The following is a 144,179-nucleotide window of genomic DNA, read 5'->3' as shown; positions in this document are numbered from 1 at the left end:
AACATTGCTGAACCTTAATTTTCTAGCTGGGCTTATCCTTGTCTTTTGGTTCATAAGCAGGATGGAACCTTTCGGTTTTGCACAGACTACTGAAATTTACATTTACATTTTAGTCATTTAGCAGACGCTCTTATCCAGAGCGACTTACAGTAGAGTGCATACATTTTATTACATTTTTTACATACTGAGACAAGGATATCCCTACCGGCCAAACCCTCCCTAACCCGGACGAAGCTATGCCAAATTTTGCGTCACCCCACGGACCTCCCGGTTGCGGCCGGCTGCGACAGAGCCTGGGCGCGAACCCAGAGACTCTGGTGGCGCAGCTAGCACTGCGATGCAGTGCCCTAGACCACTGCGCCACCCGGGAGGTCGTTGTGTTGTTGTTAAGTGACACAACCTGATTCCTACCCACTTCCTCGAATGGAAGACTGCTGATCAGGTTGGTACTGCGGCATTTGTAAGCAAATTTGATCTGCTAAGGGTTACTGGCAGGTGCCATTAACACCTAGGGCAAGAGAGCACACGTTCAGGTCTTTTCTCATAAGGTGATAAGTTTAGGCCTGCGAAATGCACAAGCCACTTTTCCAACGCCTTATGAACAGGGTTTCTGGTTTGGAGGGATGTGCCATGTACCTTGATGTAGTTGTCTACAGTGACACATTTGAACCACACTTGTGCTGTATAGCAGCACTGCTTGATTGTCTGGCAGAAGCTCAACTTACCATTAACTTGGCAAGGTGGGCGTTTGCCAGGGCAACTGTGACATACCTTGGTAAAGTTGTCGGTCAGGGGGAAGTAAGGCCCATATGCACTCAACTTTTCGCTATTGATCACTACCCACCTCCAACCACTAAAAGATCTCCAGTGTTTTTGGGGGATGGTGGGCTACTGCTGCAGTTTTTGTAAGCATTTTTCACCTGTGACCGTACCCCTTACTGACTTGCTTAAGGCAAAGGCCCACTTTGCCTGGTCTCCATTATGTCAAAGGTCCTTTGAGGATGTTAAAGCTCTTCTCAGTACTGCTCCTGTGTTGGCCGCACCGCAGCTGTGACAACCTTCTACACTGCAGGTGGATGTTAGTAATGTGCAGACAGGGGCGATTCTGATAGCCAGGAAATTCAGCGTCCTGTGGTATACTTCTCCAAAAAGATCAACAGTTATAAGCTAAACTACTCTGTGGTGAAGGAGGCTCTTGCCTTGATCTGGGCTTTGCAACACTTCCATATGGGTACAGGTGTAGTGCCTCGAGTTGTAAACTCAGCAGAAAAAGAAGCATCCTCTCACTGTCAACTTTTTATTTTCAGCAAACTTAACATGTGTAAATATTTGTATGAACATAACAAGATTCAACAAGTGAGACATGAACTGAACAAGTTCCACAGACGTGACTAACAGAAATGGAATGTGTCCCTGGACAAAGGGGCGTCAAAATCAAACGTAACAGTCAGTATCTGGTGTGGCCACTAGCTGCATTAAGTACTGCAGTGCATCTCCTCCTCATGGACTGCATCAGATTTGCCAGTTCTTGCTGTGAGATGTTACCCCACTCTTCCACCAAGGCACCTGCAAGTTCACTGACATTTCTGGGGGGGGGAATGGCCCTAGCCCTGACCCTCCGATCCAACAGGTCCCAGACGTGCTCAATGGGATTGAGATCCGGGCGCTTCGCTGGCCATGGCAGATCTCTGACATTCATGTCTTGCAGGAAATCACGCCCAGAAAGAGCAGTATGGCTGGTGGCATTGTCATGCTGGAGGATCATGCCATGATGAGCCTGCAGGAAGGGTACCACATGAGGGAGGAGGATGTCTTCCCTGTAATGCACAGCGTTGAGATTGCCTGCAATGACAACAAACTCAGTCCGATGATGCTGTGACACACCATGACGGACCCTCCACCTCCAAATCGATCCCGCTTCAGAGTACAGGCCTCGGTGTAACGCTTATTCCGTCGACGATAAACGCAAATCCGACAAAACCGCGACACGTCAGAGAAGAGCACTTTTTGCCAGTCCTGTCTGGTCCAGCGACGGTGGTTTTGTGCCCATAGGCGACGTTGTTGTCGGTGATGTCTGGTGAGGACCTGCCTTACAACAGGACTACAAGCCATCAGTCAGCGACTCTCAGCGTATTGCGGACAGTCTGAGCACTGATGGAGGGATTGTGCGTTCCTGGTGTAACTCGGGCAGTTGTTGTTGCCATCCTGTACCTGTCCCGCAGGTGTGATGTTTGGATGTACTGATCCTGTGCAGGTGTTACACGTGGTCTGCCACTGCTAGGACAATCAGCTGTCCGTCCTGTCTCCCTGAAGCGCTGCCTTAGGCGTCTCACAGTACGAACATTGCAATTTATTGCCCTGGCCACATCCGCAGTCCTCACGCCTCCTTGCAGCAAGCATAAGGCATGTTCACCCAGATGAGCAGGGACCCTGGGCATCCTTCTTTTGGTGTTTTACAGAGTCAGTAGAAAAGCCTCTTTAGGGCCATACGTTTTCATAACTGTGACCTTAATTGCCTACCGTCTGTAAGCTGTTAGTGTCTTAACGACCATTCCACAGGTGCACGTTCATTAATTGTTTATGCATGGGAAACAGTGTTTAAACTCTTTACAATGAAGATATGTGAAGTTATTTAGATCTTTATAAATTATCTTTGAAAGACAACGTCCCCTTTTCAGGACCCTGTCTTTTTTTGATGAGTTTAGAAGGTTCTCCCATTTCCACAGAGGAACTCTAGAGCTGTGTTAGTGACTAATGGGTTCTTGGTCGTCTCCCTGACCAAGGCCCTTCTCCCCCGATTGCCCAGTTTGGCCGGGCGGCCAGCTCTAGGAAGAGTCTTGGTGGTTCCAAACTTCTTCCATTTAATAATGATAGAGGCCACTGTGTTCTTGGATTTTCAATGCTGCAGAAATGTTTTGGTACCCTTCCTCAGATCTGTGCCTTGACAATCTTGTCTCGGAGCACTACGGACAATACCTTCGACCTCATGGCTTTAGCTCTGACATGCATTGTCAACTGTAGGACCTTATATAGACAGGTGTGTGCCTTTCCAAATCTTGTCCAAGCAATTGAATTTACCACAGGTGGACTCCAATCAAGTTGTAAACATCTCAAGGCTGATCAATGGAAACAGGATGCACCTGAGCTTAATTTCGATTATCTTATCAAAGGGTCTGAATAATTATGTACATAAGGTATTTCTGTGTTTTAATGTTTTTCATTTGTCATTATGTGTCATTGTGTGTAGATTGCTGAGGAATGTTTTATTTAATACATTTCAGAATAAGGCTGTAATGTGGAAAAAGTTAAGTGGTCTGAATACATTCCGAAAGCACTGTAGATTCCATATCACAATACCTTGACAAATTCCGTTTAATCTTTTACCACAGTGGGCTAATTCAGGGTGACAGACATTCTTTGTAGTCTAATGAAAATCTATTTTGAAACAAGTGTCCAGCTCACTTATGGTAATGGGCTTAAAAAAACAGAATACAACTGTACTATGTCAGTTTAAATGTATTCATATTTGAGCTCATCCCGATATTACACTTTATATACAGCACCAGTCAAGTTTAGACACCTACTCCTTCAAGGGTTTTTCTTGATTAAAAAATATATATATATTCTAAATTGTAGAATAATAGTTTAGAATAATAGTTTAGACAAAAAAAGTGTTAAACAAAATATATTTTAGATTCAAAGTAGCCACCCTTTGCCTTGACTGCTTAGCACATGCTTGGCATTCTCTCAGCCAGCTTCATGAGGTAGTCACCTGGAATGCATTTCAATTAACAGGTGTGCCTTGTTAATTTGTGGAATTTCTTTCCTCAATGCTTTTGAGTCAATCAGTTGTTGTGACAAGCTAGGGGTGGTATACAGAAGAGAGCCCTATTTGGTAAAAGACCAAGTCCATATTATTTCAAGAACAGCTCAAATAAGCAACGAGAAATGACGGTCCATCTGAAAAATGTAATGAACTTTGAAAGGTTCTTCAAATGTAGTTGCAAAAACCATCAAGCGTTATGATAAAACTGGCTCTCATGAGGACCGCTATAGGCAAGGGAGACCCAGAGTTACCTCTGCTGCAGAGGATACGTTCATTAGTTACCAGCCTTAAAGATTGCGATTTTTGGTTCCAACCGCAGTGTCTTTGTGACGCAGAGTAGGTGAACGGATGATCTCCGCATGTGTGGTTCCCACTGAAGCATGTAGGAGGTGTGAGGGCTGCTTTTCTGGTGAGTGTCAGTTTTTTTTTTTTTTAAGAATTCAAGGCACACTTAACCAGCATGGCTACAACAGCATTCTGCAGCAATACGCCATCCCATCTGGTTTCCGCTATCATTTGTTTTTCAACAGGACAATGACCCAAAACCCCTCCAGGCTGTATAAAGAATATTTGTCTGAGAAGGAGAGTGATGGAGTGCTGCATCAGATGACCTGGCCTTCACAATCATCCAACCTCAACATAATTTGAGATGGTTTGGGATGAGTTGGACCACAGAGTGAAGGAAAAGCAGCCAACAAGTGCTCAGCATATGTGGGAAATCCTTCAAGACTGTTGGAAAAGCGTACCAGGTGAAGCTGGTTGAGAATTCCAAGAGTGTACAAAGCTGTCAAGGCAAAGGGTGGCTACTTTGAAGAATTTAAAATATATTTTGATTTGTTTAACACTTGTTTTGTTTACTGCATGATTCCACATGTGTTATTTCATAGTTTTGATGTCGTCACTATTGTTCTACAATATAGAAAAATAAAGAAAAACCTTTGAATGAGTAGGTGTGCCCAAACCTTTGACTGGTACTGTACATCAGAGAAGACTGAAATATAACAAAAGGGTTTGACATAGACAAGATTTTTGTCAGTAAAAAAATAAATATATATCTTTCAATTATGAAAAATATTAACATTCCACCCATGAGTCCAAAGCGGGCGCATTTGGTCATTGACTGCAGGAAAGGGCTACACAATGTTGATTTAACCAGCTTGTGGCGAATGGGATAGAAAATATATTGTAAGTTAGTAGACAGGCTAGATAACACCGATAAATCCACGATAATTGAGAATTTCAATAAGCATTTCTCTACGGCTGGCCATGCTTTCCTCCTGGCTAACAGCTCCTTACCCCCCGCAGCTACTTGCCCAAGCCTCCCCAGCTTCTCCTTCACCCAAATCCAGATAGCAGATGTTCTGAAAGAGCTGCAAAACCTGGACCTGTACAAATCAGCTGGGCTAGACAATCTGGACCCTCTCTTTCTAAAATTATCCGCCGCCATTGTTGCAACCCCTATTACCAGTCTGTTCAACCTTTCTTTCGTATCGTCCGAGATCCCTAAAGATTGGAAAGCTGCCGTGGTCATCCTCCTCTTCAAAGGGGGTGACACTCTAGACCCAAACTGTTACAGATCTATATCCATCCTGCCCTGCCTTTCTAAAGTCTTCGAAAGCCAAGTTAATAAACAGATCACTGACCATTTCAAATCCCACCGTACCTTCTCCGCTGAGCAATCCGGTTTTCGAACTGGTCACAGGTGCACCTCAGCCATACTCAAGGTACTAAACGATATCATAACCGCCATCGATAAAAGACAGTACTGTGCAGCCGTCTTCATCGACCTGGCCAAGGCTTTCGACTGTCAATCACCACATTCTTATCGGCAGACTCAACAGCCTTGGTTTCTCAAATGACTGCCTCGCCTGGTTCACCAACTACTTCTCGGATGGTTCAGTGTGTCAAATCGGAAGACCTGTTGTCCAGACCTCTGGCAGTCTCTATGGGGGTACCACAGGGTTCAATTCTCGGGCTGACTCTTTTCTCTGTACATATCAACGATATTGCTCTTGCTGCATGTGATTCCCTGATCCACCTCTACGCAGACGACACCATTCTGTATACTTCTGGCCCTTTGGACACTGTTAACTAACCTCCAGATGAGCTTCAATGCCATACAACACTCCTTCCGTGGCCTCCAACTGCTCTTAAACGCTTGTAAAACCAAATGCATGCTTTTCAACCGTTCGCTGCCTGCACCCGCCCACCCGACAGCATCACTACTCTGGATGGTTCTGACTTAGGTATTTGTAGTTGTCCACATATTCTAGGTGTCTGGCTAGACTGTAAACTCTCCTTCCAGACTCATATTAAACATCTCCAATCCAAAATTAAATCTAGAATCGGCTTCCTATTTCGCAACAGACTCCTTCACTCACGCCGCCAAACATACCCTTGTAAAACTGATTATCCCACCGATCCTCGACTTCGGCGATGTGATTTCCAAAATAGCTTCCAATACTCAGACTGCATCCAGTTTGCTGAGTAATCAGTGCCATCTGTTTTGTCACCAAAGCCCCTTATACCACCCACCACTGCGACCTGTATGCTCTAGTCGGCTGGCCCTCGCTACATTTTCGTCGCCACACCCACTGGCTCCAGGTCATCTATAAGTCTATGCTAGGTTAAGCTCCGCCTTATCTCATCCCCAAAGCCAACACTTCCTTTGGCCGCCTTTCCTTCCAGTTCTCTGCTGCCAATGACTGGAACGAATTGCAAAAATCGCTGAAGCTGGAGACATATTTCCCTCACTAACTTTAAACATCAGCTATTGGAGCAGCTAACCGATTGCTGCAGCTGTACATGGCCCATCTGTAAGTAGCCCACCCAATCTACCTACATCATCCCCATATTGTTTTTATTTACTTTTCTGCTGTTTTGCACACCAGTATTGCACATCACGATCTGCTCATCTATCACTCCAGTGTTAATTTGCTAAATTGTAATTACTTCGCTACTATGGCCTATTTATTGCCTTACCACCTCACGCCATTTGCACACACTGTATATATACTTTTTTTTCTCTATTGTGTTATTGACTGTACACTTGTTTATTCCATGTGTAACTGTTTGTTGCACTGCTTTGCTTTATCTTGGCCAGGTCGTAGTTGTAAATGAGAACTTCTTCTCAACTAGCTTACCTGGTTAAATAAAGGTGAAATAAAATAAAACAGTTTGAGCCAGGGTGCCTTTCCTCATGCGCACTCTATAGAGAAATGCACTCTCCGTTGAATAAATTCATCTAACTCTATGGCTCGACTTTGTTTTGATTCCACAGCTGAGTGGAATTGATCAAAGTTTTCGTGTAGAGAAATAAAAAAAAGTAGAGAGTGTGGAATAAAGTGTAGAGAAATTAATCAGAAAAAGTTGGTCAGTTCTTGAAACCCACTATCATCTTGTCTCTATTCTTTATTTTTTTTATTCAGTGGTGTGTCTGTTTCAATGTGGAAAATGATAGTTACAGGCTTGTCTCCTGCTAGAGCTATAATTATCTGTATAGAATTATAATTGCTATTTTATTCAAGTTGGCACATTTCAAGTTAACCGCTGCAATGGTTCTCTCACACTTCTCATAGTTCAGACTAACTCCTCCCACATGACATTTGCAAAAACAGAAGCATTTCTTTGATTTTGTTATCAGTGTGTGATGGGCATTTACCTGTCCAACATGTTTCTTCTTTCCCAGTACTCGCATTACTGACCAATATTAACTTGAAGTGAAATTTCCATTCATGTAGGATAAGTAGATCATGAAATAATGAAATACAATTTGTTACCATGCATGTGAGCATTCTGTTATTTGTAGTATCTGTGTTCAGGTTTAATTCTGTCTTTGCAGGTCTGACATTTGCAGTCTCCCTTTGCCATCAGCTCTTTGCTCTGTGCTTTTTTTCGTTAGACCCAATTCTCTATAGTGAAGAGAAGAATTTCTCCATTGCTCAGCCTATTGGTCTTGTAACATTTCTGTGTATTTGTACATTGGGGTTGGTGTTATGGTACAACTGGAATTCTATTTAAACACTCTATATTGCAATCCCTGCATTTCCACAAAAACATCCATGGGCATAATATCCAGCATCAAATCAAATTACGTTTTATTGGTCACATACACATATTTAGCAGATGTTATTGAGGGTGTAGCGAAATGCTCTATTCGTGAGTTGTGTCATGCATAATACTGTACTCTACTGCCAAGCATGCATTTTGTTTCAAGCTTGAGGGAGAGATTAATTTAAGCAGAGAGAGCAGCTAATGGATTTCAGATAGGAAATTGTGCTTAAATCTGCATGCATTAAGATTGTGATATTTACTGCATTGTGCAGTTGACTTCATCCTCTGAAATTGGCTGCCCTCCAGCTAAGAAGACGTAGAGAGACTGGTCTGGATTTGCTTCCCCAGGTACCAGCAGATTGTCTCGTAGCCAAATATAAATATTTCCTTTATGATACTCTGTTCTCACTTGGAGAAACAAAGCTGAATGTAGGTCAGAAGAATCATGATAAATGTTACTGTATCTTTTACCATGTTTTGTCCTCTGAGTGAACTGATCTGTGCTCTCATTAAATGTTGTAAACATTGAAATACCTATTTATGTACATCCTGTTGAGAAGTGTACCACCACCAACGCTCCCCCACTTCCAACCACCTGGCCCTGTTGAGATGCACTCCCATCCCATATGACTTTGGCTGCATCCCAAATAGTACCATATTCACTATATAGTGCACTACTTTTGACGCCTATGGGCCCTGGTCAAAAGTAGTGTACTATATAGGTTGTGTCCCAAATGGCACCCTATGTGCTGACCACTTGCACTCTGGAACCATGCCACTGTATTTGATCCACCTTATGCAATTTTCTATCTACACCAAGCCACTTGAAAGTACTGTATTTCCCTCTCTACTGAGTGTCAGAGCATTCAAGGTGAAATTCCTTTAAAATCTACTTGAACAATCAGGAACTCTCCTAGTTGAAAATCACATATGCTACTAAACAATGTTCTAGTTTATCTTGAATGAAAATGTGATTTATTCTTTAAAAATAATTTGGAATAACTTATTTGGTAGTGATTTATAAAGCTTTCAGAGACAAAAATAGATATCTGCCCATACATCATGAAAGAATGCTCTGTGGTAAATGAATGTTAAATGCTTTCCTAAGGTAATGTATTTGGCAAACTACCTAGATTTGAAGCAAGATGTTCTTACTTGTGCATGACACAGCCCTATCTCAGAGTCAATAATTCTATTCAGTCCATGGATGCATTGCAAATGTCACCCTATTCCACATATAGTGCACTACTATTGAGCAGAGCCCTATGGGCCCTCATCAAAACTAGTGCACTGTATAGAGAATAACAATATTTCCTAAACTAGGTTAGAATCTAGATATCCTCAAAGGATAGAGAATAGATGTGCATATATGAAAAATATTAGCAAGTTGTGTTTTTACTCCTTTGTTATACGGCTGCTCCTGTGGCATTATCATTTGGCAAATGTTGGCCCCACAAAGGAATACAAAGGGCTAATCTCATAATCTGAATTCCTTATCAGTAATTTAGTGTGACATACAACTTAATCTCTGAGTTATATTCCTGTGTGGGTGTACCTCATAAAGGTTATCATTCATAACCCTAACCTGGAATACTCTGTATTTGAATGGATTTATGCATCACAGCTCTAAAGTGGCCCAAATACTAAACCTCCTGTGGCGCCAATCGAACTGTATAATTACACTATGTGTGCTCATGCACCATGAATATCCTTAGGGATTGGATCGCTCTGTAATTGTGGTATCCCTTTTGCAAATTGATTCATTTGGAATTCATTCCTTTGCCAGAATGGGGTGTGTGTGTGTGGATTGACCAATGACAGTAACCTGTTTAAATGTATATTTATTTACATGTGACAAGTTTATTTTATTGCGCTATACAGTATATAAGTGTTCCCTCATGAAAGCGAGTCTTTTTAGTGGTTAGTTATGCTTATTCATCTTTAACCCTGACTCAACATTGTGTCCTAAACAGGCAGTACTAATCAAATAGATTTAAATGAACTTAAGTTATTCAGTTAGATATGCTATGGCCAACAATAGCTAATTACAACATTCAAGGAATATATTTTCATTGATACCTATGACACTGAAACCACATTTTAATGTCAATTTATTTAGAAAAGATTCAAATGATGAACGAAGAACAGAGCTGTGCTTTAGCAATACATCTACATACCTTTTACAGTCTACAAATCATCTGCTAGATACAGTATGTAGGCCTACCACCAATAATTGTTTCAGTGGATGTAGGTCTGGCTGGTATGATAGAACAAAAAATCCCTCAAAGGCCTCAAAGGAGTTACTGTTATCAGCATTCTCTGTATTTGCATATTCTGAAGTAAAAGATAATTATAACCGAGCTGGGTTCTCTACCAGTCTGTGTGAGAGGAGAATTTGTTGTGATGATATCCATTTAGCTGTCACATTTCCTCTGGTCTGACCAGTGGTGCAATAAAAAGAGAAGTTCATCTCAGAGTAATGAGCTGTTTCTGGACACAGTGCTTGATGATGACATTGCAGTGTCATTTTTCTAGTTTATTCAGGGCTGCTTTTTTGTGCAGTAGAATAGGGGATCATGTCCTGAAGCCAAGAACATGGGATGCTGCTGAAAAGTACAGGGAAGATAGTACTGCCAGTGAGTGCATTCAGGGTAACTGTTAGTATCAAGCCTTTCAGATAAACAGATGTCGTGAGAGAACGTTGGGAGAGGAATATCTACCCTATTGAAATTTTTATGGACGCTGAAGAAAGCAATCTAACACAATGCAACTACATCTTCCACCACTTTGATGTTTGAGAATAAGATGAACTGGAACGTTCACACATGTCATAGGTACTTTCCTGTCATTAACTTGCTGCTACAGAATCAATATGAGATAAATGAAAAGCTAGCTCTTGAGAGTTTCACACAGGATTACTTTATTCAGAATCTTATATTCTCATATGAATTTGTGTTTGTGTCCAAAGAGAACTGGTATTATGCAGAGCACTCATGCAAAATTTAAGAGGAAATTAGCATTTCTACTATTAAAAAAAACAACCTCGAACTAGGGTAGACAATAATCCAACGTGGGACATTTAGTCATGATTTTGCATCAAGTAATGCTGTAAGTAAAGTTGGATTCTGAGTTTGTTTCTGCATAAGGAGGCATGGTCTCCCACCAGGCAAACAGATAGACTGTACAGAACCACTGAGTTTGCCAATATGTATGAATCCAGGGTTTATCAAAAATGGCACCCCATGGGCACTACTTTTGACCAGGGCCCATAAGGCTCTGGTCAAAAGTAGTGCACTATATAGGAAATAGTGCCATTTGGGTTGTAGCTCATTTCTTCCTTTGCTTGAAGGATGACAGAGACATGGGGCTATGACACGGATAGATTCAGGAGAGTAATGAAAGGAGTCTTGTAACACAGCCTACAAACAAAAAAATTAGGGTTCCTCAAGGGTTTTTTGGGAAGGGTGATGGTCCTATGTGGAACCATACTGTCCCAAAGAATACTTTGAGCCCTTCAATGGTTCTTTGCAGTTAATAATTTAGTGATCATTTTAGTGATAATTAAAGTGCAGGGGCGGTTCATTCATGTATTTCAGGGAGTGGTTTGCTCACAACTATTTTTGCGCAACCATGAATATGTGTCTATCCAGTTAATCTAACCGGTTATGCTATAACATGTTATATATGACTATGGTCTTGTGAAAGGCTCACGTATGGCCTATTCCAGAGCTAGCACACCTGATTCAACTTGTCAATAAACACAACATATGGAATTTTAACAATATAATTTGACTATTAAGCCAGAATAAAAAACCCTGTATGGTTATACAAATAACCTTTGCTATGGAGATATCATATAGGTTCTATAATGAACCATAAAGTGTTTTTTATATATATATCCTCAAAAATATTTACCATAGCGGAATCCTTTTTTGGGGCAAAATAGAACCTTCGTTTAATGGTTCTTTTATAGAACCTTAGGAAAGGGTTCTTTATGGCACCATACAGGTTCCATTTATAACCTTATGAGCATGGTTCTTTTACAGAACCTTCAAAAAAGGTTCTGTATAGCACCAAAAACGGTTCCGCTATGGTTACAAGCCAAAGAACCCTTATTTGGCACTATAGAGAAGCATTTGCTTTTAGTGTGTAGCATACCAAATAACTACCTGTGTTGTATATAATGGATGTGTCCAAAATGGCACCGTATTCCCTATTTAGTGCACCACTTTATGGGTTCTGGTCAAAAGTAGGTGCCATTTGAGATGCACTTTTATATCTACAACCTTTCATTATTTCAATGAGGATCAGGGGGAAATGCTTATCTACAGTTGAAGTCGGAAGTATACATACACCTTAGCCAAATACTTTTAAACTCAGTTTTTCACAATTCCTGACATTTAATCCTAGTAAACATTCCCTGTCTTAGGTCAGTTAGGATCACCACGTTTTATTTTAAGACTGTGAAATGTCAGAATAATGGTAGAAAGGATTTATTTAAGCTTTAATTTCTTTCATCACATTCCCAGTGGGTCAGAAGTTTACATACACTCAATTCGTATTTGGTAGCATTGCCTTTAAATTGTTTAACTTGGGTCAAAAGTTTCAGGTAGCCTTCCACAAACTCCCACAATAAGTTGGGTGAATTTTGGCCCATTCCTCCTGACAGAGCTGCTGTAACGGAGTCAGGTTTGTAGGCCTTGCTCACACACACTTTTTCAGTTCTGCCCACATTTTCTATAGGATTGAGGTCATGGCTATGTGATGGCCACTCCAATACCTTGACTTTGTTGTCCTTAAGCCATTTTGCCACAACTTTGGAAGTATGCTTGGGGTCATTGTCCATTTGGAAGACCCATTTGCGACCAAGCTTTAACTTCCTGACTGATGTCTTGAGATGTTGCTTCAATATATCCACCTAATTTTCCCTTATGATGCCATCTATTTTGTGAAGTGCACCAGTCCCTCCTGCAGCAAAGCACCCCCACAACATGATGCTGCCACCCCCGTGCTTCACGGTTGGGATGGTGTTCTTCGACTTGCAAGCCTCCCCCTTTTTCCTCCAAACATAGCAATGGTCATTATGGCCAAACAGTTCTATTTTTGTTTCATTAGACCAGAGGACATTTCTCCAAAAAGTACTATCTTTGTCCCCATGTGCAGTTGCAAACCGTAGTCTGGCTTTTTAATGGCGGTTTTGGAGCAGTGGCTTCTTCCTTGCTGAGCGGCCTTTCAGGTTGTCGATATAGGACTCGTTTTACTGTGGATATAGATATTTTTGTACCTGTTTCCTCCAGCATCTTCACAAGGTCCGTTGCTGTTGTTCTGGGATTGATTTGCACTTTTCGCACCAAAGTACGTTCATCTCTCGGAGACAGAACGCGTCTCCTTCCTGAGCGGTATGATGGCTGCGTGGTCCCATGGTGTTTATACTTGCGTACTATTGTTTGTTCAGATGAACGTGGTACCTTCAGGCATTTGGAAACTGTTCCCAAGGATAAACCAGACTTGTGGAGGTCTACAATTTTGTTTCTGAGGTCTTGGCAGATTACTTTTGGTTTTCCCATGATCTCAAGCAAAGAGGCACTGAGTTTGAAGGTAGGCCTTGAAATACATCCACAGGTACACCTCCAATTGACTCAAGTGATGTCAATTAGCCTATCAGAAGCTTATAAAGCCATGACATAATTTTCTGGAATTTTCCAAGCTGTTTAAAGGCACAGTCAACTTAGTGTATGTAAACTTCTGATCCACTAGAATTGTGATACAGTAAATTATAAGTGAAATAATCTGTCTGTAAACAACTGTTGGAAAAATGACTTGTGTCATGCACAAAGTAGATGTCCTGACCGACTTGCCAAAACTATAGTTTGTTAACAAGAAATTTGTGGAGTGGTTGAAAAACGAGTTTTAATGACTCAACCTAAGTGTATGTAAACTTCCGACTTCAACTGTATGTGTGAGCAGACCACAGGTCAGGAGGTGAGACATGGTTCTGATGTTCAAAGTATATCCTGTTGCTGTGTGGATCATTTGACTCCTCTGGCAAATGAATAACGCAACCTCTTAGTGACGTAAAGCTGCCTGATTCTTCCACAACCCCTTGTTATTCTCCGTGTTCACATTAGTCACGTTGCTTACAATTTCTCACGTTTTTCATAATGATTCTTGTTAGTACAAATTATTTCAATGTGAAGTGTGTGTGGAGTACAGTGTTCACTGTCAATACCATCATACGGTGATTCATTACCTGATGAGAACAGGTGGATGGATGCATGTGATGAGTAGGGCCAGTAATTTTTCTTGGTGTAAGATATTGGACCACTATTATAATACATTTTATTTGTAAAGAGCATTTCTCATTACCCATCCACATTGCTCCGGCCAAACGCCACGCCCACTAGCGTTTCTTATCCACAATAAGTCTGGATTTGCTTTCCTCCCTGACGCCTTGTAGAATGCCAACACATTCTGACACTTCTGATTGGGTTGGACCAGAGCCAGGACCGTAGCCGTCATTGGTTTTGATACTCTGATTGGTTAGAGACGATCCAATCGCTAATGAATTTGTTTTGTACAGTACCCCTTATTTTGACGTCAGCACAAACGACTTCTAGGATGTCAGTTTCAGCATGAATATATGGAGCGATTGATTGAGCAGTGGATTTCAACTCAGAATGAGTCGACAGTGCACATAGTCACACCTGGGGTATATTCATTAGTCGGATTCATTTTTGGTCTGTTGCAAAACGTTTTGCAACGGAAACCATTTACTCCAAATTGAAATAGTTTTACAATGAAAACGAAAGTTTCTATTGGACAAACTCGGGTAGGTCCTTCCCCGTTTGTTTCGTTAGCTCTTAAGTTCCTAGAGTAAACAGTTTCCGTTGCAAAATGTTTTGCAACAGACACAACGTTTTCCAACGGAATCTAACTAATGAATACACGCCTGGTCAGGTCACACGGTAAGAGAAAATCCAGGAGTGCAATTGCAATGTCTTATCATAAACAGTAAATGCTTGGTTTTAGCACCATTTACAATGGGATTTAAATGAATAGCAGCCTGCCTAGACAATGGATTATATTATCATTAAATCACTGACATATTTTTATTTATTTAACCCTTATTTTACCAGGTAAATTGACTGAACACATTCTCATTTACAGCAACTACCTGTGGAATAGTTACAGGGGAGAGGAGGGGGGATGAATGAGCCATTTGTAAACTGGGGATGATTAGGTGACCGTGATGGTATGAGGGCCAGATTGGGATTTATTTGTATTTTTTATAAGGGGTGGATCAGCTTTAACATTGTGGAAAGACTGATGGAAACAACAATGTAAATGTCTGCATTTCCAATCCCCCATATTTATTTTGTGTCAATAATATTAATATACATAAACTCAGCAAAAAAAGAAACGTCCCTTTCAGGACCCTGTCTTTCAAAGATAATTCGTAAAAATCCAAAACTTCACATATCTTCATTGTAAAGGGTTTAAACACTGTTTCCCATGCTTGTTCAATGAACCATAAACAATTAATGAACCTGCACCTGTGGAACGGTCGTTAAGACACTAACAGCTTACAGACTGTAGGCAATTAAGGTTACAGTTATGAGGCCTTTCTACTGACTCTGGAAAAATACCAAAAGAAAGATGCCCATGGTCGCTGCTCATCTGCATGAACATGCCATTGGCATGCTGCAAGGAGGAATGAGGACTGCAGATGTGGCCAGGGCAATAAATTGCAATGTCCGTACTGTGAGACGCCTAAGACGGCTCTACAGGGAGACAGGACGGACAGCTGATCGTCCTCGCAGTGGCAGACCACATGTAGCAACACCTGCACAGGTTCGGCACATCCGAACTTCACGCCTGCGGGACACACCTGCAGGACAGGTACTGGATGGCAACAACAACTGCCCGAGTTACACCAGGAACACACAATCCCTCCATCTGTGCGCAGACTGTCCGCAATAGGCTGAGAGAGGCTGGACTGAGGGCTTGTAGTCCTGTTGTAAGGCAGGTCCTCACAAGACATCACCGGCAACAACGTTGCCTATGGGCACAAACCCACCGTCGCTGGACCAGACAGGACTGGCAAAAGATGCTCTTCGCTGACGAGTCGCGGTTTTGTCTCACCAGGGGTGATGGTCTGATTCACATTTATCGTCGAAGGAATAAGCGTTACACTGAGGCCTGTACTCTGGAGCGGGATTGATTTGGAGGTGGAGGGTCCGTCATGGTCAGGAGCGGACTGAGCTTGTTGTCATTGCAGGCAATCTCCACGCTGTGCGTTACAGGGAAGACATCCTCCTCCCTCATGCGGTACCCTTCCTGCAGGCTCATCCTGGCATGATCCTCCAGCATGACAATGCCACCAGCCATACTGCTCTTTCTGGGCGTGATTTCCTGCAAGACATGAATGTCAGAGATCTGCCATGGCCAGCGAAGAGCCCGGATCTCAATATTTACTATGATTAAATGTCAGGAATTGTGAAAAACTAAGTTTAAATGTATTTGGCTAAGGTGTATGTAAACTTCCGACTTCAACTGTACATACATTCATATACATACTTTAAAAAAAAAAGTACCTTTATTATTCCCCGCAAACCCTATCACCCTTCCCCCAATTAGAGTAAACTAATATACAGTAACACTTAGTCTTCTACCTTCAGTTTATACATATTTTACTGACACAATCTATTTTACAATAGTTATATTTTGTTTGTTTTTAGTCCTTCCTCTATTTCCGATGTCCATCCAGTTTAGTTTCTATTTGTAACTGTGCTATTTCACAACATTTCTGAACCAATATACTTTTTACAGACCCAGTATGTTTTACATTGGCTATCTTGTTGTTATTAGTCCCACCCTTCAGCTCCATTCAACCACTCCCATCTATCTCCTAACACCATTCATTTTGGATTTCTATTTGCCAAATATTTTTCAACTGTACTGTGATGCTTCACAAAAGTACTGAACCTTTCTATTCTCATAGCTTCTACAGATTGTAAATTAAATAAATATTTTAGCTAAAATAATAATTATATTATTGATTGATTGAGTATGACTTTTCAAATCACCCAGTATTGCTATCTCCAGCATTAGTTCTAGGTAAATGTTGCTATTCTTCAGCCATTTCAGGACCTGTGACACAATGAGCTACATATGGACAGTACCAAAATAAATGATCTAATGACTCTGCCTCCTCACAGCAAAATCTGCAGCGCTGGGAAGATTGTATCCCCCATATATATATATATAACCCCATATAACTATATATATATATATATAACTAAAATATAACTATTGTAAAATAGATTTGGTCGACCGTTCCATATCTAACATTCAATTGGTTGCAAGAATTTTGTATAATTGAAATGGAAAATTTTTAAATTTTGAATCCGGTGTTTTGCGTGTCAATTCATAAACCATGTGCCATGGAATAGGTATATTGTCACGTCCTGACCATAGTTCTTATGTGTTTTGCTTGTTTAGTGTTGGTCAGGACGTGAGCTGGGTGGGAATTCTATGTTGTGTGTCTAGTTTGTCTGTTTCTATGTTCAGCCTAATATGGTTCTCAATCAGAGGCAGCTGTCTATCGTTGTCCCTGATTGAGAATCATATATAGGTGGCTTGTTTTGTGTTGGGGATTTGTGGGTGGTTGTTTCCTGTGTCAGTGTTTGTACCACACGGGACTGTGACGGTTAGTTAATTTGTTATTTTGTATAGTGTCTTGTTCTTTGTGTATTATTAAATCATGGAAACTTACCACGCTGCACATTGGTCCTCCGATCCTTCTCGCCTCTCCTCGTCCGAGGAGGAGGAAGAGCTAGACTGCCGTGACATATATCGAAAATCTCTTCCCAACTATTTTGCCATTTTATATGGCACAGCTGTCAATTTTTTGGTCCTTAAATGAAATTGGCATGTTTTTATTTATCACAATTTTCTTTAACCATGTTTGGTCTTTAATACAGGGCCGACAGACAAGCTCCTTACTTTTTCCGCCTTCTACTTGCCTCTTCCATTTTTGTGGTAATGCTGCAATTAGTTGGTTGTAATTTTGGTTAGAGCAGACATTTCCATATGTCTGTGTTAGCTGTATGTGTGACACAACTCCACCAGTCCTATTTATGATATAATTTACAAAAACAATACCTTTTTTAACATATTTGATCGAAAAATATATATTCTTTTAATCAATTAGTATATTTGAGTTTAACCACAATATTTGTTGTATTATTTGTTCTGTCTTTTCAGGTAGATTAAAATGAAATTGCAACCAACTGTCTAAGGCTTGTTTAAAAAATAACAATATTTTGGAGATGATTTTGTTTTCAAACAACCGAAAGTGAGCAGTTGTAATCTGAATAAAGGGAAAAAGGCCATTCTTGAACATGGGGTGAGACATTCTTACTAATTTACTAGAGAACCATTTCAGATTTAAGTATAACTTTTGTATGACTGATGCCTTTAGTGAGAGGTCTAATGCTTTAATAATTTCTGCCCTCCAAATTCACAGTCGTTATATAAATAGGCCCTTTTAATGTCTGGCTTGCCATTCCAAATAAAATTGAATACTTTTTGTTCATATAATTTAAAAAGCAGGTCACTAGGTGTAGGCAAAACCATAAGCAAATAGGGAAACTGTGATATGACTGAAGAGTTAATCTGGGTGATTTTTTCCACAAATAGACAGGTATTTTCCTTTCCATGGAAGCAAGATCTTATCTATTTTTGCTAACTTTACATACAAATTTACTGGAGTGAGAATTTCTTTCTTTCGGGATTTGTATACTGAGTATGTCTACATCTCCGTCAGACCATTTAATTGGTAAACTACAAGGTAATGTAAAAAAGTTGATTTTTTTTGTGATCAATACGTAATATAGTACACTTTAACATAATTTAAAACTTTCTGAGATGGAGCCATTATTTACTATTATTTACTACTAACCCATTTTATAAGAGACTCTCCAAAATTTAAATATTCTAGGCATTTATATATAAACTCCAGTTGTACTTTATCAAAAGCCTTTTCAAAATCAGCTATGAAAACCAGGCCTGGTGTAACGGTCGTAGAAGTCGTTCTCCTCCTCAGACGAGGAGGAGCATGGATCGGACCAACACGCAGCGAGGTATGATGACATACTGAATTTATTTAACAAGACGAAACACTATGAACACTTGAACAAACTACAAAACAATAAACGAAGTAGACAGACCTGAACATACGAACTTACAATAATAACACGAAGAACGCACGAACAGGAACAGACTACAAACACGAACGAAAACAAAACAGTCCCGTGTGGTGCGACATACACAGACACGGAAGACAATCACCCACAAACAAACAGTGTGAACAGCCTACCTTTATATGGTTCTCAATCAGAGGAAACGTCAAACACCTGTCCCTGATTGAGAACCATATAAGGCTAATTACCAATGAACCTAAACATAGAAACACATAACATAGAATGCCCACCCCAACTCACGCCCTGACCAACTAAACACATACAAAAACAACAGAAAACAGGTCAGGAACGTGACACCTGGTGTCTCCGATATTTCATAGTATTCTATTGTTTCTAGTACTTTGCTTACATTGGAGATAATATATCGTCCATGTAAAAAACCTGATTAGGTCTGATTAGGATGAATAATATCTGACTAACTTTTTTAAACATTTTATGCACCAAGCATTTAGCTAGAATTTTTGCATCACAACACGGAAGTGTAAGAAGCCTCCAATTTTTTTAGCAGACTGGATCTTTATATATACCACTTGGATCCTGTTTCAGTAATAATAAAATTAGACCTTCTTGTTGCGTGTCCGATAATCTACCATTTATATAGGCGTGGTTAAAACATAATGGTCCTCTGAGTATATCAATACAAGTTTGGTATACTTCCACTGGTATGCCATCCAGCCCTGGAGTTTTCCCAGCCTTAAAGGCTTTAATTGCATCAAGACGTTCCTCCTCTGTAATTTGGCCTTCACATGAGTCTTTCTGTACCGATGTTAATTTCACATTATTAATAGGGAAAAAATCCATACAATTAGCTTTAGTTAGTTGAGATGGAGGAGACTGAAACGAAAACATATTCTTAAAGTACTTTACTTCCTCTTTCAAAATATAATTTGGTGAATCATGCGTGACTCCATCATTTGTAACAAGTTTCAATACACTTTTTTTGGTAGCATTTCTATGTTAAAGATTGAAAAATAATTTGGTGCATTTTTCCCCATATTTCATCCAGTTCGCTTTATTTTTTATAATATATTACACTGGATCTTTCTTGAATAAGTTCCTCCATTTCTTTTTGTTTTTCCTCTAACTTATTCTGTGCCTCTATGGTACAGTTTTTATTGCTATCTAACTGTACTCTTAGTCCTTCAATTTCCTTTGTTAACATGGACTCTTTTGATCTAAATTGCTTTTGTTTTATAGATGAGTTCTGAATTATATGGCCTCTAAAGACACATTTAATAGTGTCCCATACAATAACATAGGTACAGCAGATCCCCCTATGTCGGAAAAAGTCAGTTCTATATTTTTCTGTCCTAGTTATAAACAAGTTATCATCCAGTAGGCTTTGATTCAATTTCCAATATCCTCGCCCACGTGGAGATTCTGTAAGAGTAATATATATGCCAATTATGTGATGATCTGACCGCATTCTGTCCCCTATCAACACTTTTTCAACTTTTGGTGGCAGAGAATGACATAAGAAAGTAATCAAGACGACTAGCTTGATTTAAGCCTCCGTCATGTATATATCACTAGGTCAGGGTATTTAAGCCTCCATATATCCACTAATTCCAATATATTCATGACATTCATGATTTCCTTAAGTGCCTGAGGGTGATAGTTTGTAGTGTGATTTCCTTTCCGGTCCATAGAGGTATTTAAGACCGTATTAAAATCTCCCACCATAATAATAGTCTAGTGTTGCTTGTAGAATTGATCAATTCTTATATATATTTTCAAAGAAGCTTGGATCATCATTATTTGGACCGTATAGGTTAATAAGCCATATCTGTTTATTTTCCAATAACATATTTAAAATAATCCATCTACCTTGATCTGTTTTGGACAATTTGCACATTTGGATCAAAATGACTGTTAATTAATATCATCACCCCTTTTGAATTTCTTTGCCCATGGGAGAAATATATTTCATCCCCCCAGTCCTTTTTCCACAATGAGTTTCCTGTAAACAATAGACATTATATTCCTTCTCTTTTAACCAGGTAAATACTGATCGTATTTTCTTTTTAATTTTATTTCACCTTTTATTTAACCAGGTAGGCCAGTTGAGAACAAGTTCTCATTTACAACTGCGACCTGGTTAAGAACGCAAAAGCAGTGCGACAAAAACAACACAGAGTTACACATGGAATAAACAAGCGTACAGTCAATAACACAATAGAAAAATCTGTATACAGTGTGTGCAAAGGAGGTAAGGCAATAAATAGGCCATAGTGGCGAAGTAATTACAATTTAGCAATTAACACTGGAGTGATAGATGTGCAGATGAGGATGTGCATGTAGAAATACTGGTGTGCAAAAGAGCAGAAAAATAAATATGGGATAAGGTAGGGAGGTAGTTGGTTGGATGGGCTATTTACAGATGGGCTGTGTACAGCTGCAGCGATCGGTAACCTGCTCTGACAGGTGATGCTTAAAGTTAGTGAGGGAAATATACAGTTGAAGTCGGAAGTTTACATGCAGTTAGGTTGGAGTCATTAAAACTTGTTTTTCAACCACTCCACAAAATTTCGTGTTGACAAAACTATAGTTTGTTAAGTCGGATAGGACATCTACTTTGTGCATGACACAAGTCATTTTTCCAACAATTGTTTACAGACAGATTATTTCACTTATAATTTACTGTATCACAATTTCAGTGGGTCAGAAGTTAACATACACTAAGTTGACTGTGCCTTTAAACAGCTTAGAATATGAAGTCATGGCTTCTGATAGGCTAATTGACATAATTTGAGTCAATTGGAGGTGTACCTATGGATGTATTTCAAGGCCTACCTTCAAACTCAGTGCCTCTTTGCTTGACATCATGGGAAAATAAATAAAAAAATGTCAAAAGAAATCAGCCAAGACCTCAGGTAAAAAAATTGTAGACCTCCACAAGTCTGGTTCATCCTTGGGAGCAATTTCCAAATGCCTGAAGGTACCACGTTCATCTGTACAAACAATAATACGCAAATATAAACACCATGGGACCACGCAGACGTCATACCGCTCAGGAAGGAGACACGTTCTGTCTCCTATATATGAACGTACTTTGGTGCGAAAAGTGCAAATCAATCCCAGAACAACAGCAAAGGACCTTGTGAAGATGCTGGAGGAAACGGGTACAAAAGTATCTATATCCACAGTAAAACGAGTCCAATATCGGCATAACCTGAAAGGCCGCTCAGCAAGGAAGAAGCCACCGCTCCAAAACCGCCATAAAAAAGCCAGTCTACGGTTTGCAACTTCACATGAGGACAAAGATGGTACTTTTTGGAGAAATAGAACTGTTTGGCCATAATGACCATCGTTATGTTAGGAGGAGGCTGCAAGCCGAAGAACACCATCCCAACCGAGAAGCATGGGGGTGGCAGCATCATGTTGTGGGGGTGCTTTGCTGCAGCAGGGACTGGTGCACTTCACAAAATAGATGGCATCATGAGGTAGGAATATTATGTGGAAATATTGAAGCAACATATCAAGACATCAGTCAGGAAGTTAAAGCTTGGTAGAAAATTTGTCCTCCAAATGGACATTGACCCCAAGCATACATCCAAAGTTGTGGCAAAATGGCTTAAGGACAACAAAGTCAATGTATTGGAGTCGCCATCACAAAATTCACCCATCTTATTGTGGGAAGCTTGTGGAAGGCTACCTGAAACGTTTGACCCAAGTTAAACAATTTAAAGGCAATGCCACCAAATACTTATTGAGTATGTACATTTCTGACCCACTGGGAATGTGATGAAAGTAATAAAAGCTGAAATAAATTATTCTCTCTACTATTATTCTGACATTTCACATTCTTAAAGTAAAGTGGTGATCCTAACTGACCTAAGACAAGGAATTTTTTACTATGATTTAAATGTCAGGAATTGTGAAAAACTGAGTTCAAATGTATTTGGCTAAGGTGTATGTAAACTTCCGACTTCAACTGTAAGTCTCCAACTTCAGTAATTTTTTGCAATTCGTTCCAGTCATTGGCAGCAGAGAACTGGAAGGAAAGGCGGCCAAAGAAGGTGTTTGCTTTGGGGATGACCAGTTCTTATTATCTGCTAAGACATTACAATTATAACTGGCTTTACTTATTTCACCACTTACCATAATGAGACACACGTTTCAGTTCTATTTATCAAATATATGTTTGTAAACGTACCATTAAGAAGTAATGGTACGTTTGATTGAGTGTCTATATAGCTGTACCATGATATTTGCATTGCTACTAAGTAAACCTCCAATTTGTCCCCACTGTTCCACTCGCTAAAAGCCCTCCTTATCCCAAGTTGGGTTGTCATCCCAATGCCCGGCAGACCACCCCCAGAGACTGGGACCCATCCTTTGAAAAGAGCACACAGTGCCACCCACAGAACAGAAGCAGATCAACCGCCTAATGCATTTCCATCGCACTCACCTCGATTTGTATTATATATAGCCATTAAAAATATATAATATGTGTGTATATATATATTTAAACAGGATTTTTTAAATATATATATCTTATTTTCCATGATGAGCTATTAATATTTGTAGTAATGTTGGCAATTTATGCAAAGGATTTTTACTTCTCACCAGTCTTTCCATTACCAAATTTACATTATGGCAAGCAATTATTATATTAGCAAACAATTATTGTCCCTAACATCTTTACCTTCCTCGCAACAGTTGTGGGATACACAAACACCCACACACTCAAACCCTTTCCCCCACAACAACCATAGACTCATATTCTCAACAGTTACACCATCCCAGAGCCCAACTCAAGAAAGGTCTTGATTTACGAATGCATATACAGTTGCAGCTGTATGAGAAGGCCTGCAAAACTGTGCAAAAGAAATGGGCAGAAATGGGGAGAATTGATTAACCATTGTCACGTCCTAGATGATGGAGGTCAGATATACCCCCTTCCCCTGAAACACCCACAACATGGTACCCTGTATTGTCCATATTCCCAAGCATCTCCATGCAGTCAGACCTTTGATTTTGTGCCACCAGGGCCACAATAGTATTGCCAGCACTGCCACTGCCTGGGTGGGGGCACCCCCCGGAATCCCCACCGGCTAGGTACAAGGTCGTCAAGGTTCTCATTAGCAGCTTTGAGATTTTCCTTGTATATTATGCTCTCCCTTCAGGGGGCTTTGGCTTTGCAGGACCAGCCCTGCAGGATCAGAATCTTGAGGGTGCTGTGCTGCTCTAGGTCTCTGACCGCATTTTGGCTGCATACAGGCGCTTACAGCAGGCCCATAAAACAGTTAGGGACTTCTCCTTAGTATCTGGGTCATTCAGGTGGGTGTCTAGGGTATAGGGTTGTGGACTGTTCCATCAATATAGGACCATAAATAAATAAATGAGATGTATAAATAATTGTTTTAATGTTGTTTCCCATGATAGGACAATAAATAAATTATATGTATATTTTATTTTAAAACGCTGTTTCACCATGATAGGACAACAAATAAATAAAATGTATATCCCTCATCTGAACAACATTGAAAGCTCTCTCACAACCCCTGCTCACAGCAATACATTGGTTCTGGGATATGCAACCATTTCCTCTCACTCAACGCCACACTTTCCCAAACACCAAAAAACACACACCTCATCCATCCACACATACTGTGCCTTCTGTTAACTGAGTTTTTATTATTATTATTTATTATTTTATCTTCACCATGTTGAATTAGTGCTTTTGTGTTCCAATTAGTTATATTTGAAGATGGATAGAAAAGCTATATTTTTGTTGTATTATTGCAATCCATAACTGGGTTAGAATTGTGTTTCCTTATTTGCCTCTATGAGAACTTTGTCATTTTTAAAATAGCCATGGAGTAGTCTTTGTGTCTCTGAAAAACTGGTTATCAATATACAGTTTATCGACGACGAGAGCTACGCCTTCCCTTTCAATCTATTTTCCTTGAAAATTTGACACAGAACTTTACGCCGTTCTGCAATTTCCTTTGGGATCTGATCATTCATGCCTATTTTTGTGCCAGCAAGTCTTTTACCCAGGCTTTTAAACATTATTTTATCTTTAAAGAAAGCAAATTTGGCAACGATTGGTCATTCATACCTCTGCCCTCTCTGTTCAAAGCGGTGTACACATTCGAGTTAGATTTTGTCGATAGCATCGCGTGGAATCTGAAGCGCTGTAAGGAGGAACTTTCTAACTACGGATTCAGGAACCTCTCAGTTCTTTCTCTTGGATATCTGTAAGTACCAGATTCTCTCTCATGGATCTAGTCTGTATGTCAAGTAAGGCTTCTCTCAGAACGATGTTCTCCTTTTTAAGTTCATTAACTTCGGTTTCAATCTTATTGACTGTCCCTTTTAGCTTGTTTGTGTCTTTCTCCAATGTCGCAGCTTTTTCGTCACTCATCTCGAGGCTTGCCTTCAACTCTTTTATATCCTTACTGACTAGTTCAAGTATACCCAGTTTGTCATTTATTGATTTTAACAGATCGGTTTTTACCTTTACCATTCCCGGTGGTGAAAATATTAAATTGTGTCTGTAGAAGAGTCACGTTTTCGTTTTAAAATAGGTTTCCGTCTTACTCTCCGTCATGTTTGGGTGTTGCTTGTTTTCGTAATATTTATCGATTAAATTTCTCTAGTCTTATGAATTGTTTTGTGTTGTTTTCTAGATTGAAGGTTATTACCCACCAGATTGTGCAGTGCTAATATTTAGTCTAACTTACCGATGTTGAATATTACGTTTTTATCTTGAGGTGGCCTACATAGCTGTGTTCAGTTCGCCATCTTGCGTTGCAGTTCTTGACAAACCGGAGCAGCCGGAACACCCCTACTCTTTATGATAAGTGCCATGGGATCTTTAGTGACCACAGAGTCAGGACACCCATTTTAACGTCCCATCAAAAAGACAGCACCATACACAGGGCAATGTTCCCAATCACAGCCAGGGGCATTGTTTTTTTGTTTGTTTAAGACGAGAGGAAAGGGTGCCTCCTACTGGCCCTCCAACACCACTTCCAGCAGCATCTGGTCTTCCATCCAGGACCAACCCTGCTTAGCTTCAGAAGCAACCCAGCAGTGGGATGCAGGGTGGTATGCTGCTGGCATATAGTGTCCATTAAAATGTCAAGATAAAACTTCCCACAGTAGGCCTAGGATCTCAATCAACTATTCTGAAAGAAAGAGAGAGAGGGCAGAAAATAAGGAAATGGCATTAACTTAGTCCAATTGCACTAGTGTGAGTTCTGGAAACTGGGGTTAGTGTAATACCAAATGTTTTGCTGGGGCTTAATGCAAGGAAAGCTAGAAGTGTCCAAATAATGGGACTTACTGTATGGGGACTTGTGGCCTGAGCCAGTAATAGGCTTACATCAAAGGGGGTGAATGTCAACTGGATGAGGCTAAGGGAGTCTGGGGTGGGAGGAAGGTTTTGGAGGGGGTGTAGTGGGGGGTAGGCAGTGGTATTGGTTGGCGCTCTCCCTTGCCCTTTTCATCCTTTTAGCAGCTATCATTTCCCCCATGGGGATTGACAATTTCTCAGAAGACTCATAATTGCTTTCCTCGATAGTCTATAATGGCCTCATGCTGTGTTATCCTCCTCAACTGTACCGATGAGAAAAGATGACTTTATTGATTTCCATGTCTTTCTTACCTTTTCAAACGCCTCTGATTGCCTTTCAATTGGCAAACTAACTGGATCTGCACTAATCCAGTTTCCAGTATTATTTTGTTGGGTTGTGTTGTTGTGAGATGCAGTATACTCTACTAGTTTGATCACATCAAATATAAGGCCAGCTGACTCAATGTGATACTGTTATGCATCTTTTGCCATGAAATGAACTATCGTTTCAAATCTGAAACCACAAAGGTCATCAATGTAGGTGGTTGAAAGACAATGAAAATGCATTAGAAATACAAAAAGGGTCAACACATCAAATCAAGTTTATTTTATATAGCCCTTCGTACATCAGCTAATATCTCGAAGTGCTGTACAGAAACCCAGCCTAAAACCCCAAACAGCAAGCAATGCAGATGTAGAAGCACGGTGGCTAGGAAAAACTCCCTAGAAAGGCCAAAACCTAGAACCAGGCTATGAGGGGTGGCCAGTCCTCTTCTGGCTGTGCCGGGTGGAGATTATAACAGAACATGGCCAAGATGTTCAAAATGTTCATAAGTGACAAGCATGGTCAAATAATAATCAGGAATAAATGTCAGTTGGCTTTTCATAGCCAATCATTAAGAGTTGAAAACAGCAGGTCTGGGACAGGTAGGGGTTCCATAACCGCAGGCAGAACAGTTGAAACTGGAATAGCAGCAAGGCCAGGTGGACTGGGGACAGCAAGGAGTCATCATGCCCGGTAGTCCTGACGTATGGTCCTAGGGCTCAGGTCCTCCGAGAGAGAGAAAGAAAGAGAGAAGGAGAGAATTAGAGAGAGCCAAGATTTTCAAAATGTTCATAAATGACAAGCATGGTCAAATAATAATCAGGAATAAATGTCAGTTGGCTTTTCATAGCCGATCATTAAGAGTTGAAAGCAGCAGGTCTGGGACAGGTAGGGGTTCCATAACCGCAGGCAGAACAGTTGGAACTGGAACAGCAGCAAGGCCAGGTGGACTGGGGACAGCAAGGAGTCATCATGCCCGGTAGTCCTGACGTATGGTCCTAGGGCTCAGGTTCTCCGAGAGAGAGAAAGAAAGAGAGAAGGAGAGAATTAGAGAGCGCATACTTAAATTCACACAGGACACTGGATAAGACAGGAGAAGTACTCCAGATATAACCAACTGACCCTAGCCCCCCGACACAAACTACTGCAGCATAAATACTGGAGGCTGAGACAGGAGGGGTCAGGAGACACTGTGGCCCCATCCGATGATACCCCCGGACAGGGCCAAACAGGAAGGATATAACCACACCCACTTTGCCAAAGCACAGCCCCCGCACCACTAGAGGGATATCTTCAACCACCAACTTACAATCCTGAGACAAGGCCGAGTATAGCCCACAAAGATCTCCACCACAGTACAAACCAAGGGGGGGCGCCAACCCAGACAGGAAGATCACGTCAGTAACTCAACCCACTCAAGTGACGCACCCCTCCTAGGGACGGCATGAAAGAGCACCAGTAAGCCAGTGACTCAGCCCCTGTAATAGGGTTAGAGGCAGAGAATCCCAGTGGAGAGAGGGGAACCGGCCAGGCAGAGACAGCAAGGGCGGTTCGTTGCTCCAGAGCCTTTCCGTTCACCTTCACACTCCTGGGCCAGACTACACTCAATCATATGACCTACTGAAGAGATAAGTCTTCAGTAAAGACTTAAAGGTTGAGACCGAGTCTGCGTCTCTCACATGGGTAGGCAGACCGTTCCATAGAAATGGAGATCTATAGGAGAAAGCCCTGCCTCCAGCTGTTTGCTTAGAAATTCTAGGGACAATTAGGAGGCCTGCGTCTTGTGACCGTAGCGTACGTGTAGGTATGTACGGCAGGACCAACTCGGAAAGATAGGTAGGAGCAAGCCCATGTAACGCTTTATAGGTTAACAGTAAAACCGTGAAATCAGCCCTTACCTTAACAGGAAGCCAGTGTAGGGAAGCTAGCACTGGAGTAATATGATCAAATTTCTTGGTTCTAGTCAGGATTCTAGCAGCCGTATTTAGCACTAACTGAAGTTTATTTAGTGCTTTATCCGGGTAGCCGGAAAGTAGAGCATTGCAGTAGTCTAACCTAGAAGTAACAAATGCATGGATGAATTTTTCTGCATCATTTTTGGACAGAAATTTTCTGATTTTTGCAATGTTACGTAGATGGAAAAAAGCTGTCCTTGAAACAGTCTTGATATGTTCGTCAAAAGAGAGATCAGGGTCAAGAGTAACGCCGAGGTCCTTCACAGTTTTATTTGAGACGACTTTACAACCATCAAGATTAATTGTCAGATTTAACAGAAGATCTCTTTGTTTCTTGGGACCTAGATCTCTGTTTTGTCCGAGTTTAAAAGTAGAACGTTTTCAGCCATCCACTTCCTTATGTCTGAAACACAGGCTTCTAGCGAGGGCAATTTTGGGGCTTCACCATGTTTCATTGAAATGTACAGCTGTGTGTCATCCTCATAGCAGTGAAAGTTAACATTATGTTTTCGAATAACATCCCCAAGAGGTAAAATATATAGTGAAAACAATAGTGGTCCTAAAACGGAACCTTGAGGAACACCGAAATGTACAGTTGATTTGTCAGAGGACAAACCATTCACAGAGACAAACTGATATCTTTCCGACAGATAAGATCTAAACCAGGCCAGAACTTGTCCGTGTAGGCCAATTTGGGTTTCCAGTCTCTCCAAAAGAATGTGGTGATCGATGGTATCAAAAGCAGCACTAAGGTCTAGTAGCACGAGGACAGATGCAGAGCCTCGGTCTGACGCCATTAAAAGGTCATTTACCACCTTCACAAGTGCAGTCTCAGTACTATGATGGGGTCTAAAACCAGACTGAAGCATTTCGTATACATTGTTTGTCTTCAGGAAGGCAGTGAGTTGCTGCGCAACAGCTTTTTCTAAAATTTTTGAGAGGAATGGAAGATTCGATATAGGCCGATAGTTTTTTATATTTTCCGGGTCAAGGTTTGGCTTTTTCAAGAGAGGCTTTATTACTGCCACTTTTAGTGAGTTTGGTACACATCCGGTGGATAGAGAGCCGTTTATTATGTTCAACATAGGAGGGCCAAGCACATGAAGCAGCTCTTTCAGTAGTTTAGTTGGAATAGGATCCAGTATGCAGCTTGAAGGTTTAGAGGCCATGATTATTTTCATCATTAAGTCAAGAGATATAGTACTAAAACACTTAAGTGTCTCTCCCGATCCCAGGCCCTGGCAGAGCTGTGCAGATCCAGGACAGCTAAGCCCTGGAGGAATACGCAGATTTAAAGAGGAGTCCGTAATTTGCTTTCTAAATATCATGATCTTTTCCTCAAAGAAGTTCATGAATTTATTACTGCTGAAGTGAAAGCCATCCTCTCTTGGGGAATGCTGCTTTTTAGTTAGCTTTGCAACAGTATCAAAAATAAATTTTGGATTGTTCTTATTTTCCTCAATTAAGTTGGAAAAATAGGATGATCGAGCAGCAGTGAGGGCTCTTCGATACTGCACGGTACTGTCTTTCCAAGCTAGTCGGAAGACTTCCAGTTTGGTGTGGCGCCATTTCCGTTCCAATTTTCTGGAAGCTTGCTTCAGAGCTCGGCTATTTTCTGTATACCAGGGAGCTAGTTTCTTATGACAAATGTTTTTCGTTTTTAGGGGTGCAACTGCATCTAGGGTATTGCGCAAGGTTAAATTGAGTTCCTCAGTTAGGTGGTTAAAACCTGTTGAGGACAGAGGGCGCTGTTTTCACTTTGGGGGAAAATCGTGCCCAATTTAAACGGCCTCGTACTCAATTCTTGCTCGTACAATATGCATATTATTATTACTATTGGATAGAAAACACTCTCTAGTTTCTAAAACCGTTTGAATTATATCTGTGAGTAAAACAGAACTCCTTTTGCAGCAAACTTCCTGACAGGAAGTGGAAAATCTGAAATCGATGCACTCTTCTAGGGGCTGCCTATTAAAGTCCTTGTTATTTATTAGTTTAGATGCACTTCATACGTCTTCCACTAGATGTCGACAAGGAGTGAGAGAAGAAATGGAGTGTGTAACTTGATCTGGACTCGAATCATAGCTCTTGGCATGACGTGTCACCAGTTTCCTGTTTTCTGGAGAGCGCGAGCAGGGACCTGGATTTGCCTTCTGATAAGCTGCCGTTATGGACGACTAATATCTCCGGCTTTGATTTTATTTGATACATGTGACAATATCATCGTAAAGTATGTTTTTTCAATATAGTTTAATCAGATTATTGACATTTTTTCGGGAGTTTTGCCGTGTTCCGTTCTCTTCCGTTTGTTGACATGGAGAGATTCGCGCCACTTGGCAAGTGTGCTTGCTAAATCGAGAGGGAAAAAGGCCGTTCTAAATCCAAACAACGATTGTTCCCGACAAAGGACCCCTTGTACAACATTCTGATGAAAGATCAGCAAAAGTAGGACCCATTTTATGATGCTATTTCATATATCTGTCGAACATGTTGTGCTAGTCGTTTGCGCCCAGCTTTTGGGTACTCTCTCGCTATAACTAAGCTGGATGTCGTAATGAAGTTATTTTTTAGAATTCTAAGACGGCGATTGCATTAAGAACTAGTGTGTCTATCATTTCCTATACAACATGTATTTTTTAGTTATGTTTATGAATAGTCATTTGGTCAGAATATGTGTGTCAGAAAAAGTGTCAGAAAAATATCCGGACGTTGTGGGAAAAAGATGCTACCTTAGCACAATGTATAACCACTGATTTCAGCTCTAAATATGCACATTTTCGAACAAAACATAAGTGTATGTATAACCTGATGTTATAGGACTGTCATCTGATGAAGCTTATCAAGGTTAGTCAAAAATTATATATCTTTTGCTGGTTTGTCACGATCGCTAACTTTTACTACTGGGGAATGGCTTGTGTTTCTGGCTATTGTGGTAAGCTAATATAACGCTATATTGTGTTTTCGCTGTAAAACACTTAAGAAATCGGAAATATTGGCTGGAATCACAAGATGCCTGTCTTTCATTTGCTGTACACCATGTATTTTTCAGAAATGTTTTATGATGAGTATTTAGGTATTTGACGTTAGTGTCTGTAATTATTATGGCTGCTTTCGGTGCAATTTCTGATTGTAGCTGCAATGTAAACTATGATTTATACCTGAAATATGCACATTTTTCAAACAAAACATAGATTTATTGAATAACATGTTATAAGACTGTCATCTGATGAAGTTGTTTGTTGGTTAGTTTGGTTGGTTCTTGGTTAGTTAGGTTGGCTTTGTGCATGCTACCTGTGCTGTGAAAAATGTCTGTCCTTTTTTGTATTTGGTGGTGAGCTAACATAAATATACGTGCTGTTTTCGCTGTAAAACATTTTAAAAATCGGACATGTTGGCTGGATTCACAAGATGTGTACCTTTCATTTGCTGTATTGGACTTGTTAATGTGTGAAAGTTAAATATTTCTAAAAAATATATTTTGAATTTCGCGCTCTGCCTTTTCAGTGGAATGTGGGAGGAGTTCCGCTAGCGGAACGCCAGAGCAGTACAGGTTAACTGATTTTTGTCCTCTGACGTCCTTGGGTAGGCAGAAGGAGTCTGGAAGGGCATCAAGGAATTTTTGTGTTGTCTGAGAATTTATAGCACGACTTTTGATGCTCCTTGGTTGGGGTCTGAGCAGATTATTTGTTGCGATTGCAAACGTAATAAAATGGTGGTCCGATAGTCCAGGATTATGAGGAAAAACATTAAGATCTACAACATTTATTCCATGGGACAAAACTAGGTCCAGAGTATGACTGTGGCAGTGAGTAGGTCCAGAGACATGTTGGACAAAACCCACTGAGTCGATGATGGCTCCGAAAGCCTTTTGGAGTGGGTCTGTGGACTTCTCCATATGAATATTAAAATCACCAAAAATTAGAATATGATCTGCTATGACTACAAGGTCCGATAGGAATTCAGGGAACTCAGAGAGGAACGCTGTATATGGCCCAGGAGGCCTGTAAACAGTAGCTATAAAAAGTGATTGAGTAGGCTGCATAGATTTCATGACTAGAAGCTCAAAAGACGAAAACGTCATTTTTTTTTTTGTAAATTGAAATTTGGTATCGTAAATGTTAGCAACAACTCCGCCTTTGCGGGATGCACGGGGGATATGGTCACTAGTGTAACCAGGAGGAGAGGCCTCATTTAACACAGTAAATTCATCAGGCTTAAGCCATGTTTCAGTCAGGCCAATCACATCAAGATTATGATCAGTGATTAGTTCATTGACTATAACTGCCTTTGAAGTGAGGGATCTAACATTAAGTAACCCTATTTTGAGATGTGAGGTATCACGATCTCTTTCAATAATGGCAGGAATGGAGGAGGTCTTTATCCTAATGAGATTGCTAAGGCGAACACCGCCATGTTTAGTTTTGCCCAACCTAGGTCGAGGCACAGACACAGTCTCAATGGGGATGGCTGAGCTGACTACACTGACTATGCTAGTGGCAGACTCCACTAAGCTGGCAGGTTGGCTAACAGCCTGCTGCCTGGCCTGCACCCTATTTCATTGTGGAGCTAGAGGAGTTAGAGCCCTGTCTATGTTGGTAGATAAGATGAGAGCACCCCTCCAGCTAGGATGGAGTCCGTCACTCCTCAGCAGGTCAGGCTTGGTCCTGTTTGTGGGTGAGTCCCAGAAAGAGGGCCAATTATCTACAAATTCTATCTTTTGGGAGGGGCAGAAAACAGTTTTCAACCAGCGATTGAGTTGTGAGACTCTGCTGTAGAGCTCGTCACTCCCCCTAACTGGGAGGGGGCCAGAGACAATTACTCGATGCCGACACATCTTTCTAGCTGATTTACACGCTGAAGCTATGTTGCGCTTGGTGACCTCTGACTGTTTCATCCTAACATCGTTGGTGCCGACGTGGATAACAATATCTCTATACTCTCTACACTCGCCAGTTTTAGCTTTAGCCAGCACCATCTTCAGATTAGCCTTAACGTCGGTAGCCCTGCCCCCTGGTAAACAGTGTATGATCGCTGGGTGATTCGTTTTAAGTCTAATACTGCGGGTAATGGAGTCGCCAATGACTAGGGTTTTCAATTTGTCAGAGCTAATGGTGGGAGCCTTCGGCGTCTCAGACCCCGTAACGGGAGGAGTAGAGACAAGAGAAGACTCGGCCTCAGACTCCGACTCGCTACTTAATGGGGAAAACCGGTTGAAAGTTTCTGTCTGCTGAATGAGCGACACCAGTTGAGCATTCCTACAGCATTTCCCTCCAGAAGCCATGAGAAAGTTGTCCGGCTGCGGGGACTGTGCGGGGGGATTTATACTAACGTTACTATCTGTACTTACTGGTGGCACAGACGCTGTTTCATCCTTTCCTACACTGAAATTACCCTTGCCTAACGATTGCGTCTGAAGCTGGGCTTGCAGCACAGCCATCCTCGCCGTAAGGCGATCGTTCTCCTGTATATTATGAGTACAGCGACTGCAATTAGAAGACACCATGTTAATGTTACTACTTAGCTTCGGCTGTCGAAAGTTCTGACGAACCATGTCCAGATAAAGCGTCCGGAGTGAAAAAGTTGAATGAGGGAAAAAAGTTGTGATGGAAAAACAAAAAATATAAACGGTAATTAAAAAGAAAAAACAACAAACGTAAAGTTGTCAGCTAGTAAAGTAAGGTTGGCAACAAAACGCACAGCAACAAAACGCACAGCAACACATCACACAATTAATGTGTCTATTTTAGTTTTTCTTGTATATGTATATGCATTATATATTGCTGCTCAGAGAAATGGCTACTTGATATTCACCAGCGTGTAAGAACAGATCAATGCACAATAGAGGATCCATGTCAGGGTCCATGTCAACATGATGTGACTCATGCCTTCACTTCTGCTTTTTAGAGAGTTCCCACTGGGCAAAAATGGATTAAATCAACATTGTTTACACATCATTTCAACTAAAAAATTCAATGGGATGACGTTGAATCAACGTGGAAAACTGACTGGATTTGAAAAAAGTAATCAACGTAAGGGAATTTCGTATTTCTTTCACCCAACTTTTAACCTAAATCCAATTACATTGATTTCACATTGAATTAACGTTAGTTAACAACTCAACCAAATGAAAATCAAAATTAGACAATGAATTGACGTCTGTGCTCAGTGGGTAGCTGAATGCTACAGTTAGCAAAGCCATCTCACTCACAGGAGGTTGGTGGCACCTTGGGAAGGACCGGCTTGTGGTAATGACTGGAGCGGAATATGTGGAATGGCATCAAATACAGCAAACACATGTTCCGTTTCAGCCATTATTATGAGCCATTCTCCCCTCAGCAGCCTCCACTGATTTCACTAAAAGTTGAACAATGTACTACAGAAAGCAAATGCTTATTTCAACCTAGTGCTCGGGGAGGAGATTGAAGTTAATTTGCTTTGTTTGTCATAGAGTATCTGTATCATTCTGTACATGGAGGTCACCTTCCAAATATGTATTCCAACAGATAATTGTTTGATGAATTCATATTTAAAATGCATCACATTCAATATGGTACCAAGCAGGATACAAAACATTTAGCAGAGGACAAGGAAGAGGCTGTTTACAAGCATGTGCATCTCTATCATTTAGAACAGTGTCGGTGGAATTGTTTCCTTCCCATTCTCTTGCTCCTGAGTTCTTTTACCTCGACCACCACAACCATGCGTCTGCAAAAGACTTTGAGATAATTGAGTGTGATCCAATTAAGGTATACGTTGCACTTCAGCTATCTCACAAGCCAATGGTAATTACCTTGGGGGTCTGCAATTCCAATACCTTCCTTCAATCCTCACTAGGCAGGCAGCGGCTTCCCCTCAGCTACTTCCTGTCAATTTGAGTCTCTGGGGTCAAAGACCAGTTGTTTCAGCTGAAGCATGCTGGGAGAAAGCTTATCGATGAGACAGCCAATGTATCAAAGTGTCTGAAAGAGAGAAACTATGAAATAATTGTCCTATTGTTTTTTTAGAGCAACAATAATCATGCATAATTCTCAGGAAAAAAGATTTGTACATTAGATAGCTTTTTTTCCATCAAATCAAGTGCATCCATTTTGCAAGAGAAAATGTGTACACAATGTTATTTTCTGGTGTTCAATGCTGAATATCCAATCTATACACTACGTGGCCAAAAGTATGTGGAGACCCCTTCACATTCTCTGAAAGGTGTATAAAATCGAGCACATAGCTATGCAATCTCCATAGACAAACATTGGCAGTAGAATTTGCCTGTACTGAAGAGCTCAGTGACTTTCAACGTAGCACCGCCATAGGATGCCACCTTTCCAACAAGTCAGTTTGTCAAATTTCTGTCCTGCTAAAGCTGACCCTGTCAACTGTAAGTGCTGTTATTATGAAATGGAAACGTCTAGGAGCAACAACAGCTCAGCCGTGAAGTGGTAGGCACACAAACTGACAGAACGGGACCGCCAAGTACAGAAGCGCCCTCGGTTGCAACAATCAATACCGAGTTCCAAACTGCCTCTGGAAGCAACGTCATTTTTTTTTTTTTTTTTTTTTTTTTTTTTTTTTTTTTTTTTTTTGGGGTGGATCAGCTTAATATTGCGGAAAGAATGTTGCTTCCAATGTAATTGTCTGCATCATTTCCAATCCCCCATATTTTTTTGGGTAAATATATATATCCATACACGCATGCATACATATATACATATATACATACACATACCTATATAGACATACATACTTTTTTAAAGAATATACCTTTATTATTATTCCCCGCAACCCTACCACCGCTCCCCCAATTGGAGTAAACTAATAAACACTTCTGCTTTTACCTTCAATTTATACATCTTATACCTATTTTACAGACACAGACTACTTTATAATAGTTCTCTCTTGTTTGTTCTTAGTCCTTCCTCTATTTCTGTTGTCCATCCAATTTTATTTCCACTTGTAACTGTGCTATTTCACAAAAGCTCCGCACCTATACAAATTTCACAGATCCCGTATGCCCTACATTGTTTATCTTGTTATTAGTCCCACCCTTCAGTTCCACTCAACCCTTCCCATCTATCTTCCAACATCATCCATTTCGGATTTTTATTTGCCATATATTTTTCAACTGTGCTGTGATGCTTCACAAAAGATTTGAACCTTCCTATTCTCATAGCTTCTACAGATTGTAAATTAAAAATAAACATTTTTGCTAAAATAATTATTATATTATTGATTGATTGACTATGGCTTTTCAAATCCCCCAGTATTGCTATCTGTAGCGTTAGTTCTAGGCAAATGTTGCAATTCTTCAGCCATTCCTGGACCTGTGACCAAAAACGAGCTACATATGGACAATACCAAAATAAATGATCTAATGACTCTGCCTCCTCACAACAGAATCTGCAGAGCTGGGAAGATTGTATACCCCATATATATAACATTCTATTAGTTGCAAGAATTTTATACAGTAATTTAAATTGAAAAATTCGAAGTTTTGAATCCGGCGTTGTTTTGCGTATCAATTCATAAACCATGTGCCATGGAATGGGTACATCGAAAATCTCTTCCCAACTATTTTGCAATTTATATGGCACAGCTGTCAGTTTTTTGGTCCTTAAATGAAATTGGTATATGTTTTTATTTATCACACTTTTCTTTAACCATTTATGTTCTTTAATACAGGGCCGACATACAAGTTCCTTACTTTTTTCCCCTTCTACTTGCCTCTTCCATTTTTGTGGTAATGCTGCAATTAATTGGTTGTAATTTTGGGTAGAGCAGACATTTCCATATGTCTGTGTTAGCTGCATGTGTGACATAACTCCACCAGTCCTATTTATGATATCATTCACAAAAATTATACCTTTTTTAAACATTTCTTCGATAAATACAGTTTTTTTATCAATTACTATATTTGAATTTAACCACAAGATTTGTTGTACTATTTGTTCCGTCCTTTCAGGTGGATTAAACTGAAATTGCAACCAACTTTCTAAGGCTTGTTTAAAAAATAAGGATATTTTGGAGATTATTTCCTTTTCAAACAACCGAAAGTGAGCAGGTGTAATCTGAATAAAGGGAAAAAGGCCCTTCTTGAACATAGGATGAGACATTCGTACCAATTTACTAGAGAACCAGTTTGGATTTAAGTATAACTTTTGTATGACTGATGCCTTTAGTGAGAGGTCTAATGCTTTAATATTTAATAATTTCTGCCCTCCGAATTCATATTCGTTATATAAATAGGCCCTTTTAATTTTATCTGGCTTGCCGTTCCAAATAAAATGGAATATTTTTTGTTCATATAATTTAAAAAGCAGGTCACTAGGTGTAGGCAAAACCATAAGCAAATAGGTAAACTGTGATATGACTAAAGAGTTAATCAGGGTGATTTTTCCACAAATAGACAAGTATTTTCCTTTCCATGGTAGCAAGATCTTATCTATTTTTGCTAACTTTCTATAAAAATTTATTGGAGTGAGATCATTTCTTTCTTTTGGGATTTTTATACCGAGTATGTCCACATCTCCGTCAGACCATTTAATTGGTAAACTACATGGCAATATAAAATGTGTCTTTTTTAGTGATCCAATACGTAATATGGTACATTTATCATAATTTGGTTTTAATCCAGAGAGGATAGCAAAGGTATCTAGATCCTCTATGAGGCCGTGGAGAGACTCTAGTTGTGGTTTTAAAAGAAAACATGAATCATCAGCGTACAATGACACCTTAGTTTTTAAGCCACGGATTTCTAATCCATTAATATTAATGTTTGATCTAATTTTAACAGCTAACATTTCGATGGCAATAATAAATAGATATGCCGATAGTGGACAACCTTGTTTTACTCCTCTAGATAGTTTAAAACTTTCTGAGATGTAGCCATTATTTACTATTTTACACCTAGGGTTACTATACATAATTTTAACCCATTTTATAAGAGATTCCCCAAAATTGAAATATTCTAGGCATTTATATATAAACTCCAGTCGTACTTTATCAAAGGCCTTTTCAAAATCAGCTATGAAAACCAGACCTGGTGTCCCCGATATTTCATAGTGTTCTATTGTTTCCAGTACTTGCCTTATATTATCTCCAATGTATCGTCCATGTAAAAAACCTGTCTGATTAGGATGAATAATATCTGACAAAACTTTTTTTATTCTATGCGCCAAGCATTTTGCTAGGATTTTTGCATCACAACACTGAAGTGTAAGAGGTCTCCAATTTTTTAATTGGACTGGATCTTTATATATACCACTTGGGTCCTGTTTCAGTAATAACGATATCAGACCTTCTTGTTGCGTGTCTGATAATCTACCATTTATATAGGAGTGGTTAAAACAAGCTAATAATGGTCCTTTGAGTATATCAAAAAAAGTTTTGTATACTTCCACTGGTATGCCATCCAGCCCTGGAGTTTTCCCATCCTTAAAGGCCCCAATTGCATCAAGCAGTTCCTCCTCTGTAATTTGGCCTTCACATGAGTCTTTCTGTACAGATGTTAATTTTACATTATTAATAGGAAAAAAATCCATACAATTAGTTTCAGTTAGTGGAGATGGAGGAGCCTGAAACGAAAACATATTCTTAAAGTACTTTACTTCCTCTTTCAAAATATCATTTGGTGAATCATGCGTGACTCCATCATTTGTAACAAGTTTTAATACATTTTTTTTGGTAGCATTTCTATATTGAAGATTGAAAAAGAATTTGGTGCATTTTTCCCCATATTCCATCCAGTTCGCTTTATTTTTATAATATATTACACTGGATCTTTCTTGAATAAGTTCCTCCATTTCTTTTTGTTTTTCCTCTAACTTATTCTGTGCCTCTATGGTACCGTTTTTATTGCTATCTAACTGTACTGTTAGTCCTTCAATTTCCTTTGTTAATATGGACTCTTTTGATCTAAATTCCCTTTGTTTTATAGATGAGTACTGAATTGCATGGCCTCTAAAGGCACACTTAAAAGTGTCCCATACAATAAGGGGATCTGCTGTACCTATGTTATGTCTGAAAAAGTCAGTTATAAAATCTTCTGTCCTAGTTCTAAACAATTTATCATCTAGTAGACTTTGATTAAATTTCCAATATCCTCGCCCACGTGGAAATTCTGTAAGAAAAATATATATGCCAATTATGTGATGATCCGACCGCATTCTGTCCCCTATCAACACTTTTTTAACTTTTGGTGCCAGAGAGAATGGTATAAGAAAGTAGTCAAGACGACTAGCTTGATTCAGCCTCCGCCATGTATATCTCACTAAATCAGGGTATTTAAGTCTCCATATATCCACTAATTCCAATATATCCATGACATTCATGATTTCCTTAAGTGCCTGAGGGTGATAGTTTGTAGTGTGAATTCCTTTCCGGTCTATAGAGGTATTTAAGACCGTATTAAAATCTCCCACTATAATAATAGAGTCTAGTGTTGCTTGTAGAGTTGATAAATTCTTATATATATTTTCAAAGAAGCTTGGATCATCATTATTCGGACCGTATAGGTTAACAAGCCATATTTGTTTATTGTCCAATAACATATTTAAAATAATCCATCTACCTTGAGGATCTGTTCGGACAATTTGCACATTTGGATCAAAATTATTGTTAATTAAAACGATCACCCCTTTTGAATTTCTTTGCCCATGGGAGAAATATATTTTGCCCCCCCAGTTCTTTTTCCACAAAACTTCATCTAAAACTGTTGAATGGGTTTCCTGTAAACAATAGATATTATAATCCTTCTCTTTTAGCCAGGTAAATACTGATCGTCTTTTCTTATTATCTGCTAAGCCATTACAATTGTAACTGGCTATACTTATTTCACCACTTACCATAATGAGACACACCTTTCATTCTTTTAATCAGAATATATTTTTGTAAACGTACTATTAAAAAGTAACCTAATGATTGAGTGTCTATATAGTTGTACCATGATATTTGCATTTCTACTAAGTAAACCTCCAATTGGTCCCTACTATTCCACCCGCTAAAAGGCCTCATCTCGAGATGGCTTGTCATCCCAATGCCCGGTAGACCACCCTCGACCCCCTGTATCCCATAGCCCTGAACCGACTGGGATCCATTCTTTGAAAAGAGCATACAGTGCCATTTACCGAATTGAAGAAGATCAATTACCATATGCATTTCCATTGCCCTCACCTCGATTTGTATTATATATATCTGTGGATCATCCTCTATTGTCCCTAACATCTTTTACTTCTTCCTTCGCAACAGTTGTGGGATACACACATACACCCACACACACTCAGCCCTTACCCCCACACAACCATAAGCTCACTTTCTCAACAATTGCACCATCCCAGAGCCCAACTCAAAATGGGTCATGATTAACAAATGCACTTGCAGTTGCAGCTGCATGAGAAGGCCTGCAAGACCGCACAAAAAATTAGCAAAAATTGAGAGATTTATTTACCATTGTCATATCCTAGATAATGGAGGTCAAATGTACACCTTATTCCTGAAACACCCACAATACGGCCACCCGTCATGACCATGTCCCCACGCATCTCCATGCAGTCCGACTTTGATTTTGTGCCGCCAGGGCCACAATAATATACCCCCTCTCTGAATGTCCGAGTGTGACCCCCTCCCCATGGGTTACTGCAGCTAGTGTTGCCAGCACTGCCACTGCCTGGGTGGGGGCACCCCACCGGAATCCCCACCGGCTAGGTACAAGGTCGTCAAGGTTCTCATTAGCAGCTTTGAGAATTTCCTTGTATATTATGCTCTCCCTTTATGGGGCTTTGGCTTTGCAGGACCAACCCTGCCAAGCAGGCTCAGAATCTTGAGGGGGCAGTGCTGCTCTTGGTCTCTGACCTCATTTTAGCTGCATACAGACCGCTTACAGCGGGCACATAAAACAGTTAGGGACTTCTCCTTAGTATCTGGGTCATTCAGGTGGGTGTCTAGGGTATAGTGCCATGGACCGTACCATTAAAATAGGATAATAAATAATTAGATATAATTTATAAAAAAATAAATAAAAAATGTAGTTCTCCATGATAGGACAATAAATAAATAAGACGTATAATTCATTATAAAGGTATATCCATCATCTGAACAACATTGAAAGCCCTCTCATACCCGGCTCACAGCAATACATTGGCTCTGGGATATGCAACCATTTCATTACTCACTCACTCAACTTTCCAAACATAACAAATAAAATAAAAAATAAACACAAACCATACCATCCACACATACTGTGCCTTCTGTTTACTTAGTTTTTATCTTCACTATGTTGAATTAGTGCTTGTGTGTTTAATTAGTTATATGTGAAGATTTATAGAAAAGCTATATTTTTTGTTGTATTGTTACAATCAGTAACCGGGCTTGAATTGTGTTTATTTCCCTCGTCTATGAGAACTTTGTAATTTTTAAAATAACCATGGAGTAGTCTTTGTGTCTCTGAACAACTGGTTATCAATATATAGTTTATCAACGACGAGAGCTACTCGTTTCGCTTTTAATCTATTTTCTTTGAAAATTGGATACAGAACTTTGCGCCGTTCTGCAATTTCCTTCGGAAACTGATCATTCATGCCAATTTTGGTCCCAGCAAGTCTTTTACCCAGGCTTTTAACCATTATTTTATCTTTAAATGAAGCAAATTTGGCAACGATTGGGCGTTCGTACCTCTGCCCTCTCTGTCCGAAGCGGTGAACGCGTTCAAGTTGGATTTTGTCGATAACTTCGCGTGGAATCTGAAGCGCTGTAAGGAGGAACTCTCTAACTATAGATTCAGGAACTTCTCCTTCTTTTTCTTGGATACCTGTAAGTACCAAATTCTCTCTCATGGATCTAGTTTGTATGTCTAGTAAGGTTTCCTTCAGAACGGTGTTCTCCTTTTTAATTCCATTCATTTCGGTTTCAATCTTATTGACTGTCCCTTTTAGCGCGTGTGTTTGCTTCTCCAATGTCGCAGCTTTTTCATCACTCATCTCTAGGCTTGCCTTCAACTCTTTTATATCCTTACTAACTAATTCAAGTATACCCAGTTTGTCATTTATTGATTTTAACAGATCGGTTTCGACCTTTACCATTCCCGGTGGTGAGAATATTAAGTCATCAGTGTCTGTAGAAGAGTCACGTTTTCGTTTTGTAATCGGTTCCCCTGTCTTACTCTCCGTCATGTTTGGTTGTTGCCTGTTTTCGTAATATTTGTCGATAAATGTCTCTAGTTTTAGGATTTGTTTTGTGTTATTGTCCAGATTGAAGGTTATCACTCACCAGATTAAGTAGTGCTAATATTTTAGTCTAATTTAGCAGATATTTCGAATATTATGTTTTATCTTGAGGTGCTCTACATAAATCCCTTCAGTCCGCCATTACCCTTACGTTCAAGCAACGTCATTACAATAACTGTTCGTTGGAAGCTTCTTGAAATGGGGTTCCATGACCGAGCCGCCGCACACAGGTCTAAGATCACCATGGGCAATGCCAAACGTCAGCTGGAGTGGTATAAAGCTCACTGCCATGGGACTCTGGAGCAGTGGAAGCGTGCTCTCTGGAGTGATGAATCACACTTCACCATCTGGCAGTCCGACGGACGAATCTGGGTTTGGTGGATGCCAGGAGAATAGTACCTGCCCCAATGCAGAGTGCCAACTGTAAAGTTTGGTGGAGAAGGAATAATGGTCTGGGGCTGTTTTTCATGGTTCAGGCTAGGCCCCTTAACTCCAGTGAAGGGAAATCTTAATGCTAAAGCATACAATTAAATTCAAGTCGATTCTGTGCTTCAAACTTTGTGGCAACAGTTTGAGGAAGGCCCATTCCTGTTTCAGCATGACAATGCCCCCGTGCACAAAGCAAGGTCCATACAGAAATGGTTTATCGAGATCAGTGTAGAAGAACTTGACTGGCCTGCACAGAGCCCTGACCTCAACCTAATCGAACACCTTTGGGATGAATTTGAACACAGAGTGTGAGCCAGGCCTAATCGCCCAACATCAGTGCCCGCCCTCACTAATGCTCTTTTAGCTGAATGGAAGTCCCCGCAGCAATGTTCCAACATCTAGTGAAAAGCTTTCCCAGAAGAGTGGAGGCTGTTATAGCAGCAAAGGGGGGGGGACCAACTCCATATGAATGCCCATGATTTGAGTGAGATGTTCGATGAGTGAGGTGAGTGAGGTGTTCACTTACTTTTGTCCATGTATTGTAGAATGCTGAATGTACAAGCCATTCATGAGGAGAATACACTTTAATGGATTCTTTGGAATTTTCTATTTACGCTATATGTAAGGTTGTCTGATTCCCATTCCGCAATCTGGAGGTGTGTATAGAGTACCAGCAAGCCCAGCCACCTGATACAAAACCTACTAGCCAGCCTGCGAATAAAGGATGTGGTCATGTACTGTCTGGCTGTGGCCTCAACACTAACTACCTTAAACATACCACAGACATCCTTTTCTTAGTTTCCTATATAGATATAATTCCCAGTAACGTGTCATGTATTTGTACCTCAGCACCATAGCTCCTCAGTCTTGGCTTCTCTCCTGCCACTACATCCCCCTTTGAACTGTACTGGGAATTACAGCTCCGTTATCGCAATAGTACAGCGGCAGATGTCAGCTCCTCTTGTTGCTGTCTGTCGTCCTCCTCGTATTAACGTACAGGGAATACCAAGCTCTCTGAGTGGATAATACTCTAGAATGAAAGCAATCAGCTTATGTTCCCGAAACGTTTTGGGTTTACTGTCTACCTAAAACACCTATCGTAATCTCAGAATTGAATGTCGGCGCTTGTGATCGTTTGAGTGTGCAGATTGATTGGCGTCAAGCAATCTGCAGTATATGCATAATGATGGTGTGAAGCACATCATACTAGGGTAGGAAAGAAAACGTTAGTCATCTCTATATTGAGTGTTGTGTAAATATAGCCCAGAATTTGGATGGCATACCATTGTCTTAAACATCACATGATCATTTCTGATCACAATGAGCTCTGCCAGTTCACATTTTAGCAAGTAAGTCTTTGGGATTGTGCTACTTTCCACTGGAGAGGTGATAGTGTGTAGGATGATATAAAGGACAGTTTGTATGAGTAATAACTGACCATAACGCCTACATACACTCCCGTACGTATTTACTTGGACAGGGAAGCTACATTTTTTTATTTGTCTCTATACTCCAGCATTTTAGATTTGAGATCCAATGTTTTAGGAGACGACAGTACAGAATGTCACCTTTTATTTGAGGGTATTTTCTTACATATCTGTTTCACTGTTTAGAAATTAAAGCACTTAAAGTCCCCCATTTGAAGGTGTCAAGTATTTGGACAAATTCACCTGTAGTGTAGAAGTGTTCCGAAACATACTCTATTTTTATATACAATAAAGGTGACTCAAATGACAATACAGTGATCCCTCGCCACTTCGCGGTTCACTTATCGCGGATTCGCTATTTCGCGGATTTTCATAATGCATTTTTTTTTTTTTTTTGGTGCATTGTGCTCTGCATTCTGATTCGCTAAAAACTCACTCCCGCTTCTTGTATCAAAACATGCTACGAATTGTGCTATCATTTTGTCGTCTCGTGCAGTTATGTGTACGTACATAAAACAGCTTGGCAAATTTACATTAAGTTGGCCAAATTATCTTGTAATTTCGAACATCTCCTAAACCCATAATGTCGACGAAACGGCCTACACGTGAGTCACTGTATTTGTATACATGTAATAGTTGCTAATTGTAAAAAAAAAAAAAGTTTTCTATTTCGCGGATTTCACTTATCGCGGGTCATTTTCGGAACGTAACCCCCGCGATAAACGAGGGATTACTGTACATTATTTACCATTCATTTCTATTGGGCACAACATAATCTGAAACACAACCAAAACAAACTGCAAATGCATCCAACAAGTTTGTAGAGTCACAAGCTTGATGTACTCAGTGACTGCTAGGAATATGGGACCAAATACATTTAATTAAAAAAATGTAGTAACACACCATAAGTGATTATGTCCAAATATTTATGAAACGTTCCAAAATGGTGGGACTAAATAAATAAAGTGCATTCATTTCTAAAATAAAAGGTGACATTCTGTACTGTCGCCTCATAAAACATTTGATCTCAATTCCAAAATGCAGGAGTATAGAGCCAAATTAAAAGTTTTAGCTTCACTAAATATCGCTAGAATATGGCCATACTGTCACGTTCCTGACCTATTTCTGTTAGTTTGTTGTATGTGTTAGTTGGTCAGGACGTGAGTTTGGGTGGGCATTCTATGTTTTCTGTTTCTATGTTGGTTTAAGGGTTGCCTGGTATGGCTCTTAATTAGAGGCAGGTGTTTGGCGTTCCTCTAATTGAGAGTCATATTTAGGTAGGTTGTTTCACAGTGTTCGTTGTGGGTGGTTGTCTCCTGTGTCAGTGTTTGTCGCACCATACGGGACTGTTCGGTTTGTTTTGTACATCGTCATTTTGTGTAGTCTATTTTTCCCTGTTCGTGCGTTCTTCGTGTTTATGTAAGTTCGTCGTCCAGGTCTGTCTACTCCGTTTGTTGTTTTGTTAGTTATAGTGAAGTTTGTGTTTTTTCGTCTTGTCTTTAAATAAATTATGTGTTCACAACCCGCTGCGCCTTGGTTCCATCACTACTCCTCCTTTTCGGATGAAAAGGAGGAGAACAACCGTTACAGAACCACCCACCAATCCAGAATCAAGCAGCGGTGTAATCAGAGGAAGGGACAGCGCAAGAAGGAGGAATGGACTTGGGAGGATGTTTTGGACGGGAAAGGTTGCTACACATGGGAGGAGATCCTGGCTGGAAGGGATCGCCTCCCATGGGAACAGCTGGAGGCACTGAGGAGAGCAGAGGCAATCGGAGAAGGGAACCGGCGTTATGAGGGGACGGGTCTTGCACGGAAGCCCGAAAAGCCCGTGAGTACTACCCAAAAATTTCTTGGGGGGGGGCTAAGAGGTAGTGGGCCAAGGGCAGGTAGGAGACCTGCGCCCACTTACCAGGCTAACCGTGGAGAGCGGGAGTACGGGCAGACACCGTGTTACGCAGTAGAGCGCACGGTGTCTCCTGTACGTGTGCATAGCCCAGTGCGGGTTATTCCACCTCCCCGCACTGGTAGGGCTAGATGGAGCATTGAGCCAAGCGCCATGAAGCCGGCTCTACATATCTGGCCACCAGTACGTCTCCTTGGGCCGGCTTACATGGCACCAGCCTTACGTATGGTGTCCCCGGTTCGCCTACATGGCCCGGTGCGGGTTATTCCACCTCCCCGCACTGGTCGGGCTACGGGGAGCATTCAGCCAGGTAAGGTTGGGCAGGCTCAGTGCTCAAGGGAGCCAATACGCCTGCACGGTCCGGTATTTCCGGCGCTACCTCCCCGCCCCAGCCCAGTACCACCAGTGCCTACACCACGCACCAGGCTTCCAGTGCGTTTCCAGAGCCCTGTTCCTCCTCCACGCACTCTCTCTATGGTGCGTGTCTCCAGCCCGGTGCCTCCAGTTCCGGCACCACGCACTAAGCCACCTGTGCGTCTCCAGAGCCCTGTACACACTGTTCCTTCTCCCCGTACTCGTCCTGAGGTGCGTGCACTCAGCCCGGTGCCACCAGTGCCGGTACCACGCACCAGGCATATAGTACGTTTTGAGAGTCCAGTGTGCCCTGTCCCTGCTCCCCGCACTAGGCTTGAAGTGCGTGTCTCCAGTCCGGTGCCTCCAGTTCCGGCACCACGCACCAGGCCTACAGTGCGTCTCAGCCGGCCAGAGTCTGCCGTCTGCCCAACGGCGCCTGAACTGTCCGTCTGCCAAGCGCCGCATGAACTGCCCGTCTGCCATGAGCCTACAGAGCCTTCCGCCAGACAGGATCAGTCTGAGCCATCCGTCTCCGCAGCGCCATCTGAGCCATCCGTCTCCTCAGCGCCATCTGAGCCATCCGTCTCCTCAGCGCCATCTGAGCCATCCGTCTCCCCAGCGCCATCTGAGCCATCCGTCTCCCCAGCGCCGTCTGAGCCATCCGTCTGTCCCGAGCCATTAGAGCCGCCCGTCTGTCCCGAGCCGTCAGAGCCGTTAGTCAGTCAGGAGCCGCTAGAGCCATTCGTCAGTCAGGATCTGCCAGAGCCGCCAACCAGACAGGATCTGCCAGAGCCGCCAACCAGACAGGATCTGCCAGAGCCGCCAACCAGACAGGATCTGCCAGGGCCGCCAACCAGACAGGATCTGCCAGAGCCGCCAACCAGACAGGATCTGCCAGAGCCGCCAACCAGACAGGATCTGCCAGAGCCGTCAGTGAGCCATGAGCGTCCAGAGCCGTCAGTCAGCCATGAGCGTCCAGAACCGTCAGCCAGCCATGAGCGTCCAGAGCCGTCAGCCAGCCATGAGCGTCCAGAGCCGTCAGCCAGCCATGAGCGTCCAGAGCCGTCAGCCAGCCATGAGCGTCCAGAGCCGTCAGCCAGCCATGAGCGTCCAGAGCCGTCAGCCAGTCATGAGCTGTCCCTCAGCCCAGAGCGGCTATTTGTCCAGAACTGCCCCTCAGTCCAGAGCTGTCTCTCTGTCCGGAGCTGCCTTTCAGTCCGGAGTTGCCCCTCTATCCTGAGCTACCTCTCTATCCTGAGCTACCTCTCTATCCTGAGCTATCCCTATGTCCTGAGCTATCCCTCTGTCCTGAGCTATCCCTCTATCCCGGTGCTGCCCCTTGTCTCGATGTTACCCAAAAGATTAAGTGGGTGTAATATGAGGGTGGTCATTTGTAGGGGGAGATGTAAGCTGGGATTGACTATGGTGGGGTGGGGACCTCGCCCTGAGCCTGAGCCACCACCGTGGTCAGATGCCCACCCAGACCCTCCCCTAGACTTTGTGCTGGTGCGCCCGGAGTTTGCACCTTAAGGGGGGGGGTTTATGTCACGTTCCTGACCTATTTCTGTTAGTTTGTTGTATGTGTTAGTTGGTCAGGACGTGAGTTTGGGTGGGCATTCTATGTTTTCTGTTTCTATGTTGGTTTAAGGGTTGCCTGGTATGGCTCTTCATTAGAGGCAGGTGTTTGGCGTTCCTCTAATTGAGAGTCATATTTAGGTAGGTTGTTTCACAGTGTTCGTTGTGGGTGGTTGTCTCCTGTGTCAGTGTTTGTCGCACCATACGGGACTGTTCGGTTTGTTTTGTACATCGTCATTTTGTGTAGTCTATTTTTCCCTGTTCGTGCGTTCTTCGTGTTTATGTAAGTTCGTCGTCCAGGTCTGTCTACTCCGTTTGTTGTTTTGTTAGTTATAGTGAAGTTCGTGTTTTTTCGTCTTGTCTTTAAATAAATTATGTGTTCACAACCCGCTGCGCCTTGGTTCCATCACTACTCCTCCTTTTCGGATGAAAAGGAGGAGAACAACCGTTACACATACAGTACTTGTATTCCACCTTTTTGTTGGAATAGGTGACCTTTTGCTATTTTTCCCTTGTTAATGCTGTCTGGTTGGAGAATATAATAATCTTGGTGAATGTTAAGTTTAGTGGTATTTGTGGTATTTGTCTAACAACTATACACAGGGATGATGTATGACGTATTTTCAGAGCAGATTTACAGTTGCATGTATAATTGTATGAAAAACAAGTTACTGTACCTATTTTACAAATTAGTTGTGGCCAATTTAGAATAACCTTAATAAGTACCATATAATGGCCAATTCATTGGCCACCTTAAAATGTGTAGTTCATACAAAACAATGCCACAGATGAAGTTTTGAGGGAGTGTGCAATTGGCATGCTGACTGCAGGAATGTCCATCAGAGCTGTTGCCAGAGAATTTAATGTCAATTTCTCTATCATAAGCTGACTCCAACATCGTTTCAGACAATTTGGCAGTACATCCAACTGGTCTCACAACCGCAGCCCACATGTAACCACACCAGCCCAGGACCTCCACATCCAGCTTCTTCACTTGTGGGATCATCTGAAACCAGCCACCTGGACAGCTGATGAAACTATGGGTTTGCACAACTGAAGAATTTCTGCACGAAATCTCAGAAACCGTCTCAGGGAAGCTCATCTGCGTGCACGTCGTCCTCACCAGGGTCTTGACCTGACCGTTCGGCGGGCAAATGCTCACCTTCGATGGCCACTGGCACGCTGGAGAAGTGTGCTCTTCCCGGATGAATCCTGGTTTCAACTGTACAGACAGCGTTTATGGCGTCATGTGGGTAAGCGGTTTGCTGATGTCAACGTTGTGAACAGAGTGCCCCGTGTTGGTGGGGTTAGGAATAAGGAATATGGGCTGGAATAAGCTACAGACAAACTCAATTGCATTTTATCAATGGCAATTTGAATGAAGAGATACCGTTACGAGATCCTGAGGCCCATTGTCATGCCATTCATCCGCCACCAATACCTCATGTTTAAGCTTGATAATGCATGGCCCAATGTCACAAAGATCTGTTCACAATTCCTGGAAGCTGAACATTTCCCAGTTCTTCCATGGCCTCCATACTCACCAGCATGTCAACAATTGAGCATGTTTCAGATGCTCTGGATCAACGTGTACGACAGCGTGTTCCAGTTCCCGCCAATATCCACCAACTTTGCACGGCCATTGAAGAGAAGTGGGACAACATTCCACAGGCCTGATCAACTGTATGTGAAGGAGATGTGCCAAGCCTAATGAGGAAAAGGGTGGTCCCACCAGATCCTGACTGGTTTTCTGATACCCGCCCCTAGCTTTTTTTTTTAAGGCATCTGTGACCAACAGATGCATATGTACTCCCAGCCATGTGAAATCCTTTGACTAGGGCCTATATATGAACTGTAACTCAGTAAAATCTTTGAAATAATTGCATGTCGCATTTATATTTTTGTTCAGGGGAGGTGAAAGATGCAAAAAAAACTTAAGGCTAGTGGTGTCGTGCAATGCGACATGCACTGCAGAACAAATAGGAATGTTAATTTGGTCAGGTTTCTGTAGGGTGACAGTGGTGATTAAGGAGAGTGAGGACAGGTGTGGAGACTGATGAGCAATGAGTAGCAGCAGATGCTTGTTGAGGAGCTGCATTCAAGTCTGGTCCTCGCTCCAGAATTTCTGTCAACTCTTAACACCATTTCACGAGTTTAAGGACCAGACATGAAACAGGTTTAGAATATTTGAGGAAATGGAATGGATTTTAGAATGTGGATACAGGGTGAATGAGAATGGACCATTTGAAGCAGAGGGCTGCAGATGAAGGATCCGGGGTGTGGACTCCGTAGAGCAGAGATCATCAACTATATGTAGATTAAGCCACGGGCTGACTTTTTTCTTGAGTGGATGGTCAGGAGACCAGAACATAATTACAAATACATGTGTAGACTGCAAATTGACCACTAGAAGCACAAACATATGACTGAAACAATTTCAAACCATACTTATATTTGTATACGATCAGTGTATATCTCTCACACATGGGAATACTTCAGAACAGATTTCCTAAATAAATTAATCACTTGGAGCTGATTAGCTGTTTCACCATTATTTTATGTCCAACAAAAATACTTTTGGGGCGCCCAAATAAAAATCACCCACGGGCCAAATTCAGCCTGCAGGTTGAGGAACTCTGTTGTAGCATTTGGCTTGGAGTCTCAGGTAGACATCAGGGCGTGGTAGTTAGACTGCTGTGGTGATGGAAATCCCCCCCAGGAGATCCTTGGTAGAACTTAAGAGATACTAGCTGGAGTGATCCCATTTTTATTTTTTATAACTCAATACCACTAGTGTTACTCAACATGCACTGCAGAAGAGAGATGAGGAATGTTAGTTTGGTCAGGTTTAAGTAGGGTGGCAGTGGTGCTTAAGGAGAGTGAGGACAGGTGTGGAGGCTGATTGGCAATTAGTAGCAGCTGGTGCTTGTTGAGTTGCTAGGGAGCTGCATTCAAGTCATCTATTTAAAGTGTTGCATTCAAGTCTGGTCCTCTCTCCTCATTTAAAAAAAATTCTTAACACCATTAAAAGTGATAGATATATGAGCAAAGCACGATAATACATTAATGTAGGAGACATTGTATTCATTTGTTTATATTCATTCTCCCTCCCAACCTGCCCTTTAAATTATTATACTGTCTGCCACTGCCAAACAGTCAGGGGTGCCTGTGAAGAGACACTTGCTAAAACCCCACGGTACCTCTCATAAAGTTAGCTTGTCTCCAAGCTAACTTTAATCTGATCTCCAGGGGAAAGATTTCACGCAGGCACTGATTCGCTGCCATTCCAACCACAAAGGGAAAACTTACTTTCATATAATTTCATTGGAGCATTCTGTGTAGTACTCAGTTTTTCAGAGTACACCACCACCATATTAAGTATTTATTACTAATATACTGGGCACACACAGATTATTGAAGCCCTCAGGATATCACAAGATGTGGTGTTTTGCTGTTTCGTATATTTTGTGGACTGATCACAGGAGGTTGGTGGCACCTTAATTGGGGAGGACAGGCTTGTGGTAATGCCTGGAGTGGTTATGGGGGAAATGGTATCAAGCACATGGTTTGATGCCATTCCATTCACTACGTTCCAGCATTTATTATGAGCCGTCTTCCCCTCAGCAGCCTCCACTGGTACTGATTAAGTAAAAAAAAAATATTGCATCACTTTATCTTACACAGAACAATTTTAACTGTATGATCAAAGGAGATAACAATGGTGATCAGTCTTATTTGAGGATATATAAGCTACTACACCCATTCTAATTGTAGTGTAGCCAATACGTTTTGTATTTTGAGTGTAATTCAAGTGAATTCTACCTCTCCTTTTGTAGTTTTTGCTTCACTGTTTCTCAAAACAAAAATAACCTCAGCCGTATTAAAATACTTGCCTTGATATATATATATTTGAAACTCTATGAAATCATGACAGTGTGTCGGAGACAAGACCGTGGACAATAGGAAGGAAGATGTGGCAGACAGACAATCTATTTAAACACAGTTTTGGTGTGGACAAGAACTAGAGTATACAAACCCAACATTTTAAATTGTGTGTCTCCAATGTTCCCAGCATATCACATTGTGCCAAACAGAAAACTGCTAACAAGCTAGCAACATAAGTGGCTATTGATTTAGTTTTACTGAAATAGTGTCTTGGTCCCTGTTCTTTTGTTTTTGTGAAATCTCGTCCCATAATCTGTCATATAGCCATCTGGCTCAACTCTAGCTAACTCCCGATCCAACTTTCTCTCCAACTTTATGTTGTTGCCTGAAAACATGTTTTCTGTCGTGTGGACACTACACAACTTTTAACAATTCCAACTTCCTCCGGGTGTGACCCTAATTTCTCCATAGATTCCCCTGTGTTCAATGCAGACAACGATAAACCATCATCCATGTCCCTGTTGGATTGTCATGTGCATTTTCCCTCTATTGCTCTCGTGGTGTCCCTCTGAACATGGTGGTGGCAAATACATCTGCTGCTCTTTTCTAGAGTGTCCATGTCCCCTGGGCAACTTCTTGGAATAACTGGACCTCCTCTTGTCACCACTTGAAGAGAATAACCCTTTGATGGCATCAAGGACACTTCAAACGTCCTGACCCTGATAACTTCTCAAAGCTTCTCTCTTTCAAAACCATTCTCACATGCTCTTACGCACAAAGCCCAAACCCTACAAGTGGCATATGTTTTTCGCACATCACTGATCTCTCTTAAACTCATCTTTCACTCCCCCCTGATGATTCAGATAACTTTTTTGTCCCCCTCTCCTCTCCTCCTCTTTGCCTCTTCTCTCTCCTCGCTGGCTTCCAACGTTTACCCAAGAGGACCTGGTGGATGTTTTGCATAGTATCGTGTGGTTTTCTACTCAGTATTCAAGGCTATTGGATTTCTTTGCAAGATACGGTGCATGCATCTTTTCTGCACTGGTTTATCTCCTCCCATATTGCTGCAGACATGACTACGATTAGAGTCCCAAGATCTGATTACCATTTACATAACACATTGTTATCATATCATTTCAATCCAAAATACACTATTCAAATGGTGGTACAAGAGAGCTGTATCAGTTAATTCATTAAGTCGAGAAATAAAATAAAACGTAATAAATGAAACCGTTCACTTCAGCTCACATCAAACATGAATTCCTACCTACGTAAACCTTTTATTGAAGACTAAACATGAGGTTAATGTGACTACTTCCTGTACTGGCCATTTTAGATTGTCATTATTTACAAAAATATGGTATATCAAACAGCTCCTTTGAAGTCCAGACCACTTGAGAAAGACTGACACACATCTCTCCCCTCCACTCCCCTCCTCTCCCCTCCACTCCCCTCCTCTCCCCTCCACTCCCCTCCACACTCTTCAAGGTATTAATTGAGCCTTTAGTATTGCTATTGATTGTTTGCCAAGTTCAATACCATTACACTAGTTGGCCACCCACATTCCATCAATGAGGCTTCAGCAACAAGATTTTTGTAGAAACCTTGTATCGTATCTAACCCCCTTGCAATGACTTAATAAAGTGGTTGTATCCCTGTCATCTTCAAATGTTGAGAACCCCAAAAATCTACTTTTAAAGGGATAGTTTGGGATTTTGGCAATAAGGCCCTACATACTGGACGCATGATACATAACAATGGTATCAACAAGTTGATCTGACTGGGGAAGTAGATAAAGGGCCTCATTGCCAAAATACCGAACTATCCCTTCGAGGCCACACAGTGCAGCTTCAGATGAGTCATAGCCAATAAGAAGCCCTCTTTTGCCCTCTTATTGTTTCATGGCCTAAAGCATCGAAGAGATCTAGAAAGCCAGTCCTTTTATATTTCTTTATTTTTGGACAATCCTCCTTACAATTTCTCGGCCCTGAGGATACTGTGAGTCAATTCTCACTTTCCATACTTCGGTTTAAAATGTAACTTAACTTGACGGTCTTGAAGACTGAGAAGATTAAGAGCACTATGGTGAGGATACTCACTTGTCTTTTATAAATCATTATAAATCTATGATTTATTGTGAAATTGTAACGATGTTCCTCCTCCTCTTCATACGAAGAGGAGGAGTAGTGATTCGACCAACGTGCAGCGGGTTGTGAATACATAATGATTTATTTGAAAACAAAACGACGAAACACGAAATAACACTTAGAAATATAAAATAACAAAACGAACTAAACAGACCTGGACTACGAACTTATATACAACGAAGAACGAACGAACAAGTACTGATTACAAACAAAACGAACTCACGATACAGTCCCGTATGGTGCAACAAACACTGACACAGGAAACAATCACCCACAAACAAACAGTGAGAACAACCTACCTTAATATGACTCTCAATCAGAGGAAACGTCAAACACCTGCCTCTAATTGAGAGCCATACCAGGCAACCCAAAACCAACATAGAAACAGAAAACATAGACTACCCACCCAAACTCACGCCCTGACCAATAAACACATACCAAAACACAGAAAACAGGTCAGGAACGTGACAGAACCCCCCCCTCAAGGTGCGAACTCCAGGCGCACCAGCACAAAGTCTAGGGGAGGGTCTGGGTGGGCATCTGACCACGGTGGTGGCTCAGGCTCTGGGCGAGGTCCCCACCCCACCATAGTCAATCCCAGCTTCCGTATTCCCCTCTGAATGACCACCCTCCTATTCCACCCACTTAATTTAAAGGGTACCGTTGAGATAAGGGGCAGCACCGGGATAAGGTAGCTCAGGACAGAGAGATAGCTCAGGACAGAGAGGTAGGTCAGGATAGAGAGATAGCTCAGGATAGAGGGGCAACTCCGGACTGAAGGGCAGCTCCGGACAGAGAGACAGCTCTGGACTGAGGGGCAGTTCAGGATTAATGGCAGCTCTGGGCTGAGGGGTAGCTCATGGCTGGCTGACGGCTCTGGACGCTCATGGCTGGCTGACGGCTCTGGACGCTCATGGCTGGCTGACGGCTCTGGACGCTCATGGCTGGCTGACGGCTCTGGACGCTCATGGCTGGCTGACGGCTCTGGCAGATCCTGTCTGGTTGGCGGCTCTGGCAGATCCTGTCTGGTTGGCGGCTCTGGCAGATCCTGTCTGGTTGGCGGCTCTGGCAGATCCTGTCTGGTTGGCGGCTCTGGCAGATCCTGTCTGGTTGGCGGCTCTGGCAGATCCTGTCTGGTTGGCGGCTCTGGCAGATCCTGACTGACGAATGGCTCTAGCGGCTCCTGACTGACTAACGGCTCTGATGGCTCGGGACAGACGGGCGGCTCTAATGGCTCGGGACAGACGGATGGCTCAGACGGCGCTGGGGAGACGGATGGCTCAGACGGCGCTGGGGAGACGGATGGCTCAGACGGCGCTGGGGAGACGGATGGCTCAGACGGCGCTGAGGAGACGGATGGCTCAGATGGCGCTGAGGAGACGGATGGCTCAGATGGCGCTGCGGAGACGGATGGCTCAGATGGCGCTGCGGAGACGGATGGCTCTGGCTGATCCTGTCTGGCGGAAGGCTTTGGCTGCTCCTGTCTGGCGGAAGGCTCTAGCGGCTCCTGTCTGGCGGAAGGCTCTAGCGGCTCCTGTCTGGCGGAAGGCTCTGTAGGCTCATGGCAGACGGGCGGCTTTGCAGGCTCATGGCAGACGGGCGGCTTTGAAGGCTCAATACAGACGGGCAGTTCATGCGGCGCTTGGCAGACGGACAGTTCAGGCGCCGTTGGGCAGACGGCAGACTCTGGCCGGCTGAGACGCACTGTAGGCCTGGTACGTGGTGCCGGAACTGGAGGCACTGAGCTTGAGACACGCACCACAGGGAGAGTGCGTGGAGGAGGAACAGTGCGTACAGGGCTCTGAGGACGCACATGAGGCTTGGTGCGTGGTGCAGGCACTGGTGGTACTGAGCTGGGGCGGGAAGGTGGCGCCGGATATACCGGACCGTGTAGGCGTACTGGCTCCCTTGAGCACTGAACCTGCCCAACCTTACCTGGTTGTATGCTCCCCGTCGCCTGACCAGTGCGGGGAGGTGGAATAACCCGCACCGGGCTATGTAGGCGAACCGGGGACACCATGCGTAAGGCTGGTGCCATGTAAGCCGGCCCGAGGAGACGTACTGGTGGCCAGATATGTAGGGCCGGCTTCATAACATTTGGCTCAATGCCCAATCTAGCCCTACCAGTGCGGGGAGGTGGAATAACCCGCACCGGGCTATGAACACGTACAGGAGACACCGTGCGCCTACTGCGTAACACGGTGTCTGCCCGTACTCCCGCTCTCCACGGTTAGCCTGGGAAGTGGGCGCAGGTCTCCTACCTGCCCTCGGCCCACTACCTCTTAGCCCCCCCCCAAGAAATTTTTGGGTAGTACTCACGGGCTTTTCGGGCTTCCGTGCTAGACGCGTCCCCTCATAACGCCGGTTCCTCTCTCCGGTCTTCTCCGCTCTCCGAGCTGCCTCCAGCTGTTCCCATGGGAGGCGATCCTTTCCAGCCAGGATCTCCTCCCATGTGTAGCAACCCTTACCGTCCAAAACATCCTCCCATGTCCATTCCTCCTTCTTGCGCTGTCGTTGCTGTCCGTTAACCCGCTGCTTGATCTGGGTTTGGTGGGTGATTCTGTAACGATGTTCCTCCTCCTCTTCATACGAAGAGGAGGAGTAGTGATTCGACCAACGTGCAGCGGGTTGTGAATACATAATGATTTATTTGAAAACAAAACGACGAAACACGAAATAACACTTAGAAATATAAAATAACAAAACGAACTAAACAGACCTGGACTACGAACTTATATACAACGAAGAACGAACGAACAAGTACTGATTACAAACAAAACGAACTCACGATACAGTCCCGTATGGTGCAACAAACACTGACACAGGAAACAATCACCCACAAACAAACAGTGAGAACAACCTACCTTAATATGACTCTCAATCAGAGGAAACGTCAAACACCTGCCTCTAATTGAGAGCCATACCAGGCAACCCAAAACCAACATAGAAACAGAAAACATAGACTACCCACCCAAACTCACGCCCTGACCAATAAACACATACCAAAACACAGAAAACAGGTCAGGAACGTGACAGAAATACTGTGTTGTTGTGTCTCGTTTGCAGTCAGACATCATTAATAACTTCTTGTCAATATGGGGGCGCTGTTTTCACTTTGTAAAAATTCGTTCCCAAATTAAACTGCCTCATACTCAATTCTTGCTCGTACAATATGCATATTATTATTACTATTGGATAGAAAACACTCTCTAGTTTCTAAAACTGTTTGAATTATATCTGTGAGTAAAACAGAACTCAAGTTGGAGCAAACTTCCTGTCAGGAAGTGAGAAATCTGAAATCAGGCACTCTGTTCCAGGGTCAGTTTATTAATTTGCATGTATTCTATTGGTCGACATGCACTGCATATGCCTTCCCCTAGATGTCAGCAAGCAGTGAGAATTGGAATGGAGTTGCTAGGCAGATCTGAGGCCATATAAAGGGTCTTGGAACGTGGGGTGCACTCTTTTCAACGTTCGCCATGACGCGAGACAGACCTCAGGATGGCATTCTGGAAAGCTCTCGTTATAGGCCTTAGATATATCCGGCTCTGATTTTATTCGATATAGGTGTTAAAAACGTCATAATGTAGTTATTTTAAACCGAGTTATATCATTTTATATCAGTATATTGCGATTTTCGGAATTTTCTTTGTGCTGCGTAATGAAGAGTTGGACACGTCTGGGCCACATAGCTAATGTTTGCTGCTAATTCCTAAGCTGAAGACTACATTCTTCAGCCGGAGCAACGATTATTCTGGACAAAGGACAACTTGCCCAAGATTCTGATGGAAGCTCATCAAAAAGTAAGAACTATTTATGATGTTAATTCGTTGTTCTGTTGAAAAATGTTGACCTACTATTCCGCCATTAATTTCGGTGCGGTCTCGCTTTAACGCACGCTGTATGTCGTAGTAACGTTAATTTTAAAAATCTAACACAGCGGTTGCATTAAGAACTTATGTATCTTTCATTTGCTGTCCAACCTGTATTTTTTAGTCAAGTTTATGATTAGTTATTGATTAGATTAGGTGCCTCTCCCAAGATTTCTCCTGACATTTTCTTTGCAGCTTGGCTACTATTCTCATTGTAGAACCACGATTTGTGCCGCTAAATATGCACATTTTCGAACAAACAATATATGTATTGTGTAATATGATGTTATAGGACTGTCATCTGATGAAGTTTTGAGAAGGTTAGTGAAAAATGTAATATCTTTTGCTGGTTTATTCGTTATCGCTAACGTGCATGAATCAATGCTGCTGTGTGGTTGGCTATTGTAGTAAGCTAATATAATGCTAAATTGTGTTTTCGCTGTAAAACACTTAAAGAATCTGAAATATTGGCTGGATTCACAAGATCTTTGTCTTTCATTTGCTGTACGCTGTGTATTTTTCATAAATGTTTTATGATGAGTATTTAGGTAATTCACGTTGCTCTCTGTAGTTATTCTAGTTGCTTTGGTGAGAGTTGTGATGGTGGCTGCAATGTAAAACTATGATTTATACCTGAAATATGCACATTTTTCGAACAAAACATATGCTATACAATAAATATGTTATCAGACTGTCATCTGATGAAGTTGTTTCTTGGTTAGTGACTATTTATATCTTTATTTGGTCGAATTTGTGATAGCTACCTATGCAGGGAAAAAATGGTGGAGAAAAAAAAGTTGTGTCTTTTGCTATGGTGGTTAGCTAATAGAAATACATATTGTGTCTTCCCTGTAAAACATTTTAAAAATCAGAAATGATGGCTGGATTCACAAGATGTGTATCTTTCATTTGGTGTCTTGGACTTGTGATTTCATGAACATTTTATTATATGATATCCCTGTGGCTTTAGGCTAGGCTATGCCTAGTAAGCTTTTTTGATGGGGGGGATCCCGGATCCGGGTTTGTGACTCGTTAGAGGCTAAATGTCACCTAATTTCACCTCATCATGTCAATTTAGAATTAAGTGGATTATCATTGGTCCTCTCTTCTGCTCACACAGTACTTCACCCTTACTTCCTGTGCATGATGCTGAATAACTTTAAGCTATTGAGAATTTATCATTATAAAGGCCTTTCTTCAAAAAAATGTTCACACAAAAGGCCATAGAGTTTCAGCATTGGCATCGTGCCACAATTCGATGTAGGGCATCAAATAATACATCTGCATTGTATACAATCACAGCCTCCAACAGTCATGACATGTAGCTGAAACAGATGTGTTGACTGCTTGGTGTCAGTTTTTCCACCCAATGCTGCAGACACACTTCTACTTGGGAAATAATTACTATTCATTAAAGCTAGCTGTCAGATTCTCTGTCTCCCCTCCCTCCCCAGATGTCCTTCAGCAATCCCAGCACCTGTCATTCTGTCAGCCCTCAGTCAGCCTATCGATTCACAGATCTTTACCCAAGCACAGAATGCTTGCATGCAAATTTCTCTCTCCCTCTTCTTCTGGGCTGACCTTTATTTCTTAAAGAGTTTTTGGCAGGGATAAATAAACCACCATGAACTTTATTCAATTTAAATATTACTCTTCTTCTCATTCAGACCAGACATTTGTCAGGTACTAATATGTATTGATTTGCGGTTGTATCCACGACGACAGTCCAAAGTAAAGTTTGCACCTCACTGCAGAGTAACATTGCAATAACAACACATATATCAGTGAAGGCTGCTGGGAGGAGCTGTAGGAGGACTGCCTCATTGTAATGCCTGGAATGGAATAAATGGAACGGTATCAAACACAAACATATGGAAACCACGTTTGACTCCGTTCCTTTTATTCCGTTCCAGCCATTACAATGAGCCCGTCCTCCTATACCTCCTCCCAGCAGCCTCCACTGACATCAAAAGTAGTCAGAATTAAATATCATTATCAGAACACATACGCAGCTGAAAAAAGGTAACATATGCCAATGTCTTTCGATTGCATATCTGAAATACCGTGTATCCAATTCATTGTTTTTATATGGAGAGAATACAAAGGAATGCAAACTTAGTTGTTCTTTTTTATTATTTAATATAAGAACATTTACATCCTGTTAAAACATTGAGAGAAACAAATATTTTTGATCAAACAATAATAAAAAGTTAAACGGTTCTTTACAGAGCCAACCAGTAAGCATATCAGTATGTTTGTGTATGTAGCGCCTCATTCAGTATGTACAGATACAAATACATAAAACATGATCATATAATCAAATATAATTCTTTCAGCTGGATACTGAGCTGATATTTCATATTCTTGATTGAGCTGTGTGGAGTAGAGTCTGATCAAAGTGGATGGAGTCAACCTAAGAATATTTACATTCAGCACTTTGGTTCTGGACATTTGTAGCTTTCAGGGCCAAAACAACATCTTATTCTATAACCATACAGAAGTTGAAGGCGTTTAGGAAATATTTGTACATTTTTCGAACGACAATTACCTTTCATACTGTACGGAAAAATTGCTTGGGTTAATTATGTCAGGAATAGTACAAGCTAGACATACAGAGAGTTTGTTGCTTATTTCTTGAATGGCTCGTATAAGTAGTGTACTTTACAGCATAGGTACTTACATGGTAGAAATATAGGAACAAGTTATAACTGTAATTATATCAGAGATAAATGTATATAATTGATCATTGTAAGTGTTCACAACTTGTTCAAATCTTTAAACCATGTTACTACCACCTTTATATATAGTTTGATTTTGATGGTAGCAATACTGATATAGAAAATGTAATTAAATAAAGGCAGCTAAAGATGACATTCAAATCAAACTGTAATGATAACCTCTTATAGTGGTGCCATTCTCTCATATCATTACCCATTGAAAAGCTAAGATCGGCTCCCTGTGGAAAGAAAGATGTCCCCCACATATCAAATAAGTTATAAACCATAATAGTGAGGTCATGCCTCTCTGAGGCCTAAGGACATTGGCACCAGTCCCAAGACTTGCACACCAGACAAACAGGCCACTGCTAAGTGACAGTGTTGGCATTGTGGAAGACCCTTTACTTCCACAGGGATATTTACATGTCAGGCGTCCTCTCACCAATGGAAAATGGATAGAGCACACGTGAAAAGAGTTGTCCAGCCTTGAACATGGTGGCCATAAAAAGCTCAAGGACGGCCGCCGTTAACAATGAAGTGCCTCAAATGTTAAAAGAAGTCCAATGTGGCAGAATTGGAAGAAATTGAAACAAATCACACCACTGATTGACATAAAAGAATACAGAGTTTGAAAGAAGAACATCTGGGTGGTATGATAAGTGCTGTGTGCTGGCAGCCATGCTAACCGTCAGTTACTGTCCTATGGACTGAGGCAGTCAGAGGCAGTCAAAGGCAACAAACAGAAAGGAATACATGGCAAATAAATGCTCTATGAAATCATCTGCTGTACTCAGTGTACTGTCTATCATGTAACGAGAGGCTAGCCAATCAAGTCAAGGAGAGTTAATGCATTCATTTGCATGCTTAGATTTTAGACTGATATGCAAGTGGATGTGGAATTGGAGTGGAATGTTTGAATGTTTCTATTATATGATAATGTCCATAGTAATGAAATTGGAATAGTACATTGTATTTGTTGTTGATAATGTTTATAGTTTCTCTCTCTCTCTCTCTCTCTCTCCCCCTCTCTCTTTCTCTGTGTGCTAATAATAATCTATTCTCCAGACACGTTGTATTTCTAACATTTCCCTGAACCTATAATCCAAATTGTAATTGATGACTGTACTACATGACCTACACTGGTACAGGCAAAAAAGAAGTACAAGAACCAGATTTTATTTGACCAATACCACAATACCTCAATTCAATTATTGGACTCTCAAAACATAATAAATCATTGGAGAAAAATTGCCAACCCCATTTCCCTCATTTTCTTGTGGGAATGTTTGAAATGTTTACACAGCATAATAGACCCTCCTTGATTGATTGGGTGTCCTTCACTGTCCTGACGATTAGCTGAAGGGCAAGTGGTGATTTCTAGATGACATCAAGATAAATAACTTTTATTTACAAACTCTGTGTTTGTGACTCCCATCTCATTAAAATAGTTTGATGTTTTTCCCAGGTTGTTCAGAGGCACAGTGAGTTTGATGCAATGTGACAATGTGTGTTTGGTTCCCGTGCTCTGTGACAACCTTGGAAATTAGTTTTAACTTGCAAATGCTGCACTTCATATATTAGAGAACATTCATCTTATCAGGAAGCACCCAGGGTAATTCCATTTCATGGTAACAAAGAGGATTCGTACAGTGAAGAGGGACATTTAAATATGTGTTCTTTGTCGAGACCAAATGTTCCTATTGTCCAATGGTACAATTGATAAATCCTATAAACACACCTATTCCAGCAGTAGATTTATGACAGCATTTTTTTCACTAAAGATGTAGGTTTTGTAGATAATGAAAGGTCAAATAGTACTTTAACATATGATACAGATATAGCAGTATGGTCAATTGTTGAACCATCACAATCCATGTAAAAGATTTGAAACATATCCAGTTGGAATATACTAAGAGAAATGCATGGTCTCCAGTTTATCAGCTCATATTTATTTGAGTTCCAATCTAGGCCTACCGTGAATACCATTAATAAACATTTGAGTTAAAGAACTAGTTTAAAAAATAATAAAATTCCGCAATATGTTTAACTGGAATTGTGACTTGCATTTACAGGTAAGATCCACAATACAGTGTACTCATTAGAATGCAAATACAGTTAGCCTATTCCAAAAAAGGTGTTATGTTTGCAAAATATATTCAAAACATCTAGCTTGGAAATTAAACTTAACTAAATGTGCTTTTTATCTGAACATTGACTCTCCATTATAAGGCATGATTTTTTTTTGTTACAAATATTTTGGGGGTGTTTGCACTTGGTTATCAAATAAAAGTTATGTGCACTTTCCACATAGATGGAGCAATATTTACAGAGCTGTATCCACAGACCTTTTGTAACCATGTCAGAAGAATTCATTTTGAAGTCAGCTGAAAAACTAAACTCAACATTTAAGACATTTATGCCACTCAGTTTGCCACAATGTTCACCTTCTTTTGGTAAAGTAATGTTGCTGAATAGAACGATTCAGTCATGGGATTCTCAACCAAATGTTAAGCACAAATACATATCTTGTATGGTTTTGAACGAAAGATAAAATGGAAAGGCAAGGATAAAAATTTTTTGAATGATTATCAAAATAAACCGTTAAGCATAATCAACAACTCATTCAGCACATCATATTTTCCCTTTTAAATTAAATTGTTCTGTAACCAAAGAAAAAAAGTTAGAAAGGGAAATCCTGTTCCATTTCCTTAACTTCATGCCAACAGATGAACAGCCATAGTGATCCTTTTGAAAACTCATCTGAGCTCCTTGCTTTCTATATTAAAAACTATCTGTTGTCATGACATCACTCCACATTCAACAGATTCAACACACACCACAGTCTTTCAGCAAGTGTATAGGAATGTTCTAGACATCTCAGAAATATATGTACATGTTTTCCAAACCAGATGGATAAATTGGCGGATGACTGAAGAGTAACCAGCAGCGCAGCACTCTCTGGACCCTAATTTAGACTGAGCTAGCTGCATAACTGGCCCAGCTCTGCCTCAGAGGAATTGGGCAGCTTGGAGTTGAAAATCTGGAGGGAGTCTCGGATGCGCACCACCTCGCTGGTGGAGAGCTTAAGCCTGTGGCGGAGCAGGCATGAAAAGATGTCCAATGGCTGCACTCCGGGCGGGGAGAGCCGGTTGATGCGGTCTCTCATCTCCAGCAGCATATGAAAGGCTGCGTCCTGGGTTCCTTGTGTGTACGGGTAGTCCAGCTGCAAAATCAGGTCTTTGATGCTCTCTGGGTCAAAGTGCATGCTGTAGCCGAACACCTTGAGACTGTTGATCTTCATGTAGCCCAGGTTGGACGTGTGGTCGTCCAGGTCCAGGGGCTCGTAGAAAAGGGTCTCGTTGACAGTGGGGTCGTCGGTCAGGATGCGGCTGCGCAGGTAAATGTGCACCGTCTCGAAGAAGGACTTCCACTTGTTGCCCAGCATCAGCGTCCAGTTGTAGCACTGCAGAGAGGCATCCAATTTAGTTCTCTCCCAGTCTGGGAAGTCCTGCTGGTTGACAGGCATGAACCAACTCTCCGAATGGCTGCCCCCAAATGGGTTGACATAGATAGCAGGCACAGGCTCCAGGGTACTGTTTTTAGTGGAGCAGATCTGGAATGAGATTCCCATTAGCATATGAATGAGGTTGGATTTGTTTTTGTTGCTCTTTAGAGTGAGGAGCATGCGTTTCCTCCAGGCCGGGTTGAACCAGCTGCCCAGACGCACATCATTGCTGATGTAGATGGCATGGACCTCCATGCGACTGTCCAGCTGCTGGAGCAGATACTTGACCTCTGTGTCCGGCATGTCAAAGTCAATGTTCAGGTAGTGGTCCAGAGAGTTTGCTATGTTGGGCCGACACGAGCCCAGGTGCAGGATGTTGCCAAGGTGGCACGAGCCACAGCGGGTGATGTTGTCCGGGGCACATGAGAGGCAGGTTGACCCCTCTCCGACCTCACAGGGCACTGTCCCCTGGCAGGCGCTACTGTGCTCTGCAGTGCAGGTGCAGCTCTGCATCTCCTCTGAAAACGTGCCCAGGATTCCATGCTCGTTGCAGTACAGGAGTGACTGGGCCTTGCTCAGCCAAAATCCTGGTGTCCTAAAGAGGAAAGAGCATTATTTTCAAAAACATAATTTGACTTTGATCATCTTTACTTTAAAAATGTTACCTTTGACTAACACTATTGTACCCTATAGAAAGGATAGAGGAGTGCATACAGAACACAAGTGATGACAATGTCTTAGGGCTATATTCAATGCACATCGCAGAAATTCAGCTTTACAGCGAAAGCTGAAATTTAAAGGCAATAATCCCACTTTAGCAAAGACTGCATTCAGGGTAAATGCTGCATATGTCGGCTCAATCGGAAATAACCTTTACATTTCAATCGCGGAATATAGCCCTTAACGTTCACTTAACATCATCCCATTTAGTAAGTGTCAAATAATGATTGATGTGGCCTTTAAAAGGCTTATCGCCCGTCTTTGGGATTCAGAAGAATAGCAAGGGTCTTACACACAAGATCCTTCTCCCAACTGTTCAGTTTACTCTGGAGTATGTCTTCCAGAGTCCATTTCACACTATTTCTCATCCCTATTGAATAATGCAGAACGTGTATTCCAGAACCTGCAGAACATACTTGTTCTTTAAAATACCAATATGTTATTGCTAAATCATTCTTAGATTGTATCTATTTGTCGATTTATTATACATAATGCTCACTATAAAGTGAATTTGCTATTAAATCCGTGTTCATTATTTATGTACAAGCTTTGGTAGGATTAGATATTTTTTGTGCAACCTCATTTAGGGGGAAAATAACACAAATATTGTACATAAATTACAAATGTTGTACTTTGCTGCAACTTTCTACTAGGCACTATTGAGTAGTTGGTTCTGCAAATAGTAGTTTTACTCAACAGGTTTTGTATTGGGACTTGCACAACATAAAGCTAAAAAATTCAACTTTTCCTTTCCGCAGGCATGCATATCAAAATGAGGGATTATATAGCACATGATAATGTAGAATACATCTTCTGGCTCAGCTGAGTTGAATAGATTGTTTTTATTTGTTTGAACAGAGTTAAGGAAGTGAATGACAGCCAGAGGTGTAGCGCCTGTCAAAGAAATTGAAGTGTTCAGTGGGCAAGACGTTAATAACACCAACCTGTTGTCTCTAAGAGCACTTGATTAAAGACATGCCATCGTAGACCTCACATCATACAGACCACTTCAATCGGGGCAGAGATACTAAACAGCTTTCTCTCGCCCTCTCTTTCATTTCAGACTCTTGCCCTGGTTTTCTCACAGCACCAGATAACAAATTGCATCTTAATGAGACAACTCAGCCAAGTCAGTGCCTTCATAAAGTATTCACACCTCTCTACTTTTTCCACATTTTGCTTTGTTACAAAGTGGGATTAGAATTGATTTAATAGAATTTATTTTCACAACAATTTACACAAAATACTCTATATTGTCAAAGTGGAAGAACATTTCTAACATCTGTAAAACATTTATGAAAAATAAAACACTAAAATATCTTGATAAGTATTCAACCCCCTGAATCACTTCCTTTTAGAATCACCTTTGACAGTGATTACAGCTGAGTCTTTCTGGGTAAGTCTCTAAGAGCTTTCCACACTTGGATTGTGCAACATTTGCCCATTATTCTTTTCAAAATTCTTCAAGCTCTGTCAAATTGGTTGTTGATCATTGCTAGACAACCATTTTCAGGTCTTGCCATACATTTTCAAGCAGATTTAAGTAAAAACTGTAACTTGGCCACTCATGAACATTCACTGTCTTTTTGGTAAGCAACTCCAATGTAGATTTGGCCTTGTGTTTTAAGTTATTGTTTTGCTGAAAGGTGAATTCATCTCCCAGTGTCTGGTGGAAAGCACACTGAACAAGGTTTTCCACTAGGATTTTGCCTGTGCTAAGCTCCATTCTGTTTATTTTTTTATCCTTAAAAACTCCCCAGCCCTTATTGATTACAAGCATACCGATAACATGATGCAGCCAACACTATGCTTAAAAATATGGAGAGAAGGTACTAGGGCTATGGCAGTCACGAAATTTCGTCAGCCGGTGATTGTCAAGCAAATAACTGTCGGTCTCACGGTAATTGACTGCTAATAAACATAAACACATTTAGCATCTCCTGGCTTCCACACAACCCATTGATGCAGACCTTTGGAACATCTACATTTTAGTCTAATAAATTCATGTAATATAGCCTACATCTTCTTCACAATAAATCCATTATTTATTTTAGACAGTTCTAAAGAAGCATGATATGAAGAAAATGTAGTCTATTTCAGAAGAACAGAATAGCATACTCTGAGTTGTCCTTAGGTTAGGTCCTGATCTGGCTATGCCAAATGGCTGTGGGCTACACTAGTTAATTTAGCAGACAAGATTTGCTTAGAATTCCGTGGCATTATTTTATAGTTTGAAGAATGCAATTGAACAAAGCTGAATAAAATATAAAGGGTATTTTCTCCAAACGATTTGAGAGAGTGCGCACATGCAGCTATTCTGTGTTGAGCGGTTAACAAAGTGTGGCCGTAATGCACCCTAAAAAAATCCATGCCTTTTGTGGCTAGTGGCCGTTGTGCCCTTCTCTTGTGCCCTTCTCCCTGAGTGCTGCGTTGTGCCTTTCTCCCTGAGTGCTGCGTTGCACCTTTTTCCCTGAGTGCTTGCATTGTGCCCTTCTCCACGAGTGCTGCACGCTCTGAATTACCTCTCACTTACATGGCTCTCCATCACGTGATCAGATCTTTCTCACAGGCTACAAGTGAAGACCGACACATCGGGGACGCAACTGCGCGCATCCTTATCCAATTCCGAGGTGCATATTGAAGATATTGGAAGAACTGTCCACATTTACTTTTCGTCAGCCAACAACATGAGTAGGCCTAACGAACAGCAAAAGCACTAGCCAATGTCAATCTACTATTCTCCATAGTGAAAAGGTCGACCTATTCTGTGTGAGAAATAAATATTCCAAACATAGTCTGGGACAGTTGTGGGATGCGATAGATCCCAAATTCATATAACCACTACCATCAAAAAAACGTTTTTATGCAATGTGGCTGACGCAACAGATCAGAACGTTTTTAGCTTAAAAGGTTGATAAACTATTAGGCTATTTCTTCACATTATAAGTGCAGAAATGCAGTAGGCTATAAGCGTGAATGTTCTATTAGCGAGAAACACCATTCTCAAAAGTGACCGCAAATGCGGTCAAGGTGAATTTTAATGGTGAAAATTAGCTTCCACAAACTTTAAACTCACTTGCTGCTTATGGATGCCAGTTAGGCTTTACACCCCTTCTTAATTTTAAGAAGTTATTTGGCCACTTTAGTTGTGAAACAAACTAGGCCTATGAGCTACATGATGTGTGCGACTATGTTCAGAAAAAGTTGCAAAAAAATACATTGTTTATTATGCTGGGCATCATTCACAAGTGATATGCTAATATTGTCATCAGACTATTCTTGATTTAATCTTGTCTTTAATTATACTAAATAATATTTGTGTGAAATTTGTTTTGATTTAGAATGGACCATTATCATGCACCTGTATCGATAAAAAAAAAAAAAAAAAATAGCGAATGGAGGACGCTTTTCCCGTGGTTCATTTTCATGCCAGCCAGGTAGGCAATACTCCTGTTGTAAATATAAGCAATGTGATTAATATTAGGAAAGTTGAGAAATAAATATAGTAGGCCTAGTCTACAGAAAGCAGATGGGTTCCTCCTCTGTTTTCTTGCCCAATTACATAGCCTATAGAAATGTTGCGTGACATGAGCTCATGTTTGATTAGATTTTGATAAATTTGCATTGATGTCAGAGTGATTAGAGGGACAATAGAGTGCCGAGTACAAGGCCGTTAGCAAGTTTGGTAGGCTACTAATGACCATCAGTGGCATCAGAGCTGGGAGAAGCCTAATTAACATGACTAAACGGTCACATGGAATTTAACTGTCTTCATGACTCATCACCGCCGCTTTGGAAGTAATACGGTCACCGCAACAGCCCTAAGTGGTACTCAGTTATGTGGTGTATTGGATTTGCCCCAAACATAAGATGTTGTATTCAGGACAAAAAGTGAATTGCTTTGCCACATTTTTTGCAGTATTACTTTAGTGCCTTGTTGCAAACAGGATGCATGTTTTGGAATATTTTTATTCTGTACCTGCTTCCTTTTCACTCTGTCAATTGGGTTATTATTGTGGAGTAACAACAATGTTGTTGAGCCATCCTCCTTTCACAGCCATTAAACTCTGTTTTAAAGTCACCATTGGCCTCATGGTGAAATCCCTGAGCAGTATCCTTCCATTCAGGCAACTGAGTTAGGAAGGACGCCTGTATCTTGTAGTGACTGGGTGTATTGATACACCATCCAAAGTTTAATTAATAACTTCACCATGCTTAAAGGGATATTCAACGTCTGCTTTTTTAAAATACCCATCTACCAATAGGTGCCCTTTGTGAGGCATTGGAAAACCTCCCAGGTCTTTGTGGTTGAATCTGTGTTTGAAATTCACTGCTCGACTAAGGGACCTTACAGATAATTGTATGTGTGGGGTACAGAGTTGAGGTAGTCATTCAAAAATCATGTTAAACACTATTATTGAGTCCATGCAACTTATTATGTGACATGCTAAGCAAATTGTTACTCCTGAACTTATTTAGGCTTGCCAGAAAAAACGTGTTGAATACTTCTCAATTAAATCCATTTTAAATTCAAGCTGTAACACAACAAAATGGGGAAAAAGTCAAGGTGAAGACCATGAAGACCTGACCCAAACAACATAACTTGATATAAAAGAGGAAACAATGATGATAAAATGCCATCAAGTGGTTTTACGTAATAGTTAATTTATGTAATTTACCAATAAAGTAGGTGTAAGATGTTCAAAAGCCAATACAAACAAGTTTTCATCTGATATGGCAGATATTACAATATATTTGAGCAATCATTTAAGAGCATGTGATGTTCCCATTTTCGTACCTTTCTCTAGAGAGGCTGATCCTTGGCAGTTTGGGACAGCGCTTGCTCAGAGTGAAGAGTTTCCTCACAATCTTCTGGGCTTTCCCAATAACCAAATTGGTGCTGATCTCCAATTGGCTGTAGCGCTTCTGTAGAGCTGCATCTGTTGCCCAAAACTTGAATACCATGGATGTGTTTAAAAAACGGTCCGTTGGTAGTTTTTTCATGAAGGCCTTGAATTCATCTAAGAAATTGAGAAACAATCACCATAAAAACACGATTAGTTTTTTTAATCTTAAAAAAGTAAATAATTTCACAACCATCAATATATTTTTATTTTCTTCACTTTTCTTAATTGTAACCAGATATTTATATTATGGATTATACCTTTTAATGTGCAATTATGGTTCATATCCCTAATTTACCATGGACAGCTCTACATTATCATTATATTATTTCACTACAGTGCCAATTTAAACCATCCAGAGACTTCCTACTTATGCCCTAGGCAAGTTATCTCCCTATGCAGCTGCTATGAAGTATCTTATCAAATCACTGCAATGAAGACACACAGTACTTTTTTTACAAAGTCCAACTGAGTGAGACCTGCAATTGTTATGGGGGCTGGAACTTTTATATTCCTGTATGCTACTCTTGGCAACACTGTAGTGAGTACATTTGTAGTTAAACTGACAGGCTCAGGTCTTTACAGTGCTCAATGATCCTGAGTGAGCTACCTCTGGCTCCCAGAGCCAACACCAAATTAGTTGAAAACATGAAGTTTTAGTTTATCACATTCAACGGCTCAATTGGGTTACACATCAGACTTGCGGTGTCACCTCTCTTCATACTATCAGTCTCAAATGCATGCGATGTCGCAATAGGTATTTGATGGATCCATTCGTTTGTTCAGTGTTAAAATGCTTTGTTTAATGGTAAATTATTTGATTGCATTCTATCTCGATAGACCTCCTGCCTGTTGACATGGGCATAATACCAGAGGAACTGCTACTGAAAAAACCTTACTAAATGACTATGTTGTCGGCATGCGTTCACATGCATTAATTTAACACTAACTGTAGTAAAGAAAAACCCTTGAATGAGTAGGTGTGTCCAAACTTTTGACTGGTACTGTACGCTACTTCCCTTTTTCTTGGAAAACAGAACAAGCAGTGATAAGTAGCCTATTATGTACCTGCCTGTACTTACATATCTGGTACAAGACAATCATAGATGTTATTCCCTTATGGTTACCTACTTCCGAAGATGTGGTCTCCTTTGACACGAGGAGGCAGAGTAACAGCATATGTTCATATGTGGTTAGACACTACATTATGCCCTCATCAAATAACACATCTTCCTAGCATGTACTTATGGATTCTAACCACCCACCTGACAAGCCAAGGCGATAGAGTGGTAATATCATCTAATAAAAAACGAATCTTTCACCTTGCACCCTATAGCTGAAAATCAGGGTGCATCGACTTGCTGTTTGTCAGGCTCACCCACCATGTGAAACATATTGGATGTGTCCCAAATGGCACCCTATTCCCTTTTTAGTGTACTACGTTTAACTAGGGCCCATAGGAGCGGGGATATGGTGCCATTTGGGATGTAGGATATGGTGCCATTAACTGGAGTGATCAATGCCTCTGCTTCCCTCCACATGCTCTGTATAACCCAGGCCATTTGAATGATCATTGAGATTCACAGAACACAAAAGGAATGTGTTTGTCTATTCCCCTTTTTCTGGCATTTGTGACTTTATGTTCACATTCATGGAAAATGTAGGCCTTTAAAAATGTGTCAGAAAAAGGGATGTGGTTATTTCCCATAATGGACACAACCCAGTCTCATTCTGATGGGCGTATTAGTGATTCATATAACCATGAACAGAACAGACAGCAAGCTGGGCTTGTTTATTTATCTCAAAAACAAGGTTTTTGAATCATGGTTTTGAATGGCAGCCCTGCAACTATTATATTTTGAATGAGGACAATGCACTGCCATAAAGCTTGTATCTTTGAGTTGTATGTTACAGAGTAGATGCTTTTGCAATGTCGTTGTTTGCCTGGTATACAGAGATATAATATCTTCCCATTTCTCAATGGATTACTCTTAAAAAATGTTGTTATTACTGAATCCTGCACCTGAATTATTTAAGGAACCCCCCTTGGAATCCCCATCTCTCTTCCATTGCTTTGATTGAACAAGTTATTAACATACAGTGCCTTCGGAAAGTATTCAGACATTTTCCCACATTTTGTTACGTTAGTCTTATTCTAAAATTGATTAAATATATTTTCTTCTCAGCAATCTACACACAATACCCCATAATGACAAAATGAAAACAGTATTTTATTTTAGCTAATTTATTACAAATAAAAAACAGAATTACCTTATTTTCATAAGCATTCAGACCCTTTTCTATGAGACTCGAAATTGAGCTCAAGTGCATCCTATTTCCATTGATAATCCTTGGGGAGTTTCATCAACTTGATTGGAGTCCACAGCATGTCAGAGAAAAAACCAAGCCATGAGGTCGAAGGAATTGTCCTTAGAGCTACGAGGCAGGATTGTGTCGAAGATCCGATCTGGGGAAGCGTAGCAAAAAATGTCTGCAGCATTGAAGGTCCCCAAGAACACAGTGGCCTCCATCATTCTTAAATGGAAAAAGTTTGGAACCACCAAGACTCTTCCTAGAGCTGGCCGCCCGGCCAAACTGAGCAATCCGGGGAGAAGGGCCTTGGTCAGGGAGGTGACCAAGAACCCAATGGTCACTCTGACAGAGCTCCAGAGTTCCTCTGTGGAGATGGGAGAACCTTCCAGAAGGACAACCATCTCTGCAGCACTCCACCAATCAGGCCTTTATGGTAGAGTGGCCTGACGGAAGCCACTCCTCAGTAAAAAGGCAAATGAAAGCCCGCTTGGAGTATGCCAAAAGGCACTTAAAGACTCTCAGACCATGAGAAACAAGATTATCTGGTCTGATGTAACCAAGATTACTATTTGGCCGGAATGCCAAGCGTCACGTCTGGAGGAAGCATGGCAACATCCCTACGGTGAAGCGTGGTGGCAGCATCATGCTGTGGGAATGTTTTTCAGCGGCAGGGACTGGGAGACTAGTCAGGATCGAGGCAAAGATGAACTGCGAAAAGTACAGAAAGATCCTTGATGAAAACCTGCTCCAGAGCGCTCAGGCACTCAGACTTGGGAGAAGGTTCACCTTTCAACAGGACAACGACCCTAAGCACACAGCCAAGACAATACAGGAGTGGCTTCGGAACAAGTCTCCGAATGTCCTTGACCAGACTTGAACCCGATCAAACATCTCTGGAGAGACCTGAAAATAGCTGTGCAGAAACGTTACCCATATAACCCGACAGAGCTTAAGAGGATCTGCAGAGAAGAATGGGAGAAACTCCCCAAATACAGGTGTGCCAAGCTTGTACCGTCATACCCAAGAAGACTTGATGCTGTAATTGCTGCCAAAGGTGGTTCAACAAAGTACTGAGTAAAGGGTCTGAATACTTATGTAAATGTGATATTCTTTGTGGGGGGGAATGCCCAGTGCAGTAAAAATTAAGATTGTTTTACGTTTTATATATATTTCCACACTATGAGGTTGAAATAATACTGTGAAATTGTGAAAATTATGAAAATGCCCTTTTAGTGTAAGAGCTGTTTGAAAAGACAGCCTGAAATTCCAGCCTGTTTTAACTTAATGAACCAATAAGAGAGAGTTCCATACCTCTCTGGCAATAACAGCTAGTTTTCAGTTTTCCCTCCCCACTCAGACCACTCCCAGACAGTCCTAGCTAAATTCTTGCTTGAGAAATTGCTCTTTGCTAAGAAGCTATTTATATATTTTTTTGACCACTTTAATTGAAAACAATCCCAGTAAGGTACTTAATTGTTACCTAGAAATGATTTGATTTTGAGATAAAAATGGCTGCATTGGACCTTTAAGAGAGATCTAAGTTCACCATCCTTCTTTCAAATGTATGTCTCCTTTTTTTCTTTCCATGGGTATACTACTCCTACTGGAATACTTCAAGTGGAAAACACAGTGAGACATGGCTGTCAAGCTATCATCACAAAGACATCAAATGGTTGCTTGTGGCACTTTGACAGCAACTACAATACAGTGCCTCCACCGTATTTGACATTATAGTTACAGTGCACTATATGGTACACTGACATAAAGACGACACTTCTTTCAAGGTAAAACTTGTCGGGATTGGTAAACTATCTGTAGGAACTACTGCAGTTGATGCTAGCTCTTTATGAACAAGGTTCCTATTCTCCTATGACATTTTTCAACACTTTATATTCCAGAGACAGGACTACGAACAACACTTTCACTTTCTCTGTGTATCAGATTTTGAAATATCAGATATTGAGGGGGGATCTTGTTGGGCTCAGACTGATCATATAGAAAATACAACCTGTATCAGATAAGAAAGACATCATGCAAACAGCACAAATAAACTAGTTGATCGTTACTAGGCTTTCTGGTGGCATATAATGTGATCCGGAACTGGACTAATTACATTCATATCTTAATAGATATTTTGTTTAGTCCCTTAAAGACTCGTTCAATTTTCAAAACACAAATAAATCTTTTCAGAATGAAATCGTACCACTTGAGATATGCTGTAAAGTTTGTGGGCTAAGACACCATATATGAACTTCAATGACTCATCAGGTATAACAAAAAATGTAATCAAACTAAAGGCCCTGCTATGTGATCAAATATGGCTGCTGTTGCCGTTATTAGACTAGACTGAAACACTTTTTTTGTTAAGTATGTTTCCAGATTCTATTATTAACCAATGTAAAGTCTAAGACTATGAAAAACCATAGGTCAAGTATGTATTACTCCCAGCCCACAACCAAATAATGATGAGCAGAAGCACTGGTTTTGATTGCACAGTGGGAGGAAGCAAGACATATGATCTGACCCAATGACATATTATACCACACAGTAAACTGCAGGATCTGATTTGCATTGAGGGTTAATCTCTATTGCCTTGTAAATGGCTTATAAAGGGCTCTCTCCCTTTGGATAACTCACAAAGTAATCTCTTGCGGACCGATTCTGCCTGTTAACTGAAGAATCTGTCAGGACTGAATGGGATGTGTTGGATAACGAGCAGCAGCAGTTCCGGTTATTTAGACAAATCATGATTTCACAGGTGTTAGCATCTCTTAATCACTTCTCTTAACATGTATGGGTTAACCGAGATTACTCATAAAGTAGCACAATGCTGTCTGAGCAGCATTCTTTGTTAATGTGAGACTAGCAACTTTCCCATCAGACAAGTAAATATTTCACCTATTGTAGGCTCAAGGAATACTGTAGTATTACTATATTTTCAAGAGCTTTTCTTCAAGAAATCAAGTATCTTGTTATTTTGCCTTGAACATATGAACGTTTTTCATATGAGAAATGGTCCTCACTTTCTGTCAGTGCTGGTAAAGCATGAACAATAAATATATTCAACCTTTGCACACACGGGAAACCAATGCTATCAGGTTTCTGCTTATTGCACAAACTCATAAAGGAGATCAATTTCCACTACTACAATGATTCCTTCTTCCAGGGTTGGTGCTGAAACATAAAAACCTGACACTGACTCTTGCTCTTGATCTGCAAGGCTCAGATATTTCAGTATTTAGGGCTAACGTGTGGAGCAAGACTCATGATAGCTTTATGATTTCTTAGGAAAAATCTACAGATTCATGATTACTGTTTCCTTTGATCATGGATGGCTATACACATGAGCTAAGACAAACTATCAATTTGGCTATGTTTGGGAATCTGGGCTTTTTATTGTTGCCATTTAAGGGTTTATGTTGCATACTATGAATAAGGAGCTGTATTGAAATGTTTCCTATTAAACCAAATCTGACATTCAATATAACATCATCATCAAATATTTATTGGAATTAGGATGCTCATTCTAGCTAATGTCGTACACTCTTTTGCCCTTGTTGGTGATCATTGTGTTACAGTATCGCTTTGCTACAATTTATAACCCAGAAGAACCATCCGTTTCAGGGATGTAAAGCACAGTACAGTAGTACTGCTTCTGTTATAATTGATTGAGAAATACAGTTTCGTTAGAATACCATTAGAACATTCCCTTTTACCTCATGTTATACAGATCAAACCCCTTTTGGGTATTATTAATATGCATGACAAATTATTGCATTACTACTGCCAGGTCAACTTTGACAACAGAGAAGGTAACACCAGAAGCTTGAGTAAGCCCACTGTCACGCCCTGACCATAGAGAGCCCTTGGTTCTCTATGGTGTAGTAGGTCAGGGCGTAACTAGGGGGTGTTCTCATTCATTATTTCTATGTTGGTGTTTTGTATGGTTCCCAATTAGAGGCAGCTGGTAATCGTTGCCTCTAATTGGGGATCATATTTTGGTAGCCATTTTTCCCACCTGTATTTGTGTTTGTGCTTGTAGCACCACAGAGGTTACGTTTCGTTGCTTGTTTATTGAGAAGTTTCACTGCAAATAAAGATGTGGAACTCAACACACGCTGCGCCTTGGTCCCGTCCTTATTACGAACGTGACACCCACAAGTTATTTAGCATTGACTGTTTGGAATATTTCACCAAGTCATGCGGTAAGATCCAACCTGGATAATAGATTTAGTGAACAGGAGGGGGTCAATCATTCAGGCTTTCCCCAGCAGCTATTTCTCAGAATACTTGCCTGAGGAGAATGGTTTATACACTTAGTGAGTAATGCATTGAATGAGATATTTCCCCAAAATATGTAATTTCAGTGCCATAGAGGACGCCTGCTGTCCATTGACTAAAGCAGATGCTTTGGGAACATTTCTAAGGACATTTTGTTGAGCTGAGTCATCTATTGGATCTAGCCCAGTTCTTGTAGTTGGGCACCAGTTTCTCTAACCTGACCAAGGAACATAACAAGAATATATTGTTTTGTTGCTCTTACAGTATGAAAGCAGTACACTCCAATGTTACACCATCAAGCTGCAGTTGGGAATGAGACAGTAATTTGTTCTTCTGTGTTCTATAGTAAGAATGTATTGCCATGGAAAAATACATTATATTCCTCTAATTAGTGTTAATGGGGGAATACAGTTGATGCAGTTACATATTGGGATATTCTTTTAGCCGATATATCGTATCGCTTTGGAAATATTGCAAGATTATTTTCTCGCTAGTTGGCTGTACCTGCACCAAAACTCCAGTATTTTTTCCTTCATAGCTTGTTCTCCATCTTCTTTTTAAATAGGGAGCCAATTTGTTTTCAGGACTTATTTCCATTACTAATCAAAACTCGTTTTCTCATGGCACTCTCTTATCCCTCAGCAGCAGACATATGGTGAGCAATATGTTTGGAACATCGAATCACAATAAAATTCCAGTCTTGGATTGCAATGCATATAGAATCATGAGAATCGCAATACATATCGTATCTGCACCTAAGTATTGGGATAATATCATATTGTGAGGTCCCTGGCAATTCCCAGCTGTACTAATTCGCCTTTTGACTCCATAAATAGTATCAACATTGCTACCAGGTTAGCTATCGTCATCAGCTATCACTCTGTCAGAGAATGCATTTGTCATAACCCTGTAACGTCTTCCACGAACAGTATCTGACAGGTACAATTCTTAGAAAAAAGGGTTCCAGGTAAAATCCTTTTTGGTTCCAGGCAGAACCATTTTGGGATCCGGTTCTACATGGAACCCAAAACCGTTCTACTTGGAACCAAAAGGGTTCTGCCTTGAACCAACAAGGGTTCTTTAAAGTGGGATCTTCTATGTGTACAGACAAAGAACCCTTTTAGATTCTAAATAGCACCTTTTTTCTAAGAGTGTAAACTAGGATGATGATTGGCTCTCTGTTATAATAGTTTACTTGCTGTCTATTATTTTAAATTGTCTCTAATCTTTAACAAAATGGTACACTGATTCTTAATCCTTAAGACAAAATATACACGGTCTGCCAGCCGTTATGATGAAATGCTAAATGAGGTCCAGGTAACCATTAGAATCCTCATTCATTAAAATATATATTTTTTGCATTTGATGGTTCTGGATAATAAAATGTATTAACCTTGGGCATTATCAAGGTTGTGTATATAAAGGAAGCCATGTGGCCTAGTTGGAGGACGACAGATGCGATTTAACTATGTTCCCACTCACAGTTATTATATTGTTTAATCGTATTTGTTTTATATACCAAACATGACCTTAAATTCCCTTTATGGTAGATGGAATTTTTGTGAGGCGGACATGCAGTATTGTGAATAGTGTCAATAGACTTGCAAAGTTATAAATCTTGTGCATGACAAAGGTAGCCTATGTGTCTCAGCACCTCCCCCTTTAAATCCTTGATTACACTGCTTCCCTGCATGGGAGACCAGGTGAAAATTACAACACCTTTCCTCCTCTCCATCAAACACTTTTTAATTTTACCTTTATTTAACTAGGCAAGTCAGTTAAAGAACAAATTCTTATTTTCAATGACGGCCTAAGAACAGTGGGTTAACTGCCTTGTTCAGGGGCAGAACGACAGATTTTTACCTTGTCAGCTCAGGGATTCGTTCTTGCAACCTTTCGGTTACTAGTCTAACGCGCTAACCACTAGGCTACCTGCCACCCCAATGTGTGCACTTTCTTTAGTTTATTTTAAAAAATTAGATTATATTAGAATCCCGTTAACTGACGCCAATGGTGACAGCTAGTCTCACATAAAGCATAAGATATTACAGACAAAATACTTTACAATTTACATACATTTAAAACTATTAACATGTAGCGTGTGTGTGTGTGTGTGTATGTGTATGCATCAATCAGTTACACATACATGTCAATACATACACACAATAAGTAGGTTTTCATTCCACAGAACTTTCACCTTCTATTACAGTACTGATTTTCTGGTGCTTTTAAAATGCTGACCCACAGCTTATCTTCTTACTTTTATTAAGTCGTATCTGGGTTTTGATTGATGTTGCAAAAAGAATATTACTTAAACTAATGCTGTAAGTTTTGGGCAGGTCGAAAGGCATATGGGAATTAACAATGAACAGAAGGGTTGCATCCCAAATAGCACCCTATTCCCTATTTAGGGCACTACTTTTCATCAGGGCACAAAGGGCTCTGGTGAAAAGTAGTGTACTATATAGGGAATAGGGTGCCATTTGGGACGAACCCTGGGAAGTCATAGTCACTGCCCTGATCATACCGTTCAAAACACATTTTCTAATAGTAAGGCCTAAATTCAATCAGATCAAGCGTTAACCGGGGATAGCAGACACCCGCATAGCGGATGTTTTGGCGTGTTGGAGGTGGAACTGCATTGGAGCCAAATCGGATCATTGTCACAAAGCCACACCCACCCCACTCGTGTTAGAAGTTCAGAGCGAGAAAGCGTAGGCTATATAGAAATATTTACACTCAAATTAAAAAATCTTCAAACAAGATAATTAAGATTTATATCATCCTAATGGAGGTGTAGTTGACAGACACATTATACTGTTCCAAGGCTATTGTGACTCCGTGCAGCCAATAGAAATGTCCACTTTAGGTATAATGCCGGGGGCCATTGTGGATTTGACAGCTCTAACCAGTTACACCCCAGACACCGCCAAAACAACCGCTATGTGGATGTTGGCCAAAGCGGACCTGATTGAAGAGAACCCCTTATAATCTTTATCGAAGAGCTTGTAACAAACTATAAATCTTTGCTCTCATAGTAGGGAATATGAGGAAGTTTCATCTCTCCTCACGCTAGAAAATGTTTGTTGCCTTGGGCAAAGTAAAGATAAAAATGTTTGCAAGGCTTATGCTGCAAAGTACATTCAGAAATGGGCTTAGGGCTTAGTAGCTCAAGAGGGAAGAGCCAACCTGGGAGATACTTGCTGTAACGTGGCTGGCACTGTCTACCTTTGAGGCATTGGGAGTTGACTGTACTTAGTTTCTGTTGCTTAACCTTTAAACATAGAAAAATATTTAGAAGCTCAACGTTGTTAATAGGGTATTGTGAATTTATGAATACCACATTTTGTTTCAATTAAATTCTACCAATGAGCTGAGTTCACATGAGTAATGAAGGACTATAAATACCTCTTCACCTTTAGTATATGAAGGCCGTTTTCTATTGTCCCGATGGGTAACCGTACCGCTGAATTTACACAACTATACTACACTACACTATTCACATACAACTTTCTATGCTGACAGACATACACACACACACAGAGACAGACAGCTCTCTTGTTGTTTGCTATAAAAATAGAATTTACATTAAAAAAAAGAAGACATAATAATCACCCAAGTTATTGTAACTAATAAGTAACATAGAGCCTTTTTAATCTAGTGGTGGACCAGCCCACACAATACTCACACATCCAGTACAACAACACAGACTTAGCTTGTCACACCCTGATCTGTTTCACCTGTCTTTGTGATTGTCTCCACCCCCTCCAGGTGTCGCCCATCTTCCCCATTATCCCTTCTGTAGTTATACCTGTGTTCTCTGTTTGTCTGTTGCCAGTTTGTTTTGTTTCGTCAAGCCTACCAGCGTTTTTCCCCTTGTTCCTGTCTCTTGATTGTTCCTGTTTTCTAGTTTTCCCGGTGTTGACCTTTTCTGCCTGCCTTGAGCCTGCCGTCCTGTACCTTTGCTCCACCTATCTGGATTACTGACCTATACCTGCCCTGACCCTGAGCCTGCTAGCCGTCCTGTACCTTTGCCGTCCTGTACCTTTGCCTCACCTATCTGGATTACTGGCCCCTGCCTGCCCTTGACCTGTCTTTTGCCTTTCCTTGTTGGATTAGTAAACTGTTATTACTTCAACGTGGTCTGCATCTGGGTCTTACCTGAAACGTGATATAGCTAGTATTTATTAAACAGCCTTTACAAAGCCCTGAAAAAGGGACTGTGCTTAAAGCTGTTAACAAGATCCTCATTAACTGTAGTGACTCTAGCACTATGACATTTGATTAGCTGGATTCAACAGTGTGAGTCACAATGTAATTGAGCCAATGGAGACTACCCCTGGCCTCACGAACTGTCCATGTTCAATGCCTACACTTACAAACAGAAAGAAGGCAGTTCATTGTCATTAGCTACTGAGTTGAGCTGTACTCACAAATAATCCCTGACATCAGTTGAATGTTTTTCAATAACAATGTTTTGACAAAAAAACATTTGTTTACAATTAGCTCAATTTGCAACAACAAAAACACCAATATAGTCTAGAAAAGTATGCATGGGTTGCACCGCAGTCACTTGGTCGCGTCACACCATTGTTATCAACGTGCTCAAGCCACTCTCAGACATACAGTACTGATGCCGAAAGTTGAGTGGTGCCCAGTCATTCTTAATGGGGGTTAATGATTTCTATGGCTAAATTAGAGTATAGTGGCTAGGAAATACGATGACATTTCTAAAGTAGGCAAATAATTACTAGTGAACAACTTTGTCATCATTTTGATGCTGTCAAATATACTTTAGAGATAGGAATTTTGCCATTAACTAGCAAAGTTTGTAAAAAAATAGCTAGCAATGCTAACGTAAGCGAGCTAAAGTTATACTTCATCTAAAGTCAATCTGACGACATCACAATGAGGACAAAAGTTTTCGACTACTAAATATTTGTCTCCTTTCGAAATGTCATCGTCTTTCCAAGCCACCATAATGCACTTTAGATTAAATGTTCATCAGTGCCAATTAAGCAGAACGTTCAGTTGGGCACCAGTGCTCAAGAGAATATTCATATCGATATTGTGATGCAACGTGCATTCCATGAATATGTTAAACACGTTGTATGTAAGTAAAACACGCTCATATTACAACATACTGTAGCATTATTTCCTGTTTGGCAAAGTCCACTTATTTCGCAGGGAGGTAGTTATGTAAGCTATACCTTCACCTGTAGGCAGTGATTTTAACTCTGTAGAGGGGAGAGGAAGGATTAGTACCATGACCACATTCTCAGGTAGTATCCCCTGGGAGTGCAAAGATTCTAGGAAACGAGACCGTATGAAGGGAGAGCACACGTTACACGAGCCACCCCCCCAGAGACATGTAATGCACCTCTACCAGCTACCTTTGTACAGGGGGGCATGTGGTCCTTTCCCCCCGACCACATTAAACACACGTCCCAAATAGCATCCTATCCCCTATATAGTGCATTACTTTTGACCAGGGTCCATAGGGCTCTGGTCAAACGTAGTGCACTGTATAGGGAACATGGTGCCATTTTAGACATACACACTACATTTTTCATTAAAAAAGGTTCTCTGCAGGCGATCCTGGTGACAAATGGAGCCTGAGCTAAAGGATCCCTAACCACACTAAATTACCCCATGTGGATTTGATGCATCTCTCTCTCAACAGGCACACAGAATGAACAATAGTAGAAGATGAACTGCCATTGTCTCATCCATTTGTCAGCAGGAGAGGGAGGAGAGGCCTTCATCTGCTATTCTATTTATAGCTCCATGTCTTTGTGGCAAGCAGTCAGATATTGAACAGCGTTGATGATGTTTTTCTCCCTAGGAAAAACCCTTTATTTTCAGTATACAACACCTCCTCCGCAAGCATCTGTGCTACTTCGCTGAGCTACTGGTCAAGTTTGACGATGAATCACTTTCATGCTAGAAATAGAGCCAGGGAAAGTTTTGCTCCATTGTTCATGTATTAAAGTGAACAAAAAAGTTTGACACATGACAGAAAGAGTAGCGAGGTTCAACTGGTGTTTGAAATAGTCTCAGAGAGTCTGCTGCTGGACCTAGGCCAACACTCTTGAGCCCCTGGTGAGATGTCGAGCACTGTTGAGTCTATGTACCTCAGGAGAGTAAGTTGTCCTCCAGTCCGAGCGCATGGTGGGCTAGTGGTCCTCAGGGATCACAGAGAGCTTTAGGGGTCAGCAGCACACAAGTAAAACCACCATCACAGTCCCTGAGCTCCAATGGTGAGCTGACAGTGCTTCAAAGACTTCTTCTCAAGGAACTAACTGTTTGTCTCTACCCCTGCGCCTTAATCCATGTTTCTCCATGTTTTTGTTGTATTTCATGTCACTCGTTTGAAATATAGTGCACATTCTTATTTTGCTGCCACTGCTGCTTGAGTAAAGGCAGGCGGGTGCTTTGTGGTCTCTGATCATGTGAGCGAACTTATGTGCCTCCGGGAACCGACATGTGAAGTCTGCACAGAATGTAAAATCACAGGGATCAAAGTATCCCCAAGCATCACAAAACTATTAATACAATGGGTCTAGATTTCCAGAGCTGTATAATACACTTTGAATTTCAACTTTTGGCAAACCTCATCTTTTACCAAAATATTTATTATAATTGAGTTCCTTGTGCGTAGTGTTTGTGTGAGCTTGACTAGATCTCTTAGTCTGTATACTAACAATTAGAAAGTGTTGATCTGTGACACTGTATCAGCATAAGTTCACGGTAGAATTATAGCTCCAATCATATTACTGACATGTGCAACATGCAACATCTACCGTTACAGGAAAGTATTCAGACCCCTTCATTTTTTCCACATTTTGTTATGTTACAGCCTTATTCTAAAATGGATTAAATAGTTTTTCCCTCATCAATCACAATGCCCCATAATGACAAAGCAAAAATAGGTTTTTAGAAACGTAAATATGACATTTACATAAGTATTCAGACCCTTTACTCAGTACTTTGTTGAAGCAACTTTGGCAGTGATTACAGCCTCAAGTCTTCTTGAGTAGGACACTACAAGCTTGGCACACCTGTATTTGGTGAGTTTCTCCCATTCTTCTCTGCAGGTCCTCTCAAGCTCTGTCAGATTGGATGGGGAGTGTCGCTGCACAGCTATTTTCAGGTCTCTCTAGAGATGTTAGATCGGATTCAAGTCCAGGCTCTGGCTGGGCCACTCAAGGACAGTCAGAGACTTGTCCCGAAGCCACTGCTTCATTGTCTTGGCTGTGTGCTTAGAGTCGTTGTCCTGTTGGAAGGTAAACCATCGCCCAAGTCTGAGATCCTGAGCTCTCTGGAGCAGATTTTCATCAAGGATCTCTCTGTATGTTGCTCCGTTCATCTTTCCCGCAATGTTGACTAGTCTCCCGGTCCCTGCCACTGAAAAACATCCCCACAGCATGATGCTGCCACCACCATGCTTCACCGTAGGGATGGTATTGGCCAAGTGATGAGCGGTGCCTGGTTTACTCCAGACATTGCGCTTGGCATTCAGGCCAAAGAGTTCAATCTTGGTTTCATCAGACCAGAGAATCTTTTTTCTCATGGTCTGAGAGTCCTTTAAATGCCTTTTAGCAAATTCCAAGCGGTCTGTCATGTGCCTTTTACTGAGGAGTGGCTTCCATCTGGCCAATCTACCATAAAGGCCTGATTGGTGGAGTGCTGCAGAGATGGTTGTTCTTCTGGAAGGTTCTCCCATCTCTACAGAGGAACTGGAGCTCTGTCAGAATGACCATTGGGTTCTTGGTCACCTCCCTGACCAAGGGCCTTCTCTCCCTATTGCTCAGTTTGGCTGGGCAACCATTTAAGAATGATGGAGGCCACTGCGTTCTTGGGACCTTCAATGCTGAAAAAAAATGTGTACCCTTCCCCAGACCTGTGCCTCAACATAATCCTGTCTCTGAGCTCTGCAGACAATGCTTTCGACCTCATGGTTTGATTTTTGCTCTGACATGCACTGTCAACTGTGGGGCCTTATATAGACAGGTGTGTGTCTTTCCAAATCATGTCCAATCAATTGAATTAAAAAAAGGACTCCAGTCAAATTGTAGAAACATCTCAAGGATGATCAATGGAAACAGGATGCATCTGAGCTCAATTTCGAGTCTCATAGCAAAGGGTCTCATTTGCAAAAAAATCTAAAACCTGTTTTTGCTTTGTCATTATGGGGCATTGTGTGTAGATTGATAATAATTATTATTTTTTTAATCAATTTTAGAATAAGGCTGTAACGTAACAAAATGTGAAAAATGTGAAGGGGTCAGAATACTTTCCGAATGCACTGTACCAATACATAGGCTATGTTTCTTACAAGTTCTGTGGCTGTATGCATTACATTGAATTGGCTGCTGGAGAAGCACTATTGAGCTTTGTATGAAGTTTTGCTTTGGGCTAAGAGCAGCAGTTCTGCAGGGTTTGTAGGGAGAATCTGCCATGTACTCGACATTATAATCCCCTCTTAGAGAAAACATTACTGGAGCTAAGCAGAATGCCATCATTTTGCCTTCATTTGTTCCTGAATATACAGGTTTCCACATTATGCTTGATCTTCGTTATGATATTGTTATCGTCTAATCAGTGTGTGCAATACACGTCACATTCTAATCTAACTCCATCAAAATGCAGGGATAAAAAAGCAATACAAATCAGTCGACCACTAAGACATGTACAAAATGCTAAGATATTGAAGATGCATGGATGTCCTGGATGCGATTTAATCCTAAAAGCGCCAACAGCGGTGAAAAATGTAATTTTGACATTTTGGGGCTTTTTCAAGCAACTAGTTACCAACAAAAAAATTCAATTTACGATGATTTATGTGTTAATATGGAAGAATTAAAAATAATATCAAATTTGTTTACAAGTGGTGCTAAGCTGAAAATGTTGTCACAAAGGTAGATGTATAAGATAGTTGCTTGACAAAGCCCTTTTTTCATTCAACTTTTTCACTCCGGACGCTTTATCTGGACGTGGTTCGTCAGGACCTCCACCAGCCGAAGCTAAGTAGTAACATTAACATGATGCCTTCTAATTGCAGTCGCTGTACTCATAACATACAGGAGAACAATCGCCTTACGGCGAGGATAGCTGTGCTGCAAGCCCATCTTCTGACGCAATCGTTAGGCAAGGGTAATTTCAGTGTAGGAAAGGATGAAACAGCGTCTGTGCCACCAGTAAGTACAGATAGTAGTATAAATCCCGCACACTCCCCGCAGCCGGGCAACTTTCTCATGGCTTCTGGAGGGAAATGCTGTAGGAATGCTCAACCGGTGTCGCTTATTCAGCTGACAGAAACTTTCAACCGGTTCTCCCCATTAAGCAGCGAGTCGGCGTCAGAGGCCGAGCCTTCTCTGGTCTCTACTCCTCCCGTTACAGGGTCTGAGACGCCGAAGCCTCCTACCATTAGCTCTGACAAATTGAAAACCCTAGTCATTGGCGACTCTGTTACCCGCAGTATTAGACTTAAAATGAATCATCCAGCGATCATACACTGTTTACAAGGGGGCAGGGCTACCGACGTTAAGACTAATCTGAAGATGGTGCTGGCTAAAGCTAAAACTGGCGAGTGTAGAGAGTATAGGGATATTGTTATCCACGAAACCAACGATGTTAGGATGAAACAGTCAGAGGTCACCAAGCGCAACATAGCTTCAGCGTGTAAATCAGCTAGAAAGATGTGTCGGCATCGAGTAATTGTCTCTGGCCTCCTCCCAGTTAGGGGGAGTGATGAGCTCTACAGCAGAGTCTCACAACTCAATCGCTGGTTGAAAACTGTTTTCTGCCCCTCCCAAAAAATTTAATTTGTAGATAATTGGCCCTCTTTCTGGGACTCACCCACAAACAGGACCAAGCCTGGCATGTTGAGGAGTAACGGACTCCATCCTAGCTAGAGGGGTGCTCTCATCGTATCTACGAACATAGACAGGGCTCTAACTCCCCTAGCTCCACAATGAGATAGGGTGCAGGCCAGGCAGCAGGCTGTTACCCAGCCTGCCAGCTTAGTGGAGTCTGCCCTTAGCACAGTCAGTGTAGTCAGCTCAGCTATCCCCATTGAGACAGTGTCTGTGCCTTGACCTAGGTTGGGCAAAACTAAACATGGCGGTGTTCGATTTAGCAATCTCACTGGAATAAAGACCTTCTCCATTCCTACCATTATTGAAAGAGATTGTGATACCTCACATCTCAAAATAGGGCTACTTAATGTTAGATCCCTCACTTCCAAGGCAGTAATAGTCAATGAACTAATCACTGATCATAATCTTGATATGATTGGCCTGACTGAAACATGGCCTAAGCCTGATGAATTTACTGTGTTAAATGAGGCCTCACCTCCTGGTTACACTAGAGACCATATCCCCCGCGCATCCCGCAAAGGCGGTGTTGCTAACATTTATGATAGCAAATTTCAATAATAAAAAAAACAACGTTTTCGTCATTTGAGCTTCTAGTCATAAAATCTATGCAGCCTACTCAATCACTTTTTATAGCTACTGTTTACAGGCCTCTGGGCCATATACAGCGTTCCTCACAGTTCCCTGAATTCCTATCGGACCTTGTAGTCATGGCAGATAATATAAATTTTTTTGGTGACTTTAATATTCACATGGAAAAGTCCACAGACCCACTCCAAAGGGCTTTCGGAGCCATCATCGACTCACTGGGTTTTGTCCAACATGTCTCCAGACCTACTCATTGCCACAGTCATACTCTGGACCTAGTTTTGTCCCGTGGAATAAACGTTGTGGATATTAATATTTTTCCTCATAATCCTGGACTATCGGACCGCCATTTTATTATGTTTGCAATCGCAACAAATAATCTGCTCAGACCCCAACCAAGGATCATCAAAAGTCGTGCTATAAATTCTCGGACAACCCAAAGATTCCTAGATGCCCTTCCAGACTCCCTCCGCCTAACCACGGACGTCAGAGTACAAAAATCACCTAACTGAAGAACTCAATTTAACCTGGTGCAATACCCTAGACGCAGTCACACCCCTAAAAACAAAAAATATTTGTCATAAGAAACTAGCTCCCTGGTATACAGAAAATAACCGAGCTCTGAAGCAAGAATCCAGAAAATTGGAACGGAAATGGCGCTACACCAAACTGGAAGTCTTCCGACTAGCTTGGAAGGACAGTACTGTGCAGTATCGAAGAGCCCTCACTGCTGCTCCATCATCCTATTTTTCCAACTTAATTGAGGAAAATAAGAACAATCCAAAATTTATTTTTGATACTGTCGCAAAGCTAGCTAAAAAGCAGCATTCCCCAAGACAGGATGGCTTTCACTTCAGTAGTAATAAATTCATGAACTTCTTTGAGGAAAATATCATGATCATTAGAAAGCAAATTACGGACTCCTCTTTAAATCTGCGTATTCCTCCAAAGCTCAGTTGTCCTGAGTCTGCACAACTCTGCCAGGACCTAGGATCAAGGGGACTCAAGTTTTTAGTACTATATCTCTTGACACATTGATGAAAATAATCATGGCCTCTAAACCTTCAAGCTGCATACTGGACCCTATTCCAACTAAACTACTGAAAGAGCTGCTTCCTGTGCTTGGCCCTCCTATGTTGAACATAATAAACGGCTCTCTATCCACCGGATGTGTACCAAACTCACTAAAAGTGGCAGCAATAAAGCCTCTCTTGAATAAGCCAAACCTTGACCCAGAAAATATAAAAAACTATCGGCCTATATCGAATCTCCCATTGCTCTCAACATTTTTTGAAAAGGCTGTTGCGCAGCAACTCACTGCCTTCCTGAAGATAAACAATGTATACGAAACGCTTCAGTCTGGTTTTAGACCCCATCATAGCACTGAGACTGCACTTGTGAAGGTGGTAAATGACCTTTTAATAGCGTCAGACCGAGGCTCTGCATCTGTCCTCGTTCTCCTAGACCTTAGTGCTGCTTTTGATACCATCGATCACCACATTCTTTTGGAGCGATTGGAAACCAAAATTGGTCTACACGGACAAGTTCTGGCCTGGTTTAGATCTTATCTGTCGGAAAGATATCAGTTTGTCTCTGTGGATGGTTTGTCCTCTGACAAATCAACTGTAAATTTCGGTGTTCCTCAAGGCTCCGTTTTAGGACCACTATTGTTTTCACTATATATTTTACCTCTTGGTGATGTCATTCGGAAACATAATGTTAACTTTCACTGCTATGCGGATGATACACAGCTGTACATTTCGATGAAACATGGTGAAGCCCCAAAATTGCCCTCCCTGGAAGCCTGTGTTTCAGACATAAGGAAGTGGATGGCTGCGAATGTTCTACTTTTAAACTCGGACAAAACAGAGATGCTTGTTCTAGGTCCCAAGAAACAAAGAGATCTTCTGTTGAGTCTGACAATTCGTCTGGATGGTTGTACAGTCATCTCAAATAAAACTGTGAAGGACCTCTGTGTTACTCTGGACCCTGATCTCTCTTTTGACGAACATATCAAGACTGTTTCAAGGACAGCTTTTTTCCATCTACGTAACACTGCAAAAATCAGAAACTTTCTGTCCAAAAATGATGCAGAAAAATTCATTCATGCTTTTGTCACTTCTAGGTTAGACTACTGCAATGCTCTACTTTCCGGCTACCCGAATAAAGCACTAAATAAACTTCAGTTAATGCTAAACACGGCTGCTAGAATCTTGACTAGAACCCAAAAATGTGATCATATTACTCCAGTGCTAGCTTCTCTACACTGGCTTCCTGTTAAGACGAGGGCTGATTTCAAGGTTTTACTGTTAACCTACAAAGCATTACATGGGCTTGCTCCTACCTATCTTTCCGATTTGGTCCTGCCGTACATACAAACACGTATGCTACGGTCACAAGACGCAGGCCCCCTTACTGTCCCTAGAATTTTTAAGCAAACAGCTGGAGGCAGGGCTTGCTCCTATAGAGCTCCATTTTTATGGAATGGTCTGCCTACCTATGTGAGAGACAGACTCAGTCTCAACCTTTAAGTCTTTAATGAAGACTCATCTCTTCAGTAGGTCCTATGATTGAGTGTAGTCTGGCCCAGGAGTGTGAAGGTGAACGAAAAGGCTCTGGAGCAACGAACCGCCCTTGCTGTCTCTGCCTGGCCGGTTCCCCTCTCTCCACTGGAATTCTCTGCCTCTAACCCTATTACAGGGGCTGAGTCACTGGCTTACTGGTGCCCTTCCATGCCGTCCCTAGGAGGGGTGCGTCATTTGAGTGGGTTGAAGATATCCCTCTAGTGGTGTGGGGGATGTGCTTTGGCAAAGTGGATGGGGTTATATCCTGCCTGTTTGGCCCTGTCCCGGGGTATCGTCGGCACCCTCGACAACCACTATGATTATTATTATTTGACCCTGCTGGTCATCTATGAACATTTGAACATCTTGGCCATGTTCTGTTATAATCTACACGCGGCACAGCTAGAAGAGGACTGGCCACCCCTCATAGCCTGGTTCCTCTCTAGGTTTCTTCCAAGGTTCTGGCCTTTCTAGGGAGTTTTTCCTAGCCACCATGCTTCTACACCTGCATTGCTTGCTGTTTGGGGTTTTAGGCTGGGTTTCTGTACAGCACTTTGTGACATCAGCTGATGTAAGAAGGCCTTTATAAATACATTTGATTGATTGATATAGATGTAAATCTATGGAGCCACCCCAGATTTGGCCCCTGGGGGGCATGGCAGCCACTATAAAAAATAAAATGAAAATATAAACGTAAATACATATTTAGATTCCAATAATGGCTCTATACCAAGTTGAGTTGATAGCCCATAGCGTTCCAAAGTTAGAGCACAAAATCTATCGCCTATAATGCTCCATTGGTGGCTAGGTCGTACAAGTACTTATTTTTTCCCTTCTTTTTTTTGCTTTTTACCTACCCCCCTTTTTGATCTTGTCTCATCGCTGCAACTCCCCAATGGGCTTGGGTGAGGTGAAGATGGAGTCATGTGTCCTCCGAACCGTGCTCCTTAACACCTGCCAGCTTAACCCGGAAGCCAGCTGCACCAATGTGTCAGATGAAACACTTTTCAATTGGCTACCTGGGTCAGCCTACAGGCACCGGCCCACCACAAGGAGTCGCTAGGGTGCGATGAGCCAAGTAAAGGCCCCCCGGCCAAACTCTCCTCTAAACAGGACGACACTGGGCCATTTGTGCGCCGTCCTATGGGACTCCCGGCCATGGCACAGTCCGGGAATGAACCCAGGTCTGTAGTAACTCCTCTAGCACAGCGATGCAATGCCTTAGACCGCTGAGCCACTCGGGAGGCCCCCGTACCGGTACTTCTAATGAGCTGAATTTCTCAGCCTCTGAGTATCACAGAAACACAACACTTTTAATGATTAACAGACAAATGTCCATCACAAGTTGTTATGGGTGACATGTATCAAATTAACTGTTCAAAACATGAAAAACATAAAAAATGTAACATTTTAAACATGAAATTTGACTATAAATGTGTGAAAATCTTAAAATATATGCTTATTTTGGGGAATGAAAACCAATAAATTGTGTTACAAAAAGTTAATATATTGAAATGTGCCACTACTTGACAGACTCAATCATTACCAATTGAGGTCAAAAATGACCTACGTTGCTGCTTTTAAGATAAAAATATGTTGGCGCCTTTAGAGTTAATCTGATGTTTTGTTCGTCCGACAGGATGAATTAACTGCCAAATGTAATCCTATGAATAAATAAAAGAAAATAACAAAAAAAGGTTGGGAGAAGTTGCCAGCTATTGAACCAAAGAAATCAATTTCTGGATAAGTCTTTTTCATGTTTGTACAAATCTGTCGCATTCAAATTGTGTATGTGCCACATCTAAGCACTCGCAGTCCATGCTTTTTTTGAGGTAATAAAGGCAGAAATGGGCAAGAAATCAGTGGAATTTCAACTGGCAGGCATTGATGGTGAAGCAGTGCCAAGACTATTTGTTGTTGGTACCATATATCAAACAACTCACTGTTACTTGAAGGCATGTTTTAATTAACATAATGGAACCATTGTGACAATTAGGCGATTTGCACTGTATAACGAAAGAAAAGTAAATCTAACACTGAGAGAATACTTGACATTTATGGGCAGATTTTACACTTCTGCACATTGTTTATTATGGTAGTTAGAGGTATTGACAGATTATTTTTGACAGATTAAAAAAATCTACACTAAGGTAAACAAACCTGTTAAGATTCATGTAATGTGTGTACATTGCAGATTTACATACAGTAAAGTGTAGCTCATTTGACTATACAACTATACAACTAATATTAGGGGTAGCCTGGGTGCCAGCGTGAGAAATTGGTTTTGCTTTGTCAGTCATAGAAATCTGTGTAGAAATTGCGTCACTAATGAGAGGCATCATATATGAAACATTAGTCCTTCAATTATTATTATTATTATTATTATTATATTTTTTAATCAACATCGACATAGCTTTGTTTGCTAGCTTTGTTTACTTCGGAGGTTCATTCAACTTGACGAATGCATTCATTACAACCTGATGTCCTGTGACATTGGCTTTCTGAGCCATTTCAATGATTGTGCTCAACAAAAACAGCAGGAACTAATTTGGAAAATGACTACTGTCCGCAGTGGTACATAAGTATTAGGCTACAGTCTTGCAATTCCTACTTGAATTAGTATTGTGTGTTCATAAGTATAACTCAACGTTAAAAAGGTCCATACAGTATGTACTGTAGTGTAAACATTATGTCACAGCAATCAATGCATTTTTAAACGTAAACAATCAAGTCTTTGTTGTATTGCCAGAGCCTTAAACCACCTTTTCCCCCCCAATTTTCGCCTACAATTACATACACAAATCTAACTGCCTATAACTCAAGCCCAGAAGCAAGGATATGCATATTATTGGTACCATTTGAAAGGAAACACTTTGAAGTTTGCGGATATGTGAAAGGAATGTAGAGGAATATAACACAATAGATTTGGTAAAAGATAATACAAAGAAAAAAACAACCTTTTTTTTGTATTATTCCAGCCCAGCTGCAATTTAGATTTTGGCCACTAGATGGCAGCAGTGTATGTGCAAAGTTTTAGACTGATCGAATGAACCATTGCATTTCTCAATATGCATTGCATTTCTCATTGCATTCCCAAATATGCCTAATTTGTTTATTAATAACTTACCATGTTCAAAACTGTGCACTCTCCTCAAACAACAGCATGGTATTATTTCACTGTAATAGCTACTGTAAATTGGACAGTGCAGTTAGATTAACAAGAATTTAAGCTTTCTGCCAATATCATATATGTCTATGTCCTGGGAAATGTTCTTGTTACTTACCACCTCATGCTAATTGCATTAGCCTACGTTAGCTCAACCGTCCCATGGAAGAGACACCAATCCCGAAGAAGTTGCAATAACAGTTTATACTAAAGGCCCTATTATTACCAGATTCCCAAGCCATCTAGTTTTCTGACAATGAAAAATACATGACTGGAGTAAATATAATTCTAGTCAGGCTTTGCCTTGGCTGGCCTAGTCCTCTGGAGCTAGCCATTTCATCTGCTCAAAGGAGATATGGGTCTTTCTATAAATAATGGGGCCAATGTGTAACATTGGGATACATTTTTTAAATTGGATTGAAACAAAAATAAAAAGGATTTTCATTCAGTTCCACATGTGCACTTAGAGGAATAAAAGTATAAAAGTGAATATATGCAAATTTCCCATAACTCCACCTATAACAATATAGGCTTAGGACTATACATCCTTTCAGCAGGATTCATACATACATTGGCAAGTCAAATTCAAGAACTTTCAGGGACTTTTTCAAGCACTTCATTATAATTTTCAAGTACCTCAAAAAGCATGTGTCCAAAAATTTGACAACCACTTTAAGAAAAATGCTTTTTTTAGACCTTACCAATGCATTGATATTGAAATTATTATTACATTAAATATATTTGAGAATAATGTTGACATTGCCTGACTAAATAGATTGGATGCATGCACAGCGATATTTCTGGAGCCTATGTAGCCGATATTGGCACACATAATAAAGCCATGATTAGCGGTAGCATTAATCTCACCTTTGAATCTCATCATCGCTGTTTTTATAATGAGAAAGTGACCAAAAACCAGGTTCCATTTTTTAGGAAAGGATTTCTGTGGAAAGTCAAGTTGAAGCAAACATTAAGATGTTGTCGTCCTCATAATAACCACACATGGTTTTACCGCAAAAGAGTAGCACAACACCCATCAATTGAAGTGGCAGTAGAACTGCATAAGTGTTGCTCTCCACTTCCTGGACTCTCACAAAAACAGATCAAAAATGAAATCCTGGATAATTGCAAGGGAGCAGGAGAACTTACACAATAATTACAAGGACTTTTCGAGAACCAAATTTCGAGAAGGAACTTTCAGATTTTCAAGGTAGGCCTATTCCAGTACTTGAATTTCTGGACTCCAAATTCAAGTTCACATAAAGCTACTTCAAGTCCCTTGTATTGTTTAAAATTGCAGGTGTAACATGGAAAACAAAATATATCTGTAATGTTATTTCATTACCAGATCATATTGTGAATAGTGAAATATATATATTTTTTATGTATTTGTTATTCAGAATAATTAATAGGAATAGCGCTGGGTGCTGCGCAAAAGTATATTTACACAATTGCACACTGTAACTAATCAGCTGGACACCAAATGTGCATCCAACAAGTATTATGCATAATTATTGAAAAACCACGTTAACGAGAGTATCAATTTAGGTTTTACAGTAAGTATCAAGGTAAGGTGACTTTCGGTTATAAGCATCTGATTTTGCAATCGCATTTACTATCTTGGATTTGTGTGCCCATGAAAACTGTTTTCACCAAATAACATATAGAGACACAAAATGTAACAGAGTTACACTGCATTTCTGATATCTCTATACAAAAACTGTCCCACAGCAGGATCCAGATTCAAGTTCAATGTCTAATTTAACTGATTAATACTTAATATGTGACCAACTGGCTCGAGTCGGTCTTATGTAGCAAAATTCGAAATGGTGTTTCTTACATTGGATAAAAGAAGAGACTCAAGAGCTAGAAAATGGTGTATCATACACTACAGTTGAGGAACAATGGGAAAGTAATTTTGCTTTGAAAGTTGATAAACTTGTAACCTCACTTTTGAGAAAATGGCCTTTGAATATTTTGGTACACCTACTGAGAGCTCTTCTTTGTCTACACCCATTCAGCATCATTCACACCATCTTAAGCTTTAGCCTCACCGATCTCTTAAACGGTTAATCCGAGCGTTATGTCCTAACAACAGCAGTCAAGCACCCAAGCTAACCGGCTAAAGTTGGCTAGCTTGCTAGCTACTGTTTCTGTATGTTAGGTTGGATAAGGGAATAAAGACAGACACCAATGTCAAGTTCAACAGCCTTGTTAAGCATTGTACAAATCCCTACGCGTGGAGTCTGGGGAACAGTCCAGCTAGTCGATTACCTATCAACTAGACTCCGTAACATCATCCTTTTCAATAGAAAGTGCAAACATAACGGCATAACATTGAGTTCTTAACAGTCAAGTCATAACAATTGAAAAGCATGACATTTTCTTTTTACTTTAGTTGTCATCTTCCTTTTTTTTTTTTTTTTTTTTTTTTTTAAATTAACAGACAACAAGTTAAGTCTCTTGCTTACAGAGTAAGCCTGTCCGGTGGCTTGCACAGCCGACCCACCCGTGAGTAAGTATTGGCTCTGACAGGTGTAGGATTAGGGCCACGAGCTGGAGAGTTTGGTGGGGTAGAAGCCTCACCTTCAGTTGGCTCATGTCTCAATTCTGCACCCCTTACCCTTAGGCCTGGACTGTGATCCAGCTCATCTAGGTGAGTGTATGGCATGTTCTGGTTTGTCTGCTCTGCTACGCGCAGATCCACCCGATTGCGACGATAGAGGGAGCCACCAACATCCACCAGGTAAGAACGTGGTGCAACTCTCTGTAGGCATGTGCCCAGCCTCCAAAGTCCTGTGTGGTCTCCCGGCAGCGGTTTCATCCTTATAGTTTCACCCACCTCCAGCTCTGGTAGGTCTCGAGCAGTCCGGTCGTAGAAGCACTTAGCGAGCTGCTTTCTGTGACGCAGTTTGTCCGTGACGCCAACCATGACGCAGGGCTCAAGTAGCTTGTTAGCTACGGGGATAGTAGTCTTCAGACGTCTGGACAGAAGGCGTTGTGCTGGGCTGCTGTCCATGTTTTCGGTGGGTGTGTTCCTCCACTGTAAGATCGCTTTCCATGGGTCGTTGCTGTCGCGCAAGGCCCTGTTTAACAGGTTTTTTGCAATCTTGACAGCTGATTCTGCCTTGCCATTTGCTTTTGGGTGTCTTGGAGAGGAGGTCACGTGGTCAAACTCCCATTCTGAGGCGAAACGCTTGAACTGTGCAGTGAATTGTGGGCCATTGTCCGTGATTACCTTGTCAGGCTGACCTTGCCTTGCAAACTGCGCCTTGCAGCGCTTTATGACCGTCTCTGCAGACAAGTCAGGGAGCAGTTCAATTTCCCAAAAGTCAGAGTAATGATCAACGATGAGAAGATAGTCCTTTTGTCTGTGGCTGAATAAGTCCATGCTGATGATTTGCCAGGCCCTTGTGGGCAGTTCGTGTGACATCATGGTTTCCTTTTGGTGTTCATGAGCGTACTCGTTGCATGTGGTACAGTTGCTGACAAAGTCTTTAATTTCTGCTTGCATGTTTGGCCAGTATAATGTTTCACGAGCCTGGCGGTAGCATGCGTCACCTCCAACGTGACTGGAATGTATGCGGGTAAGCATCTCTGGACGTAGTGATTTGGGAATAATGACCTTCTGACCTCTGAACAAGATGCCATTTTGCACACTGATCTCATCTCGAAAGGTCCAGTATTCTCTCACTGTGAAAGGTGTCTCCTCTTTCAGATATGGCCAACCTGCGAGAGCCATGGACTTCAGTGACTGTAGGTGTTCGTCCTTGTCAGTATGTTGCCTGATCTGGGCTAGGCGGTGATCTGTGACGTTTAAGTAGTCTGCCTGATTGATCTGTTGAACATCTTGTTGTTCCTGCTGTAGCGAACAGATGGCCTGCCGCTGATAGGCAGTGCCTCGACCTGTACGTTGTGCTGTTGCCCTGCTCAGTGTGTCGCTGATGTACATCTCTGGTCCTGGCTTGTAAATGACCTTCAGGCTGTAGTTTTGCAGAGTCAGGAGCATGCTTTGAAGCCTCTTGGGCGCATTGAGGAGAGGTTTACTGAATATGGAAATGAGTGGTTTGTGGTCAGTTTCAGCGGTGACCAGCTCTCGACCATATAAGTAGTGATGGAATCGCTGGCAGGAGAAGATGATGCTGAGGCACTCTTTCTCAATTTGTGCATAGTTTTGTTCGGTGGGGGTGAGCGCTCTCGAGGCAAACGCAACGGGCTGGCCTTCCTGCATAAGGCAGCATCCAAGTCCCCTTTGGCTAGAGTCGCTCTGGATTGTGACAGGCTTCGTGACGTCGTAGTAGCGCAACACTGGCATGGATGAAGCCAGAGATTTCATCTCCTGCACTGCGGCCTCGTGCTTGGGTAGCCAGTGCCACGGTGTGTCTTTGTCCAGCAACCGGCGCAGAGGCTCACAGACTGCTGATAGGTGTGGCATCAACTTTGCAAGATAGTTTGCAAAGCCGATGAGACGCTGTACTCCTTTTGCATCAGACGGGTTTGGCATGTCGAGGATCGCTTGGACCTTGTCTGGGTCCGGCTTCAGGCCTTTTGCCGAGAGAATGTGGCCATGGAAGTGGACGTCTTTCACCTTGAACTGCAGCTTCTTCAGGCCAAGACGAAGCTTAACTGATCGGCAGCGCTCCATCAGTGCCAGAAGCTTCACATCGTGGTCGCGTTCTGCTTCTTCGTCTGTTTCACCACAGCCTACGATCAGGATATCATCGGCGATGGGTTCAATGCCCTTGAGCCCAGCCAGTAACTCGTGCTGCTTGCGTTGGTATACCTCAGGCGCCACTGAGACACCAAACGGGAGCTTGAGCCAGCGTTTCCGACCCCAGGGGGTCCAGAAGGTAGTCATGAAGCTGCTTTCTTCGTCCAGCTTGCATTGAAGGAATGCATCTCGGGCATCCACCAAGGTGAAAATCCTGGCCTTGGGAAGCTTATAGAGGACATCCTCTAGTGTCGGCATGATGTAGTGGGATCGTTTCAGTGCTTGGTTCAGATGCTTTGGGTCGATGCAGACCCTCAGCTTCTCTGGTTTTTTCACTATGACCATATTGCTAATCCAGTCAGTTGGTTCAGTCACAGATGTCATGTGGCCATCGGCCTCATACTTGTCCAGCTGGGCCTTCACAGCCACTTTCATTGCAATGGGCACATTGCGAGGAGCACACTGGACTGGAGTGATGCTCTCATCCACTTCAAAGTGTACCTCCCCAGGCACTGATTCAACGGGCATGTTGAATACATCGTCATATCTGCTGAGTAGTTGTTCTTTGGACAGGGGTCCATGCTGGACATGATCCACAATGTGCAGGTCATTTGGTACAGTGAACTGCATCAGTCCCAGGCGTTCGCATGTGGAGCCTGAGAGGAGAGGATTTTGACTGGTTTTCACAATCTCAAACTCCAGCTTGTGTTTGCGTCCCCGAATAACACATTCGGTCTCAAAGGTGCCCATAGAGCTCATTAGTTCTCCTGAGTACAGCTTTAGTCTAGTATCGCTGGGCAATAGATGTGTGTCAGGTGCCAGATTGATTTTGTCTTTGTAGCTCATTACGTTGCATGTAGCACCCGAATCCAGTTGACATTGTTGTTGCTTGTTGTGTAATCGTAGTGTCACAAACCATTTCTTCCCTCTTGAGTGTACAGCCCCAATGGATTCATGCATGTAAATGTCCCTTTCACTGTTCAGCTCTGAACATTGAGTAACATCATCAACACAGTGAATCTTGCCCTCACTCACCCTTCTTTTGCTTTTGAGACACACTTTTGCAAAGTGATTATTAGTTCCACAAGCTCTGCATGGTTTTCCGTAGGCAGGGCAGTGCTCTTTGCCACGTGTGTGTGTATTCCCACAGTATTTACATCTACGGGGCTCTCTGTGTTCACCGTTCGTGGTGAATTACTCTGCCTCGATTGGTTTTGTCTGAATGTCTGCCTAGCAACAGCGTGAACAGTATCAACGTCGGAGCGTGGGGTTTCCGTTTCCATTGCTCTCATTCTCATGTCAGTGACTTCAGCAGTGCGGCACATTTCGATGGCAGTTACTAATGTTAAGCCTCTCTCTCTCAGTAGACGCCGGCGCGTATTCTCATTTGCAATTCCCAGTACTATTTTGTCACGAATCAATTCATCTTTCAATCCCCCGTATTCACAAGTGGCGGATTTCTCTCTCAAACGGGTTACAAAGTTGTGTACTGACTCACCCTCTTCCTGTTTGCAGCTTCCGAAAACGAACCGCTCGTAAATGACGTTTCTGGCGGGTTTGAAGTAATTCTCCAATGCATCCAATATAGCCTTTGCATCACACTGTTGTCGTGCCGTGAGGGTGAGATTGTGCCGGTAGATATGCCTGCATTCGCTGCCCATTAAACTCCTCAGAGTTGCCGCTTGTACCTCGTTGGGTTTCTCATGTAGACCGGTCGCCAGCGCATAGTCCTCGAATTCATCCCTGAAGTTGTCCCAATTAGTATTCCAGTCCCCTGTGAGAACCATGTGATTTGGTGGCGGAATGTTCGCTGCCATAGCAATGGAATAGGAGATGCCTTTCCCTTCAGTCATGGAGGTAGGTAGTGATGCTAGCTAGCCAGCTAACAACGAGTTGATCAGTGTTGTGAGTAGGAAACGGTGTGTGTTCGCATATGGAACGTATCTGCGCCTATACTGTACTTAGCTACAAAATTAACAAACGTGTGTTTTCCGAGCCACTTCTGATACCAAGTTTCTGTATGTTAGGTTGGATAAGGGAATAAAGACAGACACCAATGTCAAGTTCAACAGCCTTGTTAAGCATTGTACAAATCCCTACGCGTGGAGTCTGGGGAACAGTCCAGCTAGTCGATTACCTATCAACTAGACTCCGTAACAGCTACTTCCAGACAAAAATGAGAGAACAGCTCACTGACCATTTTACTCGCCCTAGCGGAGCTGGTTACGCTGTTTTTATGTTATCCAGAGCGTTGGGGACTGCAACTGTGCTGCTGGCAACAACTTAGTTAAGCTTTTTTGCCAAAGTTTACTGACACCGGCCATATTCAACAGGTGTTGAGCGTTCTTAAATTCGTCAGATATTCTGCACTCTTGCACACTCAAACGAGAGTACTCTGAAATCAGAGTAATTAACCAGAGCAAATTTACCAGCTACTTCTATCAACAGTTGTCGCAGTGACATCATTAACATTATATTGAAATGGTTACTTGCATAGTGGAGTCACTTGTTAAAGCTAACGTAAACTCGTACATCGCCTTGGTCCGTACAATTGAACTTATTTTAGCGCCCCAAAAACGTAATACTTCCAGATCAACTGTAATTTCAATACCATTGTAAAGCACAATTTCTCCCCTTTCCAACAGAATTCATGCGGAGACCTTCACGCTGCCCGTTTCTGCATAATTCAAGAAGGCAATGAGTTCCTTCGGGGTCTTTTTAAAAATGGCGGGTGGGGAAGCGAAACTAATGCGTGATAGTGAGAAGGAGAGGAGATGTATGGGAAAACTACTTTTTTTCACTCGATCTGTCCAACTTATCACCTTAACGCCTCTAAAATGTAAATAAAACACTATAAAGAGTTGATATAATGTGTCATTACATACCTATTTGAAGGTTTGTGTCGAATTTGAATCGGGTTTCTTGGGCGGTGCTAAAGTGATCTTAGAAGTAAACAGCGGCATTGAGAATGATGATCGCATGCAATGATGACGCAAAAAATGACTAGGTATCCCCCCATTACCCCCGTCACTGTCCATTTCTTGTTTTTAAATGATGAGAGAAGTGCTACACCTGGTGGAGAGAGATTGTAAGACAGAAATAGTTGCTTTATGCGTGCTGTACGTTACGACATGACACGTCAAGATGTAACAGAGAGTCAATTTTTTCAACTTTTATCCAATACTATAGAGCCATTACCATGTCGATCGACGCTTGAATAGAAACCTAGATCACACCCCCGATTTTGAAGTCAACACAGTCGCTACAGTCCCATTAGTTGTCTATGTAGCCTCGTTTGAATGTTGCGGTTGCGCACATTTGTACAGAATGGGGTGAGTTTACGTTACTTCCAGACACAAAATGAGAGAACAGCTCACTGACCATTTTACTCACCCTAGCAGAGCTGGTTAGGCTGTTTTTATGTTATCCAGAGCATTGGTGACTGCAACTGTAATGCTTTCAACAATTGAATTACACTTTTTAACTAGCAAAGAAAATGGCTGTGAGATATTACTAATATTACTACAGAGATAGCTAGCGAGCCAGCCAGCTAACGTTAGCTAGCTAGCTAACAGTAGGGCTGGGCGGTATACCGTATTTTACTATATACCGATATTGATACACGGACTGGTTTGGGTTTTTACTTTACCTTCTATAACGTTATTTTAATGTTTGGTTTGTTAAATGTGATATGCCGCGTGTAATGTCCATTTTTATAATTTACTCCGCTACTTGAGTCATCCCTCTCCGCTCTCTCTCTCTTTCCACACAGACCTAGTCCCACCCCCTGTCACTCGTTCAGTCTGCATGGTCAATGCACCACATGCAACAATGTTGATGACAATGTTTGATCTTAATATAAATCCACAAGCGTTCTATAATTAAAATATTAGTTTGTGATTCTTACATCTGCAAACAGCTAGTATGTATTTCCATAGCAAGTTAAGCTAAATCGTGTTAGCCACTAATGCTAATCGCTAGTTAGCTGGCTGGCTAGCTAACTAGCTAATAAAAGTATTGAGTCAGAGCAAATGTAGCTAGCTAATATAGCCTGATAGCAGTGCTGGTGGAGGCCTAAATCAGCATGTTGTTTGTGCAACAGTATCTTCTAAATCAAAGAGGAATAGGCGAAGCATGTTGGCTATATGAAGAAAGATTTAATGTAGCCAAAGATTATAGGGTCACCTAGGAAACACTTAACATCACTTTGGTTCCTACCCTGTCATAATAACTCGTCCATGGCATTTTCATTCGTTGTCATGTCAAACAACACTGTATTCAAAGTGCCCACTATTATTTATATTCTAACTATATAATTATAATAAACATTCTATTTCCACGATTCCAAAAGTGACCTAAATCACAATTCCAACATTTGGTTAAAAATAAGGACTAGTATGTTTGCCCATATCGTGGCAGTGTGGAAATGATCTCAAATGAGTGCAGGAAATGCAGAAATTGATGGAAATGCAGGAAATTATTTTAGGTTGAAGTTGAATTGAACAGTATAAAACAATCCCAATGAAGAAAGACCCATTGAAATAATTTAGAATATATGTGTTGCCACCCTAGGGTCACACACTACTCATAAAGCAAATTTAGAACTTTTATTAATCAAAAACATAAAATACAGTCAAATACCATCATACCGTCAAAAATTTGAAAAATACCATGATATGATATTTTGGCCATATCGCCCAGCCCTATCTAACAGTTCTCTTTAACTTGAAATGAAAACGACTTTCTGACAAAATTAGAAAAGTTTAATATCTGAAAATGTAGCTAGCTAGACTATCTTACATGGATGGACGCTTCTCCCTCTGTAGCAGATGCCATGGTTGCCCTTAGTTTGAAGACTTAACCCGGAGACAGGTGTTTTCACCATCTCCTTATCTATCATACTCTAATTCCACTGATTTCAAAACTCGGTCCTTCAGAAAATGGAGAGCAACACTTATACAGTTCTACAATGCAGGACTAGACAGGATTACCTACTGTACACATACTGACCAGCTCAAATAGACAGAAGCGTGCTACATGGCAGACCAATCCGAACTCATCTTTGGGCATGTCCAACCCACTCATTATCATTACCAATCATGGCTAGCAGGAAGGTTGTTGTCTTTTTCTGTGGCTAAACCAACTAGGGTCATAATTTAACAATTTTATTCGTATTTACAGATGGCATTACGTTTGTTATTAAGGCACATGAAAGTTCAAATGTTCCAGAAGGCATTTCTGTCAAGAAACGTTCAAATGGCTCTCCTGTGAAGTAGTGACACGCGACATACGCGTCACATATATGATATAACGACAACTTACACAGCCATAAATACAAGGACAGAAAAGTCATGTTTTATGTCACATGATTTTGGACAAATCCATCAAGACACCAACCATGATAAAGGGTTAAACATTGGTTTTAAACCAACTCATGAATTTTATTGAATGTAGCCATTATCGTCCCTTATATCTTAATGTAATGACATTAAACATTTTTGCAGATTATTGTCAATGACATCTGTAACAAGTTGTCCAGTGTAGGAAATCCTCACTGTTATGCTAGTTTATAGAAAGACCCACATGCATTTTGATGAGTGAAGGCCTACAGTTAAAGATATTTGGGGGTGCTTTGGAGACGGAGACAGGATTTATCTCTCTGTTTGGATCATTCCTTGGCTGGGCGAAATATTTGATGTGCCAGCACTTCCCACCAATTTCAAGTTTTTCCTCGCCACATTATTTATCAACTAATCTCACTAGAACTGCTGCAGCTCAACCTCGCATGCAGACTCTAACCAGCCGCACTGAGCCTTGGATGCTTTGCTCTCTGTGGCAAGTGGAGAGCCATGAAAAGACAAACACTTTGCCCCATTAAAAATGCTTAGTGCTTAGATCACTTCCTCCCTCTGTATTGTACATCATACATTTTTCAGCTTGGGTTAAGGTGTTTGAGTGTGTGTGTGTGTGCATGTGCCTTTTATGATATTTTTTGCGCATTACTTATTTTGACACTCAACCATCTAAAAGAATGAAAGGGGCAATGTGCTCATTTTCATGACAAATTGCTTAAGTTAGGCTTCAGACAAAAACAATGTCAGCAGAACAAGAATGTGCTGCAATTATGAGGAACTTATTCCTCCTTTCAGTAGCCTGTCAACAACGCAGCATCTTATAACAATGCGAGAGGTTGTTATGCAATGCGAGAGGTGCTCTGATATTGCTAAGTCAGGTATTGTCAAAATGATGTTCAGGGAATTAAGGGAGCATGCCTGTGCTTTCAAAACATCACTCAGTATGCACTTTCTATATCACACAGAATCCAACAGATGGAGAGAAGCCCTCTCGCAGATAGACATTAGAGAAAACATTGCAATGGGGAACACTACCTGCCTCCAATGTCAAACTACACTTGTTTTTCTTCTTCTGTTTTTCTTTTTTACATTTAAGTCCCATTGAGACCAATGTCTCTTTTTCAAGGGAGCCCTGCATATTCACAATTTACAAATACAACTATACAAGATTACAAACACACTCAAGAGAAACGATCACATTTTTCAGTAAAGTTGTCCCCAATCAATAACTTGAACAGCCTGAGAGGCACCAGTACATCTAGTTGTACATATTCACAGCATTAGCTAGCTGTTTGTTGATATTGAGCAAAATGGTTGTAGCCATTTTGGGAAAACTGGTTAGTTTTTTTTTATTGATCTTGCGCATTTTATAGCACACCTGTGTCCTGCTCCTCCCAATAGCTTTCAAATACAGCTTGACGGAAATGAATAACACATAACAAACAAATAGCCCACCTGATTCCATGAATTCAGTGTTGAAGTTGGTCCAGGATTCCTTGCTTTTGTGCAGATTTTCCTCCATGACTTTGATATCAGCCAAGGGGCAGTTACAATCAGGGAACTTGGCAGAGCAGCGGCACCAGCAGTCATTGTTACGACACAAAAGCTCCCCCTCAGAGTTGCATGCCACGTAGCTGAGAGCAGCCTCCACAAAACGGTTCCGGAGGAATTCTGGAAGGACATCCTGTAAACCTGAGTACAGAGGAGAATATTATAGAATCTTGTCATTTATGCAATATTATATTTTAGTGGCATCAAGATATATATGTCACGTTTATCCCTCAAAGAGCCTCCATAGCGAGAGCGTAAGTCTAAAAATGAGATGGGAATGACTGTAATTGGGTTAGTTTAGCCACAGTAAGACAAGGGAACCTGGTTGCTAGTAATTGGGCCTTAGAGATTATGGCAGAGACTGCAAAACAAAATCCAGAGTGTATGTGATCAAGGTTATGGAACTATGCACTTACGATACTACACTACTTAGGAAATAGGGTGCTATTTGAGACGCAACCAACATATTGATGGAACAGTTCTATAAAACAATGCCACCCATCAGAACATGCCCCCCCTATGGATCTACACCTGCACAAATCTCCTACAATTGTTATACATGCACCTAAAATAGGTGATATGTAATGTGGATAAGGACACCATAAAATCACAAGCAATTTGAAAACCCATTATATTTTTGTAGTGTTTAAAATATACATGATCAATACATATTCATATTATTGCAGAGAGTTCAATAATATGCATTCAATTGTGTGCTTTTTCTCCCTCAAAGTATTTGTTTAGTCAGAAGCTGTAGGTGTTTGGAATCTAATGATCATGTTATCCTTTGACAAAGGCTCCCTGTCAGTTGCACCACTTTGGACATTTTTCAAGAGCGGGAGTCAATCCGTATGCCTTATTATGAATATTTATGTGTGTTCCTTGGTATTTACTTTCTGGATTGTGGAGAGCAGACACAATTAGTCACAGTCTTCCTTCCCTGCCTTGGCGGCTGTCAGGTTCTGTGAGCCAATAGGAGAGCTAGCTGGCAGAGATGGCTTTAATTTGGGAGACAGCTAAATAACAGACTGCTCCCCAGACCCTCCATCTCTGCCTCTTTTTGGAGACAGTGCAAGTAGTACTTTTCTTTGGAATTGCAAGCTTCAGTTGTCAAGAACAACACTTTCCCATATATTATTTATCTTCCTGTGCTAATGTCTGATCTCTTGTGGGGACTTCAGAGACTTTTTTGCAAAATAAACTTCTACACATTAGAAGAATATAATGAAACATGTGCACGCACACACACACACACACACACACCAAGCACACACATCAGGACACACACACACACACACACACACACACACACACACACACACACACACACACACACACACACACACACACACACACACACACACACACACACACACACACACACACACACACACGCCAAGACACACACACACACACACAAAGACACACACGCCAAGACACACACACACACACACAAAGACACACACACCAAGACACACACACCAAGACACACACACTCTCTCTCTCTATTTCAAAAAAGAGCTCATATAATGTTACAGATTTCCAACCACCTCTCAGTAGTTACCGGGTCTCTGTCAGCAGGGAGCTTCCTTCAGGAGACGGCAGTATTAAGTGGGTTGACAATTTAAATGTCAAACCTGAAGAAGGCGCTAGAAATTGGCAAAAGCTGTGTTTATAATTGGTGATGGCTGAAAGAAAATAATGCTCAGGGCTCATTCCTCTCCTCACACTGTACTTTGTGTTGGTTTCACCTTTGACTTGTGGTGACATTCCTGTCGTGGGTGTTCGAAGCAAATTAGTGTTCGCTGAAATGCTTGTCTGCAGACAACCCTACAGCCTACTTTTAAAGAATTGGAAAATATAACATTTATTAGACTGGCATTAACCTCTGCCATTTAATATTATTATAGACCGCATGGACTTTGAGTTGCAAATAATAATAGATGTACTGAAATGGGATTAACTGTTCTTGTTTGTTTTCTAGTAACCCTACTACAATGTTTATCTACTTCAACTTCACACGTAGGCCTATTTGAATAGGGTTATTATCCTTAAGGATTTTACTAGTGCTGTAAGACACCTTTCGGATTGTAGACTACCCCATTTAGATTCATTGTATTATATTCAAATCAAATTAAATGTTATTTGTCACATGCGCCGAGTACAACAGGTGAAATTTTTACTTACAAGTCCTTAACCAACAATGCAGTTTTAAGAAAATACCTAAAAAAAGAAAGAGATAAGAATAACAAATATTTAAAGAGCAGCAATAAATAACAACAGCAGAGCTATATACAGGGGGTACCGGTACAGAGTCAATGTGCGGGTGCGTCAGTGTCGAGGTAATTGAGGTAATATGTACATGTAGGTAGAGTTATTAAAGTGTCTATGCATCGATAATAAGAGAGTAGCAACAGCGTGGGGGGGGGCAAAGCAAATAGTCTGGGTAGCCATTTGATTAGATGTTCAGGAGTCTTATGGCATGGGGGTAGAAGCTGTTTAGAAGCCTCTTGGACCTAGACTTGGCGCTCCGGTAACGCTTGCCGTGCGGTAGCAGAGAGAGCAGTCTATGACTAGGGTGGCTGGAGTCTCTGGAGTCTCTGACACCGCCTGGTATAGAGGTCCTGGATGGCAGGAAGCTTGGCCCCGGTGATGTACTGGGCCGTACGCACTACCCTCTGTAGTGCATTGCAGTCGGAGGCAGAGCAGTTGCCATACCAGGCAGTGATGCAACCGTCAGGATGCTCTCAATGGTGCAGCTGTAAAACCTTTTGAGGATCTGAGGACCCATGCCAAATCTTTTCAGTCTCCTGAGAGGGAATAGATTTTGTCGTGCCCTCTTCACGACTGTCTTGGTGTGCTTGGACCATGTTAGTTTGTTGGTGATGTGGACGCCAAGGAACTTGAAGCTCTCAACCTGTTCCACTACAGCCCCGTTGATGAGAATGGGGGCGTGCTTTTCCTGTAATCCACAATCATCTCCTTTCTCTTGATCACATTGAGAGGTTGTTGTCCTGGCACCACACGGTCAGGTCTCTAGCCTCCTCCCTATAGGCTGTCTCATTGTTGTCTGTGATCAGGCCTACCACTGTTGTGTCATCAGCAAACTTAATGATGATGTTGGAGTCTTGCCTGGCCGTGCAGTCATGAGTGAACAGGGAGTACAGGAGGGGACTGAGCACGCACCCCTGAGGGGCACCCGTGTTGAGGATCAGCGTGGCGGATGTGTTGTTACCTACCCTTCCCACCTGGGGGCGGCCCGTCAGGAAGTCCAGGATCCATCCAGTTGCAGAGGGAGGTGTTTAGTCCCAGGGTCCTTAGCTTAGTGATGGGCATTGAGGGCACTATGGTGTTGAACGCTGAGCTGTAGTCAATGAATAGCATTCTCACATTGGTGTTCCTTTAGTCCAGGTGTGAAAGGGCAGTCTGGAGTGCAATAGAGATTGCATCGTCTGTGGTTATATTGACCAATATCCAGTGTTTTTATGGTATTTTTAATTAGCTGAAAATAACTGGATTGTAAAAAAAAGTATTCATAATAGTTTCTCTTCGTTATATTTTCTATCAATAGAACATTAAGCCACAGATAACTTTATTGTGTGATATTCTACTACTCTCAGTCTCCACCTAACCCAAGCTTTACCCAGGTTTCCATTTTGGCCTATCAGATGTTCGTAATGGCTGCTCAGTGAAACGACCTTTCCTGATTTGTCATAGACGCTTTCTAAAAAACTTTAATGAGCAAGCCTTCCTTCATGAACTGGCCTCTGTAAAATGGTATAGAATCAGCTTGATCCCCTCTGTCGAAAATTCTTGGACCTTCTTTTTTTGATATTTTCAGTGGTATTGTTAACAAACACACCCCCTTAAAGAAAATTAGAATGAAAAACAGGTTCAGCCCCTGGTTCGACCGTGATCTTGCAGAGTTACTCCACCTCAAGAATTGCATTTGGCTGACTGGCTCTCATTCAGGCAAATGAGAAATAAGTGCACTCAGGCTATCCGGAATGCCAAAGTTAGTTACTTTAAGGAGCATTCTCTCTCTGTGGGTCTAACCCCAAGAAGTTCTGGAAAACGATTAAAGACCTGGAGAATAAACCCTCCTCCTCACAGCTGCCCATGTCCCTTAAAGTTGATGATGTGGTTGTTACTGACAAGAAGCACATGGCTGAGCTCTTTAATCACCACTTCCTTAAGTCAGGATTCCTATTTGACTCAGCCATGCCTCCTTGCCCGTCCAACATTTCTTCATCTCCCACCGCTTTTAATGCGACTATCCCCGATGCTTCTCCCTCATTTCCCCCTGCCCCGCTACAAATCCGCCATTGTTGCAACCCCTATTACCAGTCTGTTCAACTTCTCTTTCGTATCGTCCGAGATCCCTAAAGATTGGAAAGCTACCGCGGTCTTCCCCCTCTTCATTGTTGCAACCCCTATTACCAGTCTGTTCAACTTTTCTTTCGTATCGTCCGAGATCCCTAAAGATTGGAAAGCTACTGCGGTCATCCCCCTCTTCAATGGGGGTGACACTCTAGACCCAAACTGTTCTAGACCTATATCCATCCTGCCCTGCCTCTCTAAAGTCTTCGAAAGCCAAGTTAATAAACAGATCACTATGACCATTTCGAATCCCACCGTACCTTCTCTGCTGTGCAATCCGGTTTCCGAGCTGGTCACGGGTGCAACTCAGCCACGCTCAAGGTACTAAATGATATCATAACCGCCATCGATAAAAGACAGTACTGTGCAGCCGTCTTCATCGACCTGGCCAAGGCTTTCGACTCTGTCAATCATCGTATTCTTATCGGCAGACTCAATAGACTTGGTTTCTCAAATGATTGCCTCGCCTGGTTCACCAACTACTTCGCAGACAGAGTTCAGTGTGTCAAATCGGAAGGCCTGTTGTCCGGACCTCTGGCAGTCTCTATGGGGGTGCCGCAGGGTTCAATTCTCGGGCTGACTCTTTTCTCTGTATATATCAATGATGTCGCTCTTGCTGCGGGTGATCGACCTCTACGCAGACGACACCATTCTGTATACATCTGGCCCTTCTTCGGACACTGTGTTAACTAACCTCCAAACAAGCTTCAATGCCATACAACACTCCTTCTGTGGCCTCCAAGTGCTCTTAAACCGCAGTAAAACCAAATGCATGCTTTTCAACCGTTCGCTGCCCGCACCCACCCGCCCGACAAGCATCACTACCCTGGACAGTTCTGACCTAGAATATGTGGACAACTACACATATCTAGGTGGCTGGCTAGACTATACTCTCCTTCCAGACTCATATTAAACATCTCCAATCCAAAATCAAATCTAGAATTGGCTTTCTATTTCGCAACAAAGCCTCCTTCACTCACGCCGCCAAACTTACCCTAGTAAAACTGACTATCCTACCAATCCCCGACTTCGGCGATGTCATCTACAAAATAGCTTCCAATACTCTACTCAGCAAACTGGATGCAGTCTATCACAGTGCCATCCGTTTTGTCACCAAAGCCCTTTATACCACCCACCACAGCGACCTGTATGCTCTAGTCAGCTGGCCCTCGCTACATATTCGTCGCCAGACCCACTGGCTCCAGGTCATCTATAAGTCTATGCTAGGTAAAGCTCCGCCTTATCTCAGCTCACTGGTCACGATAACAACACCCACCCGTAGCACGCGCTCCAGCAGGTATATCGCACGGGTCATCCCCAAACACCTACTTTGGCCGCCTTTCCTTCCAGTTCTATGCTGCCAATGACTGGAACGAACTGCAAAAATCGCTGAAGCTGGAGATTTATATTTCCCTCACTAACTTTAAACATCAGCTATCTGAGCAGCTAACCGATCGCTGCAGCTGTACATAGTCCATCTGTAAATAGCCCACCCAATCTACTTACCTCATCCCTATATTGTTTTTATTTACTTTTCTGCTCTTTTGCACACCAGTATCTCTACTTGCACATCATCATCTGCTAATTTATCACTCCATTATCCATTTATCACTGCTAAATTATAATTACCTCACTACTATGGCCTATTTATTGCCTACCTCCTCACGCCATTTGCACACACTGTATATAGACTTTCTTTTTTTATATTGTGTTATTGACTGTACGCTTGTTTATTCCATGTGTAACTCTGTGTTGTTGTTTGTGTTGCACTGCTTTGCTTTATCTTGGCCAGGTCGCAGTTGTAAATAAGAACTTGTTCTCAACTAGCTTACCTGGTTAAATAAAGGTGAAATAAAAAATAAAAATAAAATATGCAATCTGGTTTCCGCTCAGGTTATGTATGTGTCAGTGCAACCTTAAAGGTCCTCAATGATGTCACCATTGCCCTTGATTCTAAGCAATGTTGTGATGCTATTTTTATTGACTTGGCCAAAGCTTTTGACACGGTAGACCATTCCATTCTTGTGGGCCGGCTAAGGAATATTGGTGTCTCTGAGGGGTCTTTGGCCTGGTTTGCTAACTACCTCTCTCCAAGAGTGCAGTGTATAAAGTCCGAAAATCTGCTGTTTCAGTACCCCAAGGCTCAATCCTAGGCCCCACGCTCTTCTCAATTTACATCAACAACATAGCTCAGGCAGTAGGAAGCTCTCTCATACATTTATATGCAGATGATACAGTCTTATACTCAGCTGGCCCCTCCCCGGATTTTGTGTTAAATGCTCTACAACAAAGCTTTCTTAAGTGTCCAACAAGCTTTCTCTACCCGTAACCTTGTTCTGGTCACCTCCAAAACAAAGGTAATGTGGTTTGGTAAGAAGAATGCCCCTCTCCCCACAGGTGTGATTAATACCTCTGAGGGTTTAGTGCTTGAGGTAGTCACCTCATACAAGTACTTGGGAGTTTGGCTAGACAGTACACTGTCCTTCTCTCAGCACATATCAAAGCTGCAGGCTAAAGTTAAATCTAGACTTGGTTTGCTCTATCGTAATCACTCCTCTTTCACCCCAGCTGCCAAACTAACCCTGATTCAGATGACCATCCTACCCATGCTAGAATACGGAGACATAATTTATAGATCAGCAGGTAAGGGTGCTCTCGAGCGGCTAGATGTTCTTTACCATTCGGCCATCAGATTTGCCACCAATGCTCCTTATAGGACACATCACTGCACTCTATACTCCTCTGTAAACTGGTCATCTCTGTATTCCCGTCGCAAGACCCACTGGTTGATGCTTATTTATAAAACCCTCTTAGGCCTCACTCCCCCCTATCTGAGATATCTACTGCAGCCCTCATCCTCCACATACAACACCCGTTCTGCCAGTCACATTCTGTTAAAGGTCCCCAAAGCACACACATCCCTGGGTCGCTCGTCTTTTTAGTTCGCTGCAGTTAGCGACTGGAACGAGCTGCAACAAACACTCAAACTGGACAGTTTTATCTCAATCTCTCCATTCAAAGACTCAATCATAGACACTCTTATTGACAGTTGTGGCTGCTTTGCGTGATGTATTGTTGTCTCTACCTTCTTGCCCTTTGTGCTGTTGTCTGTGCCCAATAATGTTTGTGCCATGTTTTGTGCTGCTACCATGTTGTGTTGCTACCATGTTGTTGTCATGTTGTGTAGCTACCATGTTGTGTTGTCATGTCTTGCTGCCTTGCTATGTTGTTGTCTTAGGTCTGTCTTTATGTAGTGTTGTGTTGTCTCTCTTGTCGTGATGTGTGTTTTGTCCTATACTTTTATGTTATTTTTATTTTTTATCTCAGCCCCCGTCCCCGCAGGAGGTCTTTTGCCTTTTCGTAGGCCGTCATTGTAAATAAGAATTTGTTCTTAACTGACTTGCCTAGTTAAATAAAGGTTAAATAAATAAATAAAAACATGTTCTTTAAACCATTCGTTGTTGCTAGCTATCCCTGTGGTGTCCATGGGAATGCCAGCTTGGCTAGTGAGATGCTGTTCCTCCATCCTTGGACTGTGTCCTGGCCATCTGGGCCTCATTATGTCTGATCTTTGCCCAATCATCTATTGTCTAGCCTCTCCTTCTGGACCGGTGCAGCCATGATGGACCTGCTGGTTGGACTTGCTGGGAGCCAGGGCTCCTGAGGGCTTCTCCAGGTTATGGAAGCAGCACTCAAAGGCTGAATCCCAAATGGCACCCTATTCCCTATATAGTGCACTACCTTTGGCCCTCTGGTCAAAAGTAGTGCACCGTGTATGGAATACCCGGGACCGCGTTAAAGCACTAGTCCAAAGTAGATGGATGAATCCATAACCAAAAAATCCCAAACACAAGGATGTAAAAACCTTCCTTCACAGATATGATTTATGATCTGAGATTTGATCATGCAGGACTCTGAATGAATTTCTTGAATAGTCTTGAGGAGTGAATAATGAGAGTCCACTGCTAGCTTTGAAGCACTGATCTACACCTATCTAAATCATAGGGCATTGGTTGTATAGATCAGAGCTGGAAAGAACAGTGAATAACACAAGGGTGAATACAAAGCCTTTGCCTGGAGAGTGTACTGTTTGCAATAAAGGTTATCCACCTAAATAATCACTTACATCCCGTTGAAGAGTTATGATCATTTGAAACTAATTTTCTCTTCTTGGCAAAAAAAAGTATTTTTGTGGATTCCAAGTCATTTGTCTTACAGCATAAACACACTGTACCATAAAATGAGATGAAGTGCAAGGAACATACTGAGTATATTATACACATAAAAATATAATGAACAGAAAGGGCGTCTTCATTCAAGTCAATGATGGCATAATGGGTGGACTGGCAGCCATTTTGAGTGCACTCATGCCAGGAAGTAAAAGATAGAATAAAAATATACAGGTTAAGATAAGAGGATTCTAATATCCCATTAGTCTTTGAGACCAGCTTCCGTATTCGTAATGACTGGGAGTGAATGGTTGCAGCACAAAAAGCTCACCATCAAAGTGAATTTCAGATAACTACTCAGCGAACACATGCTGTAGCATAACTGCTTTACTGTCATTCTATTCATTTATTTTAGGTGTTTTGAACATAATCTACAGCCACGTCATTACTGGATTTCCGGACCGTTGGCCATGTTTTCAATGCTAATCCTGTATAATCAGCAACGGTGCTGGTCCCATTTTTTTTCGAACACTTCCTCATGGAATTATTAAGTTGTCTTAACCTTCCCATCTTCAACCTAGAGTAAAAGTAGTGGAGGGGAGTCGGCTCAAAAATAATCGATTAATCGACTCCTTGCCCGTCGACTCCCGGTGTCGACTCATTATTTCTGGGTGTCAAGCTTCGATTCCGCAAGGAATCGACTCCTAAGATTCAGTATTTTTGCAACAGAGGAAACTATTTGCAGTAGTCTACTTCGAGAACACAAACTATCGTATCTCTCACAGTAAAGAAAGCGTGAGCTAGCGAGGGAGAGAGAGATGGGATGGGATGTGCATAGCCAGGAAGTTATGCAGGCAGGCAGACAGTTAGGCAGACTGTACGAAACGTGCATCTGTAATCAAAAGATGTAGGCTATAGGCTATCTTAATGCTGTATTTTTCAATTTCTTGGCTTGCGATGTCTAACGGAAGTTCACTAGCCTAAAGTAGGGGCTACCAATGAGTAGGCTGAGCTTTTTCTACATGCAACAGACCGAAGACCAAACACATACTAGCGTCTTTCATAGCAAAGAGAAAGAGGAGCAGGCGAGCCAGCGAGTGAAACCGCTATGCTTGGTAATCTGTATCTAGTAATATGTTGTCTAGCAATGCCTCGTAAATTCCCTAAAAGTATATTAAAGTATATATTAAGCTATCAATTAGTATGGTTAAGCTATTCTTCATAGTGCCAGTGAATTGAAGTTGAACATCGCCGAATGCATCAGTTTAATTAGGCCTAAATGTGCAATAAAAGGTATTGTGCCTATAGGTTATTTGATGAAAACCTGGCTGACTGTTGGTGTCCTAGGTCAGGGCATTCCAACCCTGTTCTTGGAGAGATACCTTCTCATAGGTTTTTGCTCCAACCCCAGTTGTAACTAACCTGATTCAGTTCATTAACCAGCCAATGGAGGCTGCTGATTCAGACACGGTAGATTAGGGTTGGAATGAAAACCTACAGGATGGTAGCTATCCACGAACAGGGTTGGAGAGCCTTGTCCTAGGCAATAGATTGCAAAGCATCCCCGCGAAACCTTTTGGAAATGGCAAGTTCACTTTCTCATCCATAAACATAGTCAGGTGCAAATACGGTTCAGCAGCTCAAATCAGCAGGATGTTGGGGCATTATTATTAGGAAGGACGTCTACCATGGATCATTAAAATAATGATTATAATCACACTTCATGAATGTTTAAATTATAGGTAGACCTATACATTTGGCAGCCAAGCATGAGTTATCAGTGTAGCTAGCCTATTATCGTCTATACATGACGTTGAGATATCTTCACACCTACAATGAAAACCTCCAATTAAAACTTCAAATTAAAACCTCGTAAGAGTCAATTAAATTTGAAAAAATTTGGAATTACAGGGGGCAGTTTTGAAAAACGAATCCTGTGTGAATCATCCCCTGGAATAATGCACATGCTTGGATAATAATTACAAAACCAACATCTCTAGTAATTCCCGTCCGAATAGGGCTACAACATGGCAAAGAATAGGCTTATCAGCGTTGAGTGCTCCGCATCATCCCATGGGATCAGTCAAGGCTGCACACAGCAGAAATATCACTGAAATATTGTAGTACCTACACATTACCTTCTAAATTCAAACAAAAAGGCCTTTTATAGGCTAAATTGGTGAGCAAATGGGCAGCATCATGCTCATGCCTGTCCTCTAGAACGCAAATGTAGTCTTTCTAGTAGGACTCTGCAATAATGAGGTGGTGTCTACGTGTGTGCGCATCCATTTCAGCGTGTTTTGGGAGTCGAGCAAGAGTCGACTCCTACGACTCTAACCACAGGAATCGGAGTCGACTCCACAAATCCTGGAGTTGTGCACCATTAAGGGCGAGTAAAATGGTCAAAGTGAGGTGTTCTCTCTTTTGTGTCTGGAAGTAACTAGCAAGCTATCCAACGTTAGCCAGTTAGCTTGGGTGCTTGACTCCCGTTGAGAGGTCAGAACGCAACCCTACTCCTCGGCCAGAGCGTCCAGTGTGCGCTCTGAACGCTACGAGAGAGAAACACTCTGAATTTACGAAAGGACAATCTGATAACGCTCTGAATAACACTCTGGCACTCCAGATTGAATTTACGAACACACCCTAAGTAAAAGCAGAACATGTACCATTAAATCTGTGCCGTGAATTGTTGAGTCAACTCAACGGACATTACAAAAAATACATTCCATTGCATGAGCCACATCATTTAGCATCATTTGAATGAACATTCTACATTACCATGGCAATCCAGCATCAGTTGATAGAACATTCCAAAATACCATGGAAATTACTGCATCTTATAAAACTGGTTGTTTGGATCCTAGACGCTGATAGCAGGGAGTTAGAGCACCACAATTCCCGCATTCCACGGGTAATGCCTGTATCAGTTCCATTAGATTTATCAATGCACATCCACTGTCCCATAGCCCAGCCAGTCAATTTATAAACTTAATGGAAAAAAGTGTCTAGAGAATTATTTCCACATTCTACTAGCCTAGCATTTGGTTTGGTACAGCAGGGTTAATATAAGCCTCGCTGCGTGCCTATCCGTGCCTATGTTGCATTTTTTTTTTTGCGATCTCCTCCATGCTCTGCATATGAACGTGACTGACAGCTTCTCTGATCCAGGTGAATTCATTTATCAGGATCATTATAATGGATATATCCAAAGAATTGGCAATAGAAACAAAGGTAAAACAAATGAAAATGCACATACTTTGCTGTCATTTCAGCTGCTTGATGTGATTGTGTGTTAGCTGTAGTTGGCTAACTACCTAGCAAAAGAGAAGTAATGTTAGCCTAGCTATCCTCCATAACTATCTTATTGACTCGACAATCAGCTAGCTGGTTGTTGCCTATTTATAAATAATTTATTAAAGTTCTTGACTATCTTGTAATCATTGAACCTCTGTTAGCTAGCTACATGCCAATGATTTGTTGGCATGTATTTCATTCTATTATTGTGGAATTAATAGAATGAACAACTGGGTCAAAAACATAAGAATAGAAGTAACGACCAGCCTCATTGGTTAGCAACTTCAGAACCTCAGAACTAACAACTGACTTTTACCCGGACTATATTGTCTAGTGGAAGGATGTATAAAAAACAAATTTACTCATTTTTGTAAAATGTCGTTAATCTTTTTTGTTATATATATATATATGTTGGCAACCGTTTTATAAAAGCAATAATGCCCTCGAACCCATGGATTATCAAGTGATAACTCCCTCCTAAGAGCTGTTTCCCAGCCCTTGGCTTTGCCTCGGGACAAAGAACAGCTCTTACCAATCAAATTGCCAGGGTTAGAGCTTCCAAGACAGTTTTATTCATTCTATTTCTATGATTATACACAAATATAGTAGAACACAGTCCAACCATTTTGAGAAAGGAGTAAAATAGCTTACCTTTTAGATGTATTTTATTTTCAGGACTGTGTACCAAGACAGAGCTAACAGAATCAAGGCTGTCATAGTTACTGCATCCAAGTGGCCCAGTCCTAGTTTCTGTTACCTAGGAAACAAGGAGATATTTTAATGCCTTATTACTGGTGAATCATGCACCTGTTTGTTTCCGTTTCTGGCAGTAAAGTAAACAGTACGGGCGGTTTCTAACCATACCAAAATACTTCTGCAATCATCTGAGACGATAGTCAGAGAACCATCATCTGTACTATTTTTCAGATGTCACATCTGTCAAAAAATGCTATCTTGCCAAAAGCCAGGAGAAATCTGAAAAAAAGAAATGATGCCCCTGCAACTCCTGTCATTGAAATATGAATGATATATGAATAATATACAGTAGTACGGAGCTCAAAAATTAAAAAGGCAACAGTGAAAACGCAAGATCCTGTACATATAAGACTTTCCAAAAAAAAGGTTCCGAAAGGGTTCTTCAGCTGTACCCATAGGAGAACCCTTTTGGTTCCAGGTAGAACCCTTTTGGGTTTCATATAGAACCCTCTGTGGAAAGGGTTCTACATGGAACTCAAAAGTAATTATTTAAAGGGTTCTCCTATGGGGACAGCCGATGAACCCTTTTAGGTTCTAGATAGCATATTTAAGAGTGCAGTTAGTTATTGGATGAGAAGAATGTACAAGAACACAATAGTGAAAGATGTTGGTTTGTGAGTATAGGCTAATGATGGGAGACCTAGCAATAAATACTAATGATATGCCTCTGGCTGAGCAATTCTGACCAGTAAATTATGTTTTACAAATGATGTGATGTCACTTTGTCCTCATAAAATCTCACCCATCAATATAAACCTCCCTTGCAAATCTCCTTCCAAATCTCCCTTGCAGTTATGTAGGAGTAAGATTGTATTTATTGTCAAAGAAATGCTGCCAGTAAGCTACAATAGACTCAATTAATATGGCATTTTACAAATTATTCATTGTAAAATATTGTTTTTCAATCGACCCCTGTCAAACAATACCAAGTCAGTGCAACAATACATTCTATGCATTGTGGACCATACTGCATTCGTCTTACTGTTGTGTCTGTGAAGGTATCTGTGAATGTTTCAACTACAGTTGTGTCCGTTGAATCTGTTTCAACTATAAGACTGCAATTTATTCAGACTAAATTGAAGTACTTCATGGTCACCCTGCATTACCATAAGACAATATATTTAATTCCTCCTCCAAAGGTTTCATTGCAACCACAAAGCCTAAAGGCACGTACACAGACAGGTCAAGCACATCCCACTCTCTCCTGGATGATTAGCTGAGTTGACAGAGCATTGAGGAGCAGGTGGCTCACATACTAGAGATGATAATTTTGCAAAAATGTAACCAGCAGCTTCTCGTCTTGAAGCACTGCAGGGCTTCTCGTCTTCTTAATGTGAGTGTTAAACTGTCTATCCTTTCATATACTTTTAAACACGGATTCCTGGTGCTTCATAATGTTATTTAGACGGTTCTGCTGTCTGCCAGTTAGCTTGGATACATATAACTAGTACAGCCTTGTAACGATCGTCGTCATATTCCTCCTCCTCGGATGAGGAGGAGCATGGATCAGACCAACACGCAGCGAGGTATGTGGACATAATGATTTATTAGACAAACGACGAAACACAAAATAACACTTTAGAAAAACAAAATAGTAAAACGAACTAAACAGACCTAAACTTACGAACTTACATGAAACGAAGAACACACGAACAGGAACAGACAAACCGAAACAGTCCCGTGTGGTAACATGTACTGACACGGAAGACAACCACCCACAAACAAACAGTGTGAAAACACCTACCTTAATATGATTCTCAATCAGAGGAGATGAAAACCACCTGCCTCTAATTGAGAACCATATCAGGTACCCAAAACCAACATAGAAACAGAAAACATAGACTGCCCACCCAAACTCACGTCCTGACCAACTAACACATACAAAAACTAACAGAAAACAGGTCAGGAACGTGACATAACCCCCCCCTTAAGGTGCGAACTCCGGGCGCACCAGCACAAAGTTTAGGGGAGGGTCTGGGTGGGCATCTGACCACGGTGGTGGCTCAGGCTCTGGGCGAGGTCCCCACCCCACCATAGTCAATCCCAGCTTACGTTTCCCCCTACGACTGACCACCCTCCTATTCCACCCACTTAATTTTTTGGGTAACATCGAGACAAGGGGCAGCACCGGGACAAGGGACAGCACCGGGATAGAGAGATAGCTCGAAACAAAGAGGTAGGTCAGGATAGAGAGGTAGCTCAGGATAGAGGGGCAACTCCGGACTGAAGGGCAGCTCCGGACAGAGAGACAGCTCTGGACTGAGGGGCAGTTCTGGATGGCTGGCTCTGGACTGGGTGGCAGCTCCGGACTGGGTGGCAGCTCCGGACTGGGTGGCAGCTCCGGACTGGGTGGCAGCTCCGGACTGTAGGGCAGCTCATGACTGTAGGGCAGCTCATGACTGTAGGGCAGCTCATGACTGGAGGGCAGCTCATGACTGTAGGGCAGCTCATGACTGGAGGGCAGCTCATGACTGTAGGGCAGCTCATGACTGTAGGGCAGCTCCTGACTGGCTGGCGGCTCTGGCAGCTCCTGACTGGCTGGCGGCTCTGGCAGCTCCTGACTGGCTGGCGGCTCTGGCAGCTCCTGACTGGCTGGCGGCTCTGGCAGCTCCTGACTGGCTGGCGGCTCTGGCAGCTCCTGACTGACGGACGGCTCTAGCGGCTCCTGACTGACGGACGGCTCTAATGGCTCGGGACAGACGGGCGGCTCTAATGGCTCGTGGCAGACGGATGGCTCAGAAGGCGCTGGGCAGACGGATGGCTCAGAAGGCGCTGGGCAGACGGATGGCTCAGACGGCGCTGGGCAGACGGATGGCTCAGACGGCGCTGGGCAGACGGATGGCTCAGACGGCGCTGGGCAGACAGATGGCTCAGACGGTGCTGGGCAGACAGATGGCTCAGACGGTGCTGGGCAGACAGATGGCTCAGACGGTGCTGGGCAGACGAGCAGTGCAGGCGGCGTTGGGCAGACAGCCGACTCTGCCCTGCTGAGGCGCACAGTAGGCCTGGTGCGTGGTGCCGGAACTGGTGGTACCGGACTGGAGACACGCACCTCAAGGCTAGTGCGGGGACCAGGAACAGGGCACACTGGACTCTCGATACGCACTATAGGCCTGGTGCGTGGTACCGGAACTGGAGGTACCGGGCTGACGGCACGCACCACAGGGAGAGTGCGTGGAGGAGGAACAGGGCTCTGGAGACGCACTGGAAGCCTGGTGCGTGGTGTAGGCACTGGTGGTACTGAGCTGGGGCGGGAAGGTGGCGCCGGATATACCGGACCGTGCAGGCGTACTGGCTCCTTTGAGCACTGAGCCTGCCCAACCTTACCTGGTTGCATGCTCCCCGTAGCCCGTCCAGTGCGGGGAGGTGGAATAACCCGCACTGGGCTGTGTTGGCGAACCGGGGACACCATGCGTAAGGCTGGTGCCATGTACACCGGCCCGAGGAGACGTACTGGAGGCCAGATATGTTGAGCCGGCTTCATGGCACTTGGCTCAATGCTCACTCTAGCCCTACCAGTGCGGGGAGGTGGAATAACCCGCACCGGGCTATGCACACGTACAGGAGACACCGTGCGCTCTACTGCGTAACACGGTGTCTGCCCGTACTCCCGCTCTCCACGGTTAGCCTGGGAAGTGGGCGCAGGTCTCCTACCTGCCCTAGACCCACTACCTCGTAGCCCCCCCCCAAGAAATTTTTGGGTTGTACTTGCGGGCTTTTCGGGCTTCCGTGCTAGACGCGTCCCCTCATAACGCCGGTTCCTCTCTCCGGTTTCCTCCGCTCTCCGAGCTGCCTCCAGCTGTTCCCATGGGCGGCGATTCACTCCAACTTTAGCCCATGGTCCTTTTCCTTCCATGATTTCCTCCCAAGACCAGAAATCCTGCTTCGTGCGCTGTCCGTTAACCCGCTGCTTGATCCGGGTTTGGTGGGTGGTTCTGTAACGATCGTCGTCATATTCCTCCTCCTCGGATGAGGAGGAGCATGGATCAGACCAACACGCAGCGAGGTATGTGGACATAATGATTTATTAGACAAACGACGAAACACAAAATAACACTTTAGAAAAACAAAATAGTAAAACGAACTAAACAGACCTAAACTTACGAACTTACATGAAACGAAGAACACACGAACAGGAACAGACAAACCGAAACAGTCCCGCGTGGTAACATGTACTGACACGGAAGACAACCACCCACAAACAAACAGTGTGAAAACACCTACCTTAATATGATTCTCAATCAGAGGAGATGAAAACCACCTGCCTCTAATTGAGAACCATATCAGGTACCCAAAACCAACATAGAAACAGAAAACATAGACTGCCCACCCAAACTCACGTCCTGACCAACTAACACATACAAAAACTAACAGAAAACAGGTCAGGAACGTGACAAGCCTATTGTGAAACTTTCTGACAAACATGATGGTACCAGTACTCTGTAAAATGGTAATGGTAGCTCTATAGACTTTGACAAATAATCTTACATTCCAAACAGAGCTATTGAAGTAGATTGAGTTAAATGCAGTTTAAAGTAGATCAAGCTGGAGCATACATTATAGGACTGTTACTAGGATCATGTCATATTGCTATCATTATCGTTATATTTTGCTCTCGGTGTAGTCTAAGCTCAAACATACTTGCAATATCCTGAGGACAATGGAGTGTCATAACAAATAATGACATTGTACTGTATGTGGTCATGATGACAGTGAAGTGTACCATAGGTCAAATGGGACATTTGTCCTCTAGAGGAAACCAGAGAACAACAGAGATCAAATGGTATGTAGCTGTGCTGGTAAATACCCAGAAAGTATTTACTCTAAAATACTCTAACATATACTGTAACCCATTTGTCAATTTAAGGTACAATATGAATGACTAGCTTACCAGGATGTTGTCTAAATAAGGGAAAGTCTGATCATTAAAAGCACAAAATACCCCATTTGAATCTAATTGGCAAATTGGAAAATCCCCAGTTGCAATGCATTACAGTACAGACTGTATGGCACTTTCTCCTTGGTGTAAAATAACATCTGAAAAGCTTTTTAAGAGCCACAGCACAACATGTTGGGAAGCAAGTATCTAAAATCACGATCAAGTCCGAAATGTTCAGAAAAAGTTATTTTATCCGAGATGAAAAGTTGGAAAATCTTACAGACGTTATTTGAATAAACGTTGAAAGCCAACCCTGTCCACCCACTCGCCTCCTGTCATCATGATACATCAGTACTCGATGCATGCAGATGAGAATACTGCCTTTTAAAGTGTGTGTGTGTGTGTGTGTGTGTGTGTGTGTGTGTGTGTGTGTGTGTGTGTGTGTGTGTGTGTGTGTGTGTGTGTGTGTGTGTGTGTGTGTGTGTGTGTGTGTGTGTGTGTGTGTGTAGAACTCAAATGTATGCTGAGTAATTAGCTGCTAAGCAACAAAACATTACCCATGCAACCTTTTTTTACTGGAGTTGAGCATTGTATTACAGACACACGGAACGATTTCTCAATGCCAAAGGTCTCAGTAGCCTACCACCTTTCTGTTTCACATTCAAATGAAAACTAACCGGCCAAATACAACTTCCATGTACAACCCACTGACAAATTGGATATACTCTAGCAAACTAATCGAATATATTCTGAAAAAGAAACTGGATGCTTCAATGACTGAGTGTCCTTGAGAGTAGCAGTAGATTTACCTTTATGGCGGAGGTGGCTATCTGTAGGTGGTGAAGTCTTCTTAAGGTGCTCTCGCGGTCTGTGAAATAAGAGGCAGCCAACTGATGCAGTACTTCCAGGGAGACCACCGAGCTGTTTCCCTGTCCCTCCGATTTCTTACTGAGCTTCTGCTTATCCAGGAAGATTGTCAACGATTCTTCTCCTGTAGAAAGAAATAATAGAAGAGAAGAGAAAAGAAAAGAAGAATATAATGACTTTTTTTCCCCAGAGGGAACTTCAGTCAAATATACACACAGTCCTTAATACTAAGGAACAACTAGAACAACTTGCTCACTCATAATGACAATACATTTGTAATACTTGTTGAGAGTAATGGGTGACATCATCCTTCACGAGAGGAATTAACGGAGGTATTCAGACAAAAGTTCATAGACTGCAGACAGATTATAAAGGTCTATCTCTGTCTTGTATGAAACCCCAGACTTTTCAAAGTAACACCATAGTATTCACATGGTTCTGCTAGACCAGACAGTGTGCGTAGCTCTCTTCTACCTTGAGGCTATGAGATACCATCAGTACCCAGCAAAAGAATGTGTGCATTGCTATTTGCAATCATCTCATTAGCATGCAGTGTATGGCCCATCCCTTTTGATTTGAGCCATTGATTACAAAAGCTCACTATGGCTTTGCCACTGCATTCATCTCTCTTGTCATTTAGACTCTGTAGCTTCACTTCATCAATCCACCATTAAGTGACATCATAATTAGTGCCAACATCTCATCAGACATAATATTCTGGTTGATGTCACAGCAAATGTTTTGAGACCAGGACCATGACTGTTCAATCAATTATTTAGATGCAATCTCAAACTATAACTATTGAAATTTCCTTATGTATTCAGCAGTACCTCAATCATGGATTGTCAAATCAACACCAAGCAGATTTTGTCCATACTAACAGAGAATAACTGACAATATGTATTGAAGCTAGAATCCTTAATTTAAATAATAACAAAGCGTTCTAACTGCCCCTGTTTCGCTAAAAAGCTAAGGGATGGTGCTGGAAAACCACTCAAATTCATAGACAGAGCTATGGTTGCAGGAACATCCATAATATGAAAGGTATAGTTTTAACCATGTTTTGAGGCTATACAGTGTTTGTTTACATTTAGGTAGTTTACAAACATAGGAGTAAAACAAGCTTGTATTTTGGGTTATGAATAACAGTTGAACTAAGCTCATTGGGCATTTATAAGTTATATTCTTCATTAACAATGGATATACCTCTTTATGAGTCCAAAAAGTGATGTAGCAACTAAGGATTCTTGCTTTAATGTTAACTTATGTTGAATAACGTTAGTAAAAACAAAGTTTCTGTTGACATAAATTACCGATATGACACTGTCACCAGTAATACCATGAGCACAGTGTTCCAAATATGAGTAACCTTTGGCTTGTTTTGAGGCAGTCAACATAATCAATATCTAAGGAGATGACATTACACTGAAGCTATTTTGAGAACAAACTGCGAAGCGCAACCACATCCCTTAGCCACATAGCCTAGAGCTAAGTGCCACTGAGTCGGTGTATGTGAAGCTGCTTACCTCCTAGCGTAGCAGACACCAAAAAGTGTGTCCCATATTTCTTTATCAAGTTCTCGTGGATCTGCTGCAGACTTGGCCTTCGACCCAGCAGCCTCAGGTTGCGTAGAAACTCCGGCGCCAGTGGCAAGGGGGCCTTAAAAACGTCCCTCTTCTCTGTAGCCAAGCTGTTTACTTTCCAATGGCTGAATTCCCTGCAAGTGAACCATGGGAGAATTTGGAAATTTGGAATAATCTGATTCATGGTGATTGGGTCATTTCATAGGTTGATACTTGCATATGTGAGAGAATTCAAATATCAAGATATAGAAGATATAGCTTGATGTGCATACATTTGAAATAAAAACTATTATTCAATTTGAATATTAATATATGTATGTATTCCTTCAGAACAAAAAATAACAAAACAGCGACAATAACATGCTATTGTCCCAATGGGAAAAATAGAACTTGACATTCCACATCAACACTTATTTTGCAGATTATTTGAAGTCAGGATTACAATAGTCACAACCAGCTGTTACATTAGTTGTGTATGATTATCATAGACATTAAATACATTTTCACTTACATGACAACATACACAACATGGAAAGTGTTTGATCATGATTCAGTGAAAGAAAGTATAGAAAACATGTTTAGTCCAACCTAACACTACATAGACATTATGCCACAGGAATAACATTGGTAGTGCAATGTAAGTACAAGGTAATTAAACTGTAAACGCATACTGTTACACAATTTCAAAGACTAAGAACAACGTTACAGTCCAACTCTTTAGTCATATCCCAGTTTACCTATTTGTTTATGGTCTTGCCTACAGCTAGCAACCTGTTTTTTCAATTATATGACCCAAAAAATATTCCATTTTATTTGGAACAGCAAAACAATTAATATGAATTCGGAGCTTAGAAATGATTGAATATTAGAGAATTAGACTTCTCACTAAAAGGCATCAGTCATACAAAAGTTATACTTAAATCCAAACGGGTTCTCTAGCAGATAAGTAAGAATGTCTCACCCCATGTTGACAAACGGCCTTTTTCCCCTTTATTCAGATTACATCCTCTCACTTTCAGTTATTTGAAAATGAACTCATCTCCAAAATATCGCTATTTTTAAAATAAGCCATAGAAAGTTGCTTGCAATTTCAGTTTAATCCACCAGAAAAACAGAACAAATAATACAACAACTATTGTGGTTAAACTCAAATGGACTTGACTGTCGGCCTTGCATTAAAGACCAAAATTGGTTAAAGAAAAGTGTGATAAATAAAAAAGCATACCAGTTTAATTTAAGGACCAACAAATTAATAGCTGTGCCATATAGATTGCAAAATATTTTGGAAGAGATTGTCAATGTTCCGATTCCATGGCACATGGTTTATGAACTAATACGCAAAACAACGCCGGATGCAAAACTTAGAATTGTTCAATTTAAATGATTATTCAAAGTTCTTGCAACCAATATAATGTTATATATATATATGGGGGATACAACCATCCCAGCTCTGCAGATTATTATTATTATTTTTTACCCCATTTTTCTCCCCAATTTCGTGGTATCCAATTGTTAGTAGTTACTGTCTTGTCTCATCGCTACAACTCCCGTACGGGCTCGGGAGAGATGAAGGTCGAGAGCTATGCGTCCTCCGAAACACAACCCAACCAAGCTGAGTCCGTAAAATGTCTATACTATAGGTTCAGAACTTTTGTGAAACAGCACAGTTAATAATATATGGCAAATAGAAATCAAACTGGATTGTCTTCAGAAATAGATGGGAGGGGTTGAGGGTAGCAGAAAGATAGGAGTAAAAACAAACAAAAGATAGCTATTGTAAAATAGATTGTGTCTGTAAAATGTATATAGTATGTATTAGCTGGAAGTGGAAACTTAAGTGTTGTTGTTCATTAGTTGACTCCATTTAGGGGAGGGGTGGTGGAGTTAGTGGAAAATAATAAAGGAAAATATATTTTTAAAAGATGTGTATATATATATATATATATGTATATGTATTTTATATGTATGTGTGTTTGTATGTACAGTTGAAGTCGGAAGTTTACATACACCTTAGCCAACTACATTTAAACTCAGTTTTTCACAATTCCTGACATTTAATCCTAGTAAAAATTCCCTGTCTTAGGTCAGTTAGGATCACCACTTCATTTTAAGAATGTGAAATGTCAGAATAATAGTAGAGAGAATTATTTATTTCAGCTTTTATTTCTTTCAACACATTCCCAGTTGGTCAGATGTTTACATACAGTCAATTAGTATTTGGTAGCATTGCCTTTAAATTGTTTAACTTGGGTCAATCGTTTCCGGTAGCCTTCCACAAGCTTCCCACAATAAGTTGGGTGAATTTTGGCCCATTCCTCCTGACAGAGCTGGTGTAACTGAGTTAGGTTTGTAGGCCTCCTTGCTTGCACACGCTTTTTGAGTTCTGCCCACACATTTTCTATAGGATTTAGGTCAGGGCTTTGTGATGGCCACTCCAATACCTTGACATTGTTGTCCTTAAATTTTGCCACAACTTTCAGAAGTATGCTTGGGGTCATTGTCCATTTGGAAGACCCATTTGCGACCAAACTTTAACTTTAACTTCCAGTCTTGAGATGTTGCTTCAATGGATATGGATACTTTTGTACCTGTTTCCTCCAGTATCTTCACAAGGTCCTTTGCTGTTGTTCTGGGATTGAATTGCACTTTTCGCACCAAAGTACGTTCATCTCTAGGAGACAGAACCCGTCTCCTTCCTGAGCGGTATGACGGCTGCGTGGTCCCATGGTGTTTATACTTGTGTACTATTGTTTGTACAGATGAGTGTGGTACCTTCAGGCGTTTGGAAATTGCTCCCAAGGATGAACCAGACTTGTAGAGGTCTACATTTTTTTTCGGAGGTCTTGGCTGATTTCTTTTGATTTTCTCATGATGTCAAGCAAAGAGGCACCGAGTTTAAAGGTAGGCATTGAAATACATCCACAGGTACACCTCCAATTGACTCAAATTATGTAAATTAGCCTATCAGAAGCTTCTAAAGCCATGACATCATTTTCTGGAATTGTCCAAGCTGTTTAAAGGCATAGTCAGCTTAGTGTATGTAAACTTCTGACCACTTGACTTGTGATACAGTGAATTATAAGTGAAATAATCTGACTGTAAACAATTGTTGGAAAAAGTACAAAGTAGATGTCCTAACCGACTTGCCGAAACTATAGTTTGTTAACAAGAAATTTGTGGAGGGGTTGAAAAAGGAGTTTTAATGACTCCAACCCAAGTGTATGTAAACTTCCGACTTCATCTGTATGTGTATATATGTACAGTGCATTCAGAAAGTATTCAGACCACTTGACTTTTTCCACATTTTGTTGCGCCTTATTCTAAAATGTCCTTATTTACATAAGTATTCAGACCCTTTGCTATGAGACTCAAAATTAAGCTCAGGTGCATCCTGTTTCCATTGATCATCCTTGAGATGTTTCTACAACTTGATTGTAGTCCACCTGTGGTAAATTCAATTGATTGGACATGATATGGTCTCATAGTTGAAAGTGGATGTCTGAGCAAAAACTAAGCCATGAGGTCGAAGGAATTGTCCATAGAGCTCCGAGACAGGATTGTGTCGAGGCACAGATCTGGAGAAGGGTACCCAAATACGTCTGCAGTATTGAAAGTCCCCAAGAACACAGTGGCCTCCATCATTCTTAAATGGAAGAAGTTTGGAACCACCAAGACTCTTCCTAGAGCTGGCCGCCCGGCCAAACTGAGCAATCAAGGGAGAAGGGCCTTGGTCAGGGATGTGACCAAAAATCCAATGGTCACTCTGACAGAGCTCCAGAGTTCCTCCGTGGAGATGGGAAAACGTGCCAGAAGTACAACCATCTCTGCAGCACTCCACCAATCAGGCCTTTATGGTAGAGTGGCCAGACAGAAGCCACTCCTCAGTAAAAGGCACATGACAGCCCGCTTGGAGTTTGCTTAAAGGCACCTAAAGACTTTTAGACGATGAGAAACAAGATTCTCTGGTCTGATGAAACCAAGATTTAATTATTTGGCCTGAATGCCAAGCGTCAAGTCTGGAGGAAACCTGGCATCATCAGCATCATGCTGTGGGGATGTTTTTCAGCGGCAGGGACTGGGAGACTAGTCAGGATTGAGGGAAAGATGAACAGAGAAAAGTACAGAGAGATCCTTGTTGAAAACCTGCTACGGAGCGCTGAGGACCTCAGACTGGGGTTAAGGTTCACCTTCCAACAGGACAACGACCCTAAGCGCACAGCCAAGACAACACAGGAGTGGCTTCGGGACAATCTCTGAATGTCCTTGAGTGGCCCAGCCAGAGCCCGGACGAACCCGGTCGAACATCTCTGGAGAGACGTGAGACGCTGTGCAGCGACGCTCCCCATCCAACCTGACAGAGCTTGAGAGGATCTGCAGAGAATGGGAGAAACTCCCCAAATACAGGTGTGCCAAGCTTGTAGCATCATTCCCAAGAAGACTCAAGGCTGTAATTGCTGCCAAAGGTACTTTGTTGAAGTCTTGGTGGTTCAACACTCCTGTGTTGAGTAAAGAGTCTGAATACTTATGTACAGTAAATGTGATATTTCTTATTTTTATTTTTAATACATTTGCAAACATTTAAAATAAAAACGGTTTTTGCTTTGTCATTATGGGGTATTGTATGTAGATTGATGAGGGGGGAAATTATTTCATCCATTTTAGAATAAGGCTGTAACATAACAACATGTAAAAGAAGTCAATGGGTGTGAATACTTTCTGATTGCACTAATTTCTGTAATAATGTTGAGTAGTGTACAGAAACATGAAGAAGACACCGGTCTTTGGAAGACTTTTAAAGGCTACGAAGTATTAGCAAACCAGTGTTGATGAGGATAATCCAAATATCCAAAGTAAACCTCAAATCTTACATCACATTATCTTTGCCTATAATGTGTAAAGACCATCAGATGCTGTGTACTAGCTTTGGATGATGTTGTCTTGAGTGAAAAATGATTGATGACAGAGGTTGTGAATGGAGCATTACTTTTCTTTCATGATGATTTCTAAAAGTTACATGTAAAAGCGTTGGCTGACCATTCCAGTGCTGTTAATGATGATAGATGCTCTAAATTACGGGGCTTTAGCACAAGATGATTGCACCCGCAGCCCGGCAGGCTTGCAGGGAATTGTTTAAGCTCAAACTCTCTACCTAAGCGAATACACCATTCCCTATTTGATAAGAGCACCTGGATTTTAGCACTGTTGTAGCCCTTTCCTGCAGTCAAATGACCACATCGCTCTCTAGTGGCCTCATGGGTGGAATGATATTAATATTTTTCATGATTTCATAATTCATAAAAAATATATATTTTTAAATTGTCCCAAAATCTGGTGTTTCTGTGTGAAATGGTTTTGTTATATTTCAGTCTTCTGTGATGTATATAGAGTGTACAATTGGGATGCAAACTCCAAATGGAATACATTTCAACTCTATATCTGACATGGTACAGGTGTCTTCTTTTTTTAAAGCCAGTAACCATGTTTGTGAGGTGTATACTTTTGGTTCAAAGTAGATTTGTTTAAGACTACCAAGAAACACTGTGTGACCCTGATTCAGCCCACTGCAGTAAAAGGTTAACGTTCCACTACCTTCCTCTATGAGTCAGCGCTTTGACACAAGCAGAACTTTCCCAAGGCTTCTACTTCTACAGTACATGATCGGGAAACGTGTTACCATAAAATCTGGAATGATTCATTCTGTTTCTATGAGTGTTACCCTTAAGTTAGTTTCAATTACAACATGTTTAATGAGTTCATTACATTGTCTATATCTACAGTGACCTCCAAAAGTATTGGGACAGTGATACGTTTTTGTTGTTTTGGCTCTGTACTCCAGCACTTTGGATTTGAAATTGTACAATGACTATGAGGTTAAAGTGCAGACTGTCAGCTTTAGTTTGAGGTTATTGTCATTCATATCGGGTGAACCGTTTAGAAATTAAATCACTTATTGTAAACAGTTCCCCCATTTTAGGGGACCAAAAGTATTGGGACAAATCACTTATATATGTATTAAAGTAGTCAAAGTGTAGTATTTGGTCCCATATTCCTTGCACGCAATGATTACATCAAGCTTGTGACTCTACAGACTTGTAGGAGGCATTTGCTGTTTATTTTGGTTGTTTCAGTGTATTTTGTGCCCAATAGAAATTAATGGTAAATAATGTATTTTTTTGTTGATTTTATTTTAAATAAGAATATACACTGCTCAAAAAAATAAATGGAACACTAAAATAACACATCCTAGATCTGAATGAATGAAATATTCTTATTAAATACTTTTTTCTTTACATAGTTGAATGTGCTGACAACAAAATCACACAAAAATTATCAATGGAAATCAAATTTATCAACCCATGGAGGTCTGGATTTGGAGTCACACTCAAAATTAAAGTGGAAAACCACACTACAGGCTGATCCAACTTTGATGTAATGTCCTTAAAACAAGTGGCGTTGGTGGATGGAGCGAGACATGATGTCCCAGATGTGCTCAATTGGATTCAGGTCTGGGGAACGGGCGGGCCAGTCCATAGCATCAATGCCTTCCTCTTGCAGGAACTGCTGACACACTCCAGCCACATGAGGTCTAGCATTGTCTTGCATTAGGAGGAACCCAGGGCCAACCGCACCAGCATTCTGGTCTCACAAGGGTTCTGAGGATCTCATCTCGGTACCTAATGGCAGTCAGGCTACCTCTGGCGAGCACATGGAGGGCTGTGCGGCCCCCCAAAGAAATGCCACCCCACACCATGACTGACCCACCACCAAACCGCTCATGCTGGAGGATGTTACAGGCAGCAGAACGTTCTCCACAGCGTCTCCAGACTCTGTCACGTCTGTCACATGTGCTCAGTGTGAACCTGCTTTCATCTGTGAAGAGCACAGGGTGCCAGTGGCGAATTTGCCAATCTTGGTGTTCTCTGGCAAATGCCAAACGTCCTGCACGGTGTTGGGCTGTAAGCACAACCCCCACCTGTGGACGTCGGGCCCTCATACCACCCTCATGGAGTCTGTTTCTGACCGTTTGAGCAGACACATGCACATTTGTGGCCTGCTGGAGGTCATTTTGCAGGGCTCTGGCAGTGCTCCTCCTGCTCAAAGGCGGAGGTAGCGGTCCTGCTGCTGGGTTGTTGCCCTCCTACGGCCTCCTCCACGTCTCCTGATGTACTGGCCTGTCTCCTGGTAGCGCCTCCATGCTCTGGACACTACGCTGACAGACACAGCAAACCTTCTTGCCACAGCTCGCATTGATGTGCCATCCTGGATGAGCTGCACTACCTGAGCCACTTGTGTGGGTTGTAGACTCCATCTCATGCTACCACTAGAGTGAAAGCACCGCCAGCATTCAAAAGTGACCAAAACATCAGCCAGGAAGCATAGGAACTGAGAAGTGGTCTGTGGTCACCACCTGCAGAACCACTCCTTTATTGGGGGTGTCTTGCTAATTGCCTATAATTTCTACCTGTTGTCTATGCCATTTGCACAACAGCATGTGAACTTTATTGTCAATCAGTGTTGCTTCCTAAGTGGACAGTTTGATTTCACAGAAGTGTGATTGACTTGGAGTTACATTATGTTGTTTAAGTGTTCCCTTTATTTTTTTGAGCAGTGTAATATGTTTTAAAACACTTCTACATTAACATGGATGCTACCATGATTACGGATAGTCCTGAATGAATCGTGAATAATGATGAGTGAGAGTGTTTGGCGCATAAATATCGTACCCCCAAGAGATTCTCACCTCTCACCATTACAATAACAGGGGAGGTTAATGTAGAAGTGCTTAAAAAAATATGATATTCTTATTTACAATAAAAGTGACTCCAAAATGACAATAATTACATTATTTACCATTCATTTCTATTGGGCACAAAATAATCAAAAACACAACCAAAACAAACAGCGAATGCATCCAACAAGTTTGTAGAGTCACCAGCTTGATGTAATCAATGCCTGCTAGGAATTTGGGACCAAATACTAAACTTTGGACTACTTTAATACACATAAGTGAATTAGTCCCAATACTTTTGATCCCCAAAAATGGCACACGTACAAAAAGTAATTTTTTACTGTTGGAGCTCACTGCACTGTATATTTATCAGCTCTTGCAGATGAGGCTGTATTCCACAGCTGCGTTGATTTAGATGTTTTTCTTCATAAAGCATGGTTGCATGAAGCAGCCTAAAGCCATGCAAAATATCACCTACTGTACAGTAGGTATGGGTTTAACCTGGATCACAACAGCTGCTTGCCGTATATATTAGCCACACACTGGCAAATCAAGGTGTTGAATGCCTCTCTTTCCATGTTAGATTTCTGTGAGCTATTTTGAGAGGCAAGAGGGGAATGGTTGATCTGCCCCATTTCCTCTGGAAGCTGAAAACTGGGTTTCCAGCTTATTAATATTTGGCCCTCATCAACTGAGGAGGCGTTCTATCATTTCAATGTGTTTTTGTGAAGTATTGTAGCAATTTCTTGGAAGACTTTTCAAGTACACTTTTGATATTGATTCTCACAACTTTTCAGGGCGAGACAGGGCTGGTCTGGTCTGGACAAAAGTACTATGGTGTTGCAACTTGCAGAAACCTCTTTGATGCAGAGATACAAATACTTTCTCAACATACATTACTGAAATAGCACAGGTTTAGACAATAGGATTATACTTTATTGCACAAATCTCTTTGAGATTCACATGGTCTTTAGAGCTAAAAATGCAAGCGGCAATTAGTGGCTCTTCCCTGTCTCCCTAGTGTATCCCTATCATGTGCTGGCATAGCACATTCCACTAAACTGTTTATGCTCAGCAGAATAGGTGTGTCTTGGAACACTGTCCATCTAATTTGAGTCAGTTAAACATTTCCTCTCAGATTGTTTAGCTGAATGAAGAATAATTATGTTAAAGGAAGTAGAGCTCAAAGATCTAGCTTTTCAGTAATTGTAAAATGTGTACTAAATTTGATAATTTATTGTGCGAGTGCACAAATGGCTAAAAACATCTATTTTCCCAAGTTGAATAGCACATTCTGATTCTCAATTAGAATTCAAATTAATCTTGTTAATTGTACATGGGGACTCACAGCATTCAACAGAGTAATTCGATTTCTCAACTGTGTTGCCGGAGGCAATCGAATAAAAAGCTGGAAAATGAAAAACAGCAAATACATTTGTCCCTCAGACAATGTATTCATATCATGGACACACTTCAGATTTAGAAACAGTTTTAGCCACACTTGATATACAGAGATAGCCAATTCCATCAATAACTAACATTATGGAAAATGGCTGATAAGAAAATAGGAAATGTAATCAATTGTCCCTCCTGTCTGACCTGATGGGAGACAGGCAGTTTGTCACATTAATTTCTAGTTAATGTTTTTATATTCACCCTGAAACAAACAGTCCCTTTACTGAACCTAAATTGAACAACTGACGTCTGGTTTTTGAAAGAATCCTTTTGAAAAGAAGTTTAGCTACTCTTCGTACTGATGCGCTGTATTGTATTTTGAAAGCCTTACACATTCATTTTAAAGAAAGATTACAAAAAACAGTAACATTAAGCCAATACAAAATAACAATATCACGCTTTCAGCAAAAACTGAAACAGCACAACACAATGCCAAAATAGAAATACTAGTCAGCAAAACTCATATTCTTGAAGGCAAAACATAAATTCAATACATAATGTGAAATTTGATTTTGGTTAGTGTAGAGTGTTGGAAATTACATCAAGTCATCTACACAAAGCCAGAGTGCCTCAGAACCCTACACCAATCTCTCACAAATCACATTTCAGGGCCTGAAAAATCTATAGTTGCCAGACATTTCACTCATTAATCATCTTTCCTTTATTTAGAAAATGCTCTTCTTTATCAGAAATGTTTCAGATTTCTCTACCAGCATTATACCTCCTGACGTAATCATTTGTGACAATGTCTCATTTCTTATTTTATTGTCTTGACAGCTCGTTGCCTCCAGAATGAGCTGTTACCAGTTACAAGAGCCATAGGGGCCTGGATGGGCTTAGTATGGTCCCTATAGGCTGTCAGTTCTGCCACCTCTCATGGCACCAAAAGCACAATGAGCCAACAGTAATGTTTCTTAAGGGAAAGCATCTATCATCCCAAAACACCTCCTGGGAGAGTATTTTCCTGTCTGGATATTATAAACATCCTTCCCTTTCTTTCCTATTTCCTACCAAATGAAGGCCAATGAAAGAACAGTACCCAAGCTGCAAAAAGGGCTGCTTCTCTATCTTGTTTTAAAGTGGTTCATTATGTACAGACCACATGAAATACAATTGTATTTATTCATCAGACCATTATTTCAAAGGGATATCTATTGAGTTGCAAACCTCGTCTGTGAGAGAAACCTTGCAAGACACCAGCAGCAGCAGAAGCTCTTTGTTTGACAATCACCATAGCTGGATTCTGCAGGGAATTTAAGCATCCTTCCCCCTGTGACCCTCACATTCAATTTATTCATAGGCATGGGGGCTCCTCGAAACTCAAATCACATATATCTTTACACATTTCACAGGCATAGTAAATACATGCTATGTATACTGAACAAAAATATAAATGCAATGTGCAACAATTTCAAAGATTTTACTGAGTTACAGTTCATATACGGAAATCAGTCAATTGAAATAAATTCATTAGGCCCTAATCTATAGATTTCACATGACTGGGAATACAGATATGCTTCTGTTGGTTACAGATATCTTTAAAAAAGGTAGGGATGTAGATCAGAAAACTAGTATCTGGTGTGATCACCATTTACCTCATGCAGCACGACACATCACCTTCGCATAGAGTTGATCAGGCTGTTGATTGTGGCCTGTGGGGTGTTGTTCTATTCCTCTTCAATGGCTGTACGAAGTGGCTGGATATTGGCGGGAACTGGGACACGCTGTCGTACACGTCAATCCAGAGCATCCCAAACATGCTCAATGCATGATATGTCTGGTGACTAGGCAGGCCATGGAAGAACTGGGCCATTTTCAGGTTTCAGGAATTGTGTACAGATCCTTGCGACATGGGGCTGTGCATTCTCATGCTGAAAGATGAGGTGATGGCGGTGGATGAATGGCACGATAATGGACCTCAGGATCTCGTCACAGTATCTCTCAAATTGCCATCGATAAAAAGCAGTTGTGTTTGTTGTCTGTAGCTTATGCCCGCCGATACCATAACCACACTGCCACCATGGGGCACTCTGTTCACAATGTTGACATCAGCAAAGCGCTCGCTTGCACAACCCCATACACGTGGTCTGCGGTTGTGAGACCAGTTGCACGTACTGTCAAATTCTCTAAACAACGTTGAAGGCAGCTTATGGTAGAGAAATGAGCAAGCATTTTGCTACACTCGCAATAACCTAAGCTAACCATGTATATGTGACAAATAAAATGTGATATACTGCCACTAAAAGTGGCAGTAATAAAGCCTCTCTTGAAAAAGCCAAACCTTGACCGAGAAAATATAAAAAACTATCGGCCTATATCGAATCTTCCATTCCTCTCAAAAATTTTAGAAAAAGCTGTTGCGCAGCAACTCACTGCCTTCCTGAAGACAAACAATGTATACGAAATGCTTCAGTCTGGTTTTAGACCCCATCATAGCACTAAGACTGCACTTGTGAAGGTGGTAAATTACCTTTTAATGGCGTCAGACCGAGGCTCTGCATCTGTCCTCGTGCTCCTAGACCTTAGTGCTGCTTTTGATACCATCGATCACCACATTCTTCTGGAGAGATTGGAAACCCAAATTGGTCTACACAGACAAGTTCTGGCCTGGTTTAGATCTTATCTGTCGGAAAGATATCAGTTTGTCTCTGTGAATGGTTTGTCCTCCGACAAATCAACTGTAAATTTCGGTGTTCCTCAAGGTTCCGTTTTAGGACCACTATTGTTTTCACTGTATATTTTACCTCTTGGGGATGTCATTCGAAAACATAATGTTAACTTTCACTGCTATGCAGATAACACACAGCTGTACATTTCAATGAAACATGGTGAAGCCCCAAAATTGCCCTGGCTAGAAGCCTGTGTTTCAGACATAAGGAAGTGGATGGCTGAAAACTTTCTACTTTTAAACTCGGACAAAACAGATGCTTGTTCTAGGTCCCAAGAAACAAAGAGATCTTCTGTTGAATCTGACAATTAATCTTGATGGTTGTACAGTCGTCTCAAATAAAACTGTGAAGGACCTCTGTGTTACTCTGGACCCTGATCTCTCTTTTGATGAACATATCAAGACTGTTTCAAGGACAGCTTTTTTCCATCTACGTAACATTGCAAAAATCAGAAACTTCCTGTCCAAAAATGATGCAGAAAAATTTATCCATGCTTTTGTTACTTCTAGGTTAGACTACTGCAATGCTCCACTTTCTGGCTACCCGGATAAAGCACTAAATAAAATTCAGTTAGTGCTAAATACGGCTGCTAGAATCCTGACTAGAACCAAAATATTTGATCATATTACTCCAGTGCTAGCCTCCCTACACTGGGTTCCTGTTAAGGCAAGGGCTGATTTCAAGGTTTTACTGCTAACCTACAAAGCATTACATGGGCTTGCTCCTACCTATCTTTCCGATTTGGTCCTGCCGTACATACCTAAACGTACGCTACGGTCACAAGATGATTGAGTGTAGTCTGGCCCAGGAGTGTGAAGGTGAACGGAAAGGCTCTGGAGCAACGAACCGCCCTTGCTGTCTCTGCCTGGCCGGTTCCCCTCTCTCCACTGGGATTCTCTGCCTCTAACCCTATTACAGGGGCTGAGTCACTGGCTTACTGGTGCTCTTCCATGCCGTCCCTAGGAGGGGTGCGTCACTTGAGTGGGTTGAGTCACTGACGTGATCTTAATGTCTGGGTTGGTGACCCCCCTTGAGTTGTGCCGTGGCGGGCTATACTCGGCCTTGTCTCAGGATGGTAAGTTGGTGGTTGAAGATATCCCTCTAGTGGTGTGGGGGCTGTGCTTTGTTAAAGTGGGTGGGGTTATATCCTGCCTGTTTGGCCCTGTCCGGGGGTATCATTGGATGGGGCCACAGTGTCTCCTGACCCCTCCTGTCTCAACCTCCAGTATTTATGCTGCAGTAGTTTATGTGCCGGGGGGCTAGGGTCAGTCTGTTATATCTGGAGTACTTCTCCTGTCTTATCCGGTGTCCTGTGGGAATTTAAGTATGCTCTCTAATTTTCTCTTTCTCTCTCTCTCAGAGGACCTGAGCCCTAGGACCATGCCTCAGGACTACCTGGCCGTGCTGCTGCTCCAGTTTCAACTGTTCTGCCTGCGGCTATGGAACCCTGACCTGTTCACCGGACGTGCTACCTGTCCCAGACTTGCTGTTTTCAACTCTCTAGAGACAGCAGGAGCGGTAGAGATACTCTTAATGATCGGCTATGAAAAGCCAACTGACATTTACTCCTGAGGTGCTGACTTGTTGCACCCTCGACAACTACTGTGATTATTATTATTTGACCATGCTGGTCATTTATGAACATTTGAACATCTTGGCCATGTTCTGTTATAATCTCCACCCGGCACAGCCAGAAGAGGACTGGCCACCCCTCATAGCCTGGTTCCTCTCTAGATTTCTTCCTTGCTTTTGGCCTTTCTAGGGAGTTTTTCCTTGCCACCGTGCTTCTACACCTGCATTGCTTGCTGTTTGGGGTTTTAGGCTGGGTTTCTGTACAGCACTTTGAGATATCAGCTGATGTAAGAAGGGCTATATAAATACATTTGATTTGATTTGAATATTCAATTCCCTGGCAACAGCTCTGGTGGACATTCCTGCAGTCAGCATGCCAATGACACGCTCCCTCAAAACTTGAGACATCTGTGACATTGTGTTGTGTGACAAAACTACACATTTTAGAGTAGCCTTTTATTGTCCCCAACACAAAGTGTACCTGTGTAATGATCATGTTGTTTAATCAGCTTCTTGATATGCCTCACCAGGTGGATGGATTATCTTGGAAAAGGAGAAATGCTCACTAACACGGATGTAAACGGAAATAAGCTTTTTGTGCGTATCTTTTATTTTAGCTCATGAAACATGAGACCACTTTACATGTTGCGTTTATATTTTTGTTCAGTGTAGTTACCATATCAATGGCACTTACAGAATCTCCATGCACAACACTTGAACTTGGCAAACATGAAAGATTAAACAACGTTAGGCTTGCCTTTCAAATAGGACAAAGTCCCTTCACTCCAGAAAGTAACAGCAAGGATGACTGAGTTTGCCTTGGCAGAAATATTTCAGTGAACCACCCGTAGGGCAGCTGTGACCAGGCAGAGAGGGGGAATAAAATCAGCCTTCCTCTATATAACCCAGTTGGTGTTCCCTATTCGTAATGGGCAGATTTACACACCTACTTTCCCTCTGGGTGTCCTTTAATGAGATCAGTTAACATATCAAAAGGCCTTAGCAGCACAAATGGCTTGTGGGGGAAACCTAATTTATGTCCATCTACGACTGAGGTGTTGGTCGGACAACAGTGCGCTCTCACACACACAAACACAACACACACACACTGCTAGACAACCTTTCAAACAGTACTGGCTGTGCCAACTGCCTGATTCCATCACAGATCTGCAGGCATTTTTCTGCATTTCAGTTCCTTGTCCTAGTCATTTCTAGCACTGTCCCAGAGCATGAAAGAGACGCGTGATCCATCCAACTTCTGTCAGAAAACTACACCTATCATGGCTAGCTATACTCAGAATATCTGCAATCAAAGCTATCATTTCAAGTTGTATTAGAAGAAAACTGTGACAGATTCCTGAATAAATTGGTTTCTAAAGAGACAAATATCTCTTTCTTACAGTAGAGAAATGCACCTATACCCCTTCAACATGCCCACACTCAAGTAGCATTAACATCACAGCAGAAAATATGTTGCCAGTAATCTGGAGCTATAATTTGACTCAGGTGAGTGTAGCACCATGGAGAGCATGCAGCAACAACAAAAGAAAATGTAATGGAGGCTGTGTGATGGAGGAAAGTAAAATGCATGAATAAAATGCATGGAAGGGTCAGAGTAAAATATTGTAACGACCCTGGGTTTATAAGTGCAGAATTCGACTCTGCCGTACGAGCATGCTTTTGGGACACAGTCGATAGCGCGCTGGACTTCGGGCTAGAAGGTCGAGGGTTCGAGGCCTGCTCCCTGCCTCAGTTTCATTACAATATATATTCTAAGCTGAGGAAATTAAAATGTAAATTGAAGGCTTATCAGAGAGAGTACATCACTTTTGGTATAACATTTAGAATAAAGTTAATGATATTGAAAATAAATGTTGAAAAATTATTTGATGGGATGGAAGGGTCATAATGGATCTTGATTGGTACAGTACAGCAACATTCAAACACACACACTTTGCCTCTAGATTCTCACCTGTAGATCTTATAGCGTGTGGAGAAGCCTTGCTGGAAGCGTTCTTTGAACTCTGTGTATTCCGGACAACGGTGGAAAGGTCCCTTCTCAGACAGCAGCCAATCCAATTGGTCGCCACTCTGGTGTCCGGTGCTGGCAGCAGTGAGCGAGGGGTTCTTACTCTGCTGCCCCTCAGCCAGGGCCAGAACCCAGCCGAGGTGGCCCAGCACTGTCCACTGCCATACGAGCATCAACAGCAACCATCTAACAGCTGTGGCTCTCGGCCAACGCATCACCATCTTCCTGTTGGGCACCTGGGACCAGCATTCTTCAACTAATCCCTCCTGACCTATGAAGGAAAAGAGAGAGAACATGTTTTAGGGCTCAATTCAGAGGACAACTTGAAATAATAGAAAAACACAGACACTACGCTTGACACTTGTATCACTTGCGTTGATTTAGCTTATGTATCCGTCTCACAGCCTTCGCTTCCCTTAGGGATCAATTCAATTAAACACACATGCAGTAACTTTCTTTTCCATAGACAAAAACTTAATAGTACAACTGGCTAGACTTTCAATCTTTGCCTGTACTAACAACACTGTAAGAGCCTAGCTAGCGTTGGGAAGCTATACACCAAGGAATTAAAAGAAAATACAGATTTTAGGTCTCAATTCAATAAAACACACTGTGTTATTTTTTGCGGAAGCGCTCTTTACCATGGTCAAAAACCTACTGTGCAATCCACTCATAGATAGATGCTTTTAGTTGTGCTTTCAAGTTTGTGTGGGCGGACAAAATCACATGAAAACATAATTTTTAGGTGTAAATAAGGACCTTGCTCTTGAAAAGAGGACCTAGATTTACACCAAGTACAGATCTACTGTTGGTCTAAGTTGCCGTTGTTGGATTGTTTAGGCTGACAAAAGTAAGGACACACTCAATTATCCAAAGCTGTTATGACAAAATAAGAATTGCAATCATGTCTGAAGCGTCCTTAAAAAAAGAGGGTGGTACGTTTTTGTTATTTATTAATAAGTTACTGTAGTGTTAAATCTGCAGTGCACAATCAAACATTTAGGCCAAAGAATAGAACAAGCTAGAACAAACTGTACAAGTGATATGGGAATACTGTTGGTCTTCTATTTTGATAAATAACACAATGCAAATTAATTTGAGAGAGCAAAATGCATGTTTAGACAGTAAATAACCTTTCTTTAATTTACACTTGTAAAGGGAAAGGGAAAGGGGGATACCCAGTCAGTTGTACAACTGAATGCCTTCAACTGAAATGTGTCTTCTGCATTTAACCCAACCCCTCTGAATCAGAGAGTACCATGGGATTATGTTATGTTTTAATAGGCAATTATTTAGGTAATTTATGTAATTAATAAATATAATAGGCAACTAACTTGGAGAAAGTATGCAGGGTCAAGCTTTGAAAAAGGGAACATCATCAACTCCACTTTATACTAGACAGTATAAAAGGTAACACTTTACAAAAAGTTGCTCTTATACCTGTGTGGTAACGTTAGAATTACTTGAGTCACAGTATTCTATTAACAATGTTAATTTAGTACTTTGTAGAGTAATTACATATAGTAAGTATAATGTGCATCCTTCAATACTGCTCAGGAGTAATTGTTGATTTATTGTATCTAACATATACATAAGCGTCCTAGTCCATGTCCATCCACCATTATTCTGTGAAGTGAACACCTCACATCTTACAAGTCGCTCACTCTTGTTTTGCAATGTGAAAGATAAATCTGTCCGTACATTGTAAAATGTGATGTATTGTGATCCTGTCTTGAAGCGCCTGGCATTCCAAATGATCTGAATTCCATACATTATTTCAAAGGCTATGATGATACAAAACATACATTATGTAGAGAATGAATCACTATGAAATAATATTGAATACTTTATTTCACCTTTGTGCATCACAGTAGTTAATAATTCAAATACCTATCATCTGCCTGCCCACTCATCAAGATAGGGCCTGTCTAAAACAGTATCTCTCTCATTGCACACTGCACACTCCACTGGGGAATAAACCCTTTTGTGTCCCAAATGGTACCATATTTTCTATTTGGTGCACTTTTGACCAGGGCTCTATAGGGCTCTGGTCGAAAGTAGTGCACTATATAGGGAATAGGGTGCCATTTGGGAGAGATCCAGTAAAGAGGAGAAGCTGTGTGGCAGCTGCTGCTGCTTTCACATTTCCTTTCATTCTGTATAATCCCTCCCTCCATCCCCCCCTCCATCCCTCCCTGTACCCCTGCATCGCCTTTATCCCATACAGCCAAGACTCTATTATAACTTTCCTTTTCACAGTTGGGCTTTGCAGTTGTAAACAGGAGATGAGATTTTAATGCTATTTCATCATGCTGAATCCAAGTGTAAATTCTACTTTAGCATAAATAAAATATGACTTGCGGTGTAGTTTTTCTCACACGATGAAAGTCTTTCCTATATGATGGTTGTCATCTCATGAAGCTAGAGGGGAAAACGAGCCACAGCTGATTCATAAACAGTATAGTGCTGACTTTCCAATCTTGCTTGAAATTTGCCTTTCAAATGAGTCTATGTTCTAAAAGCAACACCTCTTACTGAGATCTCCATCCCAGGGCTTATTGCTCCTCTCTTGAGGTTCTTCCTAATTACAAAATGCATAGAACATCCTAGAAATGCCAGTGAGACAATGGAGGAAAAACTGAATTTAGCCTTGACATTTAATGTTCATCTTGCATAATTCAGGTACCTTCCTATTTACCCTTTCTACCCATGAGGAAAACCAAGGAGAAGACACACGTCTTGAATTCAGTATGGTGGTACGAGGGCGGTTGGAATAGAAAACCATTTTAGCGCCTCTCACTTAGAAATAACATTTCAGACAAGTATGGTCTGGGGAACTGGGCACCTTTTGTGCCATTCACATTTGTAGCATTCACCAAGTTTTGCAGGTGGTTAATGTTCACAGTGGCCAACACCCCTAAATACCACACGCGCACACACTCACCTACGCGTGCACCCACACTCAGACACACACACCTGCACATCGTCAATGACCATACATTAGGAGAAAGCCTAAAAATTGTGTGTTTCTTCCCTGCTTTATACTGGATATCATAAGGCACAGTATCAGGCAGGTCAGTGGCTTAATGAGCACATTGTATATGCTATACCTGTAAGATCTACCCAGTAATGTGTGCATGGCAATGAGAGCAGCTGTGAGTCCTTATTGGGTCTGACTTAATAAGGTTTTGTTTGTGAGTGTAGGCAGACACCTGCGTCATGGCCAGGCCCAGCAGAGCAGGTGTAGTCCCATTACCAGAAGGCCAGATGTCCTCTTGAACTCAGGTACTCATACTCAGTGTTTTAACTACTCAGCAACCCCGCCAGCTGTCCCACAATATTTCTGTATCGCTGCATGCTGAGGGTGGATTGCTTTATGCAACAAAGTGAATGCATAGTACCAGGTTGGTGGGTTTGTACTATGACTCTATTATGAAAACTGTCAGCCAAGGCAGAACTTTCCATCAGTTCCAGCCTAGCAATTTGTTTAAGCGTGGTTTGATGAAAGGATGAGAGCAATTATGAGGAGTACACCTCCTACGCTATGGTAAGCCAAACAGCTGTTATATATATTGGTTCCGCAAGATTAGTGTCCTTATGAGCCGAGCTGCACCGCACCGATAGCATCGTGATTCCAACCCAAAAGCTATACTGTATATGTTTAAGGTATCCCACTCATTCAAAGATAATTAAAAGCAGACCAGGTCCCTGAGATCCACATGTTTTCTTTTCCTCAAAAATAAAAATCTACCATTGCCAAAAAAACATTCCCTGCATCAAGCTGTGGGATGTTTGTTTTTTTATATTAGAGTTGCTGGTTGGATGTTGTTCCGTTTGTGTCATTCTTTAGTTTTTTTAATCTTATATTTGTTGTGTAGTTAATATTTCATCTTTTATTTTTTATGTTTTTTATTAGTTGTTTTCCTATAAAGCACATTGCATTCCATGCCTGAAATGTGCTTTATAAATAAAGATTGATTTGATTTGATTAAGGGTCGATCATCTTGTTCA

At 41.6% G+C, this 144,179-nt stretch overlaps 1 protein-coding gene across 1 annotated transcript; it reads right to left on the bottom strand.

The window, feature by feature from the left end:
* Positions 1 to 64,231: 64,231 nt before the first annotated feature.
* Positions 64,232 to 140,383, bottom strand: brinp2 (bone morphogenetic protein/retinoic acid inducible neural-specific 2). The gene is made up of 7 exons (XM_038963965.1): positions 140,112 to 140,383; positions 124,658 to 124,848; positions 123,074 to 123,255; positions 117,281 to 117,386; positions 104,691 to 104,927; positions 70,275 to 70,497; positions 64,232 to 65,351 (listed from the first exon to the last, which is right to left on the bottom strand). The coding sequence occupies exons 1-7, from the start codon at positions 140,381 to 140,383 to the stop codon at positions 64,232 to 64,234; spliced, it is 2,331 nt and encodes a 776-aa protein (XP_038819893.1).
* Between the last annotated feature and the right edge of the window lie 3,796 nt (positions 140,384 to 144,179).

The sequence above is a fragment of the Salvelinus namaycush genome, chromosome 25 (genome assembly GCF_016432855.1).
Source record: "Salvelinus namaycush isolate Seneca chromosome 25, SaNama_1.0, whole genome shotgun sequence".
NCBI lineage: Eukaryota > Metazoa > Chordata > Actinopteri > Salmoniformes > Salmonidae > Salvelinus > Salvelinus namaycush.
The sequence above is the reverse complement of the archived record's forward strand: the minus strand, read 5'-3'. Positions and strand labels throughout refer to the sequence as shown.

Excerpts from the sequence above, each read along its gene's own strand:
- brinp2 (XM_038963965.1), bottom strand. The coding sequence starts at position 140,383 with ATGCGTTGGCCGAGAGCCACAGCTGTTAGATGGTTGCTGTTGATGCTC. Across the intron at positions 70,498-104,690 it reads CACTGAATTCATGGAATCAG|ATGAATTCAAGGCCTTCATG; the intron begins GTGGGCTATTTG and ends TCAATTTCTTAG. Across the intron at positions 65,352-70,274 it reads ATCAGCCTCTCTAGAGAAAG|GACACCAGGATTTTGGCTGA; the intron begins GTACGAAAATGG and ends TTTCCTCTTTAG.